The following is a 121,518-nucleotide window of genomic DNA, read 5'->3' as shown; positions in this document are numbered from 1 at the left end:
AAACACAAAGACACGTGAACACACAGGTGCGTCTTCAACATCCTGCCCTGGATACAGGAACGCGGAGCACGCAGCCGTATATGTTGCTTATGACTTTGTGAGGGATGAATCGGTGCAGCTGCGATGAAATGCTTCTATATTGCTCATACAGAGAGAGACTATGATTCACGTCTGTCAGGCAGTACTCTCGCCATCTGCCACAGCAAAGCTGCACTACTCTAAAACTAAAGCTCAAACACACACACAAAGCTAGCAACAGCGAGGTTAGGAGTGTGTGTGTGTGTGTGTGTGTGTGTGTGTGATGGATACAGGCTTGGCATTTCCCCGCGCTGCATCCTGTGGGTATCCTTCTTCCTTGAGCCGGGAGCAGAAGGCTGTGTGAAGGCTTACCCTGCTTTATGTTTGTACAAGATAAATGACCGGTGTTGTAATCAATGACCACTTGAAGCACAATGCTAGCGGCTATCCAATTACTGCTAAGTCATACAGCAGTAGCCATTGTAAATGTCCTCTCTTCCCCAACAACACATCTATCACGGGCAGCAGCTGAAGGTCTCCGCGAGCTCCAAGGCTCCGAGAGCTTTTAGTCTAGAATGACATATATCATGTGGAAAATAAAAAGTGTTGATGCAGTAGCAGGGACGACGTTGGGAAGTTGATTGTGTTCCTGTTGATGCTGTATCGTAGTAATGCAGGTCAGACGCCGGCTTCAGCCAATACAAGTTCTTAAAGGCCAACACTGACGACTATAGTGAAGCCGGTTCTCCAGCAGCTCCATGATGATTTGTTCTTGTCGGGGTTAAAGAAGCCTTTAATTAAACCTTGATTCTAAAACTCTCCCCAGACAGCCAGTGTAAGGAAATTACTTTCGGCTGGATTGATTGTGTTTAAGGCCGGATGATGCGCATCTCGAGACGACACACACACAAAGCTCCGGCACCTCAAACGTGAAAACATTTGTCTTTCAAAGCCGAGCATATGGCTGATGAGTGTTATCTCGTCTTTAACGTTTAGTGTTTCATTTAGCTTGTGGTTCCATGTTGACTGATGTAAGGAAACGGGGAAACTAAATCTGTCCAAGACACTAACGATCATTATCGATTAATCTGCAGATTATTTATGTAATGAGTTCATCCTTCTCAACTTGTAATGTATGTGTTCACTTGAATATGATATAAAACAGAAGGAAGCGGAACTCTCCACATCCGAGAGGCTGAAAACAGCATTTTCGGACATTTATGCATGAAATATGTGTAACGATCGTTGCAGCTCCCAAGCATCCATCTCCTCACTCTTCCCTTGGAGGTTTGGCAGACAACTACGTCACTCATCAAGCATCAAGCATCTGAAAAACATCTTACAGTCATTTCTAGCGAAACATGTTGAATGAACCACGTAGGAAAGAGTCCTAATCAAATGCTATTATCTGTTCTGTGTACTGGCCGCACGAGAAGTGCAGACACCTGCTCGACGCACTACTTCTGCAGTGACGTTACTGCAGCTACTTCTGCCTTCACTCGCCACCTCTTGAGGGGAAGTGACTGGACAAATCCAATGTAGTTATCTCACCAGCCTTCAGAAGGCACGGGGAATGAGGCGTTAACCAGTGAATACAGAGGTGTGTGTGTGTGTGTGTGTGTGTGTGTGTGTGTGTGTGTGTGTGTGTGTGTGTGTGTGTGTGTGTGTGTGTGTGTGTGTGTGTGTGTGAGCAGAAACACACTGCTTCAGTTCTACGAGAGTTGTACTGCAGGATGAATAAGTGAATCCCAGTATACTTACTGTAAACTAATGGACAGGTATTCACAGCGACTCACCTTGACCAGAGGTCTGACCGTCCGTAGGTGCAGGCTTCGGTTGCTATAGCGATGGCCGTGGGCTCTGTCTTTGTGTGCGTCGATGGCCGCGGGCACGTTGGGAGGAGTCAGCAGCAGCTTCATCAGCTGGTGAGGAAGAGGGAGAAACGGTTAGGCTGCACAGAAGCATCAGTTAGTACTGGTGTGTTTCTGTTCTTGTTCTTGTGTCCTCATGAGGACCGCGTGTTTCAATAACAAACAAACAAACACACAAAGTCGGAACTGCTCCAAACTCCAGCCCCACGTTTCAATTTTTAATCTATAATCTGTCAGCTGTTAACTCCCTGCAGATGGATGTTTGTACGGGGGAATAATGTGCAGAAGAGGCCACAAGGTTATGACACTGTACATTCATCACGTCACTAAAGCTGACGGCGACATGGCACATTCACGTTTCCCATTAACGAGCTGGATTCAGCCACTTCTCTCTAATAACACAGAATATGATTCTGCTCCTCCATCGTTCCATCCCAACAATCTGGTCTTTCTATCAATCCCTCTGGTCACTCTTCCATCCTTCCTTCTTCTCACTCCACCCCCTCCTCTGTCTCATCCTCTCCTCCTTTACTTTAATCCTTAATCCTTTTCCCGTCTTCAGCTCCTTCTCTCCATCTTCTTCCATAAATCTTTGCTAACGTGGCCTCCTCCTTCCCATTCCTCATCTTCCTCCTGCCTCCATCTCTGACCTTTGACAACCATCGTAGTGTAAACCTGCGCACCTTTCCCTTCCCTCCACCCAGCGCTCTTGATGTTGTCTTTCAGTTCTGTCAATATTCTCCTTCCTTCAGAAGAAACAGGGAGCTCCAGTTCAGATACAGAGAGGAAACAGAACAAACCCCCCCCCCCCGATGAATCCTTCCAAGGGTATTACCTTTTCAAATGGATATTAACATAACCGCTCCTCATTCCCCACCATCCTTTCATAGCTCTATTCATCCATTCATTGCAGTGCCTAGCTTCATGACAGGGCTATCAGCTGATATAAATCAGCTTAGGGAGAAAATCCCCCACTAAGCTGTGCAGGCAGCGTTTGCTCCAGAAGACGACGATGTAGAAAATATACAGATGTGATAGGAATGAGGATTGGAGCGGTTCCCAGGTGATTTACAGCACAGGGCAAAGCACACAGAGGGTTCACTTAAAGCAATACACCGTCTGTCACACGGTGACCCGCGTGTCAACCGATTCATCGCTGCTGCGAATAAATACAATTATTGAACGGAATATGATTTGGCTGATGCGATGAACGAGAAGGAAAAGGTTCATTCTTCATCAATGGATCCCTGATTTAGTGTTTGGATAAGTAAGAACTGACTTGTATGTATGAAGAAGTTACAGTCCTTTAGCACATCCAGAGCTTTAACGTGTGAACTCCTTCACTGTACACAAACAAGTCCATGTGTACTAAGGTGCAGTGTGTTGCTCTCAATACATTCAGCAGTTCAAACCACTTCACTGTCACGTTGGGGATATTTCATCCACACATCACACTTTGAACTAACGTTAGACTCGGGGAGCGCAGACGTGACCCTGTTGCATCACATGCTCCTCGGATGGTCTTGTATCTGGAGTTTGGGATTCGCTTTTCTACAGAGAAATATCTACATATAGCTCAGAGCACATTATCTGTTCCTGGGATGTTCGGACTTGAGGGAGGCGTGAATGCAGCACGAATGCGCTCTGTCGCAATGTTGACGAAAGCAAAACATAATTCATGTATCTGCTCCAACATTGAACGGGTTCTTCCTTCAGCCATGCTGCACCCTTCTACCAAGTGTCATCAACATAGGACCAGTTAGTGTTTCCCTAATCCTGCAAGAACATAACCTCCTTGTGGGAGGAAATACAAAAGTGATTTCCACAAACAGAACATGCATAAGAAGGGTAATCTATTGAAACACAGAGAGATCCAGCTACAGACCGTCTCCCAAGCACACCTGCTGACTCCCCTCTCGCTCCGCTCCACACGGGGGACTACAGATATCTGGGACGGGCTCTTAATACCACTCTACATCTTTTATGTGATCGTAATGTGAAGCATTATGAAGTCGTAAATGAAACTGATAACACCTGAAACAAAGCCTGATTGTTTATAACGGCTGTGTTTGAAGCGTCCAGGCCTCGTAGTGTATTAACAACACTATCATTGTATATCACTGGAATACTTTAATGAGTACAACATTACCAACACATTTGGCAGTAACCGCCGAATACTATCTGGGTCAAATGACTGACACGATGATCGGCTGCATCACTAATGCAGCCGCCGCGGCCCTCAGTGGGCGGGCCAACTTGGCTCGGAGTGTGTGATGATGCTTCTCTCAGAGTCCCATTGAGAGAAGTGAAGAGGAGACTGAAGGTTTGTGTCTGTGTGAAACATTGAAAGTCCCTCGGGCAACGTCCGGGCCCCTCAAACACTCTCCTCCGCTCTACTCTGCTCTGGACGCCTTCCAGAGCTCCACAGGCATCAATGCAGGCCTTGTTCTGTAGTAACACACACACGCACGCGCATGCACACACACACACACGCATATAGAAAAAGCGGAGCTGCAATTGCAGGGAATGTGTTTTCTTCTCTCATTTACATTTTCAAGTATCTGATTTCCTTTAAAGTCTTTAGTGATGATGTCACGATCAGATCTGTTATTGTGTCTACAGACACTACAGGTGAAACATGTTGCCGAACAGACATCATAAACTTCCCAAGTTCATTATTTACATTAAGAATCTTTTTCTGTATTACTAGTGTAGTTTAAATGAGTTATTATTACTTTAATATAATAAATATAATATCTGTTTTTATGCTCAGATTAGTAAAATCAAAGTTATATATATATATATATATATATATATATATATATATATAAATAAATATATATATATATATATATATATATATATATATTAACTTTTATATATATCTGCAGGTCAATATGAGAGTATAAACATATTAATCAAATTATATACAAAGCAATAAAAAATAATGTAATTGGATTTATGACTTGTTCACATGTTAAATTAAATGCTTTGATGAGTTACTTGCATTATTAATGTGAATCCAATCAAGCTAATAACATTGCAAACAGATTGATGTGTGTACTATACACACGCACACACACACACACACACACACACACACTCACACACTAACAGTGAGTCTGCAGTATTACTTCTCACCAGTAGAGGGCAGAGACACACACATGAGTGACAGCAGTCATGTGACAGTAAACCACTCAACTGAAGAATATAGGGTACACACACACACACACACACACACACACACACCTGGCAGCTTCAGTAGAGTAAACTGCATAATGTTATTACAGCAGGCTTTTCTGTGTGAGTGCATGTGAATGTTGCGTTACTATTTCAGCCACTGACAGCATGCACAGTGGAAACAGAGCTATGATGCAGAACGATATGATTTATAATATATATATAAATAATATACGGTAAAGTGAAATATTCTGCTTCCTGTTGGAGGTCCTGGATCTACTGGAGCCTCACTGAGTTTTGAAATTGCATTTCAGACTCATTCAGTGAATCTTTAAAACAAGTCTGGAAGATCGTTAAGATCAGAATTAGTTTCCAGTGTTCTAGCAGATATTGTTCTTGGAGTAAAGCAGACAGAAAACATTAACGAGCGAGGCACAGAAAGAAAAACACGAGTCATGGAAAAGCTGTGATGTAAATATAGGTGCTTGTAGTCGTGTAAACAGCAATCTAAACTGAAAGATTTAGCTTTACTCCAGTTAAGTGGCGGCTACAGGTGCATGTGAGATGGAGTTCCATGAGTTTACAATAATTGAACAATCAACGTGCCACATAGAGAACTGCATTCATGACGAGTTGTACAGGTGAGGTCGAACTGCAGCTGTCCCAAAACAAATTAACATTTTGAAAAGGACATTTTAATTGACTCCCTGCACGGCTGTTTTCGGTTGGGTTCTGTTCCCGGTGTTCCCGACATGTGAAAGATATCAGACAGCTCAAAACTTTAGATGTAGAAAACTCTGAATCCCACAGGCCTGACAAACTTGCTGCCTGGAGGCGTACCAAGATGATGCCCGAGGGAAATGGTTTCAGAGGTTGCAGTGGAAACAATAGATGGAGAAGCAGTAGCCTAGCAGCAGCAGTAAGAGTAACAGTAGTAATAGTAGCAGGAGTAAGAGTAGCAGTAGCAATAGTAGCAGCAGTAATAGTAGCAGCAGCAGCAGTAATGGTAGCAGCAGTAATAGTAGCAGTAGTAATAGTAGCAGCAGTAGTAATAGTAGCAGTAGTACTAGTAGTAGCAGTAGTAGTAGTAGTAGTAGTAGCAGTAGTAATAGTAATAGTAGTAGCAGTAATAGTAGTAGTAGTAGTAGTAGTAGTAGTAGTAGCAGTAATAGTAGTAGTAGTAGTAGCAGTAGTAGTAGTAGTAGTAATAGTAGCAGCAGTAGTAGTAGCATAGCAGCAGTAGTAGTAGCAGCAGTATAGTAGCAGTAGTAGTAGCAGCAGCAGTAATAGTAGCAGCAGTAGTAGTAGTAGCAGCAGCAGTAATAGTAGCAGTAATAGTAGCAGTAGTAGTAGCAGCAGCAGCAGTAATAGTAGCAGCAGTAGTAGTAGCAGCAGCAGCAGTAATAGTAGCAGTAGTAGCAGCAGCAGTAATAGTAGCAGTAGTATGTCATCGTGTGACAGAAAAAGACATCTGTGTGTAAGAGAGGAAACTTTTGAAAGTGTGTTATCTTGCCAGCTGTCAGAGGAATGAAGCAAGAAGCATTTGACTGAGCGCTGTGTGTCTGGGGACAGAAGAGACCTTTTCAGCTCCACGTTACAGTACGTCAGGAAACACGAGCTGGAATGACACGCGGTGACATGCGGTGCTGGATAAACCACGAGGGGTTGTGCAGCAGGACGAACTATAGGTATTTATACGTGCGGAGCACACAAAGTTAATCACCGAGATGAGCACACGCTATTAGTTTATGAACTTTTGTGATGTTAATGTCATTTTTAGAAACACATTTTGGCTAAAAACAGAAACTTCTCTTCCAGGAAAGAAACCGCATTAAGCTGGAAACTGAATTTGTGCCTCTTAAGTAATTAACTTAAAGTAAATGACACCATTACTTCCCAACCTGCTGTCTCAGTGTCACTCTGCTTCCTGCTTTTTGAAAGTCTTCTCCACCTGAGTTCCTCCAATGGTGAAAATAACTGACATTTACCACAGCACGCCAAGCAGGTTTCAGTACGTTGGTTTGTTTGTCAGCAGGACAGCAGGAAATCTACTGACCCAATTGATGTGAAACTTGGTGGAAGGGTGTAGCACGAGCCAAGCAAGAAGCCATTAAATGTTGTAGCGGAGTTGATTCACAGGGGCAGATGCACGCTTATGAAGACGGCCTAGGCGGAGGTCTGCGCTCTCCGAGTGCTCTTCTAGTTCTCCTAGTCATCGTGCACAGAGGATGTTTGCACACAAAGCCATTGTGGTCTGTCCAAGACACCACGCTGACAGATGATGTAAGCATGATGGAGGGGCTTCCTACAATGACTCTCACTGCATTTAATCAGGTGAACTCAGTAACTGTCAAACAGAACCAGCCACTTCTCATGTGACCTTCAGTGTCTTCTCTCACGAGATGGAAGTGGGAACAGAAAACTGGCAGGCGTAACTGATTAACCAGCACACACTCACTCGGATGTCTGACACAAGTTGACTGATAACCAAGGAGTAAGTCAAGGTGAGAGCGGGGCGGGGCCGTAACGTGTGGGGCCACGATGTTGTGCAACACAACAGCGAAGACGATGGCATCTGGTGGCTCGACCATTCAGGATCGCTCATGTGTTGTTTGGGACTAAACAATACCTCCATGGCCTTTAACGGCAACAAAGCCAGTTCTGTCCCGCTGCGTCTTGTTTGCTGTTACTATGCCAGCATAGTGTAAGCCACACGCTCGTAGCTATCACCGTGAGGCTCAACTGCCAAACTGCCCTTATTCCTGTACTGAACCGTCCAAGGTCATTAAAGTCATTTTCATTTCCCCCGATTTGGAAGGAATGGTCCTTCCTCTGATGCCATTAGTCTGTAATGATACCCAAGTGGAAGTGCAGTATTAAATTAACAGAAGGGTAAAATATGAGACATGATACCTACTCCTTAAAGAGTCTAAACCTTGAGACTTTAACTCTATATTCAAAATCAGATTTTCTATAGTTAAGTTTAAGTAGACATAACAAGAGTAAACCATACCAGCAACAACTGCAGCTGATGAATGTCATCACTTCTGATTGGACAGATCAAAACGTTGACCAGATGCTTTGATGAAAAGCACCAAATTTCATGGCAAACCACAAAGCAAAGGTCACGTGATCACCAACGTCATTAGCATTCATGCTCCATGTACCACATGTTAGAGCAAGTCATATTAAAGTTTGTCTGGACAAACGTGGAGTACCGACTAACAGACATCGCCTTCCCCAGAGACTCTGACGACTCGGCTAAAAAGTCTTAATCCTTAAATGTGGGATTATGAAACATGCTGATCCTCTGTTTGACTTGCAGTCACTTATACACATTAATACAACTTCAGTAAAGGCAGTTCTTCTTCCCTCCCACTTCTACTGCACTATTCATCAGAGGGTCTTGTGCAGGATTTAAGAGTTGAACTGTTGAGTTTACATCCTTGAACCTCAACCATTGCTACACTTTCAACCTTCACAAACCTCTTCTGACTGCACTGACTCGTTTTATAGAACGACTCGTTGTGTAATTACAAATGGGAAGGCAGTGCTGAATGTTTACGCTTTATGTATTCAGCCAACCGGCATGACGCATGGCTGCCAAACAATAGTATCTTTGTGGACTGCTACTAAATCAGAGCACACAAGAAAGCCCTGTAAGCAGGCCCTTTGCTGTGAAATTTAAGTCAAATTAAGGAAGTGGGTTGAATTCATCTTGACAAGTGCAATAAGGCTGCATTACAGTAGTAATCATAAGTCGTTTATTGCAGTGAAATAGCTTCCTGCTCCAATTACGCTCCAGAGCCGCGTGCAGCCCTGCATTCTTCTGACAGCACAGTGAACCGAGGGGAAAGTAGGGCACCGCATTCACTGCGAAGGGGGTTCTGCAAATGGTTGTTCCCGTATGATGAGATGGAGGTTTAGTGTTTTTGTTGTTTTTTGGGGAGGATGGGGGTTGGGGGGGGGGGGGGGTGAGTCAGGTGCAGGCAGGGGCTGATAACAGAGGGGGGGACATAGTGAGAAGAGAAAAACAATTTCTTTCTTAGAAGTGTGGTTCAGGGAGCCCTGTGTGAAGAGAGAGGGGGAGGGGGGGGGGACAAGCAAACACATGCACTAGAACACATGCTGGACGTCCACATACATGTTTGGATTACTAAACATGTGAGGACGCCTGAATGTTTTCTAAAACCTAACCCTCCTCCACGTTGTAAAGGAGGGTTTCTATTAACTATAGTAGTGTTGCATTCAGGGCACAACGTGAGCAACACTTTTATTTAAATGTTAATATGCATGTTGCAGGTAGATTTGAAACACTCACCTATTATGTGGCTGGTGAAGTTTGAACAATCACTAGTTGATTGTGTTTACTGAAGCTGATATTTAGGAACATGCCTCCATTATGACATTTGTCTGATTGGAACTCTCTTAGTAAAAATAGGCAGCATGTCCTCACTCTGAAAGATCTTACACTTTCTTTCTATTCTTGGAAGGACACGTGGTCCTTAGAAACACAGAAATACAACACACCCCTCACACACACACACACACACACACACACACAGGACGGGACTGGATGAAAGGTTACAGCGTGCCTCTGCGCCCCTCTTGTTTTCCTGGAGTTAAAGGCAGACTTTGAACCTTGCGGGCCAACAAGGGGAACATCAAGGTTAGCAAATGCAACACAGATTAAGATACTGGGGAGAAAGAGAGAGGGAGAGCATGGGAACGGAGAGGCACAGCGTGGCGGGGGTGAGAGAGAGGAGTGGATGGTGTTTGAAGCGCGTATGAAAGGCTCCACTTCAACAGGCGACAGCTTTGGAGCGGCGAGGGACTTTGTGATTCAAAGTAACATGAGGATATTTGAGGTGAAGATATCAAGTTCTAAAACGGGGTAAATGTTCAGATATTGGTTGCAAACGGGAGGTCAGGGACCCTCAGGGGAGATGGGTTCTGATTCTGATCAGAGGTTTCTCCACTTAATGTTATCTCAATTACAAAGGTGTACAGGAAGTGTTCTTACTAGAGATGGGTCCTCTGTATCGGCCCCCAGGGACTGGCTGAAGTCCTCGGCACTCAGAGAGAGACTGTCCTCTTCTTCCTCTTCCTGGTCAGGCTCCTCCCCGAGAACGGGGAAGACGGAGAGCCCGCCCACTTCGGCATCCACCATGCCATCCAAACTGTCAGTCAGAGCGGCGAAGCAGAGCCGCGTTCTCCTCTTCTATCTGGAGGGAGTGAAGCACAGTGAGAGCGTGGGTGAGAATACAGTGTGGCTGTAATGTAACGTTCAGCACATTGAAACGAGGTCTGTGTTAGTAGCTGCTGTACACGTGGAGATGCTGAAAGTCCTGAAACCCCTGACGGTTATTGTATTTATTCACTTCCTCATCCTGCATCTCAACTTTAATTAGTGATTGCCTACATTACCCAGAATGCAACAACACGTCAGGGAGGCAGCGTTCGGTCGGTGGTTCATTGCTCATGTGCCTCACAAACGAGCGAGGACAGTGTGGTGCAATGTGTCCTGCTCACCTGTAGTGGAGTCTGATAGAAAAGGAAAAAGGTGTAATCTAAAAACATCAATAGTAAATGTCAGGTGTTGGTGTCGAGAGCGAGGGTTTGTTTTCTGAGGTTGCCATTTGGTATCGATGTCGCGTGAGAGAAACCTCAATAATGATGTGTTGCTTTCAGACACAAGCGTTTACTGTATGTGGTTTAAAGGAATCATTCCTTCTTTTATTATAAATGAGATATTATTTCCTAAATGTGTGAAAGTATTTCCTGTAAAGAGACTTAAGAAGTATACACCGACCTTCTTGTAGGAACCCTGTAGAACAAACTGTTTGTGTGTCTCCACCCTCAGAGTGACCTCCGTCAGGAGCGGAAGCCCCGAGCGGTGCGTCCGGCGGGCCGCCTTTGCACAGAGCTCCACCGCCACCTCACCACCGCCAAGCGCTCGGAGGACACCCCGGCCCCAGACACAGAGGAGGACGAAGAGGACGAGGACAGTGAGTCGGAGGAGGAGGATGAGGAGGAGGAGGAAGGGGAGCAAGAAGAGGAGGAGTCTTCCAGCAGCGAGGTGGAGGGCGCCGCAGCAGTGGCGGCTATCCCCACTGTCCCCACTGAGCCAGCGAAGCCTCAGTTCAGCTCTGAGAAAGAGCTGCGCTCAGTGGTGGAGCTGATCACGTACATGCACACCTACTGCCTGCCCACACGCAAGCAGCAGGGCTGGGAGCGTAAGGACCGTGACGTCCTGAGACCTCGGGCCAGACCCGAGGCCTCCCGCCTGGCTGCCACAAACTCTCACAGCAGAGTTGTCTTGGTGGCTGCTCCTGGGACTAGTGGGGGCTTAGCTGGGACAGGCATCAGTGCCCCCAGGAGGGTCCCCTTTGCAAAGCGAAGGGAGATGAAGGCCAACTCCCTTCTCCGTGAGCTCCTGCAGCAGAGCAGCTCTTTCGATGTGAGCAAGCCTTACAGACTGCACAGCCCGCCCTACTCCCACAGCCCCAACAGAGTATCTGCTCCTTCTGCCCTGGCTAAATCAGCCTCAACCTCCTCCCCCAGCTCCACCACCTCTAAGCTAGAGCTTCGTAAAGACTCTTCCTCCCATGAGAGGAGGAGCTACTCCTATGAGGCGCCTCAAAGCCCAGAGGAGACAGCAGAGGACGGCGGCTCCTTCTCGGTTCGGCGCTCCCGGCGCCTGGCCTCCTTCCCCAGCCGCTTCGCCAAGAGACTGCGGCCTGGACGAGATAGGGAAGGAACAGAGAAGGACAGGGAGGAGAGGGGGGAGGGACGAGCAGGGGTCAAACTCCTGCCAACCCAAGCAGGAGGGGGGACAACAACGGGGACGATGCCAGAGCAGCTAACGTTGGGTGACGGCAGCGCCGGTACAATGGAGCCGACCAAACCCTGCTGCAACAACGGTGAGATGGGCTGAAAGACTCTACGTTCACACGGCAGGCTTCGTTATCAACTGTTCATAGCTGCTAATATCTGCATCGTAATATAAGTCACATATACTGTAGCTGTCACTATTCGTCATGCTGATCGCACTGATTGTTCAAATATGAGTCTCATAAGGAGTTAGACACTCGGGTGCAGTGTGAATGTCGACCGGGTTACACACACACACACACACACTTTCATACTTGTTTTTAAGGTAAAATCTCCCGAGCGTGCATGTGAAGTTATGCGTGGTTGTAAACTGGCTGTTTCTTCTGATTGCAGAAAAGCGAGCCTGCCTCTGTCTGCCTCTCAACCCCAAGTCCACAGGGTGAGTTTCACCTGCTGGGTCTCATCATACAGGCTTCAGCTTGGTCATCTCATCCTTCATGCAGCATCTAGCCTGGCAGACGCAGAATACTTCATGTTAAGTCCTTTTCCTCCGCATCATACATATTTTACTAGTTTATAACTAAAAAAAACATACAAACAGTGTAAGGTCTTTACACTCATTATATAAATATATATATATAATATAATATATATAAAATTATATATATAAATATTTAAATAAATATATCTATATAAATATATATATTAAATAAATATATATATATAATAATATAAATAAATATATTAAATAAATATAATTATATATCTATCTAAAAATATATATATATATTTAATATATATATTTATATATATATTATAAAATAAATATTAATCAATCTATCCAATAAATACTATATATAACTATATATCACTCACTCTATATTAAACATATATAAATCCATATCTCTCTCTCATAAAATATTATAAATAAATATATATATATAAATATATATAAATAACAATATATATAAATAAATATATATATAGATATATATATATATATATATTATTATATAAATATAATATAGATATATCTATATATATATATATATATATAATATATATATATATATATATATTATTAAATATATATAGTATATATTTATATATATATCTATAATATATATCTATATATATATATATATATATCATGCCCACTTCACTCTTGTATTTTGGTTGTTTTACTAGAACATGTTACCATGCTGAATATATAGTTGTATTGTTTTTAAATGTAGAATATGCAGCATCACTGTGAGTCTCAGTATTTGTATGCACTTAAAGCACAACAGCAGAACGTGCTTTGGATCTATTTCCAAGTAGCGTTTCCCCACTTAGAGTCTGATGCAAAGTCCAAATGATTCACATGAAGCAACTGTTCCACATTGCAGAGGAAATGCTCTCAACATCATGGGAATCGTTTATTGATGAGTACGGAGAGGAGACGGGTCCCATTAAGGCGTAGAGGATTGTTTCGGCTGATGCCTGTAAACATTGTAAACCACTGCGTTCATTTCCGTCGCTGTCATTTTAACATTCAGCACTAATTGATTTGATCCTATTTGAGTATTTGTTTCTTTGTCTCAATTATATAATCTAGTGCTTCACAATGTGGCAGTAGTCCATACTTCATACATTTCCACTTCCAAGTATGGAGATGTTTGGCCGAGGGGTTCATTGTTGGCAGGGAGGAAAAATCTCTGAAACTATAGTGAGACTGCCGACTGACATCGAGCACATCACTAATGAACATATTACATTACTAAGTGTCACACTAGCCGGCCGGATTGTGAATCTCAATCCGCGTGTCGCAGATGTCACCTGGAGGTTGTAAGGGAGTACGCAATTGTCTTCATGCTTGGATTAAGCCTGGATTATTAATCTTTTGTAAAGCACAGTTTGCAGTCATGTGTACTCTCATAAAACGGTTATATTCTGAAATATAACGAGGTAAACCAGGCCTAAATTCAGCGGTTTTATTCCAACATCCCTAATGAATCTCTGCCTGGATTACTCAGATTTTAATCTGCGCCAGACAGAGTGCCCTCATTGCTCTTACTTTTCCAAATTAACCTCCCCACCCATCCGGCCCCAGACGCTGGAACTTCTCCAGCTCCATCCCGTCACAAAGCTGCATGTTTCCCCTCTACAAACCGCTGGCGTCCGTCCATCTTCTAAATGAATCTGTCTTCCGAAGCGCTCACCAAAAAAAGAAAGAGTTGTGTTTTTATTTTTTTACTCTCTCTCTCTGAAACCAATCCACTCGGCACCGCTGCTGCCTTTCATGGCAACTGGAGAAACAGAAACAGACAGCCAGGAATAGAAAGCAGAAGAAGAATAGGGGAGAGGACAGCGGAGTACATATGGTTGTTGTGATAAGAAATGAAGAGTGCTGAGAAATGCCAGTAGCATTTATGGAGAGAAACATAATTCAAATTCAGCAGGCATCTGAAACTGTGAGAGAGCTTTTACTGGGAGCTTTTTTAAGCCGTTATTGGATTCCCTTTGACTTGGATGCAAAATACAACAGACTCAAACATGATACAGCAATCCTTAATTTGTCTGTCTCTCTCTCTCTCTCCACCAGAGAGTCCCAGTACGGCACCAAGCCTTTTGAGCAGACGCTCGGTGTGGATCTGTGTGGAACGGCAGGTAATCTCATGTTTGCTCATTTGTTTGGTTATACGTCGATGTCAACAGGTTACAGCTCTAAAGGTATCGTCATAAGCGACGGGGATAGTGGGAACAAATCGTATTTTCTTTGGGATTAGAAGTAACAGGAAGCCGAGATATACATTTAGGAGTTGGATGGGAAGATCCATAAATATGGAGCTGCAGCCAACAGCCTGTTAGCTTAGTTTACAGGGGGAAGCTGCTAAATAGAGATTTGTTGGGAGCCTACAATAGATGAATATCAGTTTGTATCCTGCTCATGTGGGACTTCCCTTCCTCCCTAGGTCTCACCCCTCCCACCACCCCGCCTCACAAACCAGTGGAGGATGAGCTCTTCAAACCAGCAGAGGGAGGAAAGGGAGGTGAAGGAACAGGCGGTGGCAGCGGTGTTGGTGGTGGCGTTGCCACGAAGGGCTCATCCTGGCCGAGCCGTGCCCACCACCAGCGTAAGCTTCCAGAGCAGAAAGAGCTGTATGCCCAACTGCGGCGCATGGGCCAGGCTGGTGACAGGGACACCTACCGCACCTTTGGCGACCACGACTACTGTGCGCTGAGCCTCGGGGAGAGCCGCAAGCGTAGCGCTGCCATGCTCGGTGCCATTTTAGAGGCGCAAGGAGGGAGCAATGGAGTTAGCACCATAGCACCCAAAGCAGCAGACGATCAGGTAACGGATGGAAATGAAGAGGAGAACAGGGAAAAGCTGATGGTGTCACAAATCGCAGAACTGCTTGAGCAGCAGACAACGACAGTGGTGATATCATCATCGCCGCCGTCACACTGCCTGTTGGCATCTGCCACACCACCCGTCTCAGAGGAAGAGGCTGAGCGCTCGTCTGCCTCTCGCTCACCCTCACCCATCCTCCACCTGTGTCCCGACTCCCCCTCCAGCAAGACAGACTCCAGGTGAGACAGAGACGATGAGGGAATAGGGAAATGAAAAGGGGTGAAGATATGGGTCATGGAGACAAGACAGATGGGGGCAATCAAGAACGTGGCAGAGGGAAGGGGACAAAGTAGAACACAGTATTAGAGAAAAGAGAAAGTGAAAAACACTTCTGCTGTAGTGAAGGACATTTTAGACGTTTGTACACATCTATCCAAGTCTGACTCTTTATGTTGTGCCACATACGGCAAACCAACTGCTTCACAACTTAGAGTCTAAATCTGTGGTTAGAAGCACAATGTCTTTGGAAAATAGCAAAGTAAGTAAAGCCAATGACAAAAAACATGTTGTTGACTGCTGGAACTCTAAGTCTACATGCAGAAGTCTTTGGTTGGTCAAGTCAAAGCGTCAACCGTCGTTAACTTCGACTTGTGTTGCGTCTTGTGGCTGTTTGCATTGTGACCAACCATTCACCTTGCTACCTGGTTCAACACTTTGATCTGAGATGAGTTTTTCTTGCACAACTCTCTGCATGTACACAGGGTGGTGCATATACACAGGGTGGTGCATATACACAGGGTGGTGCATATACACAGGGTGGTGCATATACACAGGGTGGTGCATGTACACAGGATTCAGATTGTAGAAATACCGTATGAAAGGAATGTTCTGTAGACATTTCAATCCAAGACTAACTTAGAATAAGGTCAGTTATCATTTCTACCCTTGACTTCACTGCCTCACACTGAATAATGTCAGTGGTCATGTTATTTCCGTACATGGAAGACAATGGCGGTGAGAGAGGGAGGGGATGTAAGAGGAGAAGACGATGAAGAACAGAGCGGTGCCGTACTGCAGTCAGTGGGAGAAAGTCTCCCTTTTTTGCCGCAGTTCACCTGTTTCCTCATGTCTGACATTTCAGCTCCACCTTGTTTCCGTCCTTGTCTCACCAAGTATCCTCTCTCTCCTTCCCCTTTCTCGTCCTCTCTTAGTGAGAACTCTGTGAACTGTCCCGACGACAAGCAGAGGAACAAAGCCAAGTCTGACGAGGTACAGAGAACATTCACACATATCGCTATAATGTTTGATTAACTTTTAAATCTAAATGCAAACTCTTCTCAGTAGCCCTGAGCTCAGCGGGTAAACACACCTCTAAAGGTGGAACACATATAACTGATGGCAGTTAATGAATGTGCAGATGCATACTGCAGCTGCAGCATCAGAATAAGAGAAGCACAGGGGCGTGTGAAGCGATGCTGCCCTACACTCAGTTCCCACGTTTATCTGTATTCTATGTCGTCCTTTGTCCTGACTGTTGCCATGGTTTCCCTGTTGCCAGGACAACTGCCAGGTGTTTTACATCCACAACCTGCCAACCAGCGTGACCCAGAACATGCTGAGGAAACGCTTCCAGGTGTTCGGCAAACCTGAAGACTGCAAAGTCATCATCTGCAACGAGTAAGTGTCCCGATGTGGATTCCCCTGATCTGAGGAGATACGAGAAGATAAACCTCTTCGTGCTACGGGTCGCACACCGTTTCAAATGCAGCCTTTATAATCAGATGGAAGTCTTGTACTCCCATAATGTTGCAATATCATTCATTCATACTAGATTGAGGCATTAGTGCTTTACTAGATGTAAGTAGCAAGTCATCAGAAATGCCAGCCTCCATTCCCCTGAAGTAATCTGGCAACCTGCGCCAAACAGCAGAAGATAATGAGAGAATAAGAAGGCAGTATTTGTTCAGGGAATAATCTACTTTAGTTATAATTTGTGGGTTGGTGAATTTCTTGGCCTGTAGTGTTGCTGCTCGCAGGTTTCTAGGGAACCGCTCATTCAAACAACCGCTCACTCGACGCTGCACTTCCTTGGGTCCCGAGCAAAACACACTCCATGATCGGGTCGTTTTTAGAGTCTAAGCATCGTTTGGATGTCTAAGCTCACGCTAACATGTTAATGGAGTAATAGAGCAAGTCGAGGTGCTGATGTCGCCCGGGGCAGACAGGCACGCTGCGTCCGGAGTACGTGAAACATCACCAAGATGAGAGGCGCATACGTATCTCAGTTACACCTTCTCCAGGTGTGGCCCTTTAAAACCACAGCACAGCCGACCCTCTGGCACGTTCACTAACAACAGCTACACAAAGGAGAAGACAAATCAAACATAATGTGCCTGAGTTGGCCAGTTACTGTTGTATCACACACTCCTTCATTTCTCAAACAACCAACACGCTCTTGCCAGGACTTGCATCTGGAATCTTCCCCCCAGTGGATGGATGTGTTACTATTACACCACAAGAGTCCTTTTTACTGTTTTGTCAGAACAAGACTACAGCAATAAAAAACATATTCATATTCATGCAGAGTATCTATTCTAACTGTTGCCTGAAAGACTTTGTTCTAATGCCGAGTCATCGCTTTATGTAACTATTTTCATTTCCGTGTCTTAAAAGTTGGGACCTTTCACTGAAACAGATCAACCCAGAACCCTCTGTCCCTTACCTTGGACAAGCATGCTTTTATAATTGATACTCTGCAGAAATACTTGATGTTGTAAATACAAATGTAGCATCAGTCCAGGATCAGATCAGTAACAAAGGAGATTTCTCCTGCAGTTGTTCTGTATTGAACTACTTCAATCCATTTATTCTTTCAATGTGTGCATTGAATGCCCGTTGAATGAAAGGAAGCATAAGATTCATTCAGCATTCTCCATCTTCACTGATGCCACTACCTTTTCATCCTCTCAAAGGCAGACTGTCATTATCTTAATGCATGTGTCTGTCTCTCTACCTGTCTGGTTGCAGGGAGCGCTGCGGGGTGATAAAGATCCGCCAGACGGGGGTTCAAAAGCACTGGAGAGAACGTGAGACTGTTTTCCAGAATGGACCTGCGGGTCTAAGGCGGCTGACAAGGAAACGCTACATAGATCTCGGTAACGATCTCACACACTGACAAGCAGCTTGGTGTTATAGCTTGGTGCCTGCTTTTGCAATAGCTGAACACAATTACTTATTGGTAGCTAGTTTTGTTTGTCACAAAACAAATTTGGTTAACAATTGGACAATGGCGCAAATTCGTGTCAAAATGAACCAAAGCTGAACGCTGTGCAAAAGTTTGCTCGACTCTGTCCATCTGACATTTTAACATCAAGTTGCCACGATACTCAAGAAAGATTGAGAGGAAGTATTCTCCACAAGGACACAACTTAGATTTTGACTGAGATTTCTTGCATTTGACAATGACTTTGCTTTTGTGTCGTGTAGATGAGGCAGGCCCAGGCCCCGTCAAGAGCAAGTACGATGCACTGGACTTTGACACTCTGCTGAAGGAGGCCCAGAAGTCCCTGCACCGCTGACAGCGTGGCACCCCTTACTGGCCAGCCTTAGCAAACTGCAGCAACACCCCTCGGACTACACGGCTCTGCCCTCAGACAGGCCACTTAGTACCTCCATGCAAGGCAACCTCGCAAAATGTTTACATTTTTACCATTGGAATAAAGTAACGTTAAGGACCTCGCTGTTTTTTTTTTTAAGTTTCTTTCACCGGAGGATATTGCTTAAAAACGAGGAAGACAATGGAGGAAATGGGACTTTTAACAGCAATGGTACAACAAATAAACGATGATGATACATTTCTCTGCTGAACAACAATAACAAAGCCGTCTGTGTTGGTGACATCATCGCCCGCCTTGGAAGAGCGGGCGTGAGAGACCTCTGTAGCAAATCCTTGCTATTCCTGCGTTGCGTTGGTCGTCGTGGTGTGTGTGTTTCTGCGTGTGCGTGTTCTTTGTTCTGTTTGTTTTGTAAAAAAAAAGAAAAACACCCCCCACTTTCCGGTTACGGGTGGTGAACCAGCAAGCTGTGTTCGCCATGAAGTTGTGCGGTTGTTAACCAGAACAAAAAAATAACCCTGCTTTGTTTTAGCGAAAAATTGTGGATGTTATAAATTCTAAAATCTATTGTGTGTGTGTGTGTGTGTGTTATGGACAAAGAATATATAAAAAAACATTTAACGTAATCGTTTGATGACTGATAAAGTTTACAAATCTAAAATGAAGAAAAGAAATCATGTTTTTTTCTTTTTTGTAATTGTAGTGCTTCCTGGATTTGATCTATGCACTGTACGGAGGGAAGTGTCTCCGCTGTCCTCCACTTCCCCCCCCCCTTTGGACTCGTATGTCTCTGCCATTCTACCTACTTTGGTTTCTGTTACTGGCTGCTGCAGGTTCTGTTTGGTAGGCGTTGTGTACATTAAGACCCCGACTACATCCTGGGAAAGCTTTTACCTCAGAATTGTTTCCAACACACGCAAACTTCAGCATTTATTGGAAAGATGCTTATCCTGAAAATATATCGACTTTATTTAGTCTGCGTTGAAGCAAAGCCCGGGGGCCTACAGTTAGGGTTGTAACAGGAGTTATAGTGCGTCAGAAGTGTTTCAACATGCTTCATCGGTTGATTTCAGGTAACATTCTTTCCACATGTACAGGGGTCTTGATGTATCGTTGGTAGGGTCCCACTGAACATGTGTTTAGGCTGCAGCCTAATGACACACGGCCAATGCAACACTTACGGTTTACATTTGGACTTCAGCAAGCAGGACGAAAATGGGGAAATAAAGATGGTAGCCATAGACGCTTTTGTACCATACTTCGTTCATTCATTCGGTGTGAATTCATCTCGTCCGCACTTTGTCCAGATCATCCCAGTGACCCCCGGTCCACGTTACGTAAAGTCCTTCAGTCATTACAGGGCGAAGGACTATAAATGGAATCTAAATTCTATTTTGATTGTTCAGGAATATTTTCTTTTTCCTGGTGACATTAGTGCTTCACATTTCAAAGGGGACCAATGTGCTCCCCAGAACCCACCCATGGAACATTGCCATTGCCAGAAGTAGACAAATCTGTTGGAATGTATTCAAGAATCTGAATGTAATCGTCGAGTTTTCCCCGTTTCTGCTTGCCCAAAGATTGTGGAGTTTGTTTGGTGATTACGGTTAGACCTGCTGAGGCGTCCGGTTGACTGCATTCGCCAAATTATAACTTAAAGCACAGTCCAGGTAGCAACCACTTTACATTCCTGACGCAGCCAGTAGCAGTGAAACGGGGAGGGGGGGGGGAGCTTCCATACCTGCCAATGCGGTGGCACAAAACCTACACAGCCAGGGAACAAGCGAGGGATGGGCTTGAAAGAACAGAACAGTAGACAGAACATCCGGGAGGTACTGTATCAGCTGAGCATCTCTACCTCACATCCATCCATCCCTCCTCCCTCGTTCTTCTGGATGCTCTCCCCCATTCTCTTTTATAAGTCTGTTTAGTTTTTTTGTCAGAAGTGTTCTCTGTTCCCCCAACTGATGGGCGGTTATGGGTAGTTTGGGGGTTTGTGTTTGACTTTTTATACTCTGACTCCTCCCACCACTGAGTCCCTTGTGAGGGGAAAGATCTCTCTTTAACCTTTTCCTGCGCTTGCCTCATAACGGTTTTTAGCGTGTCCGTTTCTTGGAGTCTCGACCGTGTGTCCGTGTGTAACTGAGTGTTTTGTCTTTGTCTCGTGTTTGAGTCGGACACTGCTGGCGCTTGCAGGTCGGTGAGGAGGGGTCGAGCGGTGGGGATTGGTGGTTGGTTGGTCCTTGAGTGCGCTTGGAGGGGAAGATTCTCCTCATTTTCTTCAGGGACACGCCATTCCTCCCAATTCCCCTGTTCCTCCTCTCCTGGCTAAGGAATTTCAATAAATCGCAGCCCGACTCTCTAACTTTAACTATCGCTTTCCGTCTCTTGTGGGTTCAAGGCCTTGTTTCCAGGTCTTCCCTGGTGAACTCCCGCTTTTTAACAGATAATCCCTTCTTCCCCATCCTCTTCCTTTCTCTAGCTAATCAACTCCTTGGTAACACACACAAAAAATTGAATGTTTACATCACTCGATTCTCCTTTGACTTTATTAGGAACGCACACTTAGTACAAAGGCGCCTTATTCAGTGTTTAAAAAAGAAAGAAAAAGTTAACAGCAAGTGAAGTGGCCCCGAGGCCTAGCGTTACCTTCTCAAGGCTCACTGATGTCCAAAACTAACAAAAACAATTTAGTGCTATACATACTGATTGAGAAATGTGTCAACATTTAAAAAAGGAAAAAAAAAAGGAAAACTAATCGCAAACAACTGAATGAGTATTTGTGCTTAGTATGTATACTACTAAAAGTGAGAGAATGTGCTGGTTTACATATAAAAAAGAAAATATATGAATATAAAATGTGTATATAGCACTATGCCTCATTGTAAACATAAATTGTATTGTGTGTTATTTTTTTTAAAGTGGTCATAGTTGATTGCTAATCAGACGTGAGATGGTTCATGTCTGAATGAAGGGAAACGATGCAGTCGACATCACTTCACACAAAGTCCAACACTGTTGTAAAAGAAAGACAAAAAAGATATCCCTTTAGACTATCACACTCGAAGGTTATATTTCTTTGCCGTTTATGAAATATTTTTTAACGTTTTTTTAATGTTTTCTTAAAAAGCAATTTGAAATGCAATACATAATAATCTTATCTTTAAGACAGCCTTTCTGAAAACTGAGGTAATAATATGTCGTGTACGGTTGGTTGTTGAACTACAACACGGGCACTCTGCAGATTCAATAGACTACTGTACTGTATGTAGACTACTGTTAAACACAAACATCATAAAGATAAGGGAAGATTGGGGGTAGATGCGTCGTAAACACGTAACACGTATACAGAACAAATCTTACAAATATACTCTTGCACAAATAACGTCCCAAGTAGTGAAATATCTTCACGCGTGTTTCTTCTTGTTGAAAGGAAGCCATTGTAACTGTGTTATTGCCACCTTTTGATGGTGCACAGGTTTGTTCAAGTCTTCGTTGAACACTTACTCGTATTACAGTAAAAGCCAATAACTATACATGTATGACTGGTAAGGGAATGTGGGAGGGAGGAAAAGGAGAACAAAGCAAGTCGCTTGACCCGGTTCAAGTTTCACACTAGTTGAGGTAGACACTGTAGAAATCCCAGTTTCATCCCAAAAGGAAGCGTCTGGACCAAAACAACTCGCAGACGCTCGAGTTGACAGAATGGTATTATGGTCCAGCTCGCTGCGAGGCTTCACAGTTGTGTGTTTGCAAGGTGTGCAAAGCAGGAGGGCTGCTGAGTAAAGCGTGAAGGCAGCCTGAGTCCACAGACGCTTTAATGCCGCGTGGACACAAAACGCAGCTTTAGCTTGAAGTAGGTTGCAGGGTGGAAGTCACAGGGAGGGGGATTCACGGGCTCTCCCTGGTGACCAACATGTTACCATCAAAGGCTTTTGGTTAGCAAATCCTAACTGTTAGCTAACCTTTACACACAACAAGCTAGCTCTTGCTCGGCCTGTTGCTCTATCATCTTGGTGGAGGGCGAGCGTAGTTTCTGTTTCTGCGAGGGACTCGCGTGTGATGGGATTCTACAGTGTCGCCGTGCCTGCGAGGGGGCCTCGGTTTTTCTAGAAGGGAATGACGTTGAAACACCCCCATCTTTCATCATGGCAAGCCTTAAAATCAATCGGGGGGGAAACAAAGCTACCACTAGCTTTTATTATTGCTGTTTCAACTCCCTTCCAATCCAATGTGGTTTATCATTAAATAATTACTGACGTAATTAAAACTTGTTTTCAATAGCCATATTATAAAAAGGTATATACATATATATGAATATATATTTGTGTGTTTGTGTAGATATCTAGATGATTATATACTTTCTTATAGAAAACTTTGATGTTGACCATTCTCCTCGGTGTTTTGAGAACACGTTGACACGTTTCAACATCATACCGCTGTCCGCTCGGTCTAGGTCCTAGGTCCATCGACAGCAGATCCAAAAACAAATGACAAAAAAATGACAAAAAAACAAAACGTCCTTCCAAAGGGAATCACCCTCGTCAGAATGCAATACCTTTCTGTTCGTTCTGCGTTTCAGGAAAAATGGAAAATGGCAAGAAAACCATAAAACCTGATCGGCAAGTTGACCAAAAAATCTAACTTTACACAACGACAGAGCGTGGCTCGTGACGGCGCGTGAGAAATGTGACGTTTTTGATAGCCATGTCGGATTCAGTTTTATAGATGTCATGTTTCCAATGCCATGGGCCACTAAAAACACTTGTTTTTGTTTTTATGTCACTTACTGTTTTATTTTCGGGAAAAACAATGTATCTGTCAGCTAGCTTACGCCATCAAATCAGCCCCTACAGGACAGGAGCGCTCGCAATACCGGCCTCAGACTCCACCTTCATGTTTGATCTGCAATGGCTGTGTCACATTTCAACAGCTGTCCGATACACAGACACTGATGGGTCACCTGTCAAACAGGGACGTCAAACAGGCACTTAGTAGGGACTGCAAAGTGTCGACATCTGCTACACGTGTGTTTATGGTGGAAGAAATGACATAAAGGGCATACATTGTGTTTGTACCATTGATTTTATTGTCTATTTACATCTAATGACTATCAAATTCACATAAATGATTTGTTTTCTTTTTTAACTTAGTTTTTGGTAAAACAAAAAAGGTAAATACTGCTAGCGAGATTTTATATTTTTACATATGTTGGTTTTATTTTGCGTTTCTTTTTTTATTTATACGCCACTTAGTTTGGATGTCTTTAAATGGTGGTGTTTTTTTCCGTTTTGTGTGATTTCATGTCTTGAGAATGTGGAGACAAAGGCATTTCAGTATTTTTGAATTGTTAAAATCTAGTTTCATAGAAGCGGAAGTATCTGATGTTATAAATTATATTTTAATTCATGTAAATAGTTTAAAACAGAAGACTATGGCTTCCTTTTAAACTGAATACATTTCTCTTCAGAGATTGTTTACATTATGAAACTGTAGAGATGTGCTCCTCATATACTGTATAAAGTACATATATTCATTGATTTGCCTCCAAAAAATAAAATCCTAATGAACAGCACTCTTTCAGCGCAGGCGTGATCTTTGAACTCAACATGTTTCAAATGTAAAATGTTATTTAATGTTGATTATTCAGGGCGGTTCAGAACATCACAAGAAGGTTCATTTTAAACATTTTCACCTTAATGGATGAAGACGAGTCACCATCCGGTCAGTTTAAAGCAGGGGGGGTCAAACTTAGTTCAGGGGCCACATGCAGCACAATGTGATCTCAAGTGGGCCGGACCAGTGACATCACAGCATGATAACCTGTGAATAACAACAACTCCACATGTTCCCTTCGTCTTAGTGCAAACAAGTTCATTCTGAAGATGTTCAAACTTTTATCTTTTTACTAAACTTTATGAACAAGAAGAAGAAAAGGTGCAATTTACACATGTGTGTTACAACGTACAGATCAGTGTATCTGTAAAGGCTTTTACTTTATGATCAAAACAACACGTTTTTACACTTTGTAAAGTCGTCCCACGGGCCGGATTGGACCCTCTGGCGGGCCGGTTTTGGCCCCCGGGCGGCATGTTTGACACCCCTGCTTTAAAGGATAAGACTGATCATTCTACATTTGTCTTATTGTAAACAGATACCATGAAAAGACCAAAGAAGTTGTTTTGGACCAGAAGTACAAGCGTCACGTCCTCAGTGTGCTTGATTCATAAACTAAAGGTTACAGTGCAGAATCTACGCTTTTACAATCCTTCCTATGTTCCTTTCCAACACAGCATATTAAAGAACTACAATACGGAGGACATGATGGAGAACAGGAGCTTGTTTCATTGTGTCCACACACTATAAGCTCTGTCGTCTGCATGGGGCAGTAACAATCTCACACACGGCGTTTCCTTTATTAATATTATTATTATTATGAAGTTGTGATTGTAAAGCGTGTTTCTGATGTTTGTTGTTGCGACTCACTGGGACGAGTGAAAAACAAACTTCATGTATTGTGCTGGTGTGATCACACACACACACACACACACACACACACACACACACACACACACACACACACACACACACACACTTTCTAGTCTTCCCCTGGTTAAACAGCATCCTATTAACAGACCTCTGGCAATTTTCCGCTTGGCTAGACTGTGATTCACATGTCAGTGACTGCACTGATGATGTCGTGCACGGGACACCACTATACCAGCACTGTTGTACTGATGGTCTCTGGTCTGCCGTCACTCCCACATCAGCACAAACACACTGGAACATTTACTGTATGCTTCACAAAGCTTACGAGGGAAGAGGAGAATATAAATAGGCAGAATATCAACCTGATCTGGGGTCTGATACAGAGACGATCTCTCAGCCCGTAGAAAAACCAGAGCAAGAAATTGAGAAACTAAAACCGACCAAATGACATTAGGATCCATACGGCCGGCCCTCTGCCAGCCGAGCAAAACGTAATCACATCGGGCATGCTTAGAATAACTGATTCAAACTTTGAGACATTCAGTTCTTGAGTCTGTTTAGTTTTTCTAGTGAAAAGGATGCTTTCAATGTGACAGGGCTTTCACACCAGCAGCAAGCTGAGAACACTGTGCTCTCTCCTGGACACTCTTATGAGCACGCTGCTGATTTTCCACCAGGTTGTGCAGACAAATTAGAACCGAATGTCTTTCTGACCCCACATGTGATGACCTCTACGATGCACCTTCATCTAAGAACAACGGTATACTGGAGTTCTGTAACGCTGCTCTCCGATCCCACAGTGGGAGTAATGGAGAAGCATGGAAAAGGTTTGAACATGAATGCTGTGACTGAGCCGCTTTGTGTTGCTTCTCTTCACACTGTTCAAACTAATCCCTTCTTTATACGTTTGGTCTGAAACCAGCATAAGGTGGCACCGAACAGTCGCAGCAAGACTCAAACTAACTTCAGCAGATGATAGATGTGTTTACCTGCACAGCCAGAAGTCACAGGACAGCAGGATATTCACTCTTCTCCACCAACAGCTCAGAAACATATCCGTGTCTTGATTAGCTGCGTGTTCCCTGCGGTCACCAGCGAGCGAGTTGTAACTTCGACTGGCTGCTGTTTGGTGCCAACACAATGCGTGTAGAAGAAAAGCTTCACACGTCCGTGTTAATCCTCAGCTGGTTTGACAGTATATTACATCTCAACATTACACAGAGCTGCTTGCTTCATGACACCCTCTGCGTGCTCTTTGTCTTCGTGTTTCTGAGTTCATGACCGCAGCGCAGAGCTGGATCATAGACTGGGGAATAAAGATTCACAGCTTTCTTCTTCCCACCATGACTGTCTGGCTACAACGCATCGCACATCCTTCATCGTACCGTGGCCTCATACAGGACATTTTGGCTGACATATTGTACTCCCGCAGAGATACGACCGTGAGATCGCCGAAGCGTAGAGCCTCCATGCCTCCACAGAGATGGTTGATGAACGTCAGCCTCAGTGGAGCTCGCTGCTCACTACAAACACACTTGACCTTGGAGAACACAAGCACAGCTCGTAGCAATGCACCCAACAATCTACATGTGCAGTATCTCTAAAGACACCGTCTCTACTAATGAGGGTGGACTAAACATCAGAAGCACCTGCACCACCAGCTCCAGCCTTCACTAAGAACCACTCCCTTAGATCAACAGTTCCAACGTTACAACCTTCATGCGTGAAGCATCGGTCGCTGTATCAGCGTGCAGAAGTGTTCGCGAGCATCAGATGGCTGTTATATATTCATGTGCTTTATTTTAAAACATTTGTTAGTTGTTTGGTAACTTTGGTGATTAATCGTACAGCCCAAAGCCAGAGGAGAAGCAGACGATTAGAAATCCTCCTGTCAGCCATTTTCTTTCCTGCTGTCCTCTGTGTGGTTGTTTCTGTGGGGCAGTCGTGACTGCAGCAAGCGGAGCAGCTCTGCAGTGTAGTGCAGAGTTATTAGACACACAGTGTCATCCCCATGAGCCTCAGCTTAACTCTGACAGGGACGCCAGGACACTACTGTCAACCATAACCCCCCCCCCCATGGATTCTATTTCTTTCTCAAGGTGTTGAGATTGAGTCTGAATCCCAGCGTGGCTAAATGTGTGTAAACCTCAACACTTTCCTCAAACTCTCAGAGAACACAGCAGCGGTGGCAGCGATGACCACTTTGATTACGTTTTGGAGCGGATCCGACTCAGGGGCGGACGCACGCATCGCCGCTCACGTCCGTTAACGCTGCGAGGCTTTCGGCCCGGGCAGAGGGCTGCGCTCGCTGAGTCTTTTCTAATGTTTTGTCTCATCAACCGGGATTACGCTGACGTGATGAGGAACACTTACAGTTCAAAACGAGGTGAAATATGCAGAAATGAATTTCCACGTTGGCCGTTATTGGTTCCGCACACGTTGCCTGACCTTCAGTCTTCAGCAGACTGAACTCCTGTTGGAGTGTTTATCTCGCAGATTAACTCAAAACCAATTAAATGTGCTTTAAATTGCATTGCGATAAATTCATTTTAGAGACGAGGTTTTCCCGTCAGTCACGGCGACTGTCGTCTCTCAGGATATTAGCTGAGCTCAGACGGCGACCGTGACACACTGCAGAGCGCCGTCTCAGGTCAAAGGTCACCTCGTGCAACACACTGATAACCGTTACACTCAGTGGATGCTGACCCCGTGTCACACACATGGTGGCTTACAACTAAATACCTCTGCTGTCCTTCATTTTGAACTAAAGATGGAATAAATGACACATTTCATGTAATGTTCTGACTGCACTGCTATAATAATAATAATATACATCTTAGTTCCACACAATGACATTAAACTCTAACCTGGTTAAATATCATAACATTTGTAACTCAGGAATATTTGTTCCCCTAACTATAAATGACCCCCGACCCCCGACACGGAGAGCAACTGCTTCACAGTACGGGATGTTGATGTTATATCAGCGAACAGATGCAGGAATATTCAATGTGTTGCCGTTTGTGATGCGCTCGGTTTGCTGCTCCGCATGTTGCTGGAGTTGTTAAGCCTCTTAACGGTTCTCATGAGGCCTGTTGATCCAAGCGGCCGCACACACCACACCTGCTGCTGCGACTGCAAACATTTGGCATTGTTTCATGCATGTATTAAAGAAAGGGGTCCAGCATTGTGTCCTCCTGAGCTCACCTCTCCGCTCGCACACGTCCGTCTCACTTTAATACCTTTTGTCTTTGAAAACTGGAACAATCCAGATATTGGAGTTTTTCTGAGCGTTCTTATGCGATTAGTTCATTCATCCAATTGTTGAGCTTATTAGTCATTTGCTGATTAGAAATGCTCCACTTTTGTTAAATACAGCTGGAAAAACCTTTAGATGTTCTTGCTTCTCTTTGTTTCAGATCAATATTAATTAATATTTTGGGCAATCTTTGGACTCTAGTCATTTACAAAGGACATTTGTTATGTTTGGCATTTTAAGCATGAATGATGGAATAGCAGTCATTAAAAATGTCTTCCAACTTCTCGTGGAGAGTTTCTAAAGATATTAAAGATATCTGTATGTTATTAATGAGCAAGTACATAAAGAATATATGTTATATACTGTTAATATGTGGGATTAGACAATGTAAAATAACCTTAACTTCACAGAATGTCAGGTTATTCTTGTGTGATCAGAGCATCGGTTAAAACACAATACACACAAGTGTACGCATCGTTAAACGCTGATGAGATTGCATTGCTTGGGCACGAAAGCCTGAGCAAACTAGTCAAGTGACTTCCTCTGCTTAGAAACTGCAGCCGAGCCATGCATAGTTGTCCTATAAATAGTCCTGCATCGCTCTCTCGGCTGTGGCTTGCAGGCTGGCAGCTCTGCAGTCACGACTGCCCCCGATCGCTGCTCGAATGAGGCTGAAGCTGCCTTCCTGTAGGCTCTCTGGGTGTACTGCAGCTGCTGCTCTCCCTCTCCCTCCTCTCTGCAGTCACGGGTTGTTGCTGCGTCAGAGCCAAGCTTTACAAGCTCCGCTGATCATCACAACCATATACGGCAATCCTTTGAGCTCCCAGCATGCCCTTACGTCATGGGTACTGTCGTCATACACCAATGACGACACACTTATGTATCCATGCTATTAATATATTACTACAGTGTGTGAGGCGGGGAGGGAAGGGCGATGATGAATTTAGCTCAAGTCCCCCCCCATTGTGGCTCCAGTGGCGATCACTTTTCATTAAACCTGCTCTGGCATCATGTTGTGTTTTATAACAGTATTCTGCAGGGCTCTAGGTGGGAGGATTAAGTAATGTGTACACACACACAAACACATACAGATGTATAGTGCAGCTGGCAGATGTTTGTACACCGTCAGCTGTTGTGTAAGTCCTCTTTAATGCATGCATCCTGCAGCAAAGCTGCAGAAATGCTGCAGACATTCTCTTCACACAAACTCCTGGATACTGTCATACAGCAGCCGGTTACTTCAACACACATCAACATGTTCAACAGAGAAAAACACATTTATGCAGCAAAAAGTGTTTTTTTACTTTCCCAAAACTTTCAATTTTATTTTTCCATATTTGGATTTCATGCTTTTACCTGAACACTGTTGTGCTTAGGTTGTGTTTTCAGTGGTAGCAGGATTATGTTTCTGTAGAATATGTCCAGAGACCCTTACTTTGTCCACAGACGTCTTCTAAACGTAACATGACATGTAGGTCACACCAACCTTGAGCCAGCACGACGCAGGTCTTAGAGTTTCCCTCCAGACACGTTTTAAAGTAAATAAAAAGTTACAAATAAAAGCTGAAAAGGGGCAGGACGCTGAACGAGCAGTGCGCATCAAGACGGTGCTCCGACTGGAGATGTGTACACGTTTGTCTCCGATGAGGAGTCTGTTGGCTAGCAGACGTATCACCATGCTAGGTGTAGTTAGCATCCTTTATGCGTTTATGTTGTTTGCTAGCTTATTAGCTTGTAACAGAGGAAGTGTGTGTGAATCATGCAGTAATGTCTGGTGGGATATTTGGTTTTCTTTTAATGGGACATGCACCCTCCTTATTCCCTTTAGTGTCTGCACGCTGCTGTTGTAACACCGAACATGTCACCGCTGTGGGACGAATAAAGGGTTTCTCATTCTGTCTGAACTGTGACTGTGCTGACACGTCCGCTCTGCGCTGGAGATCTCTTTGCTGGCGATGTGTCGCTATTTTTGTTGCCATGTGTGTATTAAATATTCAACTTGGTGACCTAATCTAGTTTGCCTGGGGTTCTTTTGAATCTCAGATTTTAGGGAAGTGCATGTGAGACATGTTAGGGAATATAAACATAAGATAAACACATGTTGTGAGTGGAGGGGGTCTGTAACTATGAAATATAGTCATTGAAATGCCGTCGCAACAATAGCGACCTAGAAATCTGAATTTAACCTTGATCTGTTTTGTAAAATCAGTGATTCCTGAGTTATCTTTTCAAGCACAGTTCTAGGGAAACAACACCGTTCATAGTCTGTCAACCTTCTTGTAGAATCAATAAACACTTCTTGTGGTTTGCGACGAAAATCTTGTTTATTTTCCCTAGAAAGGGTTACCAGCGGGGAAAACTATTTTTATACAATACATTGGAACAACACTTGCACAGCTCCTGCACGCTGCTGTCAATCAAACGCTTGCTGGATCGGGACTGAACCCAAAGTGCAGAGAAAGTGCTGACAGATACACCGTTTGATGGTCACAAACATGCGTGTTTAATGCAGAACAACAACACTTTACAGGACAAAGACTTGTACTGGGGACTCAAGGACACGACGCAGACATGATGAAGTGGGCATCACACACAGTGAGCGCTGGTATATTTAGATACTAACTATTACTATGTGGACGCACGCTCACCTACGTTATTAGTGATCCGTTTCCTTCTGCATCATAAAGTAAAGTAAGTAAGGACATTATGCAACATACATATAAATACCCCCAGAGGCTCAGTGTGTAGACTGTCTTGTATCTTTTATGATATTATTTTCATTTCATTTACAGCTCGTGCTCATGCGTCTTGAAGTTAGAAAGTGTCCGTCTCATCTCCAGACTGCAGAGGACCAGATGTGTGCTTCTGTTATCTCAGAGCACGTACACATGACTTTAATCTCCAGCGTTTAGAAATGTTGATAAAACACAGATTAAAGTCCTGTGAAGGTTCCATCTGTGGATAACCGCCCGGCCATCCTCACATACGTTCAATTGATTCTTGCATGTGTTCGCTCCGTTAGCTCCTCAACAGACTGAGTGTAACATTTCTGCAGCTGCGGGGGTCAGTCAACGCAGCACAGCATTACAATCAGCGCAAAGAGACTTGCAGGGAGATGCTTGTATGAACAGTGACACAACAGGAAACTATCTTGTTGGTGTATTAGAAAAGCTTCTACATTCAACACTTAAATGTTCATAAAGCTGCAACACTTTGGTCCATATTTACTTCTTGATGTGTTCTCGGGTTCAGACAGCACACGCAGCCAGTAATACAGAACAGGACGGACAGGAAGAAGCAGTGCACAAGTTAAGGGGACAGTTGTAACGGGAGAGATGTGTTCTCAGTAAACTGGATCTTTCAGGGGAGATCTCAAAAATGTATTTGAAGAAATAATTGTGGTGGGGGGGGGACTCAACGCTGGACCACAACCATGAAGCAACCTGGTGCTGTTGAAGCATCTCTAGCTGACATTACAAGTCTTTGATTGTGACTGGGCTGCAGCTGCTGCAGGAGGGAGGGAGGAAGGAAGGAAGGAAGGAAGGAAGGAAGGAAGGAAGGAAGGAAGGAATGAAGGAATGAAGGAAGGAAGGAAGGAAGGAAGGAAAGAAGCAAGGAAGGAAGGAAGGAAGGAAGGAAAGAAGCAAGAAAGGAAAGAAGCAAGGAAGGAAGGAAGGAAGGAAGGAAGGAAAGAAGCAAGGAAGGAAAGAAGGAAGGAAGGAAGGAAGGAAGGAAGGAAAGAAGGAAGGAAGGAAGGAAGGAAGGAAGGAAGGAAGGAAGGAAGGAAGGAATGAAGGAAGGAAGGAAGGAAGGAAAGAAGCAAGAAGCAAGGAAGGAAGGAAGGAAAGAAGCAAGAAAGGAAAGAAGCAAGGAAGGAAGGAAGGAAGGAAGGAAAGAAGCAAGGAAGGAAAGAAGGAAGGAAGGAAGGACGGAAGGAAGGAAAGAAGGAAGGAAGGAAAGAAGCAAGGAAGGAAGGAAGGAAGGAAGGAAGGAAGGAAGGAAGGAAAGGAAAGACGGAAGGAAACAAGGAAGGAAGGAAGGAAAGAAAAACAGAGTTATTTTGCTCTCATTTAAAGTGAGTTCATGATAAATGCATTCCAGAGTAATATTTTTTTTTACAATGCACCTGTATGTATGTGTCTTTACTGTTACTATGGTTACCAGGCAGCAGTCTTAGCATTCATTTCTCACTCAAATTCACTACCTCGAAACTGTTCAATGTGTGTGTGTGCGTGTGCGTGTGCGTGTGTGTGTGACAGCCTCCTACCTTGTTTGGCCAGCGCAGCTTTCTGAGAATCCTCCTCCTTGGATTTCTTGGACTCCTCGATTGCAGCCATTTTGGCCTCGTGCACCTCCTTCATGGCGTTCCACTCCTTCCTGTTGTTCAACAGGCGGTCCAGCATGGGGGTGATCTCCTTATGGAAACGACTGAACTCCTGCAGGAGAGGAGGACGAGTCAACACAAATCTAATCACACACAAGTCAACGAGTCAACACAAATCTAATCACACACAAGTCAACACCAAGTTAAAAGGTTAATTCCTACATAAGACCGAGAACCCTGAAGGTGGACTTGAGAACTGAACAGGTGTCACACCTGCAGGTGTCCACAGCAGCGAGTGAATGTTTCAGTGCCGTGTGATGTCTGACCTTGTACACAAAAGCGCAAACGAAGTCGATGAAGCCACACTGCATCTTCGGCAGCTCAGCAGATTTCGTTCTGTCCATCATCGGCTGAAGAGGAGCGAGAGAAGTGTTGAAGACAGTGTACAGACGTGGTCATCAACACTACTGCTAAGCATCTCTTTATCTAAACCATCAGACAATAGTGCTGCTATAACATATACATGAAGTTTGCAGCAATGATGGACACATCTACTCACTCTTCTAAAGCTGACCTCTGACCTCTGACCTTTGCTACAGTACAATCACAAACTAACGTAGAAACTGTTAAACCAGGTTTGTACAAAGGAGGTTTAAATGTTAGAAGCATCCAATCGGGACCTGAAACCCAATTAGTCTCCTAAAAGTATCACAGAGTGAGCGCTCCTGTGCAAGCAAAGGGAGGAAAGTGTTGACTCTGCATGCTCGTGGACGTGAGCTCTAGTTTAACGATACAAGCTTAAAGTTTGAGTGAACTTGTGAAGTTACATTAGAAGCACATTAGAGTGTGAGAGGCTCATGAATCCTGTCAGAAAGTTCACGCTGGCTGTAACTGATGCAGCACCTACACTGGAGAACATCGTCTGCAAAGTCTTCTCTGTTTCTCGTCCGACCACAGAGTCACAGAATCCACTGCTGAGGAAATACAAACCCATCAAAATGAAATGTTTTCCCTGCCGACACAGATGCTCTTAAGTTCAGAGCACTGTGAGGTTAGAGAGTGTGGGATGGTGCTTCTCGTGCTTAACGTGTCTCAAGGACACGAGGGAATGAAACAGAGCAAGGAGAAAGAGACGCGGAGGCAGAATGGAGGAGAGCGAGCCAGAGGAGGGTACGGTCGGCTGGGTTACGGCCACAGTCCCTGCTCTTTCTGTATCAGTGCTCCACATAATGGGCTGTACATCGCTCAACACCACCGCCGCAGGGAACTAAATCTGTCCTTTATTTTTGGTCTTCCAACAGTGTTTCTGTGTCTCTCTAATCCTGTCCTCCTCCCTCTCCACTGCTCAATAGAAGCCCTGACAGAGAGCCTTGTCCTGTCTTCATTCCCATGATTCCTGTCCACCCACCAAATCCTCTTTTCCTCCTCTCAAACTTTTACTTGCTGCCACAAACCGATTTCAAACTGCACAACTGAAAAGTGCACAAAGAATCATCATGAACTAGTTCAAACTATAGGACGTATAGCACGTTTACTTTTTGATCTAACCACTAACCACTAACCACTAACCACTAGCCACTAACCACTAGCCACTAACCACTAGCCACTAACCACTAGCCTTGGCAGGATAATAAGATGATTCCACTGCATACTGTCATGTCTTCACAGTAATCATTATGACGTTGTGCTCAAGTGATTCTCAAAGGGAAGCCTCTTATTTAAAGTCAGAGGTGAACTATACATAGAAGTGCAGCAGCGTTGGAGCTGGAGGGGTTTGTTGTGTTTCTGCTGCGGAGGATCTACTGCATCTCTTACAACCTTCTTTTAAGCATCCCTCTCTGTCCGTGTCTTACAATGGGAATCTGCTCCAGGACCGTCCTCTCCAGGTCTCCCTGCTCCCAGAACTCTGCAGCGACAGACAGCGCCACCTACAGGGGGAATCGAGAGGGTTTCACAAGTCAGTCTCAGTGTTGTTGCCACTAAATGTGACAGTAAATACAAACACATGTACAACCCTTGTGTTGACTTGGATCATCGAGTACATCGCCCTCTGTGGTTTTCAGCCCTCGTTAAACTCAACGATGCTCGAGCTGAAAACAAAGACGCCTTTTTGCCGTTTTTGAGAAGTTGACAGTTTGGGGATGAAGGTTTGCAAACACGAGTTGGGTCTGTTGTACGTCATCTTTAAGTTCCTTGTTTTGCGTAACGAACAATCCAAAACTCAAAGAACGACATGAAATCAAACAGAGCGAAGTAACAAGTCCTGGAAGCAGAGAAGGTTTGACATGTGCACGTGTATGATTCGTCTATTATTGATAAATAGATTGAAATCATTTCAACGTTACGTATTCTGCAGTCGTAACCACGAGCTGCAGCTGGAACATCATTTGCATGCGGCTGATGTGAGTAATCTGCACATGTTGTTAAAACCAGCCCATAAAGACTTCACAATGTCCCATAAAGGAGAATGTTAATCACAGCTCACGAGCAGCTTCACTCTTTGTGTCTTCATGAGATGAAAGCCTGTTTTGTCTGCACTCACAAACAGATCAGATGAATAATGTGTGAATTCTTCAGGAGAGAAACCTCTTTTTAGAAAGTCATCAAGACACTTTTGGGGGACGATTGGCGTGAGGTTAGTGCAGCCAGATATTCTGCGTGCGTGGGAAGTGAAAAGTCAAATATCAGCAGAGAATTATCAAGACGGGAGCAGCTCAAGCTTTTGTCATGCATCATCACTGAACATCTGAGTGATTATATCTTCATGTATGTGCTCGTGAGTCTCTGCACAACCACCAGCACTCTTTGCAGGGTTTCATGTGACAGCTAAAATATGTCTCCGCTGTATTGAGGGAGGAATTCACCTTTAAACAAGTGAAGAGTTAGTCATGGAAGTACAGCTGATGCTGTAGATAGATATCCTGACAGTGTGTGTGGGAGGGGGCGCTGACTCACCCGGTGCACACAAAGTCAATTCCAATGTGAAAAAAAGTATCTGCTAAAAAACATAATACGTGGAACATCCTGAGCGCCAGCGGTTGTGCAATACAGGAGACACTTAAGGAAAAGGCTTCAAATGAATTCAAAAGGTCAGATAAAGGAGATAAATGTATAACATAGCAAGGGACTTGGTGTAACTCCACCCCAACCCCCCCTGCACCAGGCTGTTTGACGTTTCTCTGAAAAGCTCCTCAGAAAGTCCCATTTCCCCGAGTCGAGAAGTCATTTTGCGTCCTGTGGAAACAACATGGACGCTACAAAGAACATGTGTTGTGTATATGAATTCATGTTTTTGTATTAGATATTGCGATAATGTTGTTATAGTTCTCTTGTGTATCAGAATGTGCCGCAGCACGGTTGCATAAAGAGCATATGTAATAAATGACCCTCCAGCGGCGCCTAGAGATGCTTCCTGTTCTTGTGGATACGCCTGTGTGTGAAGGCTGCGTGGCCATGTGTACACTACATACTTCACGGAAATAAAATGCTGAGGCTGCCGGGCGGCGACGAGGGGAATGAAAAGCAGCAAGTTGCGTTTGATACATGAGGTCATCAGGAATCACTGCCGACTGCTGCTGAGAGGAACGGCAGCGCTGACAGAATGTCATTCTACTTTATCACCCCCCCTCACACAGCCTCTACTTCAGCCCGTGTACGAGTGCCTCCTCACTGCGAACGCCTGGATGTTCGCAAGTCATTTTACAGCTGCTACTGGGAAGCATGAAAAGGACCTTGAGTAGAGATCACACAGGTGTGTACCTTGCTCTGAATCTCCCACGGTTTGGCGATGGCGGACAGGTCACAGGCAGTCATCATCATGGCCCTAGAAACACAACGCATGTCTGAGATCTGTACGTCTGTGTATCTCCGTTGAACCTGCATTTGTTTGTGTGATTGCGCTTACATCACAATCTCTTTGCGCGTCGTCTCCAGCATCATGTACTTGGTCCAGTCGTTCCAGTTCTCGTAAGTCTTGGACTGGTCCACAATTTTCTGGAACATCGTCCTTTTCCTGCACAGAAAGTATAAAACATACGTCTTATGTCTTCACAAGGCATTCGTGATGTAGTCGACAACACAACTCTCTTTGGATTGAGCGTGCTGAAGCTGTGAACGGTTACCGGGCAGACTTCAGGAGGTTATGCACCTGTATCAATGTGTGTCTCCTGCACATCAGAACACAACATCTCATTCATCCATCAGTGTCTGGTGTCATCGCAGAGATGTTAATAAACCTGAGGTTGCAGCTTCATTTCAAAGGTTTACTAATGAAGTCAGTTGTCATGTGTAGACGGGTCCTTTTAACTAACTGAATTTATGTGAGTTCATTTAATAAAACCCATTTTTGACTTGAAGAATGGTCACACTCCTACAGTATATGGTACATATGGACGTTTTGTTGACACTATAAATATGAAATGAGTGTTAAATGTGCCGCTCAGTTAAATGTCACGATTCTTTCTAATCTTGCAGGCAGTGGAATAACGCATACACAGAGTTACACTTCGTTTGATTGTATTGATTTGACTGTGCACGCTGCTGTACTGACTTGAAGTAGAGAGCCAGGTCAGTGGCGATGATGGCGATGTCCATGAGGTGGATGACGGTGTCGTGCTGACGGCGGTTCAGATTCTGGTAAATGTTCAACGTCTGAAACACAAGAAAGGAAAATAAAATGTTCTGCCTATAAAACTAAAGGGGGGTGTGACTGCTGCTTCTCCAAACAGAAAGACGAAGACTCGTGGGAAACACAACAACCACTGAGGCCAGCTGAGAGAGGGAGGCGGCTTCAGATCTTTATATGTGGGACAGTTGTATTGAATTGCTTTACATTGGACAGGTGTTCATGTATCCACCCATGTGTGCATGTATGTGTGTGTGCGTGCATGTGTGTGTGTGTGTGTGTGTGTGTACTGCAGTATACTTCATCTCTCAGCAGAGTCTTGCCAAACTCCAGATGGTGTCTTTCCAAGATGGAGGTGCCATGAAGCTTCGCCAAAGGATTACCAGACCTACACACACACACACACACACAGACACACACACACACACACACACACACACACACACACACACACACACACACACACACACAGAGGGAGAGAGAGAGACAGTTGGGAGGTTACACTGTGATAAATCATGCATGTTACTCGCAGGGTGGGCCTGGCCTGCTGTGTCCGTGGCTAATGGCGGCTCTCGGCGGCTCTCATTAGCTCATCCATCAGCAGGTGGAGCAGAGCAGCTGGAGGAGGATCTGGTCAATATCAGCTCATTGATGTTCTCAGTGTGTGACGTTACCTTCACATAAAGAGCTGAGGTCAGCTCGCCTGAACACAGGAGGAGCGGCCGGTTCCAGAATAACTAAACAGTCCAATTTATGAAATGAGTGAAAGAAACGGGGTCAAAGCAGCAAGCGATCAATAAAAACATGACGTTAAAGCATCATGTCTTCTCGCTAGCTGCTTGTTTTGTTTTTACCTCAGTTTATAAATAATTCATAGATGGGCTACATCTTTCTACAGCGCACGCTCTCATAAGAAATGTTAGCTTGAAACGAAACAAAGCGGCAGCTACACTATGCATCCAAAGACTTCTCTCACAGACGGAAGAGAAGCGTGTACTGCGTCGTGTGGGCTCTCTGTTCAGAGCACTTGTTACTCAGCTGGTCTCTTTTATTATCTCATTTATCAAACCCTGAAGCCAATTATTGTGACTCAGTGTTCAGACTCATTCTAATATTTGCACTTTGATGAATCCCAAGAGCCTTTAATGCTTAACAGCAGTTACAGATTGAAACACAAACACAGCAGCTAAATATAGAAGTGAGCAGGTGTAGCGTCGAGGCGAGCTCAGTAGTTACCTTTACTACTAAAATCATTAGTGAGTTAAAGAGTCTCGACCTGTCTGGAGATGACTTCGGTTATCATTTGATGCCATATCAACAAATGTGATAATATATTCATTACATTAGCAGACCCCCCCCCCCTCTGTTGCTCTTACTTCATCTGGTAGAGGTTGTTGGTTCCTCTGTGGTCAATATCGTGGCAGAAGCCGGCCGTCACCATGGCCATACACTCCAGGTCTGTGAAGTAACGCTTCAGATCGCCTGTCTGAGAACACAAACCAGAGAGCCAGAGGAGACTGATGAATGTGTACATGCATGTTTAAAAATGCAATCTGCACACACAAACACACACATATATATAAACACACACACACACCATAACGACACTCAGTGGCTTCTTATTGATGAGCAGTTCAGGCAACACTCACTCACCTTTCATTTACAGACGGACACACTTTATTATCTCATTCCAGATGAAGGATTGGAAGAGGAGAAAGAATGTTTATCACTTTGAATCAGAGAGGAGGAGCAGGAAAGATGAGAGACGAGGAGATCAAGACGGAGAGCAGGAGGTGAGGGATTGATGAGGGCTTAGGGAGAAGACTGGGTTTATGTGTTTCTTACCATCAGCAAGGTGAACATGGTCTGTCCGACGTTGAATCCGTGTCTCCAGTTGTGGTAGGTGATCTTCCTGTAGCCTTTACTGAGCGAGTATATGAACCTCACGAGGGCCTGCGGAACACAGTTTACTTTTAATAACAAACAAAGTTGTTCAGCAATGCAAGCCAATCATTTTCACTTCTCCAACGCCATCCTCAGATTACTGCAGATGTGCACAGCAGTGCTCCTCATCTCCCCAGCAGTGCTTCTCTCCTGGGGGCCAGCTGCTGCTCCGTAAACCACATTAAATCAAAAGAAAATCTTAATTCCAGCGCACACCAGGATGCACACTATTTTATTAACGGATCACATTTAGAAACCCGAAGGAGCGAACAGAGTTTGGATTTCTTTTGGTTTGCTGCGTCTTCCAGCTGAATGATATCGTGGTGATATAATCTTGGAGTATCACTCTACACATTTCTGTTCAAGCTTTGGTCATATGAAGAGTTTCAACCCTGAAATGAGACGGATATCATCTCAGGAAGGTTTTACAACAGTTGACTGATCCACATGAACCCTTCCTGCGAGACAATCAAAGTGCCCTGATGCTCAGGAAGGCCCTCCCTTTCAAGAGCAGACTTGCAACACGCACAGAATGGTTGAGTTAGCCCAGGATGCTAACTCAATGCTCTATAAGGTTGGCTTAGAGGGCACTGCACTTAGGGATGAGGGAGCGGTTAGCCCGGGACTAAGGGAGCTTTCACAGCAGCATAATCCTGCCGCATTCTCAAGTAGCTAACAAACAAATCAACCACTCACCTCTCTGGGAATGTGAAACTTGTCCACCACTTTCAGTTCATAGTACATCTTGATGGCACATTTGACCAGGTCCAGTTCAGTGTGATGAAAGTCGTAGAAGTGGAACTCGAAGATCTCAGCTTTCTTAGAGTCTGGCAGGACCTCTGACTGTGGACACGTGTAGAATAAGTGTTCTTCAAAAGCACAGAACTGTTCTATAGCAACAATGAGGAACTTTACAGTATTAAGAAAAGGTCAGAATGTTAGTTTGTAACATTGTGATCATGTTGCATCATGGGAAATGGACGACATTTTGCAAAGTTTTGTAGAATTTCCTCAAACACGAGCCGAATGTTTCTTGTTGTTTACCAGAATCTCTTGGAGCTCCTCCTCCTCGCACTGATCCGGTTCCTTCCCCCATCGCTCCCTGGTGTTCTGGGGAAACACACAACATCAGCGCTCACCTTGGATGAAATGGTTAAGCATCAATCACCCGACTCCTGATCTGAGGTCAAACCAGGTCATCTCTCGCTGCTTCTGTTCTCTGTCCCTCCGTTTCCACAGACAAATCACCTCGTAGCAGATGTGACAGCTTATTTCAGTTTATAAATGACGCTCATCTCCTGTTTGTGTCATCCACATCAATCGACTGCTTTTGTTCCGTCCAGCACAAACATCCGTGGATGAAGCAACATTTTAAATACAAACGGCTACAAACCGCGGTCAATATCTGCTTTTGTAGTTTTTTATAAATGAAAAACTTTATTTTGCATTTTCATGACTTTAATTAGATGTTAGACAAACAAAGAGGTAAAGAAATCACGAGTCTTTACCGACGACGTGGGGTTCTAGTGATACATTCAATCCAACGCTCGTCTTCACTTCAGCTGTGAACACGTGGATAGAATTATCTCTTTCTCACATCACCTACCAGAACGTGCTGGATTTCATCCTTGCGACACTTGACGTGGTACATCACCATGTCCTGGAAGATGTCCTTCCTGTTCTCCAGCTTGTTCAATTTGTCGTAGGTGTCAGTGTTCAGCACCGACCAGCCCAGGAACTGGGTCAGAGACTGGACACAGAGGTGTGTGTGTGTGTGTGTGTGTGTGTGTGTGAGAGAGAGAGAGAAAGACAGAGAGTTTACAGACGTTCTTTTATATTCTGTTGGGTAGTACAATAATGATCATATGGTTTGTATACATGTCCATTTGTACAGCAGCAGTTTGTTGCCACACAAAACATCCTCAAGTGCATTTTGATCAATTAATGAACAATAAATCATATTTACAAAAATGTCAAAATGGAAATTGTTCCTAAAACTACTTTGATTTTCAGGAACCGTTGAGGATCAAACTGTCATGTTGAGTATTTTAACTGAATTCTGAGCAGATAAAGAAACTTCAGTAAAAAGCCTCCAGGCCCATGATAAATAATGCAGACGCTGTGAATGGCTCTAGTGTATTTATAAACCAATGACTCAGTGCTGCCACACACACACACACACACACACACACACACACACACCTCCATCAGTGTTTCGTCCATTTCATCAAAGGGTTTCCCATCCTTCCTGTTATAGAACGTGGCCACACCCACGATCTCCTCTTTCTTGTTGACGATCGGCAGAGACAGAACGTTTTTAATGGTCCAGCCGGAGCTGTCCAGAGGCTCTTTCTGCACACAACACACACACACACACACACACACACACACACACACACACACAGAGACACAGACACAGACACAGACACACACACACACACACATTATTGAAATGACTATAAATAAGAATATACTTAGGTTTATTACAGTAATATAGTGCCTTTCTTCCCTCGTACCAGCGTTTCATTTTAGCAACGATTGTAATAAAGGAAGCAGGAACTCCACAGAAATGCAGCGTGACCTTCTACATTCAGAGGAAATATGAGAGAGAATCAATAATTCACCTGCTCACGGACCCTACAACCTGAACGTACTGCAGGAGCAGTGGTGGAAGTTTTAAAATGGACTGTTGTTAAGAGAGAAAAGAGTATCATCTGTGCAGAGCTACAAACAACTAGATGTTGTCCTCTCTGGAAAACTGTGCAGCTTAACAAAAGCAAATGAAAACATGTGGATAAAGAAACACTTCACAGGTTGTGTGTTTCTCTGTCAAGGGTATCGGAGTTCTTTACAGCACTTATTTGGAGTTTCAGCTACATCCTCCCGTTACAATAAAGTTCATCCACGCAGCACCGTTGCATACACATGCAGAGGAAAGGGAAAACAGAGCTGAGCAGACGCACTGCAAATATCATCCAGACAAAGAATGGAGGCTGATTTAGAGAGACCCTAACCCTAACCCTAACCCTAACCAGTTCAGAGGTCACACATGAACAAACACAAACGCGGTTCAACAGACCAACTGAGCATGTTTCAGAATGTTTGTGATCCCAGCTGGAACATCTAACATGTTTAGTCTCTGTGTTGTACGTATTGTATCGTGTCCTGTTGAGGATAACTTGTTGACTTGTTGGTATACTTGTGACTCATACAGTATACTATGATCAGTATGTTGTGTAAATCTATCATTAGCATGTAGTTTGGATCTGGGACACGCCAACCGGCTGGTCTCTACATTCAGAGGAGCAGATCGACCAGGATGCAACACCAACAAGCGTCTGAGATCAAGCTGTGAAGGAGAAGACTGTGAGCAGTGCAGGATGGCTGTATGAGCAGGGACGATCAGAAACAGAGGATACTAAGGATCAGGCCGGACAGCAGAGGAACATATCATGCATTCACTAAGGACTATATGCAGAACCCTTCCTTGTGATTGTTCCCAGGCGGGTCCTTGTGTTCCACGAGGGACCGTTATAGAGCTCCATTACTTTTTAACACATTATTCCAACATATTAAGTCTCAGTTCGGATTTATTCTCATGACTCAAGAGTGAAGGCTCACATGTAATACAATTACTGTAATCTGTGATATGCTAATGTCATATATTACTTTACATACAAATCAGATTACAGATAATGAGCAGAACAGCAGCTACTGGTGCTAATGGTCATGAAGATGTGCGTCGCTGGACGCCACTCATCTCTTCCTTTCTGGGTAAATACATGCAAAACAAATGATAACTAATTAACGTCACGCTGGTTGTGGATTATCATATCTGTACTGTGCGTTTTAGAGGGGAAGGACAACACAGGCAGGAGAAACAAAGTTACCTGGAATTTGAAGAAATCGTCCTCACGTGCATTCATGATGTTACAAATCTGTGGGGGGGGGGGAAAGAAACAGATTCAACACAGTACAGGGTGATGAAGTTACTACACGTTTAAAAGCAGAATACTATGCAGAAATATTATGCAGAGTTGAAAAATGACAAGCGGCGAAGACAACAGACGGAGGGATGGATAGACGAGCGGCGGCCAGCTCAGCGCTTTGGGAAACGCACGGCGTGATTAATTATTACACATACACATCACAGCAGCGCCTGCACACTGACGGTGGAATAAGGCCTGATGGCGTTCGGCTCGTTGGATCACCGATGGAGACATTTTGAAATAAAGATATTTTAAAGGACACTACATGGACTCCTGAAGAGACGAGAAGTATAATGAAGGAAGAGAATTACGTTCTCAAACACACACAATATATTCAATCACATTCACATTTTAAAGACGTTTATACTTATACTGTGTAGCGAGATAAAGACGAGCATCACAAAGCCATGACTGTGACTGAATCTAATCAACATAATCTCATGATCCTTAATCCCACTGTACAATCTCCATTAATATACCATAAATCTGACAAAGTACACCAGCGTAATATTAATAAAGTTTAATCATTAGATTTAAATAATCAGTAAATCAGGGCTCCAGGGTGACGGGGGCGTTGGCGAAAGGTCACATGTTCAATGCAGTCATGAAGGGTCATCCACCTTCAAAAGTGTCCTTCAATAACTCATCGCATGAGTGTAACTGTGACAGTGAGATGCCTCCACTTTGACTTCGCTGAATTTAGTCGATGTCAAACTGCTGCACTGATGACGTCAGTGAACTCTGACCTCCTCCCTGTGGAGTCTGTCAGGTATCCATCACCTTGGTCACAATAGATAACTTGTTTTGCTTTAACTGCACGATGTAATGACATCATCGGCGTGTAAGCCTCGCTTTAAAATGCAATTCCGAACTCCCTTTCACAATAAAAGCCCGAGACACAACACAATTTGAGAGTTTATGCTCATTTCACAATATAATGTGAAATCTGTGTCAGATGTCAGATCCAACTTGAAGTAAAGAAGCAGGACAGGAGCTCTACAGAATCTACAGACACTGACCAGTCCAGTCTCTGCGACGTAGGTTGGTAAACCGCTGACCAGAGCCCAGTGATCGGCTGCGGGAGTCCTGAGGATGAACACATCATGACATCAGAAACTTCCAGTGTTATAAGAATCATCTTTAACACAATCATCCTGTAAATCACTTTCCTATTCAGTGTTATTATAAACGTGTGTGTCTGCACAACTCTCGAGATTATTCTCTTATTAACGTTTGGACAGTAGATAACACTGTTTACACGAGGAGCCATGTTGGAGGATAGAAAACAAAGAAAATGAATTAATATGCAAAGTTCTTCATTCTTTACTAAAAATAAATAATGTTTGGTTTTATGAGGGAGGAAGAAACGACATTAATATCCTGTTATCTCTCCGATAACCACAATGCAATTACCTTAAATGTGCCGCATTGTGTGTATCTCTGAGGTACAACACACGGGTCGAATGCCTTCCTCATATTCTTTTGCATTTTTCTTAAAACGTTGTTTTCTGTACATCCATGTTTACTTGCTTGCAGTCTTCTTCTTCCCTGCCTTTGTTGGTAGATTGCTTTGCTCGGCACATTAAGCCCCCTCACAATTTACAGGAATATGTAACTGCTTGTGTGTGTGTGTGTGTGTGTGTGTGTCCATGTGCACAAGAACAAACTAAATGGGGACCCACTGCTCCACTGTGGTCAAAAGCTCCACAGGGTCCCTTTAAACTACACGTGTTGAGACTTACGCTATGACTTTGATGTCCTCTTTGCCATGGAGGATGTAGTCGATCAGTTTGTAGAAGATTATTTCCTTCAGGGGAACATAACACAACATAACAATTGGAGATATTGTGTAAAGATCTTATAAATATAGACTCAAGGTCAAAGTTTGCTCAGTAAATACTGAACACCTCCTGATAAAAGCCATGAGGTTGAAAGCTCTGCAGTAAGTGTAACGGATGGTACTCAGGTTGTAGCAGCGTTAGTGATACTCCCTGTAGTAGCAGCGTTAGTGATACTCCCTGTAGTAGCAGTAGAAAGTAAGACATCTTGTGTTTGGGAACTTGACCCTGATAAAAACATGATGCAAATTTAGCAACAATAAATGACTCTAAGTCTAAGTTGTGCGTATTACATGTGAACGTGTCGGAGAGAACAAACACACTGATGATTTCTTAGAGCTCTGACACTTATCAGCCATAAGTTATGTTCTCGTGGAGAAGTGACGGTCAAGCGGATGTTTTGACCCGCTGGTGGCGCCACAGAAGGAGCAACAACATCAGGAGTTGTTGGTTAATATTTCCTCACCCTGCCATCAGGAGTTTTTGGTCCATCATATGGTGGAACTTCTCCCATAAGAACTGGCCACAGGTCGAAGAACTCCTACACACACACACACACACACAGACACACACACACACACACACACACACACACACACACACACAGAAGATTTAGAGAAACATCGCTCATTCGGCTGCTTGTGTTTCATTACTTAGATGCACTTACTGTAAATCAGCACATCTAACGTCTGCATGGAAATGCTAATTCCAGCAGCCTCTTTAGGAGTGTGTGATATTTGTTTCCATATCATGAGCTACTAGTTGTGTTTATCTTTAAGTGCTTTATTCATGAAATCCAGACAGCAGATCACCAGACAGCCATCTGTGTTTGTTCTCAGAGAGCAGGTGTGAGGAATCAACTGGCAGCTGCTTGTAATTAGGGGACAGCCTCAGCCAATAAGTAGTATTCATGACAACACGTCAGTTACCTCCAATACATGAGGATAGCACGTATGACATTGATCAGAAGATGGAAGTGTTATTTCCTATAATTGACACGAGCGATTAAAGCAGAAGATTTAGCAAAGAACCCCCAGAGGAGCTGAACATATCTCTTCCCAGAAGAGCAGGAGAGTCAGCTGGGATGAGAGTGGTGCATTGCTTCCTGTTATATACAGTAGTTCCCTTTTCTTCCCAGCTCCTCCTGGACACTGGGTGTGTATCCATGGTAACCCACCTTGTTCTTGGTCATGTCCAGCAGACCGACAGAGTAACGGTCACAGTTGAGGAAAGCTCTGACAGTGTACAAGGCCTTGTGGAACTGCCTCTCTATATCCGTCAGCTCTTCAAACACCTTGCTGGCCGACCACAGCAGCACCTGGACAAAGGAGAAGAAGTTTCAAAGTTCATGCACGCCGCAGACGCCGAGGTTTAACTTGGAAATCCTAATGTAAGATGAAATGGTGCATGCTCTGCAGCCTCACCTGTCCCCTCCTGGTCTCACAGTTGTGCAGGTAGCTCAGGTGGAAAACTCTCAGGAGCAGGTTGGCAAAGTTCAGATACTTGTTTAGGATCTGAAAGAAAACAGCACACACTTTACATAATCCTGAGTACCTCCTCTTCAGTGTGTGTGTGTGTGTGTGTGTGTGTGTGACCGTTACAATATTCAGTATGATGTAATATGTGAGGCACTTTTACCTTTATGCCATCAGCAGGTGACACATGTTTAAATGTCAGGTGTATCATGTTTGAGGCTCGGTTTGACAGGTGATATTAACATCGTCTCGGCTTTCTTGAGAAAAAGTCTAATTTGTGTGGTATTTGGACGATGTGCCACAGAGGGCTTCCAGCTGATGCAACACACCTTCAGGCAGCTTCAGTGTTGCTTGGCGGGGGCTGAGAATAGCAAAGTGGTTCATGTTATAGAAGTCCACGCTTTGATTTAGGAATCACGTCGTCTTCTGGCTGACTTTGTGATGAAACGTCACGTCATGATTTTATTGTTAGTTTATTTAAGTGACTCTTTGATCACGGTGACCTCGACCTTTTCACACACTGGAAATCTTTCCCTCCAAATGTTCTTTTAAGCGTTCAGAAAGTTAAAGTATTACAATTGCTAGTTATGATTTGGGAGGCTTTGGATTGGTGTAGCAGTATATCAGCTGCTGCTGCTGCTGCAGGCCGGAGCAGCAGGAAGGCTAATGGTTTTATGCAAATTAGATTCAGCGAGATATAAAACATGGACTTTATGTTGTTTGGAATTAAATTCAGTGGAGAGTTAAGCCAGAGGGTCTATAATACATGTTTGGTGAAAGAAAGCCCCCATGTGGTCATTAAAGCACTTTTACTCTACTTTACTTTACTTAACAGGAATCCATCAACACATAATATACCACACTGATAATTCAGTGGTCAGGAGTCCCAATGCAGATTACACATGTGTATAACTCAAACATGTGGAAGGATCATCACATCTGGAATAAAACATGGATTATATAAAGTTATAAGACGTGTTAGAAGTTAACAGGGTCCTGGGATGCGAGTTGCTTTGTGTTGGATCCCTGTCCGGTCGGGCAGCTCGTCACTAACAGAGGACGCTTTGGAGAAGTGACATAAAGCATTACAAAAGTAAGTGAAATACATGAGAGCTGAGGGGAACACAGGGTTCCTGGTTTAATAAGCGTTTAAAGCTAAAATAAAGAGTGAATCTGCAGGACAGACGGTATCAGATGTTACCTCTTCATCCTTCACAGTGAACTGCGGTCCCTCCAGCTTGTTGAGGGCCATCATGACGGCCACCATGTCTTTACCGTTCATGATGGGGATGGCGAGGACGCTCTTGGTCTTATACTCGGTCAGCTCGTCCACAAATTCACTGTAATTAGCACTCTAGAAAGGAACAGGAGAGAGAGAGTATTAGATTATATTTAATTGCCTGTTCTTCGCCCCTGCATCCTTCAAAAGCTCCAGACTCAGCTTTGATGAACACGTCACTTCCATCCAAAAAAAACTGCTAGCAAAGACTTTCCATTAGCCACAAACTCAAGGCCCTCTGTGCTGCACTCCACCTACTGCTCCTCCTGTACAGCAGGGGTCATCAATTGTGTTCCTTCAGGGGTGAAACTGAGGAAGAGCGGCTCATTAACCGCCAAGAAGGAACAAAAACCTACAGAGAGCGACCCTCTGGGGACCAGAGTTGAAAAATAAACTTGTCACTCCTCTCTGGTGTGCAAACTACAGAGTGTTGAAAGCGTTTTAAACTGTGAAGCGTATCTTTGGCATCGCTTACTTCAGTTAATTGTCATTTATTGGCTGATTTATACACCAATATATCTGCATTGTGCTAATATCAGCCAATATATCAACCTCTATCAAAACACTACTGCTCTGCTGCTTTATCTGCCCCCCCACCAGCCCAACTCAGATATCTCAGATCAGATATTTGCATCATTCATCCTTCAGCCTCAGAAACCTTAATGCTGCTGCTGTCACATGAAAAGCAACTCAAACCCTCTCCGATACATATCCTGCTTCTGCAATATAAAAAGGGCCTTTGATGATGTAACACTGTGTGTGTGTGTGTGCGTGTGTGTGTGTGTGTGTGTGTGTGTGTGCTTCAGTTTGAGCTCCAGACTGAGGGAAGTCCTCCTTCCCACTAAATGACCAAATGATGCTTTTATTTCATACGTATTAATGTTTGAAGTTGTCTTCTTCGGGTCGGCCTGACGTGTTGCAGTTCTTCATGAAATGAAGGAGAACATCGCTGTAAGAGAATCAGCTCACAGCAGCACACAGTGGCTGATTCACAGCTTACAAATAAACCTGTTCCAGAGATCTGCGCAGTTCGACAGCTTGTTATTGGCGACCTTTGACCCCCTAAAGCCCAGAAAAGTCTTCATCGTGCTTGTTATCCTCAGCAGAAGCTTTGCCTTGAACTTTGCCAAGCAGCTCTGCACTTTAGTGGCATAATCTAAGCACACATTGTATTTGTACAAATTATATTTGTGTTTACCTTATTCATGTATAACTTTATTGATTACATCTTACAGCTGGGCTTTGCTGGGCAAAGGTGTACATATATTACAGTCTGGTTAGGACTGTGATTTATATCTATACAGCCATTAAATAAATATAGTAAATGAGCAGGAAGATGAGAAACCTTCATTAAATGTATAAGCTTTCATTTCTAAATCAATAACACATGCTAACAGCTAGCTATCATAAAGGTGCTAACAAGTTATACACTGTATACTTTGCTTTAGGCTCCTATCTGCTCGTTTACAGAAATATGAAAAATCTAAAAACATATTTAGTAATATAATCAAAAGGTACATGAAGCATAAAGCTGGGGAATGATCTGCACATGTGCTGTACCCCACTGGAGCACTCCAGTGCCAGAGTAGATTGAAGGTGAGCTATTGTGCTGAGTCTGGGAAAATGGCTCAGAGCCTGTGTGACCTCTGGGAGTAATCTGGGATCGCTCTAATTCAGGACAGATTAACCGGCTTCATCTGCAGCCTCCCCCACTGACACTCTGCACCTTCCTCACACTCCTCCTTTAACCACACATCAAATAACCGCCAGAGATATTAGAGTGTAAATTGTGTGATTATTTAATTCACTTTGAAGGAGGCAGGGATAGAAGAAGCGGTAAAAAGAATAAGGCCAGCTGTTGCTCACTACATAATCCCAGTGACACATAATCCCCAACTCCCATCTACAAGAATCCTGACTGGTGGACTGGCCTGCACTGGATTGGACTGGGATGGAAATAGAGCGCAGAGAGAGACGGGGATTCTCAGTCTCTGCACTCCTCTGAAAAGCCATCCTCAGTGCATTAGCATCATAAAGCCGACCAATTATATGGAAACATTAACTGTTCCTTGGCTGCGACTGGGGAGACTGAGGCTTTGATATCGTTCCAGTTGCCACATTTCCCATCCTGCTTTCATGCGTTTGTGTGAAGCTGCGTGACGGACAGAGGTTTTGAACAGCACCATGATGTTTGTTCTGAGGCGGCTAACGATGAACAGCAGCACGACAGGCAGGCCTGGCGGCAGAACCGATAAAAACCAAACGGGAACAATCAACCCGGGTCTGTTTTGTTTGTTACATCAGCAGCTGAGTTTCCTAATCTCCCATGAGAAGAAGTGATTGAACTGATACAGAGGAGTGCTTGTAATCCATCAGTTATGCGGAGTGGGCTGCTTCCTTATTAAGTGTAAATGTCACAATAACAATTGGTGCAGGACATTGCGGGAAGGAGGGGGTGTAAGTGAAGTGAGTGGATCTGCAGCAGCACGGAGAACTTGAAGAATACGTGGGAATACGCTCGCCAGCCATTTTCAAATGTCAAAGGTATTGGTTCTAATGAGATTGAGCTGGCTTTGCTGGTATGGATTTAGTGGAAGAGACACGGTGGTTTCAAGTCGCCATCTGGTGGTCAAACAGAGGCAGAGCAGCATCGGACCTCCCGGGCAAAACTGGGATTTGAACTTTTACTCAGATGTTATATTAAAAAGAAAATGTTTTATAGATAATTACTAAACATTTGTTTTTTAAATAACAAATTAAAAACGTTGTGGCCATGAATCTAATCAGGTTTAGATTGTGTGGAAGTCAACGAGGCACCAGAGGGTAAAATGGTGTCATGCTCAGTGGGCCGACCTGATTAAAATGTAAACAACCATAACTTGGCACACAGGTGGGAGTTCGCCTTAAAGTACAGACACTTTGTTTGGTTGGTTTCTTTATTTTTCTTTATTTTATTTTAATGTTAATGTTTTTTCTGTATGCAGTAAAAGTGAAGGGAAATGAAAAGGTAGAAATACGTTTCTACAGTTTATGTTAATTCAAATGTATGTGTGGACGAGTGACGTGTTTCTGAAGCGCACGTCATCAGTAAACACACGATAGTGAATTATGTATTTACCTGGGACACGTCAGCGATGTTGACCATCTTCTTGGTGGACGCCACGTGGCCCACGATGCCCATATCCAGCGGGTAAACAATCTCGCTGTCAGGCTGCACCAGGCAGTCATCAAACAGTGAATCTTTATTCACATTAAATAACCTGCAAGTAAAGATAAACAAAAGAAGCCGGTTTGTCACTGAAACTCTGCGTTAACATAAAGATACTCCGCTAACACTCCCTCGTGTGATCAAGCTGCCAAATGTGAGCGTCTGGAACTGTATGAATGTGAAGCTGCTGAAAAACAGCATCTGTTCCGGTTCCCTGAAGATCTGTCTGCCAGTGTGGAGAACATTTCTTACACTTTCAGAGTGACAGAAATGTTTGTTCACCAGGCAACGATCAGCTGGAGGAAACGCAGGAAGCAGTTTGACTTGAAAACTGTATGATGGAGTTATCGTGTGGCGTTCTGCTACGTAACTGGATCAATGCACTGCATTAAAGCTCATGATACGCTTTCTACGAGACAGAACTGTGAGTGCTCACTCTTCATACACCAACATGAACGTGTGCAGTCCATGAAGTCACACACGGAACATCATCTTCATGATTTAAACTTCATCTCTTCATCGAGTTGGTGTTAAAGCTACTTTTAAAAGAAAGCCGCAGTAACCTGGTTGCCAGCTCGGCCACTCCGTTCCTCTGTCGGTACATGAAGAGGCTCATGCGGTCGGCCCTCATCATGAAGCTGAGGTGTCTCATGAGGTTGAAGACAGACTTCTCCATCTGCAGGTTGTCCTGGATGTCCCGGATCAGGTCGAAGAGGACCTCACTCTCCTCCACCGTCGTCAGGTCGTGGAACTTGCTGATGTCCATCTGTGGCTTCCGGTTGTTGTCCAGCAGGTCTGAGATTACTTTAGGCCGGAAGTTGATGTCGTAGTACTGCTTCGCAAACTGCGGGTTGGCATCCAGGAACTGCTCTGCTGCCGCCGCGTCCACCATGGCTGCTGCTGACTGGGGTCAATGTGAAACAGATGGTCGTGATGCTCGATGGTTAGCAATTCAAATCCAAAGTGGGAAACGTCTGAGTGGGGAAAGCAAATCCAAAATGACTCAGGAGCTACAACACAAGGCTTTAAGCAAAACACTGATCACTTAAAGCTACAGTCACTTCCACAGCGAGGGATAAAACAATGCCAATCCAATATTCACTGAAACAATATATATATATATATATATATATATATATATATATATATATATAACTATATATACTATCTGAGTCTTTGACCAACGTTCCACTTTCTGCTGCAGCTGGAAACAGGGTTGATGAGATCGCTGAGACTTAACCACACAGTGAAACCAAAACAAGGAGCTAAAACAGATGCTAAAAAGCTCCGGAGAGCTGCACGTTGGTTGGTCACTACGTTAGTATGTGCAGTGTTGGTCCCTTAATGAATACCATCAATGAATGTGAAACAATGTCTCTGCTGTTTATTTCACTTTCACTCAAAATATAGATAATAATAAATGAATAATAATAAAGATTGAAGTAGAATGAGTGTAGGAAAGAAATATTTCCTACACATATGGTTAAAATCTAAGTGAAGTATATTTACAGTCATTAAATGATCTCACATTGTGAACCATGAGGTCGTGTTTCACTCGGACACGCTTGATAACCTGCTGGTATTGCAGATTGTGTTAGTGATCATCTCTCTTCTTGTTACTGTATATTGTTCTTTCCTTGTCCAACGTACTTCACACATATAATAATAATGTACAACAGATGTAATAAACATAAGTAGTCCTACCTGTTACAGTCTTGTATTGTCTCCAGCAAAGTGTATAATCCTTCTGTCCTGCTCACCAAATCTGCAGGTGTCTGAGAAGAGAAAGGGGATTACCAGGATGGTTTTAATGGTCATGTGTTGACATAAACCTGCATCCAATTACACCCCTGGGATTACGATACCTTCCCATGTTTAATGACACAACCTGGGATTTCTTTCTGTCTCACTACAAGACACCGTTAGCACTTCTGGGTTCTTGTGCAGCGTCACGACGAGGAGTGGTGTGTATTCATATAGCATGTTCCTTCGTCACAAACCAACATCTTGTTTGCACGTTTTGTTTTTTGGCAGAAACTTTCACCCAAAAGCTTTTAGGAGTATCAGATAAACATTTCTTAAATGGATGTGTAGTTCAACGAGCAGATCCAAACACAGTCCTACAGTCTGCAAACGGGAGAAGAAGAAAGGGATGGAAATCATGTTTTGTAACATTTGGTGACATTTGTGAAGTGAAAGCTCACGTCACAGCTGTGGCTGGTTTTCCAGAGACGCTTGGTTCGGTAAACTAGTCGGATCAGAGTGAAAGTTTTCTTTCAACAGCCAAAGGATCGGAGTTTGCCTATTGATGTGTTTAGCCAATAAGATAACAATATGTCTAAGTGACACTTCACCCTGAAGTCTGTCCTTGTTAAATAAACTGATCCCTGGGAGCTGCAAAGCGTTAAAAGATGGTTGTTTCCTCTCCTTGAATACATGTCAGCTACAAACGATCCCCGTGATAACAAGGAGTCTCATCACATCCTTTGCTATCCATCCCGATGCAAGCGTAGGCAGCTCATCATGAAAGTAACACCGAGGCTGCGTACAGAAGATGATACAACATGTTTACCATACAATAAGACTCTGGACCATGTGAGGGAGAAGTTGATTACGGGTTATTGTTATTGTTATTAAACCTTTATTTAAGCAGATGCATCAACAGAAGACGTTGTGTGCATAACACACAAGACACAACAAGACGAGTGTGTGACAGAAACATCTGCCAACCTTCGTTTGAAACTGTCCAGAGGGAATCTCGCTGGAGTCCATCCTGCAGCTCATTCCAAGAACAAGGGCCAAAATAAAATACATTCCTTTTTCCAGTCTAAGTCTGCACATGTTGAACTGTTAAGCCCGGCACATTATTGGATCGAAGACAGACTTAGTGCATATGTACATGGGTAAGTGGCCACATTTTATCAAATCGTAAAAAGAATCCTATTTGTATGTTAATGATTTTCTAACTTTATCAGTATTAGAAGTTCAGGGTCGAAGGTGAAGAACATATATAATGTCACCACACTTTAACATTTATAGTGTGTGTTACTGTGCACATTTGCAATGTAAAATAAAGCGGGTTAGGGTTCGTAAAATGTTGTCATTAATTAGTAGAACCTTTAGCCAAACTGTGAGTGTAACCAGGACCCCCGGCCTCCGTGTTTGACACACCCTGAGTTACCTATTGCACAGTGTCCAGTAGTGTTGGTTATGTCACAGTATTACACATGTGTGTGACTCCTACAGCTCATGTTGCATCATGTATCTCCCACTGTGGTGATGAACTGCACAACTCAGGCACCCTGACACCCTCGCTAAGGAACCTGAGAGTGAGAATAACAAACAGCAAGACCAGAAGTCATATCATTGGTGATCCCTAAATAAACCCTTCAGCATTGTACAGCTGGTTTCACTTGTATGGTGTCCATCAATGTGGGCATGTTCAGAGAGTTGCAAAGCAAGAAGAGCGCTCACTATTCCTGGATACCGCAGCACCAACCGTAACAGGAGCTACATGAGTAATCGGCTTATTAGTCTTGAGTAGACAGGGGTGGGAGGACAGCTTCACATTGACACCTCACTACTGTATATTTCAGATATTTCTACATTGTCTGGTTTTCCACAGTTGTTCTATTTTATAAAAGTTCAGGGTTTTAGGTTTTGATTCAGTCATTCAATCGTGGAAATGGAGTGACTGCATGTGTGCACCAGGAAGCGCTCCAGTTCTGAGGTCTTTACACTACTGTTGGTTTATAAAACAGTGAATGGTGTAGGTCCAGAATACATTTCTGATCTTCTGCTACATTATGAAGCAGTGTTCAGTTTTTATGCACCATATATATAACAAACTCCCAGAGAACTGCAGGTCTGCCGCAACTCAGTTCTTTTCAAATCAAGGCTGAACATGTTTCTGTTTGCCCCTGCCTTTTATTAAATCAAATCATGATTCATTTCTTACACTGCACTGGAAGTTTTATTCTTGTATTAAACACTTATTCTGTATTAGCTTGTTTTCATGTTCTGTTGTTAGCTCTTCAATGACTGTTTTTCATTGTATTTGAATGTCCTCTTGTGGTGTTTCTTTTGCACTACGTGCCTTTAAAGATACACTTAATTCTGAAGTAAACCTCCTTGTTATCTTACTATAATACAAACAAAGTAAAACAATCTGCCATTAGTTCTGTAATATGATTTAACTTATTGTAGTTGTATTGTATGGAGTGATTTTGCCCCCACGTGATGCATCTTCCTACATAGATCATCTTGGTCTCAGCAGGTCATGAAACGTCACGGAACACGCGTTCCATGTGACGTCATCACGCACGGAGCTCCGGTGTAAAATGAATTTAAGGCGGAATGACACTCGGCTGAACCTGAACACAACCTTACTAACTTCTGAGCACAGGTCAGTTACTCTACACATCAACATGATATATGTGTGTGTGTGTGTGTGTGTGTGTGTGTGTGTGTGTGTGTGTGTGTGTCTGTGGAAGAGCACACTGTTGTGTTAGTTTCTTTAAGTAAAGTTTCAGCTGGTGTCCACGTTGATAACTTGTTTACAATGGTCCCATTCATAGCTCTGCTCAGGCACCTCCTGGATAGTTACACAGATAGTTGGAGATAGTGGGACACACGTTATCGCAATTAACTTTAACTGTGAATGTTTCGATAGAGAATGTCATATATAACTAGCTGTAGTTTAATACACTTGGACTTGTTGATATGTTTCCCGGATACACACGTACAGCTGGGCTTTAAGGATGTCGCTAACGTTACTTCACAGTAACCTTATTAACACATAATCTCCTTAGCATCACTACACACACTTCTCTCAGGAAACACACAAGTTAAGACCACTGTAATCCTGTTACCTTGTCATTCTGAGAACGCTTTACATCTGCAGCCAAAGTCATTTCCAACGCCACGTACCTCCGTGTTAATGTATTCACACACACACACACACACACACACACACACACACACACACACACACACACACACACACACACACACACACACACACACACACACACACACTCACACACACACACACACACGTAAAAGCTTAAAATGTGATCAAGTGATAGTTTTGTGTTACACTTTCGTTATAACCCATTCTTTCTCCAGTTTCATCTGTTTTCACATAGAAATATTGTCATTTTAATATTGTTTAAACAGCAGTAAACTAGGCCTAATAAAACTAATCCAATTAAACCCAGAACCTTGAAAAAAAAACTGAAAATGCAAAGTGTACATTCATTATGAATAAAGATGGAGTCACTAAGTAGCTGAAGTTTGCATTATGACCCAAATGTGTCAAGGTTGTATAGCAATATAACATATAGTACATGGGTCCTGCTCACTTTGTCCTTGGTTTGGTAGTTATCAGTACTGGTGATTATCAGTAAGGGTCATTTTTCAGTCTGCGGTTCACTAAATGCGTAAGCTAAATTGTATGAATAAGGGGAAGTGTCATATCTGTATTGTGATGTAACATCCAGGAGGAAGAAATATTTCTCGGCCTCAGCAAAATGTCAGAAATATGCAGTCAGGCCTCCCCCCACGGACCTGACATGTGATCGCACTCCTGCTCACCGTCCACCTCCTTCCACACTGCTTGTCTCATATAAGGTTGTTATTATAGTGAGGTGCAGATATGTATAGTTATAAGTCCTTATATAAAATGTTATTGGCTAAACTGAACTCTTTGTCTTTAAATCCCCACAGATAAGGGCTCCACCATGACTCATGGCGATGAATGCTGCACAACAGCAGAAGATGGAGCCGAGAGCGCCCAGCAGCAGCCTCTCATTCTGGAAAGGGTGGAAAAACAAACAGCCAAAAGCTGGCAAACCGTTGTGTCACATCGTCTAAAGAAACACTGCTCGTGCACCCCAAAGAAAGCTAAATCCAAAATACTGGGCTTCGTCCCGATCCTGAAGTGGCTGCCGCGCTACCAGCTCAGGGAATGGTTGCTGGGCGATGTCATGTCAGGGCTGATTGTCGGGGTCCTATTGGTCCCGCAGTCCATAGCATACTCCTTATTGGCCTAGTCAGGACCCCATATATGGTCTCTATACTTCTTTCTTCGCCTCCATCATCTATACCTCTCTTAGGCACTTCTAGACACATCTCAGTGGGGATCTTTGGGGTGCTGTGCCTGCTTGTGGGTCAGGTGGTGGATAGAGAGTTAGCTTTGGCAGGATACCTCACAGAAAGCGACAGCATCAGTAGTAACGATACTGCCATCCTGCTGGCTGGCCAGGGGAATGGCAGTTTGGGGGTGGTCTGTGACAGAAGCTGCTATGCAATCACAGTTGGAGCTACAGTTACATTCACTGCTGGAGTTTACCAGGTGAGTGTGGGGGGGATCTTATGCACTGGACAAACGATCACATACTTATAAAAACAATTGCTTTTGTATTCTTCTCCATGGCTGCATCAATAAACTGCATTGAACATTTTTGAAGACAAGAATATCTTCCTCATGCTTCTCTCTTTCTCTCAGGTGCTAATGGGTGTTCTGCAGGTAGGCTTCGTCTCAGTCTACCTCTCCGACTCCCTACTTAGTGGCTTCGCTACAGGAGCCTCCCTCACCATCCTCACATCCCAGTTCAAATACGTTCTGGGCCTGAAGATCCCCAGGCCCCAGGGCTGGTTCACTCTGTTTAAGACCTGGTACAGTCTGCTCACCAACCTGGAAAACACCAACATGTGTGACCTGGTGACCAGTTTGGTGTGTTTGTTGATACTGTTGCCTACCAAGGAGCTCAACGATCGCTTCAAAGCCAAGCTAAAGGTAAACAGAGCGTAGATTAGTTTTCAGATGTTAGTCCTTGTTGACCAAGATTACATTCAAAGGTTCCTGTTCCATTCGTTCTGGGCTCATAACTATGTACAGTATCGTGATCAATACAGAATATGGCTTGAGATAGTTAAGTTCCAGTACATCTTGAAGCTGCTTGTTTATTAGAGAGAGTATAAGATTAGTTGTCTGGGGTTAGGTTAATGTTTCATTGTGTGTTGTCTTTGTTCCCCCCCTTACCCAGGCTCCAATTCCCTTCGAACTCTTTGTGGTTGTAATTGCGACGCTGGCTTCTCACTTCGGCCACTTCAACACCGACTATGGGTCTGGCGTGGCTGGTAACATCCCCACAGGCTTCCTCCCTCCACAGCTGCCGTTGTGGACTCTGATCCCCAATGTGGCTGTTGATGCCTTCTCCATTGCCATCGTGGGATTCGCCATCACCGTCTCACTGTCAGAGATGTTTGCCAAGAAGCACGGCTACACAGTGGACGCCAACCAGGAGATGTACGCCATCGGCTTCTGCAACATCCTGCCATCGTTCTTCCGCTGCTTCACCACCAGTGCTGCGCTAACTAAGACCCTCGTCAAGGAGTCGACAGGGTGCCAGACTCAGATATCCGGGCTGGTCAGCGCCCTCGTCCTTCTGCTGGTGCTGCTGGTTATTGCACCACTCTTCTACTCCCTTCAAAAGTAAGCATACCACACCATTAACTGTGATGATGACAACCTGCATGCTCTTATCAATAGAATGATGAACCTAAATGTTTTGACATTACTAACATTTACACACGTTATAACACATAAAACATTTACAATGACAGGAATACAATCACATGGCATGATAAGAGAAATCAGCGGTGCATAAAGCAGATAAACCATATGTGCAGGAGATGCACATTTAGTAAGTCAAGAGCAAACCCTGCATGTCTAAGACGTCCAAGCTGTAACCCTTTCCTAAATATAATACATACTTCTGCAGAAGCTGCTTGAGCAGTAATTTCTCTCTTCAACAGTCGGGCTTCTCTCAGCTCCTCACACCAGGGACAGTGTTTATCTCTAATCTATAAAATGCACGTTGAGGAGAATCATCATTATAGAGCAAACATCACCGGCCACATGTAGAGCCATGCACGTGTTGGTGCTGAGCGAACACATGACGTTACTTTTCACTTCACAATGTTCCAGTTTGTTTTAGGATTCAAGACTTTCTTTCTAGTTTATGGGTTTACTTAATCGTTTGTTTTTATCTCGTTTACCATGAGAAGAGGTTTCAAGGTTAGACTTAGACAAATACAGATAACCTATAGTTCAGAGTTAATGATGAACTTGCTCACTCTGCAGAAGCTGTGCTGGTTCAAGTGTCTTTAGGGAACAGTTTAGTACAGATCATAGAGAGGTAATTGGGACTTTTCACCCAAAGACTTTGAGACTTGTTTGAGTCTTGATCAGCGTCTATTGTGATTATAGCTGTTGACTGCTGTTCATGTGCTTCTACGCTGGTGTTGTCTATGTACACGCCCGCACACGAACACGCTCGCTGCTTCACTAATCACATGTAATGTCTTCATCGTTGAGGCCAGCCTATGTTTTATCATTGTTCCTTATCTCTTTTTATTATACCCCTTTTATCTTGAGCCGATTCGTTCTGCTACTGTGGTATCTCAAGAGTTCTTTCTTTACGAGGTCTGAGATAACAAACAGTTTAAATGGCAAAAGATAACATGGACTACGTTTACACGCACACTAATATTACTGGTCACGTAAACGTATATTCTGAGAGAACTTGTAACCTCCTTCACTCGCACTGATGAGGTGCTTTCTAACCTTTGACCTTTCCTGCTCGTCTTCTTGCTTCCTTCTCCTGCCCAGATGCGTATTAGCCGTCATCATCCTGGTTAACCTTCGCGGAGCCTTACGAAAGTTCGTCGACATTCCCAGCATGTGGCGCGTCAACCGTATCGATACCGCCATCTGGCTGATCACCATGGCAACCTCGGCGCTGGTCAACACGGAGCTAGGTCTGCTCGTGGGGGTGTTGGTGTCAGCCCTCTGCGTCCTGGGCCGAACTCAGCAAGCCCAGGTCCTGGAGCTTGGCCGGGCTACAACCAGGGAGCATTATGAGGACCTGTCGTCTTACCGCGGCCTTCGGACACAACCCGGGGTGGCTGTTTTTAGATACGATGCTCCAATCTATTACGCCAACCAGAGCTTGTTCAAAAGATCTCTCTACAAGTGTGTAGGGCTTGATCCAGTGAAGGAGAAAACCCGGGTAATGAAGTTCAAGAAGAACAAACAGCAGGAAGAAGTAGCAGGAGTCCCAAACATGAACTCAGCGGAGGGTGCAGGTAAACAGGAAGAGGTTGAAGCTGGTGCGACTGTAACCTTGATGCTCAACAACAAATCCTCACGTGGCTTACGCAGCTTGGTGATCGACTGCAGCGCCATCTCGTTTCTAGATACAGCTGGAGTGAACGCTCTGAAAGAGGTCCGCAAAGATTATGCAGAACTTGGGATCAAGGTGGTCCTGGCCCAGTGTAACACCTCAGTGCTGGACGCACTGGAAAAAGGGGGATACTACCCCGAGAAAAAAGGATGTGACCAAATCATATTCTTCACCATCGCAGACGCCGTCAGCTACGTCCAGAGCCTCTCCGCTCCTCACGGAGATCATGATAGCAAATGCTAAAAAGATCTATCTACCAAATGTATCTGTTTACACGTATGCAGCTGTGCAAATCGCACAACACAAAAGAAAAGTAATTGTTGCCTCTGTGCCTTGTACTGCTTACAGTGATTGCTGAAGTGCCCACATCGATCCGACAGAACTGCTGCAGACAATCCTTTATTTAATAGTTTCAGCATATTAAATGCTCAACAGTTTGAAGTCTTCCTCAGAGAAATGGAGCCAAAGATATTTCTACACCCAGATGAGCAGTCACCCAGCAATACTACATACACAGGATTATTTAGAGTCACAGCCTAACTCCATTTAAAACCGTACCTAATGTAGAGGTACAATAGCAGTTTATTTTCTAAATCTACTGTATAACAGTGTATCAAGGCTTTAATTGCACTATTAATGTCCCTACAATTGAGTCACAAGCAGACTGAGTTATTTAACAGCGAGGACCATAGTTAGCTAAATATATTATATTGTCCACACGTTGCACTCCTGGTGGAAAAGAGAACTTAGTGGATTCCTTGGTGCAGATCTTGTGTTGTTGGTTGGGATATGTGCAAAAGAGTGAGAAGAAATGTTTTAAGGGAACTCTGTATCAGAGTTTCAGTTTAGTTTGACACAAGAAATCATTTGAAGGTCTTCATTCTTAAATACAATGTATGTAGCTTTTGTGATGACAACTCACAGATCAGAGAATGTACTGTAACTAACTGTAATACCAGAGAATGAGGTGAAGTTTCTTTGTCCTGTGGGAGACTTGCTCATGTTTACAAAGCCATATAGCAGTAAATGAACATGTGCAGACAGGCAGAACTTCTGTTTACTTTCCATTGTGCAGCCTTCATGTTTCCAAAGTGCAGAGCCTGCATCGTACACATGTATACACTGTGAATGTGTTCCTATCGGGCCCTTTGAGATACGACTGCCAGTTACCTTGAACTGTTGCAACTGGACACCAAACCGCACTAATCTCTCATGACTCTCAATCTTCTTGTTACCATAACTTTTTCTTTTCCTTTAACAGTTCCGTCAGTTATTTCAGAAGATCATTGGTCGTGTTTTTGAAGTGGAGGAACTCATTTTGGAACAAATCTCAGCTCTGGATTTATTATAACCTGGCAGGCCTATACTGAATGTGTCACTTTGATAAAGTACTTTATGTTTATCTACAATACATGTCTGCTGAGGGTGACAATAATACCCACTGTTGCAACAGATTGGTAAATACACGATTGTCAGCTCGTTGATGAATGGGAGCAAAGTTTGAGTTCAAGAACAACTAGTGCAGTGAATGCCACGTGAGATTAATACACACTGCCTCAAGTGTGTCTGTTGAATAATGGAAGAGATCGGCTCATCAAACCACAAGCCAGTTTATTTATGAAATAAATGATAAGTCATTATCGTTTAAAGGATGGAGGTCCAATCATTTCTATTTGTGTAACACAGGAATGCTCAGGCTACATGAAGGGTGCACACAATGCTTTGTGTTCAGTAACTGAATATAAACTAGACTTTTGTTTGTCTTTATCGGGCTCCTTTAATCCCCAAACATTACAGGAGAAAAGATGTCCGTGTCTGAAAGGGCCTCGGTCTTTGCTGCAGGGTGTATGAGGTTCGGAGGAGCAGAGTTATAAGCACAGGCTGAATACTGTTACAGGTGGTCCGAGTGGAGGCAGTCCAGGTCTATAACAGTCCTCACTAAAGCCTTTCTGGACACTGAGGTTTCTCTTTAAATTCTAAGTGCTTAACATTCATGTCTTATGTAAAACACTTGTTGAAAAGTGCTTCAGAAATCAACCTGCCTTTCCGTTCTGTTCACACACAAACTCAAAGGGAGAACGACCAGCTGGGGATAAACTCAGATCTGTGTTCGTAGCTTTAGTTGTTTCTGCCACCAGACTTGGTGCATTAAACACATTATTTTAAGTATATACTTATATATACAGTTCAAATTCACAACCATTTTCTTTCATAAAGTTGTGACATGTAACATGTATGACATTTCAATAAAACAATCATATTTCTTTCTGTTGTTTTTATATTTATGCTACGTACAAACTTTTATCTGCTGAAACTAAATTGAATGCTTCAGCGTTCAAAGACATGTCTTACATCTAGAATATGCTGAACATATGATGACTGATTATTAATCATTCATCAACTGAGAGCCGTCTGTGTATTTGCAGAACACTTCTGACAATCAAACGGTTGCTGCAGGAATGTTGTTCTGTGGAATGTTAGAACTTGCACTTTGTATACTTCTGTTTTGACAACCATTAAACCCCACCCTCTTAACTAACAGACGTTACAAGCTGAGGCGTTGTGGAGCTCAGGGGAACTGCCACATCCAACAATGAAAGTCAGATATCAAGTTTGTGCTTTTGTATAGGATGTACTCGACACAGCACTCAGTCTAATCTCCAGGCGTCCTCTCAATGGCTCTTGCTGTTGCCCAATCCCAATTAATCTGTCCATTTAAGGAACAGGAGGCAAACTCTGCATTCCTCCTCATCAGTAAAGCGTGACTGTACCATAATAAATGTAGAAGAATAGCTGCAGAATTGCTACTTATAGAGCCTACGAAATGATACTTCGTCAGTGTTGTTGGGCTGGTGTATGATAGAGGTTGCATTTCTATTGTGAAATGTGCCATATATATATTTTATTATTCATGTATTCGTAATAAATCACGATCATAACAGCATAAAAATGACTTCCGCTAACAACAATCGGTCGCTGCGCCGGGAACATCCACTTCGGCAATGTTCGGGCGATGACGTCACAAGTAGAACACAGCCGCCGCCAGTGTTCGTCTGCGTTACAGCCGCCGTCAGTGTTCGTCTGCGTTACAGCCGCCGCCAGTGTTCGTCTGCGTTACAGCCGCCGCCAGTGTTCGTCTGCGTTACAGCCGCCGCCAGTGTTCGTCTGCGTTACAGCCGCCGCCAGTGTTCGTCTGCGTTACGTTACAGCCGCCGCCAGTGTTCGTCTGCGTTACAGCCGCCGCCAGTGTTCGTCTGCGTTACAGCCGCCGCCAGTGTTCGTCTGCGTTACAGCCGCCGCCAGTGTTCGTCTGCGTTACAGCCGCCGTCAGTGTTCGTCTGTGTTGAAGCATCCAGCAAAGACTGCTGTCAATTATTACGAGACAGAACGGACAACAATCGATCATCAAGGATACTTGTGAAGCGATGTGTTGTGTGGGGATGTGGGGCCGTCTCCAGCTTTCTGTGGCCAAAAGATAAAATGTTGCGTTTATGGACAAGACAAGTGCGTCGATGAAACCGATGATTTGTGGGCAGCACTTTGAGAGATCGTGTTTCGAACAAACTGCTCGCCAAGGAAATGAGATTGAAAAAGAATTTAAAACTGAACGCAGAAGCTGTGCCTACAATACTGCCGAGACCCCAGCCAGCACAAGCCAGCACGCCGACTCAAACACGTCCGCCGGTGCAGAGTCCTCTACCAGAGAGACGACCAAATGCATTCTCCAGAAGGGAGGGAGCGAAGGTAAGCCGTGCTACTTGTTTACTGTATTTATTGTTTCACGCATAAAGCCATCATCGCTCTAGACCTACTGTATGTAACGAGGTTACACCAGGCCCTAGCTGATATCTGTGTTATTGTTTGTAGTATTAATAACTTAAGCTAATTACACTTCATTATCTTAATTAAGTGTAGATTCAATGTTTATAACAGGCTTCCTGATTTTATTCTGTATTTTGAGTCAAAGCGTGAGTCTATTTAACGTTTAACTATCACCCTATTATTACAGAGGTGTTGAAACATTGGTGAATGAAGCCACTGACAGAACTGAGGATACCTGTATGATCAGCGACCATCTATTGGACATCCACACTGGGGAGGGAGCTGTGTGTACACCAGTAAGTATACAGACTGTACGTCATCTGTACATTACAGTTGTAGTACCAGTAGACCTGCACATGATGTGTTAAACATACAATCACCACATGCATGTTCATAATTCATATATTTAATTGATTTGATATCATTGCTCTCTCAATCAATTCAACCACATCTGTTATTATGAATGTTATTAGATATTTTCTTTACATGTATAAACATGCAATACAATTTCAAGCTGGTTTGAAAGATTTATTAGTAAAGTTGTGTTTTGTACATTTCAGAATGAAATTGCTGTGCAGACGGATCCCCCTCCACGGACACACCACAAGTCCATGCAGGCGCGACCACGTGTCAGGTCAGCTGGACTGCAAGTTCCAATCCAAGTTGGTTGTTCCAAAGGTCAGTGTCATAGTAGTTGTCAGATGGAAACGTAAGCACAGATCCTTTGAATGGCACATGATGGCATTCTGTGGTTCTTACCAAGTATTCCCCGGCAGACTCTCACCGGCGGTATGCCACATAGTGATGCATTCTGTAACATACCAGATAATACATGTCAATGGTAATCACTTCAACCTTATTTATCTGTGTATTCTGTGACTGTGCCAGAGTGACCATTCGACTCCCCATAAATACATCACAGTTTCTGAGCTCTACACATTACACAAGTAACTTCCTCATTACGTGGCTCATCACCTGCTCGTTGTCTGTCCCTCTTCACATACCTGTGGTAGGCTGTCTGCAACACCCAAACATCCAGACACTTTGATTTGAATCCTGGGTGATCTGTTCTGCAGGTTGTGTTTGCACCATGTCCCTCATATTCATTAGAGTTCCTCCATGACATCCTTTTCTTGGCAGCAGCTCTTCAATTGCTTTCCATAATTGTAGAGTTTTCACATGTACACCTAAATGTACAAAAGAAGGGTGGTAAGGACATGTACACAATATGCAAGATCCAGAGGAAAGGCCAATATTAACGTCATCTTAACGTCATACTATGTATATGCCTGTGTTTGACGACTCGTAAGCAGCTCATAAGCCTGTTATGGTCGTACGGAGGTCGGATCTATCTAGTAGCAACTTGTTACCCGTTTCACGTGAGTCTCGTAAAGTTACGACATCGTAACTTCCATGAACATCTGGTAAGTGTTCCGGCTCCTATAGGCAGCCGTGAGACGGTCAGTATACAGACTATACTTTATAAAGCAGCGCTGTCCTCCGGTGTGAAAGTGGGGCATAAATCTGGGTCTCTGAAGTCCAAAATAATACTCTGTCTTGGCTCTGGTGTAAAGTCATCATTTAACTTACTCGTCAGAAATACAATATCCAGAGGGATTTTATCAAATGGTTGTTGTTTTTAAATATACCTGATAGCTCCATTCCCTGGTGATAATAGACACGTGGTTTTACCTCACTGCCATATATTTAACACGAATGGGAGTTCTTCAGGTGAACTTGAGTTTTCAACAAACTAAATTAAGCATTATCCAGTTAAGTCCACCCACCACCCTAATACTTTTGCTCAGACAAAATAAGGACACAATCTTGGCCTGCGGTGTCTTGTGCTCTGACAACTGGAGTGCTGCTGACAACAGTGAGAACAAACCCAACAGGGCAGAAACACCAGTTTATCTTCACTCCCAAGTTTCAAGGTGAGCAAGATTCATGAGAACATCCCGGCCTTTCTTCTGAGGCGAGTAAGGATACGTTGTGTCTGTTTCCATCTGAGCGTTTCACAGTTAACAATGCTAACAACTGTTAAACCGTAGTGGGGTCATCAAAGGGCAGATACTGATGGCAATGCTTTAGACTGGATGTCAGCATTTTGTGCCAATATTCTTTCTACATGTTCCATCTATATCCCTATATATATATATATATATATATATATATATATATATATATATATATATGACAGAGGACCTTGTCTGGCAAGAGAAAATACAAAATATTGACAAACACTTGAAGGTGAATGAGGAACCTTAGATGCCCCATCTGTGACGCTTTAGTCTTTTGTAAACTTGTGTAAGAGATAAGAGTTTAGTGATTAGAAGTTTTGGGCGGCCTTTATCTTCTGCTCCCACCTTGTTCCTCCCTCCTCATCCTCCACTTTCACTGATTCATTGATTTTTATTTTATCCTACGATCCAACAGAGCAAATCTGCAGTGACTGAGCCAGAGGGGAAAGTATCTACACATTATATTAGAAAACAATTCAGCCTTGTGAGTTCTTGTGGGAACAGACTGGGAGTATCTGCTCTGAAGAGATAATAAAAACACAGCACGTTGAGAGCTGGCTTGAACTAGTGCTGCTAACACAAACAGTATAAGGGTCAAGCTGTTCGCTAATACAGAGAAGCAATACCTGGATCCTACGTGAACCAGATCATCTGGAGGTCAGACGCCAGTGTTTCTTCACACTTGAACTGTTACTGTATAAACATGAACCGTCAGCATCTTGTTTTAAATAAACGTTGATTACTACATCTCCTCAGTACATTTCCATTACAGCAGTGACTGTATCCTGCCACCAGGGAGCAGCATCGACCAGGAAGATGGGGAGTGATGAAGATATGATTATTATTTAGATAAATACTTATTTTTTGACTAAAATCTCCATATTAAAAAGTCCAGAGAAACACTGGAGGGGAAAAGAGATTCTTGTATTGCTTTTACTTATGCGGATTGCCAGGAAACCTTTAAACTGTTATTAGTTATTTAGTTTACTTTATTGTAAACACATTTGTTCAGCCTTTCCATAAATATCTGTTGCACTTGGATTGCAAAAGACATTTTAAAATATGTTGTAGCTCAAAAATAAAGTGGATTTAACAGGAACAAAAGACTTTGAAAGGCAGCTGCAGAGGACAGAAGGCCGTATCAGTCAGTTCCACTTTGTTTCAAAGCTCAGGTCAGGATCAGTTCAAGTCGAGGCCTTTCCAAAGGAGTCCATACTGAAGACGGAGCAAGTCAAGTCTTAAGACCAGACATCAAGAGATGCAGCTTTCTCTGGCAGGTTTAGAGGAGACATGTCACATGATTTGTGATTCTTGGGATAAAATCATTATAGCACCTAATAAATTAAATAAACTTCTGGAGTCACCAGCTGACTGCTGAGTGACCTCTGAGTGACCTCTGTATGCGTGCAGCCTGCGAGCTTAATCAGGTAAAAAACTGACAGACCGGTGAACAGACCCGGCGTTCTGCAGAGAGGTGAGGAAGTAGAGGTGATTATTTTCTCTTTCACGGCTTGTTGCCTCTCCCAAATTATAATTACAGGGGGGTGGCACCTGTGTTGATTGGTATACGATGGAAAACTCCTGCACAGTACAAAGGGAGCAGTCGCTATATTTTTTATTATCGCAAAATCACCATCTTACTTTTTCTTAGAGATTAGAACTAGTTTCTTGCTCTGGAGGTGATGCAGGAATTATTCCAATGTGATCCAAAGTTCATCTACACCAACTTAAATGTGAGGCTAAATAATATCTATTGGTTACCAAAAGCACTTTTCCTTTATGTTTATGTATCTATCCGAATTCAATAGCACTGAACTTTAATGTAACAGCCAACAGCTTTAGTTGATGGACTGCAGCTGAACCTTTGATACACAGCAAACAAGTGATTCATCATGTTCAATGTCAATACCTCTCATCTAATGTGCTACCACGCATATTATATTCTATAGAAATATATTCTATTGTACTGTTTATGTATTGTGTGCTTTGATCGCACTGACCTACAGAATGAACATAATGTACCATCATGTCCTCAAACCCAAAGAATTCATGCTGCATACTTGGTGTTTTGTCATTTTAATAGGGATAGGATTAGAATATGTATAAACATATTAGAGAGATGAGGCAGGACACACAAGAGAAATCCCTGGCCACCTCAGTGCCCTGAACTGGGAGGTGTATTAGGACGGGTTGATTTGTCCTTACTTTATGCTGTTACGTCGTTTTATGTGCATTATGTATCAGGGAGATTCTTCTGTCTTCTCCAAATCCTATTTCCAAGGTCACGCACCAGGTTAATATGATTGAATAAGGCCATTGGAAGGTCAAGTGTTTCCAACAACACGTTCCATTTTCAGTTAATGGAGGCATGAGTCAATTAGATGCTTCAGTGGGAGCAAAGTGGATTACGAAATACTTTTGGTTATGGTTCAGCAGCTCATTTCTATGTTTTCAACTTGTTGTTTTTCTACGTGGACAAAAGGCCGCTTCATCCTATAAATGCCACGACTTCACACTGCTTCCATTTCTTTGTTTGGTTTCCACAGAGAGAGACCTGCAGAGAGGGAGGGAGGACTCAGCTTAAGGATAAAGCACTTGTCATCCGGGGGATATTATTTCAAGTTGTCAAAATCCCAATTCTGTAAAGGGACACGTCTGTATTTCAATAAGGTTTCGACAGAGGAAGCCAACAGGCATTTTGTTAGCTGTCAAAAACAGTTTTATCACCACTCTCTCGCATCAGCTCGACTCCGGCGTCCTCATATCCAATGTTCTTCTCATATACAGCCGACAGATCTATATTTCCACTAAAGATGGAGCAGTCTTCAGTGGCATAATAATGAATTCAAATGTAGGTTACATCATTATTTTTCAGATAATTTCCTCTCACATAGCTGACAGCATGACAGGACAGGTAGTGCAAAACAACTGATATTGGAGCTTAGAGGTTTTCACATCATCTCTTTTAAAAAGCCTGATTTATAGCTCAGCACGATACAAAGTCTCAGGAAACATTTAAACTTATGACTAACAGCTACACAAGCAGCGAGAAACATAACATTTGTCATTGTTTATCGGTTTCTATTTAATGTTTTCAGTTTAGTAGTTGGCCAATGGTGCGTTATCTAGCTCCTCTCATAGTCCCATGTCCTGAACTGGGAAGTCGTTCTTCCAACTTCAATTAGTTCATGAGCTTTAAGTACGAATGAGACAACATCATGGAAGCTACGAAGAAGATGCGTTGTATTTAATTGCTCAGACCATTTGAACAACACGTTGTTGATCCGACTTTAGGGGGCGGTCGCGTGAGCTTTCCCAACCGGGACCTAATTTTTCTGATTATTTCGACAAAACATGAATGTAGCACAAATGCCTTATCTCGCAATGTTATCAAAAGTGAAATAATTCATATCCGCTCCAAAATGTAACGGGTTCTTCCTTGGCACATGCTTCACCCGGCTGACAGGGAAACAGACAACAGCTATATGCAAATAGCTGTTACTGTCTGGTTTGACCAGACGGGAGCAGCAGATGGGTAGGTTTGGTTATACATACACACAAGCTATGCACTCAAGTGCTTTTCACAGACCTTGCTCTAATTTAGTTAATATTCTGGCAAACATTGTGTCATCCTAACTGGGTCAAACTCCAGTAAGTTGGCTTGTTAACGGATCAGTTTATCCAAATCCCAAAATAACACTCACTTACAATAAAAACATGGATTTGAACTGTTGACAGTTGCATTGTTCCGGTTACTAGATAATCCAGTCAGCACTGTGAACTGCTTTCATTGTAGCATCTTCACATGCACGGTGGAGGGACGCTGGCAGGTTGCTGCCGCCTCCACCGTGTTCTGTTTGTTTGTTCTTTGTTGTAACTTGTGTTGTCTGCTGCTGAAGCATCTCTACATGCTGCTCGTTTGTTTTGTAAAAACATCAGAGTGAATTACGGCAGTCGTCGTCATTTCGATGCCGACACCTGGTAGCCTGGAGCTAACCTCGCCGGTAAGGGGCTCACCTGTGAGGGACTGACAGGTGTCCTCTGTGCTCTCTGCGGCTGGATACTCCGATCTGGCGTGCCTTGCTACACACGCCTGACCGAGGCTGTCTTGCTGACTATCCTGCCTGTTCTCTGTGGCTCAAGGTTGTTCCTGTGGTGTATCGCTAACACGGAGGCTGCCCCGTCACTGTGTCCACCGTCTAACCGGCTGACCTGCTGCTGGGCCCGGGTCTCCCCGCCTGGGTGTAGCCTGCAGTCTGTGGCTACAGCTAACACACTCGACCCCTCTGCCCGGCTGGTTTCGTAGCCTCCTCGACACACACCTGGACTATGAAACTGCTGGATCATACTGTTCCTGAGCCTCTACACCACCACGGGGATCATCAAACCTTTCATATGGACTGCTCTTTGTTTTGTGTCGACACTATATGTCTGCTCTCCCTCTCACTGGTTTTGCTGTTTTTATCTTCTGTATTTTGTACGGTGTCCTTGGGTGTCTTGAAAGGCGCCTCCAAATAAAATGTATTATTATTATTAGCCTGTGCGTCAAGGCAATGACCATGAATCCTTATATCCTTGGTTAATATTGTATATACAGTATATCTCAAAAGTGAGTACACCCTTTAGATTTTTGCAAATATTCTGTTATATCCTTTCAGGGGATAACATTATCCTACTGAAACTTTGATATAACTTAAAGTAGTCAGTGTGCTGCTTGAATAACAGTATAGATTTATTGTCCTTTGAAAATTACTCATTACACAGCTGTTAATGTCTAAACAGCTGGCAACAAAAGTGAGTACACCCCATAGTGAACATGTCCTAATTGTGCCCAATGATGTTGTTTTCCCGCCCTGGTGTCATGTGACTCGTTAGTGTTACAAGGATTCAGGTGTAAATAATAAGCAGGGCTGTTAAATTTGGTGTTTTGGGCACAATTCTCTCTGAATGCTGGACAACATGGCACCTCATGGCAAGGAACTCTCTGAGCGGCTGAAAAAAAGGATTATTGCGCTTCACAAAGATGGCCTTGGCTATAAGAAGATTGCCAACACCATGAAAATGAGTTGCAGCACAGTGGCTAAGATCATACAGCGGTTTTCCAGGACAGGTTCCACTCGGAACAGGCCTCGCCAGGGTCGACCAAAGAAGTTGAGTCCACGTGCTCAGCGTCATATCCAGAGGTTGGTTTCCAAAAATAGACGTGCGAGTGCTTCCAGCATTGCTGCAGAGGTTGCAGAAGTGGGATGTCAGCCTGTCAGTGCCCAGACCATACGCCGCACACTGCATCAAATCGGTTTGTATGGCCGTCGCCCCAGACAGAAGCCCCTTCTGAAACCGATGCATAAGAAAGCCCGCAAACAGTTTGCTGAAGACAATGAATCCAAGAACATGAGTTACTGGAACCATGTCCTGTGGTCTGATGAGACCAAAATAAACCTGTTTGGGTCAGATGGTGTCCGGCGTGTGTGGCGGCACCCTGGTGAGGAGTACCAAGACAAATGTGTTTTGCCTACAGTCAAGCATGGTGGTGGCAGCATCATGGTCTGGGGCTGCATGAGTGCTGCCGGCACTGGGGAGCTGCATTTCATTGAGGGACACATGAATTCCAATATATACTGTGACTTCCTGCAGCAGAGCATGATCCCCTCTCTTCGGAAACTGGGCCGTAGGGCAGTTTTCCAACATGGTAATGACCCTAAACACACCTCCAAGATGACAACGGCCTTGCTGAAGAAGCTGAAGGTTAAGGTGATGGACTGGCCAAGTATGTCTCCAGACCTAAACCCAATTGAGCACATGTGGGGCATCCTCAAGAGGAAGGTGGAGGAGTGCAAGGTGTCCAACATCCGTGCGCTCCGTGATGTCGTCGTGGAGGAGTGGAAGAAGATTCCAGAAGCAACCTGTGCAGCTCTGGTGAATTCCATGCCCAGGAGGGTTAAAGCAGTGCTAGATAACAATGGTGGTCACACAAAATATTGACACTTTGGGCACAATTTAGACATGTTCACTATGGGGTGTACTCACTTTTGTTGCCAGCTGTTTAGACATTAACAGCTGTGTACTGAGTAATTTTCAAAGGACAATAAATCTATACTGTTATTCAAGCAGCACACTGACTACTTTAAGTTATATCAAAGTTTCAGTAGGATAATGTTATCCCCTGAAAGGATATAACAGAATATTTGCAAAAATCTAAAGGGTGTACTCACTTTTGAGATATACTGTATGTAGTAGTGTCGAGGCTCTTTCCCATGGAAATAGAATGAATAATATGATATACCACTCTCAAATCTTTGCTCACATTTACACACTACTTTGGACGACCCGCTCTACTTGCTGAGCCACAGTCCTCCAGCATTTACAGCCTAATGTACGTTCCCTTACATACATTAATGACCCTACATCCACACAATAGTAGTGTTGTCCCAACCTGCTGATGAACATCCCTCTGATCTCTACATGTGCAAACAGAACTTTCAGTGTCATTTATGCACAATATTAATTCTGAGCCATGGTTGGACTCGCTAAAGTGGCCTGCAGGGAGCTGGAAGGGACACTCTGTACCACAGTGGGCAGATGGTGTGGAGGAGACCGAGGGCAGCAACACACACTGACTAACTCACACTCACATGCACAAGTGAACGCAAGCAGATTCTCACATGCATGACGACCCCTCTGAGCCCCCACCGCGACACCAAACACAATGCTTCATCTACTGACTGAAAATTAACGGATCAGTGGATGAGCTGGGGATCACACACACACACGCAACACACACACACACACACACAGTCGACCACCAGAGGCTCTGACCACATATCAGCCAAAGAATGACAGTCAGATGGGCAGTGCGAGTTGGCTTGGCTCTCTGTTGATGCCTGTGGAACGACAGTAAGAGGTCCGAACCTCATTCACTGCATACACATGATCTGCAGAACAGGCTGTGCTGGTTTATTAAAGTGACACTTAACTCATGTCGGTATCCATGGAGATGTGAGTAAATATATGAGACACCACATCAAACACCACGGGGTCTGTCACTGCTGTATCGTCTCCATCATCTCCATTACTTCCTCCATCAGTCTTTCTCAAAGAGTGGTCCGCGGACCAGTGGTGGTCCGTGAGCGACCGCTAGTGGTCCGTGAGTATATTGGTAAAATATCCCATTTGAAATGTATATATTATAAGTTTAAATTGTGTCTCAAACTGTTTAAAAATGACTAGTATAGACTAGAGTGTAGACTAGATGTAGCGTAGCTATGGAGGTTTGTTTTACGATCTTACGACATAAATGATCTGCGCGGTCAACTGACAGGATGGACCGATGGCTGTAGACCGGGTCAGTTAAAAGAAAATTAAATGAACAGTGAAGGTGCATCGTCCTGATGCAGGTGATTCAGCAGCTACAAGTGGTTCTGTGTTTGTTACTGAGTCCCAGGAGAGCGGTTTGTCGTGCCAACCACCACCCGGCTGAAAGCTGTGAAAGTCCAGCGCTAAAGTGAAGAGAAAATATCACAGCGACATCACATTTGGATTTTTTTGGACTGGAGATGAAGAGCATCCCGATCCACACTGGGTTTGTGCTACGAGTCGTTTTGAGAGTAAACACAAGGATTACTTTGGGAAACCTTCAGGATGTTTTGAGAGAAAACGTGATGAATCTAAGAAACACATGACGAAGGCGCCCTCACGATGTTGCTGTGGGTACGTTCTCTGTACGGACATAAACTCAGTAATAAATGTAGTCTGCGTTTCATCTGATGTGTAACATCGATCAGCATTCACCGTTTAAATCACATATGAACAAAATGCTTGTTGTATTTGTGTTGTTGATTTAATGTGTGAACGAGCGACATAGAGAAGGTCACATGAAGCTCATCATTAGGCTTTCAGTTGTAATATACTGTTGGAGTGGTGAGCAGGACTATTGCTTTTGGATATTTGGGGAGTCAGGTGGTCCGTGAGTGTTTCTTTATTGGTTAAGTGGTCCTTGGTCTGAAGAAGTTTGAGAAACACTGCTGTAGATGCTACATGTAGCAGTTTGAAATAGTTATAGTCAAATTGTACAGCAATTTCTATTTTCTATATTAGATAGAGATATATATATATATATATATATATATATATATATATATATATTTCTATCTTCTATATTATATATATATATATATATATATAATATATATATATATATTTCTATCTTCTATATTATATATATATATATATATATATATAATATATATATTTCTATCTTCTATATTATATATATATATATATATATATATTTCTATCTTCTATATTATATATATATATATATATATATATATATATATATATATATATATATATATATATATATATATATATATATATATTTCTATCTTCTATATTATATATATATATATATATATATATATATATATATATATATATATATATATATTTCTATCTTCTATATTATATATATATATATATATATATATATTTCTATCTTCTATATTATATATATATATATATATATATATATATATATATATATATATATATATATATATATTAGATACTATATTATTCTATATTTATGAAGACACAAAGGCAATCTTTGCCTATCTGGTCAACAGTTGTGTCACAGTGACAGTTACACCTCTCAATTCTATTCCAAAATGTTCCACCTGGGTGATGTGTGCATATCCATTTATTTAACTGAATATCGCAAAATAAGTCAAATTGAGCACTGCATGAAAAGATTTTGAAAAACAACCCATCAAAATATATATTTATATATACAGTATATATCAAAATGCTATATGTAGCCAAGGAGCTGGTCGATTCATCCTCATCATATTGAAAACACAAGAACATAGAACTGGTAATAATGCCAAATAAGAGCCGAGGCCATCCATCACGTCACGAGGCTCACTGGCATCTAGCACTGATGCCTGTTTAATGAACAAAGACTCCTCAAATGTCCAGTCTGTCTCCTTCAATAGAAGAGACGGGTGATGTGAAGCACAGGTGACGTCTGTTCTTTAGTTCATTCTTCCATTTCCAAGAGAAAAAGCTTTTTGTTATCGGGTTCTTATGATTGATTCCAATGTTGTCCATGTGTTGAGCTGGCTCCACCTTGATGCAGTTACGGATGCTAAACATTACATTAAACATTACAAACAAACTTTAATTACAGCTGTGACTTAATGTGTTTCCTTTTGTACTACATGTTTTTTTAACTTGTTAGGACGAGTGAGAAACAAATAAGTTGTTTTTCAGTGAAACTTTCCTGCCTGTTTGATAGATATGTATTTCATGGTTATTAATAGAAGCTTTGGAAGTTGCCCCTGCTGGGTTCTTGCCATCTGCCTGCCTACTTCGATAGATTACGTCATTGCTATTTTAGTAGACACGTTTGAAAAGGCAGAGTTTTCCCCCGAATTTAAGCTCATCTCTGAGGTACCAGAGTGTCGATCTGTTAAAGAGTAAACCGCCTCATGTAAAGACAGAGCAAGAGAGAGGAAGAAATAGAGATGGACCCACAGGAACAAAGAAAGAAAGATTAAGTTGCTCATCTGCTCAGAGAGCTGACAAAGTGGCATGAATGCTTTTTTCTTCGAGTTTGATGAACATGTTTTTCCCACAGGCACTTACTCTATAATCCACTGCTCTCAGCTCATTAGCTGCCAACATAACTTCGATGAAATTGAAATGAAACAAGTAAAAAGGTCTGCACACATCTAGCAGAAAAACAGAATATGCACTGACATTTAGGGATGGGCACTTCTTTAAGTGCTGAATGTCAAACACCAAACCACAAACAAGCCTTAATACTGCCAGCTGAAGATCATTATATAAAAAAAGTATTAAAGGGTAAGTTCATGCCGTACTACATTAGTATTAATTGTGCTAAATTGTGTTGCCATTTTGGCCAACACTTTCGAATAAACGATTTAGAAAAAAGAATTCAATTCATTAGGTAGAATTTACGTACGTATGTCATTACATAAGCAATCATCCCAATATACATATAACATTTTACACAATACACACCAAGCCGTGCACTTTATATTGATATCAGGTGATGTTATATGTTCTGCTATTATAAAGCACTTTTCCAATCTTTACGACCACTCAAAGCGCTTTACAACACATGTCCTTCACCCATTCACACACATTCATACAGAGTCAGAGGCTACCATACACTTCAGTAGTGTAACCATTCTCACACACACACTCACACACACACACACACACACACACACACACACTCACACACCCACTCACACAATTTGGGGTTCAGTATCTTGCCTGAGGACACTTCAACATGCTGAAAGCAGGGGCCGGGGATTGATCCCCCGACCTTCCGACCGGTGGAGGACCACTCTACCTGCTGAGACACAGCCGCCCTCTTTACTGTATTCTCACATAGGACATCATATTGATTCTTAACATCTACCTCCAATAAGAAACCATACAATAACTCAATACTGTTCTGTTCTTACACTGCCATGTTTTTGAAACCAATATTCCAAATGTGTTTTACTTAATGACATAAATCTGATGTAAACTCACTCTGAAGTATAAAAGGCTTCACCAGGGTTGTTCTGAAGCTGAATGCTAAATGTCTTCAATGACTTTATGGCAAAGGATTTGAACCCAGTGTCGTACGAATGACGTGTATGGATCCAATTTGCAAAGCAATTTGTGTTTACTGGCAAAATGTCGAGCCAATGCAGGAAGTATCCTGATGTTCGCTGCAAATAATTCAAGGGTAAACAAAAGGGTGTGGAAAGCTTCTGGTACTGAAGCTACGTGCTGTTTCTTTTGTCAAATTTAAACGTGACCACTCTTTCCACAAAATGATCCATTAAGTCTCATTAAAATCACTTTATGTCTCCTGGTAATGTTAATCCTTTGCAAACAGGGCTTTACAGTATGTACGGTTATATTCAGGGTGAATTGTACTGTACATCACCTTTCTTGTGCATTGTTAAGATTATTCTATTTGTACTATAATAGCAGCTCTTGAACAGAATAGATAACCATTATATGAAGAAGAGGTTAATGAGCAAGGAGCGGTTTTATTCCCTCTCCTTCACTTTAGATGAAGACAGAAAGTAAATCACAGCTGTAGAAACATGTACATGGGTGAAATAAAAACTACAAACAAGACAAAGATAAAGCGTTGAGAATGGACGAAGGAGAGGTGACCTGTTGGTGACCTGTTGGTGACCTGTTGGTGACCTGTTGGTGACCTGTTGGTGACCTGTTGGTGACCTGTTGGTCATTTAGCGAGCAGCTTTAGATTTGCTAAAAGACAAAACTGTTGTTCTTATTGAAATGCATAAAACTCAATCCACAAATATACCAGTACATAATGGTGCGGCTCTTATCTTGACTAAGTGTAAATAGTACAGACATTGGAATCCAAAAAGGTACAATGACAAACTTACGCACATTTCTTTAAAATGCTTAATAGTTACAGAGAGCATTGTTATAGGAATAAGAAGAGTCGTGCGGAAGGAAAGTGAAGCCATCAAGTTCTTCCATATTTTACCAGAAGCTGAGTGAAGTGACTCTCAATCTCGCTTTTTATTGGGTTTTCTGCTTTCTCAGCTCGGCAGGGAAGCATATTTACAAGACGTCCCACATCATATCAAAAAAATAAAAAAAATGTTTTACGAGGGGAGCAGCACGATTCCAAACATCTAAGCACTTTACATTTAGTCTGGTAAAGTTATGAAAGCTCATCCAGGACACATTTCAGCTAAGGAGAACGCCTGGAGGGTGACTTAAGTGTTCTGCAATTTCTTTACTCCACATCTGCAGTACAAATCAATGACTGGCTGCCACATCTGAAGGCAAAATCTCTTTCTTCCATCAAAAACACATTTAACACAAAACCTAACAAGCTGATTCTGCAAGAATGGAAAAAGTAAAAATAAGATTGGAAGAAAAGGATGGTCTCTCTTTTCTCTGTTATCACCGACAGCAGGAGATTTCATGGTGAGCAGCACCCTTCGGCCCAAGAGCATCACTTTCAATAATCTCTTAAGCACAGCACACAATTAGTTCTTTCCCCCTGGGGCGTTAAAATAGCCATCCATCTGGTGAAAATGGAGCATTCATACTGTAAATCGACTTTCCTCACTCAATAACCTCAAATTGTATAATCCAGTCTGAGGAATTCAGACGTCTTGAAACACCTTTAATGTAGCAAATCATTCTTTGCCACTTGTCACAGAGTGAGATCTCAAACGTTTTGAAAGGATGACTTTGGGAGTATTTGCTCTCTAGTATGTGTGAAAGCTGAATCCTTCATGTTACATGTTAAAAGGTTATGCGATGCCACACATTTGAGTTAAGGGTTTTGTGCTCCTTACACATCTTTGCACACCAACATCCCCGGAGCGTTTGTGTTTTAACTCTGCAACACATAGCACCGTATATTACACAGTACATCATCATCAACTCCTACACACACACACACACTTCCATGTGAGCCATGGAGCAAACTTTATATGCAATCACATCCCTTATTGATGTGACTCTTGAAACAGCACTAAAGATGGCAACAAGATCCCCTATAGGCCAAATCCATTAGGGGCTAAACCACTACTGGAACACATCGGCAAGTTTTGAATTTGGCGAGATATAATATATATATATATATATATATAAAAGGGCAGTAAAAGTTGCAGTAAAAGGAGGAAAGCAAGGCTCATTTGGCTCAGAGGAAATCACTACTGAATGAGAACTTCAGGGCATTAAAGAGATTGTAGTGACGATCTACTCCACCAGCCACACAGTTGACTAATATTGTACAAGTAATATTAATTTAATATATTCGATATCATTCAGTATTCCCAGTGAACTCCTCTAATATTATGTTTTCAAATGAATATAAAATATTGCTGTTTAATAAAAGGATGGCCTCAGCTCTTCAGAGTTACTCATTTGTATTTCAGGCTCAATCAAAAAGCTCAAATGTGGCGTTGCTTGTCATTAAACATGCATGTCATTAAACATGTCAATACAAGGTCAGTTTTAGCCAAAGTAGATGGAGCAATAACAAATGAACAAGCTGCTTAAAGAGAAGTGCTGCTTGGTGAATCAAATGCCAAATGTGTAACAAATTCATCAGATCTCAGAAAAGGTTTAACGTCAGGTTGTACGAGTTATATTCCTAAAAAGCAAACGCTGGTTGACATCAGGAGGGTTTATATTCTATGAAAACATCACATTTCAGGGTAAGATGAGAGTTTTTCATTCATAAATCAGGATCACATCCTTTGTATATGAGTAAAGTTTTCATTTTCAACAACTTTGTGTCTTTTTTTAACCCACACCAAAATGTTAATTGTAGTCTTAATATATTCATGTTCCATCCCCAGGTGGCAGAGTTACATGAACTTCAAATAGTTTGCGTCAACAACACATTATTTACATTTCAGATTTTGTGCTTATTTCAGTAGTTCTGTGAGACTGTGCTAGAATTGAACATTAATGTTGCCGTCGACGCAGCAGCATTTGGAAAAGATTAGACGATTTATCTAATGCTGCTTCTCAGCACTGCAGTGAGATTAGGCAATTTATATTCAGATCCCTTATGTAGCATTTCAGTTGTGTTGAGAAGGAAGCGAGCTAAAAGATAATATATGTAAGCAACTTAAAATATGTCTATATAATGCAGTGGGGGGGTTTCTAAGATAGCATTCACAAAGTATGTATAAATCATGTCAAACTATATTATGGTTTCATATTCTAAACTCCAGATAAAGTTAGATGCATCATGCCTAGAGTCAGATTTTGTTTTCCAAATGATACATTTTCTTCATAAGCTAAGCCTCCACAAACAGCAGCCTAAAAACACACGCACACAAGAGGTCGTCTCAGAAGTCACACTAAGTATCGGACACTTTTTTGGCGTGAAGTCACTTAATGATATCGAACGCCCTTACAAACACACACTACTGGACATACACTAGCAATCAGTCACATTGACAAGTCGAGCCCATTTCACTGCACGAAGGGAGGCAGCAATTTCTTCTCTTGTCAACAGGAATGACACGGCGGCAGACTGCCAGGAGAAATACAATGACGGCTGCACTCTGCAATTACCTGGAACATCAACAAGAACCCATTTACCGAGACATCCTGCTGGGACGTCCCATTATTCCTCCTGTCAAGACATACACCACTGGGACTCCCCATTATTCCCTCTGCCATCAGGAAAAAAGCCACACGCACCCCCTGCAGTCCAGCATGAGAGCAGTAGATCACATACACCCGTCACAGTACATGTGATATCTTGTGAAACACACATACACACCAACAGCCTGGTGTGAAGAAATGTTGGGAAGTGACGGTCATGTCTTCAACAGCAGAAAGCCTCATCTGTGCAGTGAAGGCGAGGTAAAACAAAGTATTTTCACTACTGAAATGTTATATTGGGTAGGAGGGGGTCAACTTTGCAAGTCCAGAAAGTCAGAAAAAACTGCAAAGTGGTACTGGTCAGGGACCGGGTTCAAGTCATGGCAGGAGCTCACCTTATCTGACGCAATGACCATCTGGAAAGCAGGTGTGTCACAGTTCTACAAATCCACAATTCAATTGGACTTTCGGAGTGTAGATTTGTAAGGAGGCAGGCTCTGATAAGCTGTGTTGTGTTGTTGTGAGGGGTTTTTTTTCCGGACGTTTGCAAGTAGGTGGAGATAAAAAAAGAAAAAGCGTTGGTGAAAAACAAAGATAATTGCTCCTAGCAACGGCTACATGACGCACAGTGTCAGGCTGATATAACGAAGGGAAAGGAAATGACAATTCAGTCTGAATATCAGGCAAATCTGATCCCATCATAACGTCAAACTAATCTAAATTAAAACTCAGACCCAAATGTCTCTGGATAACCCTTCCTGCTGCTAACAGGATCTGTGAGAATGTCTTCACTCTCCAAGTCTCAAAGTCAAAACCCACTCGCATCCTATTCAAAGGCTGGACTGACATGAAACGAGGTCTGGTTCTGATCTCATCTAATGGTCTTCCAACCATGTAGCCCTTCGTGTCACGTACATCAGTGCCTATATATTTATTTATACGCTTCTGCCTTTGGCTTTTTCACATCAGTGATGGGCAGCAACATCATGAACCGACATCCTGTACGGGAGTGTGTGTTTGATCAATGCCCTGCACATCACACCTGAGTCCACTTCTCAACGTGGGAAGAGAAGAGACAGATGAGATGAAGAGATGACTTCAACGCTCACCAGTCACTCTTTTTACTCCTGTTCCTTTCATTTGTTCAGGTAAGAAAAATGCTATTCACACACAGTGAATAGCTGCAATCATGTTTTTAAATGGCAGGTAAAATGAGCAGAGACACCACACAAATCCATTAAGTTATCAATCTCTCACGAAGGAGTGGAGAGTCTACAAGAGCTAAAACGTTCTAAGGGAAAAATCCTGACTGCTGTTTTGGCAGATTATTTACTGTTGCCAATGCACAGTTGACTTTCTGTATTTCTATTTAAACAGGATCTGGCTGTTTGTTCGGGTTACATCTTTTTTCACAGTAAGGAATATTTAGATAATAAATAAATGCTGAAGGATCACAATTGGTATGATCCTAAAGATCGGTTTGATATTGTTCATACACTGACATCTGATGGCCAGAAGTTCCTAATACTGCACTGACAATGTTTCACATGTTAACTCATATCACACACACCACACAAAAAGATGGTTAGATATGCTCAACTTAAGACGCAGAGACAGGAATCTGTTTAGACTCTACGTCACTGCCAAAACCTCCAACCTGGCAGGACGTCAGGTAACTCTAACTCCACACAATAAACACGATGCTTAAAGACTCCATGTTAATTGTGTTTACAAGCCCCGGGTTGTTTGTAATTAACCATTTTGAAACATAACAAACCAAAAACATGCAACAAAGTAAACTTTTCCACTGTGGTCTGGGAAGGACTGCACGAGTCTCAAAGTAACCTGACAAGAACCATGTTAAATGTTAAATGTCTAATAGGGATTGTTAAATGCTTCTCTTCTCCTTGTTCATCATTAGATTTAATTTAGCAGACACGGCTGCCATCTTAGTGTGACATCCACCCCTCACCACTTCCTGTCTTTCATTCCATCGATACATTCATCTTCCCTCTTTCTGATTGGCCTCCTCTTTGCTGCCTTCCGTTTCTGGCATTTCACATCTTTCTAATGTCTTCCTCCCCTCGATGTCATCCCTCTCCTCACTTCTCAGACTAGTTCTGTCTCTCCTGTACACACAGCACAGCATGCCCACATGTAAGTGCTTTCATCAAATGTAGCATCGCCCTACACAAAAGCCAAAGACGACTGAGTATTTGTGAATTTATAAACGTGAAGCTGAAATGTAGTTTCAGCTTCTTCTGCAGAGGGTCTGTAGTGTATATGAGACGGGAACTTAAATTCATAAAGGTAAAAAATAAGATCTTAAAGACACAAAACAGCTAAAAGCATTCAAAGTCCAGAGAGCACTAAATATTAGTGCTGCACAGTATATCTTTTTGTTTTTATCATCACATCGATGTCAACTTGCACGACACACCCTGGAAGACTGCAATATTTCAAAGATTTATTGAGTTATTTGAAAAGGTATTAATAAAAAACTGCACTTTAAAATGTAACTATCATTCTCTCTTTTATTGGAGCCTTTTTGTTTAAAGTTGAATTTGTTGAATAAAAGAATGTTGGAAATAAAAAATGTTTGTTTGTAAGTAAAGTAATATTGTTATCCCGATATTCAACAACTTTATCACATTTATTTCCATGCAGCCCTACTAAATATTTAACTACATTTCAGTCTACTCTGCTTAACTCAAACTCCCGGTTGACGTGAAAAACTGTACATTATAAAAACTGTCTAAACTTTCCAGTCTTTTAAATGAGCACATGTTCCACATGTTGTTTTCAACCAGCTAGTCACAACTGAGCTTTAATTCCCTGTCATTATGTTATAGTAACTCTATGTTCTTTGTATAATATTTCTCCTTCTACTGTAGTCCAGACTATTACTTACTTCAGCTCTACATCATCATTATTCTGCAGGTGATACAGGAAGTTAACCTTATGCTAGTGGTATGCCTATTGTGAGTCAATCTGGATCAATTGCTAAAACATGAATACTGCTGGTTCAAATGAAATGCTTCAAATAGACTTAAAATAGGCCTGCACACATAAATGCATGCAGACGCAAAGACAGGGGAACACTCATGTTTTACAAATGACTAAAATTAAAATTAAAAAAGGTTACTTGTCTAAGTACAGAAGAGATTTATAAAACATAAAACCTTTTTTCTGTTTCTTTTTGTCAGATGGGGAAAGACAGGTGATTTATTACACCTGCTGAGGCTGTGTTTTATGATATACGGGGGGGGGGGGGGGGGACTTTCCAACATAAAACATACACACACAAATTCATCATTCATGCGCACAAAAAGACACAGGACTGAAAATCCAGTTTCTGTTGAGATTGAAATGTCTGGAATATCATTTTACCAGAATTATGATTAAGGGCGCCGCCCACACAAATTCCTTCAAGCAGTTGATGTAACAGTAAAACTAAAAATACTTCAAAAAGGTCATAAAACGCATTATTTTTTCAACAATCCACTGTGAATTAGTGCTGATGGTTGAGTCAGCCAGGTATTGAAGTTGATCTTAAAACAACAACTTGAGCATTACACACACTGCTAATGCTAACTAATGCCCTTTTATTTCTTCTGGGATGAGATGAAGGATCATCATCATCACAGCCTTGAGGTACAGCAGGATCAGGTTCAGTGTTGAGTTCTGAGTAGAAAACCAGGTGACTTTGGTGGATTTGAAATAGTGTAATAGTTTTTACTCCTAAAACCTGGAAGTATTTGAACCAGAGCGTCCCTCGCCTCCTGATCTGTGGATGGAGTGTGGAGCTATTTTATTGAACAATGAATGCAGTATGTATATATCAAGTTGTTGTTAGTTACACAGCTAATTATCCTTAGCAAAAACCTAATGCAGAGTTTCCTTTGGCAGTCTGCCATTCGACTGGAGCCACCGTACAAGTTTGGTGTTAACAACTGTTTGATATTTTTCATTTTTCCTGGTGATGCTGAACAACTAAAAGACATGCTGTCTCTTTAAGTACTGAAGGGGGTTGAATGATTTAGAGTTGATGTTTTTTCTTTTTATACGCCCTTATGTCAGAACAGTCAACTTTAAGTTCCACTTCATGGTTTTATTGATTGTATAAATGCTTATCTGGTGCCTACACTGCTGCTTAGAGGGGCAGTGGTTTATTTACATTACATTTACCGGGGATTAAACTGTCCTCTTTCTATTTTCTAGAGTTGAGACATAAAACAGTGAAAACATACCAAAAGTTTCTGAAGTCTCTGCAAGGCAGCTCGTGGCTGAAACCTCCCGCTGGGACTATTCGAGTTTGAACTCTCTTTGAACTCACAGTCGTCAGACAGATTCCATTTATTTTAATCAACTCCTGCAGAAGGAAAATACTTGTATTTTAGTGAAATGGGAGAAATGCCATCAACAAAAAATGACTATGCCTTGTTGAGGTTTCTAATATTCAACCTAGCCTTGAATTTATCAAATGGGACACTTTTGTAAATGCACCCCTTGCCTAATCATGTTAGTCTCATGAGAGGTGTGGACTACATTACTTGTGTCAGACTTGACTAACTTTAGTTGAATTTTTCCATCACTTGGACTGTAGCCTAATGACTTGGGAATTACTAAGAATTAAAGGAAAGGATATTTGGTCGTTGCAGCAGCACAAGGACATAAATAGTACAAATAAATAGTTAAATAAATGCACTGTTTTTCTTGTGTAGCCTACAGGGACTACAGCTACATGCTGCTGTGCAACCCTGTGTTGTACAATGACAATATATGAACTAAACTTCAAGAAACTATTAGTAAGAGGTATAGGAATCTAAATGAAGAATAGAAACAGGAATACAATGCAAGAGCATATGAAGACAAAAAAATGTGCAAGGTAGAGACAATGACAATGGTGGTTAAGGTGACAGAAGTGTGATAGCAGCAGAGTCAGCAAGTCTACATTAACAGTGCACACCAGACTGATGATATGAGTAAGTATTGGTACTTGGTGTCTGTCAGTATTAATAAAGAGATGTAGCCTAATTTAAATAAATGAATGTACAATATGATGGAAAACATCAGAAGGTTTTAACAAAATATAGTATGATATGGTAAGTTATGATAGTAAGCTGAAAGACATACTTGACAGTAGATACCTCTGATTATCATATTCAGATGTAAATATTTTAGCTGTGATCAATAATAACAGATGGCAACATGCAAAACATAAAGCTCAGGAAGTACAAATGATTGTGATGGACCTTTAGAAGATATTTTTGCAGGAAAAGTAGAGGTATAATTAATTACATTAATAATGACATTTGATTTAGTTGAGCAAAGTACTTGGTATTTTGCATGCTGGCTCACTGGCATGGTTTACTGGCACACTTATTGTCCTTTTTTAAATACATTATTTATTTATTTATGTAACTTTATTATTATTATTAACTAAATTTGTTTCACTTTTCCACAAGTCTGTTGTAAAAGGTCTACGATGTCACACATGTATTTAAAATGGTTAACATTAACTTTGTAGAAGGGCACAAAATTAATTGTTTAGGGCTTGAAAAGCAAAGTTTAAGTTGTGGACCTGACACAATACAAATAGTTTAGAGTAACTTTACCTGTTAGCTAGCAGCCCAACAGCTAGCTGTGCCGTTACATTAGCTGCGTGAACTAGCTCTGAGCTAACGTTTTTCAGTTAACGTTAGCTTAACTAATAACGGTCACTCCGTACTTTGGTGGTAGTTTTTTTTAAGCTAACGTTAGCTTAACTAAAAGCTTCTCCGCCGTGTTTTGCTGTTTTATTTTGTTTTTAAGCTAACATTGTATGTCTACCTTCAAAATATAACTGATTTAAACCGTCAGTTAAACTTTCTTACCATCCTTCAGCACTAACGTCTACGTAACGTAACGTAACTAACGTACCGTAACGTCCACGTAACGGTCTGACGATGGCGCGTCTTCAGTAACGTCTTTCCGTTGCGTGAGTGACAGGTGACAGGTCCGTTCCACGTTGGTGATTGGTTAACCATACTGCGGAAGTATTCTGGGTCACACTATTGGTCAGTGCTCGTCCAATCAGACTCCTTGTAGGCAGGACCTTTGTCATTCTCCACACGTCTGCTATCCTTCAATATAATAATGTATTATATACAATAATATTTGGGAGCTCTTGCTGGTAAAAAAATAAAACCTTTAGAATTACTTACAAATAAAGAGCATCACCTACAAATCATATCCATTCAGAGTCCTATAAAAAAGAAAGTCCTATAAATCCTGTGAACACAGAATATTATTTGCATACAGGATAATTACTTGTGCTCACAAGGACATGGGCTTTTAGTGCTTCAGGGGCTCCTAGCCCACACACTGGACAAGAGTCAGCTAGGATGTTACACCTACACACTTATTGACTTATTTACTTACTTACATTTTATACACATAGAGAAACCACATGTATATGTAGGAGGGAGCACAGTGAACCAAATTATGAGCAAGCTGCCTATTAGAGGGAACAGCTGTATATATTCAATATAGCTGTATAACTAAATAATAAAACATAAGAAACAACACACAAAAAAAGGATACAGCCAAATAGAAAGACAAATGGGTATTTTAAACGGTGATTTAAACTGTAATATAAGAATATACTGAAAGATCTTATAAGTCAAAGCATCACCAAAATGTCAAAAACATTCTCTCAAATCATTTTGAGAGGTGTGTGCCTGTTTTTGCTGGCACCGTTTTTGGACATGCACCAGGAGGCGTAAAGTGCAGGCATCAGCTGGCTTCCACAAACACAAGAGTATCAGAGATATCGGATTTATCAGGAACTTCAAACATCTGAGTTCTTATGAAAAGAGCCACAGCCAGATTCAAAACACAAACAGACCCAGTTGTGGAGTTCTGTTTTTGAGAAAAATGAAAAATGATGTGGTTGGACATGAATCTATTCCCAGTGGGAAATGAAAGGTGAGGATAGAGAGAGCTGGAGAGACAACCCCACGCTGAAGTCATCTGAAAGGAAACTGACTGAGAGTCACAATGAAATTGATTTTTAGAAGAAGTATAGAAGAAAACAAACAGTTTGTTTCTCAAACATGTCTTCAGGTGAGGAATTCATTGCATTGACACTTGCATTGGTTTCTATACTGCAGTTACAGTTTTGACTCAACTGGAGGAATTATTTGGGGATCAATATGTTGTGTTTCCAGACCTGTGTCATTATAAAAAATGGACATGAAGCATTGCAGAGACCTTTACACGGCCCACACTATTCCTCTGCTTTGGGACCATGCAGGAAATGTCACCATCATCCAGAGTGCATGACTTTATTCCTCCATGTCGTTAATATTTTTAGTCACACCACAAGACGCTTTGTGCCATTGTTTTCCTCGTCTGCCAATCGCAGCCACCAGACCTTAAATGTCAGACATGCAGTCCAGGGAACAATAGTGTCATTGTCTCTTGTTCCTCCTAAACGTTTTATATTCATTTCTACCCACCTCCTCAAACCAGAACAATTACAGAGGGGGCTGAAAATGGCCATTGTGATTGAAAATCCATTTAACAATATGGGCTGGAAATGAAAATACTTCATGTGGATGAAGCAATAATGGCCCACTGTCCGTTTGTGTGATGGATTAGCAAAGAATGAAGATTGCCTCTGATTTTAGCTCACATGTGAAGCGGCGGGGGCCATTTCCACGAGATGTTTTATTAAGAGGGATGAAAACGTCTCAAAGGATATTCAGATCGTCTTAAAAGCAAATTAGACTTTGTCAGTTAGATATCCAGTTAGTCACATAACACGTTCAGATTTTATTCAAATGGTTTGCAGAAATCAGGAAAATGCTTCCAAATGTGTACAAACTAAACACCATAATGAGCAAGTGATGAGCTCATTGTCACCATGAGCACTTTGAAGTCAAACATGGAGGACCAGTGGTGTATTGTTCTTGCAATACAATACACAGGCTTTCTGTGTCACAATAAAACAGGGGTGCAGCAGTGATTAAGTGAGGCTTAATGTTGTGCTTTTGAGAAGCTAAAGACAGACACAGAGGCGGATGTGGACAATAAAGCATCCTTTACTCCGTCAGGTGGAGATCCAAACACGACAGAGTGTTTCTGAAGGTGCGATAAACAGACGAACAATGAAAATACTCCACTTTGAATAAACCCTGAAAAGTTGAACATTTTCAAAAAAAGATTTTATTGATTAATCTTTTTAGTTACAAGACTTCTCACTCAAGATGTGTTGTCCATCTTCATCCACTGACAGCATTCTGACTCTGTCTACATGAAGGACAAGCAGACTCAGTACCAACTCAACACCCACGACCCAGATTAAAAGGAAAACCAAAATCTACTAATCCAGACTATGACTGCCCCACTCAACCGAACATCATGAATTCACTTTGTTTTCTGTGGCTCAGTCCCCGTGCAGCCACAATCTAATCAGACACATCTTGTGCGGTGTAATGAATCCCCCACAGATTGGACTTCTGCTCAATTATTTGTCTGCCAGTGCATGAGTCCAATAAAATAGATTGGTAATTAAATACCAGGTATTCACATGGGTAATAGATTTCAACGTTGGCAAACCTGTTGTGAATAATCCCAGACAGAGACGATAATCAATTTCGAAAAGTAATTTGTTAATGTACCGGCAGACTAATCCGTCTTTCTGTCGGCCTCAATCTGCGTCTCGTCTTCACTGTGAGGATGAAGATACTCTTACTCACAATATACTCAAACTTTACCACCGTGGGAATTAGTACTTCTCCATTACTGCATGCTCTTTCTTTAAATGTTTTTATTTATGTTTATTTAATACAATAAAAAAAGAAACTACAGACAGGAGAGTATGATGACATGGCAAATCAAATGCACAAAAGAAAATTGGAAAATGTGTAGAAAACACACATTGAGTGAAAGTCTGCATTGCCAAGAACCCTCTCAGAGGTGCAGTTCTCTAAAATTAAAAACCTGCCTCCCCATACTTGTGTTCGGTGTCTTGCAGTGGGCGCTGCCTATTAAAGACAGCATGTGGTGCTGATGGGAATCAGTGTTGCCATGGATGCTTGTGGCACAATCCACCCACAAATCATAAAGATTCTCTTGAGTGAAAACAAAGCTGCAGTAACGACTCCTGCTCCTAAACTCCTGGACCAAGTGTAAAGAAACCTACACAGCAAACACATCCCGAGGTCCACGTTAATCACGATGAGACCTCACGATGAGACCTCTCAGTAGGACCTTTCAGGGCCTGTAAGGTCAACGTGAATTATTGATTTCAACCAGATGGATTAATTTAAACAACTGCTGCAAACTGGCTTCTGCAAATCTGAAACACACATGAGGAAGAACAGAGGTCAAGCTTCTAAAGATTCTGTCGTTGGCAGATCATTTTGTGCCGAGCATTTGAAATATAACAACTGATTGAAACCCCTCACGTAGGACCTTTCCATCAGTGTGAACGATACATGCGGTGGCGTTACTGCTGCAGATGCTTTATTAGCTCGGTGTCTGTTTGTCGCTGCAACAGAGAAGAGAGAGAGCTGTCCTCGATCCGTAACCACATTAAACCCTCGTCAGGAAGGAGTTTCTCTTCCTAATTGAATTGGCTTGATGTGTGGGCTGGCTGCTTTGCTAACTTCACTATCTCTGTCTGCCCGTCTTTAAGTTTATTTCTTTTCTGTTTATCTTGTTTTTCCCGGTTACGTCACGGTCGCTTCGCTTTCTCATTTAAAAGGTTCTTTATTGCTGTTGAATACAGAAATACTTCCAACCAAAAGGACAAACAGTACATAGGTTGAGTAAGCTTGTCCTACTGTAAGAAGGCGAACACAGCAACTTGATAGAAGTATGACATCAATAATTACTTCGTATAACAATCATTTTCCAGTGGACCTGAAAAGTAAAAAAAATTTTTATTTTGCTGAAAAATCTACTTGAAAATACTTCAAACAGACAGATAGTGCACGCAGACAGAACACCATTGAAAAAGCAAAGTACTGTAGACATGGGGGGGTCACAGAACCGGTCACTGAACGAGGGGAACCTGCTCAGGAGACTTTCCAGGTCACCTGCAGCAAACTCACCTGATCAGATGGATTTCAGTAACTTGTTCATGAGACTTAGAGACTTCATCCTCACACCATTTCAAACAAAAAGTTTGGCTTCTAATTGTTCTGTACCGTGTAGATCAGCAGCTGCACACTGAAATCTATCCAGTTTGTGGGTTACCACTGATACCACACATTGGAAGTTAAAGTGTGTAGAAGAATCCATAATGATGTATGTGCATGTGTAGCTATAAAAATGGAAATTACACATTTGTCAGCACATATCCAGGAACCACAGCACAATGCATCTTAATGCTGAAGTAAAGAAGTGCTGCCCTGGATGATGTGTGTTTCTCTGAGGATATTTATGCTGCAGGTGTGTCCGTCTGTCACCGTGCGGATCCAACAGCACACAACACGCAGGTTGCAAACAGAAAGCGAGCTTAAATAAATTAAGCTGATCTTATAAAGTAAATCAGGAAACAGAAAATCTAAAAGCCAGGATCGTGACCCCGTCTGTATCGACGTCCTGCAGACATGACAGTCTGGAGAGATGAACAGAGTCTGACTGAGCTGAATCCAAAGCATGCTGCCAAAGCAAAGTGAAGCTGAAGAACGACATGAATGATGAGGAATATGTATATGTGTAATATAAATGAAGTGTCCTTTATTATTTCTGATAGTCTGCGTGATGTACATCTGTTTACATGAACATACGCAGGTCTGCGTAGATGTGCGGGTCTCTGCACTCGACTCTTTGCGACTCATTTTGAACACAGAACCGAATCATTTCATTTCTCTCTTCCCTGCAGTTTGATTTTAAATGAGTGTTTTGAGTATTTACCAGTTGCAACATGAAAGAGATGCTTACACTTAATGCATCAACATATTAATAATATAAGACATTTTATTCTGGAACTTCCAATGCGTGTAAAAGGTTTCCTTTTGATACTTTAGGTAGAAATGTGAATGCATGACTTTTAGCATTTCTGCACTGAAGTGATACTTTTGAAATACGAGTACTTCTTCCACAGTACTGTGTGTACTCAATGCTTGCATGTGTGTGTGTGTGTGTGTGTGTGTGTGTGTGTGTGTGTGTGTGTGTGTGTGACATCAGTGAAAAGGAGGTCTCACAGAGGCATCGTTAGTTCTTGGTGGGTTTTTTCTTTTAAACGTGCAAATCTCATCAGCGTGTGTTTTCCTCAAGATTAATGGCCGCTCACTGAATGGAGACATTTGAGACATAGTGATGAATTTAATGTTTTCATAACAAAATAGATTTATTTTCTTCACCTTAGATGCCTTTATTCCTTTATTCAAACCAAAACACTGTCAGGGACCTTTCTTAGATCCCATCGATCAGCGGGGATGAAGGATTACTATCATTTATTACTAATAATAATCACGACCTGGTTTCACATGTGAAGCAACACAAAGACACTTTTAGATATTTTACCCAAATATCTAAAGCCAGAATATCTCCACTGGAAACAGATTCTCTCCTGCAGTGTGGGAAGGGTCTACTGGGTCACAGCAAGGGTCACGGACGATGTGTGTAAATGCAAATGAGGACTTTATATATCTAAAGAAAATGTACATACCATAGAAGTGCTCTGGTGTTGCTTCACATGGCTGGAGAACTAATTCCATGCAGGAGATAATGTTGCCTTTCTTACTTTCTAACTGCCTCCAGAAGTAAAGTGAAAACTATTTCAAACTGCAGGAACTGCTTTTTGCTTTTAGTTGATCGAACAGCTGTGGAGAGAAAGAGGGAGAGAGGGGGAGACATGCAGCACGGATACTTTCACTCCCTTGGATCTGTCATGAAAGTGTTTTGGCTCGACGTCTAGTTCGGAGAAAGGCGTGCCAATTCAGTGCCACTAACATCTGCGTCCTCGGCCGAGCACAACGTCCCTCCCAAAAGGATGAAGCCTTCCAACACGAATGACCTCCTGACCTTTACTCCATCCTTAACCCTCGTCCCCCGCAGACCCCACACGTATACTTTGTCATATCTCACAGGTGCTTTCTTTGTCGATCAATTTGTCCCTATTGGCTTTAAACCCTTGCTTTCCGTTTCTCTTTTGATGAGTGCTTTTTAAAAATGCCAATATGTATAATATGTATTGGGGTTATGGGGGACCCAGATAAAATATGTCCTCATTTAAAGAATCACTATCACACCTCTGTCGCTCGTTGCTCATGTGCTCTTCTTCCTTTAATTACAGAAGTAATAATAAAAACGTTGACATTTGGCTGTGATGGTTGTTTGTTGGGGTCCCCAGTCGTATGTTAAAGATGGTGAGGTAGGACGAGGGTTCACATTACATTTCTAGCTGTGGTACTTCTACGGCTTTGAGAAGACAGAAAACATACCTGTTGTTTGATGTCTATAAATGTGTAAGGAACAGTTCTGTTGAGTGGACACATTCAGCTGTCCGTCTGAAGACCAGACCTCCTTCTATAGTAACCACTGCAGCTGTCTAGACCAGCCGTGCAGCAGCTCACTCTTCAGCTCTGATTTATGAGCCATAATTGTGACTCCAAGCCTATTTTTGCACATGCACTAAGCTTATTTTCTTCTCAATATAAAACCAAATTATTCACCCTATTCTGCTTTTACCCAAAGTGGGATGTCTAGAACACGTCTCCTTCAAATCACTGCACACGTCAGGACTGAGGCTCTGTGACCTTGTGGAATAAATCAGAGCTGTGTGGCATCCAGCAGGTCGAAGGATGCTGATCACAGCATCCCCGGTTCAAGTCTGGCCAGAGACCTTCATCTCACTACTGTCTCCTGTCTACTGAAGGCAAAACATCCAGATGAACGGATGAAAGACTCACACGTTGCTTCACCCGCTGCAGTCCAGTGTGCGCACGTTGGCACGTCTGTCTTTGGCCCACAAGGTTTTGTGAGAACACTCAGTGAATTAAAGAAGACCTGAGTGAACCTGATACCTCTGCAGCAGTTCATAAGTGACCAATAACCATTAATATGTTACTGATTGATTGATTTAAAAATCGATATCAATCAGTCAATCAAAACCAGTACAATGAAACTAATGAAAGAGAAGCGCTAAGCATTCGCTCCACAGAGAACAGCGTCAGAAATGATAAATAATGACGTCGACAAAGGGGGAGATTGTTGCGATGGTGTGCATCGCTCCTTCCATTCATCGCCACAGATCTCTCCTAAGTAGAAACCCTTTATGTTCCTTATCTTCAGGAGTTTCTCACTTCATCTCCCTGAGTGACTCAAGTCTTCAATGTTTCACTTACAAAAGAGGAAGCGGAGAGAACTTGGATTAGCTCGGCGAGGAAACAGGAATCCTTTGAGCGAAGCGAACGCTTTAATGACGCTTTAATCAGCGTCGGAGTCACAAAGAGAGTCGACACCAGGATTATCAACATCTCTTTAATCTTTAATTAGCCTTTATCGATACTGTCACATAGCAACAGAAAACAAGTCATACACATTTCAGCTCCTGAAAGAGAAGCTCTTTATGTTCTTAATACATGAAAATACCCATTTTGTTCTGTCAAAATAAATACTGAAGAGTTTTATAAAAGTTGTTTTTTGTCTCCTTTGGACAGTTTGTGGGAGTTTTTTTCCTTTATATACACATTCATGCTGTAAGCTGCAAAACAATAATGAATAAATTAAAAAGGAGATGGATACAGAGCAGGAATGACGTGGAATACAACTCAGGAGGTTGCACACATGGCGATGCTCCACATTTACATCGGTCTTCACTGAGAAAGGTCCAAGCTGTGGTATCACACTGGAAACGTGTCACAAAGTACTCCGACAGTGGCCGCGTCTGACAAATTCTGCAACTGGCATTGAAGAAGGCAGGTAAGATATTAAAAACATTTTGCAAATAAAAAAGGCAAAGAGGCTGTGCTGAGAACTTCAGTGGCAGACATCACCGCTGCGCTTACAGGAAGTTTATAATCCAGCACTTGAGAAAGTCAGAACTATACGTGCAAAAATGAATGGAAGCAGAAAGTTGGTGTTTATTCTGGAGAAGCTCCACCGTGCTGGAGGAATATTGAACCATCAACTGCAGGAATAGTTTCCAATAAACAAAGACATGTTATTGTGGACATAAGCGCTGTTCCATGAGATGTTTCGGAGGCAAAAGGCTTTAAAGGCTACAGACTCTGCTCACGGTGAAGAGGGAAACAACAGATTCTTAATGGAACTTAAGACCTGAACAAACCGGCACAAATGAAGCCGGATCAGAAGCAGAAGAAGTGGGACTTTCAGACTGTTGGTCTGTGTTAGTGGCAGTGCTGAATGAATCCAACTCTTCCAGTGGACCACAGCTCACCTCCAGGTTTTATTATAGCTGTGTGTTATATGTGTGTGGAGCACTGAAACATCCGGCTCACATACCAGCAGTGAGCCGAGGAGTTTCACTACATCTGACTCCAACTGTGGACCAATGGTCTGTTTCTTTGAATTAGTGAAGAGAAAAGTATATGTTTCTACTTGAAAGAGTTTCAGTTTGCAGCAGCAGGGTTTCTCTCCTCGCCCTTTTAATCTCTTATCGTCGATGGTTCCCAACTCGAGCGCGATCGGACTGATCTTCTTCACACGCTCATTAAATTTCACAAAGGTAGGCGAAATTGACTTTCCTAATTTTAGAATGTGGAGGAGCTTCCCACACAGCGCGCACACACACACACACACACACACACACACACACACACACACACACACACACACACACACAAGAATGAAAACACACACACTGCCTGACATTAAGCTTGGATGTCATGGAAACTGCAGCCGTGGAATTGGGCGGCTGTTGAACAGCAAAGTAGAGAAAAGAAAAGTTTGACACTCAAGCCACAAAGACCGTCTCCTCTTCTACTGACGGAACAACACACAGATGTTTGTTTGAAAATAAAATTGTGGGTTTAAAGATGCTGAAAACATGTGATTGCTTATAAAAAAAAAGGCTGAATCTGCAACTTCCTAGGATTGAAAAGGTCTCCGTGTTTAATATGTTGTGTTTACAGACGTTTGTGGCTTCACTCTGCAGAGTGAGGACACAAAGGCTTCTTCTTAAGGTCCATCACAAGGACACACAAACACCCATGACAATAGGAACCGGTTTGATGTATCATTTGAAAAGTAAAAACAGACCCTGGGATGATGTCGTGAGCTTCGAGTCATTTTCTGAGGAAATCTCCATTTACATGAAAAATGACCATTCTTTATTTGTTACGTCATAATCGACACGTTTCACAGTTACCTCATGAAAATATACACCATATATATATATATATATATCCCATATATATGTATATATATATACATATATATATATACACCATTATTGAGCTTCTATAAGATAAATATCAACATTTCGTTATATTCTAAGAAAAAATAAATGCTATTACATATTTTGTTTTTTGCAAGTGATGGGGATACATCATATTAATATTAAAATAACTCCTCTCCATCTTTGCTTTTGCATCTTGTGTGTACATGTGTTGTAAAGTCAAATTAAATGCATTATTATTATTATTATTATTATTATTATTATTAGATATCTCGAGAACATTAGAAATATACTGGAAAATAAATAATATTCAAATGCACCTAAAACACTTCCCCATGTTGGTTTTAATAAGTTCATTAAACATGTCCAGGTCGAACTGTTTGTTGAAATGTATAAAGTTGTTCATCAGTTAATAACATTTCAAAATGTTCTGTCTTTTGTTTCATGCAGAGAATTCAACACAACTGAAGCAGACGCAAACATTCAGCAGGGACACGAAGCATCTTCAAGTTCCTCTTGAAATGTTGACGTTATGGAAGACTGTGTGATTTGTTTTGCTGTAGACTGAGATACAAACTCTTCTGGTTGTCTGCGTGGACTTTTACTCACATTTTATAAATGCTTTGAAACAAGATGTTGTGGAGCACTGAGGGGAAGAACATCATCTATAGGAAATAACTTGAAACCGCAAGGGATTGTGGGTAGAAGGGGAAAGATTTGGACATCTGATAACCGTCGTCCATGCTTGGACAGTGTTGTTGGACTGTCTGCGATCAGAAGTAGAAGAACTTTAAGTGTCCTGGATTGAAACACTTAAATGAGCTTTAAGTGCTTCAAACACACACAGTATGCTTTAAAGGCAAAGAACGATAAGAACTAACCCTAACCCTAACCCTAACCCTAACCTAGCAAACTCATTTTAGGTTAACTTTTCAAATGAAATGCGAGTCAATATAATTCACAATTGAAGACATCGATATTGTTTTCATATATACATATATATAAATGATTTTTATGAATGAATACTTCCATTTTGAAATGTATTACATATTGTGCTCAGGCTGTTTATTACTAATCCATCTCCGGACACGTCCGTCAGCAGAGAGCTGGATGCTGCGCGGACGCTTTGACACATTTCTGATGAAACTTCTCACATTCAGTTCAAGCCTGCACAAAGTGAATGAGTCTGATGCATATTCATGTGTTGCACGATAAACAGCTGCCTGCAGGTGAACATGATCTCTGCGTTAACGCTGGTGCATCAACGTCATCGGCAACGTTTATGTTGAATGTTGTACATGATCCCTTTAATAACAATAATTAAAATAAATATATATATTGGAAATATAGATTTTGGATGAATCAGTTTGCGTGAGTGGTTAATGTCGACCCTCTGGCCACACATGTGGAGATTTCACCGTCTGCAATGTTGGAACGTGAAGAATTGAGGTTAACTGTAATGAAGTGCACATCTGATCCTCCTCTCACACATCCCGCCTGATCTCTGCTGTGTGAGGCTCATATTTATGTATCTGGAGTGACATGAGAGCTGGTGTCATTTTGTCAGATTGGATATTTCCTCTGAACTGTCACTTGCTAAACTGGGTCAATGGTCTCGTCTCTGGAGGATTTGTAATGACCTTCGCCGGCCCGGTGTTTCCGGTCGAGAGCTGTGTGGCTTTCTTTGTGCCAGTGAATCAGCTCAACGGTGTTTTCATCTGAACAAGTGATTTGAGAGGGCTGTGTTTGTTCCAATGCAACTCTTCTTAAGGTTCACCGCTGTGCTGCTTTGGCTCTAGAACAGAGGTGTCAAACATACGGCCCGCGGGCCAACACAGGCCCATCAGAGGGTCCAGTCCGGCCCGCGGGATGACTTTGCAAAGTGTAAAAATGTGTTGTTTTGATCATAAAGTAAAATACTGTTCCAGATACCTGTGACTAAATGTGTTGTTTTGATCATAAAGTAAAATACTGTTCCAGATACCTGTGACTAAATGTTTTCTGCCTCTGTAGACACACTGTGATCTGTAAGTTATAACACACATGTGTAAATGATAAACTGATAATATTGTTGAAATTGCACCTTTTATTCTTAAGAACTTTCAGGTTGTTCATAATGTTTTGTAAAAAGATAAAGTTTGAACATCTTCAGAATGTACTTGTTTGCACTCAAACGAAGGGAACATGTGGAGTTGTGGTTATTTACAGGTTATCATGCTGTGATGGTACTGGTCCGGCCCACTTGAGATCACATTGTGCTGCATGTGGCCCCTGAACTGACATGAGTTTGACCCCCCTGATCTAGAAGAAACAACATTCACTGTTTATCTTTATATCATAGCATTCCTCTAAAATGTTAACTTCTCACAAATTTACATTTATAACCACATTAGTTCCAAATTGGAATAAAACTTTTGATAGTGATGTTTGAAGCTGCACTGATTGCTTTCGACCACTAGGGGCAGAAGAGCTGCACAAACAGACGAGAGCGCCGACATTCACTCTCCTGTTGGATCTGCTTTGGTCTCCAGCAGCTCCGATCCTTCTGAACAGATGCTCTGTCTGCTGTTTGCTGCTGCGCAGCAGTGTTGGGGAATAATAATAACTCAACTAGTAGTTTAACTACATTTAGCAGGAGCTTGCTGGTCGTTCAACTACATTCATATTTGCATTTTCTTTGTGGCATCTTTTGTGTGGTTAACTAATAAAAGGTTCCTGTAAGTGATTTGAATCTGCTCTGACTGGCTCATTGTTTGTATTGTGACCAGGTTTATAAAGGTGCAACTGTTTTAGTTGTTAAGATTGGAGGAGGACGTTACAAACGAGTAAGACAACAGACCAAGTCGGTCGTACGGTCTTAAAGAGTGAAATATGTTTTTGGAAACAAAATCAATTGAGTGGCACTTTTGCCGGCATGTGACTATTTTGTATCTTGTTATATTTTTATATCACATGTACATTGACATTGAACTACTTTCTCTAAGTATCTTAACCAGACTACATTCCTCCCTCTGGAGTTCAACCTCTTCCAGTGTGAAGTCATCTTTCCCAGCAGCTTCCCCAACAGCTGGGCAGGTTCACTGCGGGTCCATTAGAGCGTGCTCATTGAAAACTGCTTCTCGAGAGCTCTGAGGCCACTAAACCAAATACTGTGCAGTAATACCACAATAATCTGTAGAGCTCATTATTAGTTTGTGTCTCACTGCGATCCATTAATATAATTATATATATATATAAATAATATAAGTCATTTAATCCTTTGTTAAAATATAAATCGTGATAGGGTGTGTCAGTTGTATGTATGTATTCAAGACTGAGATAAAACAAAAAGAATAAAAAAAGGACATGATTGCATTGCATTGTGGGTACAGGTGAACAGTTGGCTTTAGTGTTCTTTGTTTCCATGAAACACACAAATGGAAATATTTCTGATACATTCTTTACACTCCGAGGTGAGCGGAGGCGGAGGCGGAGGGAATAAATGACGTCTCGAGATGAAGCGCGGGCAATACAGCGCGGGATGATGGGAAAAGGTTTCATACATACGAACATCACACATGAGGACATACACACTCAGAAGCTCGCTCGTATGAAGAAATGCATCACCATGGAAACACACATACAGACGCGCACACACACACACACACACACACACACACACACACACACACACACACACACACACACACACACACACACAACCATGCACATAATGCGCCATTTCAATGCCTGTTGAATCATTCATGAGCAGCTTTTATGTGTTGTGATCCTCAAACTTCTTATTGCGAGAAGGAAAACAATGTTTGAGACGGAGCCTCATGGAGTCATGAGCACGCAGTGTGAGCTAGCAGCCTCTGTTATAATGCACTTCGACAGTCAGGGTCAGGGTTTTAACGAAGCCTTGCAAACACATCTTCCTTTCAGCTTAATGAGGATTTAGCAAATAAGAGACACACAGGTTCTTCAGCTGCTGTCAAGGCTAAAACACTCGATGTTCAGCAGAAGGAATACTGTTCTAAACTTCTTTTCATGAATAACACTCATTTCAAACACTAATTTCTCCAACAAGGAACAACCTTCTAAAATCTATCTCTGGTTTTGTACTGGAAAACAACAGGGAGCATCATATCATAATCAGAAATAGGTCCCCTGTATGTAATATCAAATAGCTTTGGCAACATATTTCACTTCCACGACTCCCAGTCAGTCATTAATCACATCTCGTGCTGTGAAATTTCTCCTACACATTCCACCGAAGCTGCCGGTTCTCCGCACGACAAGCTGGACTTCACAGATAGCCACCAGGGGGCCTGCTGATGGGATCACAGTCACATACTGGCTCTGATCCAGTGAGTCTTCTGTGGGCCTGCAGACGGGAGAACCAGCCTAACAGAAACAGCCTCAGAGAGACATGAGAACTGGTTTTGTTCCACCAGGTGCCTGCCACCTTTGAAGAACACAGGATGAGTGTTGGCTGAACTTTAAAACCAGATGCACCCATGACAATGGCACATTCCTCCCCTGGATCCCTAAAGTCCTATCGGGGCTCCTTTTTTGTTTGTAGCATCTGATTCTGTGAAGGCTGCGCTGTGTTTCCATCGTCTCTGTGGTGACGGTGTCAGAGCCGAGGTCATTGGAGATGTGACTGAGGAGTCGTTGTTGGTCACAAGCAGGACTCGTGGGACTCTGTGTTGGCGTGCAGAGACTTCTTCTTCTGCTCGGTGTGGTTCCCATTGTTAAGGACAGAATACCTGAGAGAAAACAGAGGACGAAACTTTAATGAAAATGATTGTTAGTCGCAGCCTTTGTGATAAATTGAACATCAGTGGTTATCAGCGTCATAGATATGGGTTAGAAGGGACCTGCTACACATGTTTAGAACTATCAACTATTCACAGTATAAATACAGAAAGTCTGCTTAGGGTGGATGGGTCAAACTAACAAAGGACTCACCGTCAACTGTCAAGTCAATGTTGAGTTTTTTAAAGTGACGTGGCCTGTGTTAGCAAAGGTCCATAACGTACGTCATTTACGTAAAAAACGTATTTTAAACCAAAACATGATCTTGTTTCTAAACCTATGACGTTGGATCTGCACCTTCTGGTCTACTGGTTGGTGGATTTGGCCGCTTAGGAAGCACAAACAACTAATAACCATTTAACGGCCTGATAACAATCAAACGTCGTCCTGATGGCCACAGGTCACTGAGCAGCTTTCTCACAATGCTATGGTTGCATCTATCGTATCAACACTGCAGACAAGCCTTGATACACAGTACAGTAAGAACCAGTTACAGTACATACAGCTCTCTTGCTGGCCTTTCCTTAGGCCACATACGTCCTAGATCCTGGTCTCTGGGAGCAAGAACCTGCTGTTGCTTCAGTCTGAAAAGGTCTTGAGAGATGCAGCAACGGTGAAACAGCAGTTCAGCTTCATCTACAAATAAAACCAATGATCTTCCAAACCACATGAGCTAGAGCAGACGTTTACCACTGTTACACAGACTGAACTTCAGCAGCAGAAGCTTATTTTCCAACATTAGGATCAGTATCAGACCTGTTGCTCTCCTCCAGTCTATTCGCTGCCAAACAGTTCAGACTTGATAGTCTTTTGTAAATGCATAATAAACTCAGTTAAAGCCTCATAACAGTCTCCTGATGGAAAGTGAGTCATTTCTCAACAAAGTCCGATCCCTGCTTACTGGAAAAGTGATCACGCAGCCTGGGTTACAGGAGGGCGATCGGGAGAAGTTGTCAAAGCAGACCGCAGGTTGACTTTGTTACGAGACATTAATGGTACAGCTGAGATTGTAGCAGCTGCTTCACTGATTCACTCACCATGGCTGGATCTACGCTCACTTCATGTGTTCTCAATCCAAATACAAGCTGAGGAGAAATACACGTTCTATCTAGCTGACTTGTTTTTCACAGGACGCTGATAAGTGGAAACTCAAGGTTAACATGAAGGAAAAACAACCAACTGTAATTTTATCTGCCATGAAATGAACGAGTCACATGAAACAAAACACAAAGACAATAAGCACATTGTGATGCTTTATATCACACTAACTTGTTCAAGCAAGCAATTATCTGTCAAAAGAAGCATTTAGCAGAAAGCACAGATGATGAATGTGACACAGAGACTACAGAGACTGATGCTATATGTCCAACATGGAACTGTAATTGGTTCTGGCTATCAGTGTTGCACAAACTCATTTAGATGTGACATTAATGCACAACAGCCAACACAGCTCTGTGCATCTATTAAAGTCAACATAAACTCATTTGGCAGCCATAATGGTCGTCATTTGTATTCACTCTACACGTTTACTTCAGGTCCTGCTGTATATTATTCCAAGAAGAAGGGGCAGTATATGTAAACGCTTTATACTGTTCTAACCTTAGAGACCAACATCTGTGCAATACTGTGAGAGTTCAGGACATATGTATTTGTTTTTTACACATGTATGTACTGAGATAAGAAGGAACCAGCCCAGCAAGAGATTTATATATAAAAGTTAATTAATGTGAAAGTCTGCAGACATACAGAGATTAGCTGTAGCATACAGTAGTGTACAGCCAGTAATGAAACGTAAAGCTGATAATCTGCTTGCAGCACTGGTCAGGTGCATTCATATCAAGCAGAAAATCTAATGTTTCCTTGCCTGGAGGGAGAAAAATGATGTGTATATGTAATATGTTGTAACCATTTAATTTTCCTCAATTGCCTACTTTTTGTAGGTATAGCTACAAAGGGTATGAGAACAGCCAGGGAGATTTTCACTTTTTAACATTTGAAAATGTCATCAATTTGGAATTGTTTGCATTTAACTTCAATGTAAGTAGCTTAAAATGGAACTGAACAACTTCAAAGGCAGACTGCAGGAATCAAAGGGTTCGTACTCCTAAAGGGGAAGAATGAGAAAAATGAACGTCTGTGGTACACATGCAAGTATTCATGTATGCATGTGTGTACGGGGATATATGCATTGAATGATCCTGTGTGTGTGTGTGTGTGTATGTGCACCACAGAGGCCTCACCGCGGGCTAAAACCATTACGAGCTGTTTACACAAACACCCTGACCAAAGAAACTTCCTGCTGCCAAACTGCCCGTGAAATTTACCTTCCAGACAGCCTCGAACATTTAGAGCTTTTCAAAAGGAAACAGGCTGCAGATCTTCACCAGAGCAGAACCAAAATTGCTGCCACATTGCGGCGTTAAAACCCTCGGCTGGTCTCACTGTGGTTCAGCGAGTGAGGCGATATCGCTGCTTACGCTGTTTGGTGGAAACAGGAGACCTGGGGGGAATTATTGATGACTTTTCTTTATAGATCTTTCACTTAGTAAAGCCCAGTTAGTTTTCAGTCATGTAAGTCTCTATCGAGTACAAACTAATTAAACTGTAATTTGACTCAAATGTACAAATCAACTATGTCCTGCAGGCAGGGAGTTAGGGACCTTTTAGCGTTCTGTTGGTGTTTTGCGGCGTTTATCTTTACGGTTGGAAAGTTAGACTTTCATGCTTCACATCACTGAAATGAGTTTGAATGATGCTGCCATCTGTGAAGCCGTGTGACAGCCCAACACATGGAGTACCAAGGATGAGGGTGAGGAAAGGGAATCCTGCACGCTGTCGTTGACTTGCACTGAAATGTATTAGTGACACAATGAATCGGTCCTTAGACCTTCATCGGGCTGCAAGAAGTTGAGGGTTTGCATCAGCCTTATAAACTGAAGGCCTTAAAACTCTTCTTAAATCAATTCTGCTTTGTCTTGAGCAACAAAAAAAAGAAAAGCTGACATTTTGGACGGCGACAATATTTGTTTAAGATTGTTTATTTATGAGACATCACGTCTTCATATATTTATCGCTGGATTCGGAGAAGGTGGACGTGGTTTGAAGCAACAAATGATTTATTTCCCACTTATTTCATCAGCCATCAAGCTCCTCTCCAGTGGAACCAGCTTCCAGTTTGTGTTCGGGAGGCAGACACACTCTCCACATTTAAGAGTAGGATAAAGACTTTCCTTTTTGATAAAGCTTATAGTTAGGGCTGGCTCAGGTTTGCCCTGGATCAGCCCCTAGTTATGCTGCTATAGGCTTAGACTGCCGGGGGACACCTCCCTGCTCTCTTCCTTCTCTCCCTCTCTCCTCCCCTCCCTCTCTTCCCCTCCCTCTCTATCTGTATGCATTTATGTAAATGTATGTTACTAACTCACCATCCGGGGCATCATCCCCGGAGTTTCTGTGTCTCATGTGGCAGGTTGCCTCTGATAAAGTTTACGTCAGGATCATGAATCGTGGCTGCGCCTGCTGCCCTGGTCCTGCTGGACACCGGGAAGCCTTTTTGACATTTTCCTGGATTCATCCAAACTTTCTCTTTTTCAACACAACATCATTTCTGTCAAATGTTGTATTTGTACTATGTTGTTTATCCTGTACACACGACATCTATTGCACGTCTGTCCGTCCTGGGACAAGTTTTTCCTTGTGCGATGCGAGGGTCTAAGCACAGAGGGTCTAAAGACAGAGGGTCTAAAGACAGAGGGTCTAAGGACAGAGGGTCTGAGGACAGAGGGTCTGAGGACAGAGGGTGTAAGGACAGAGGGTCTAAGCACAGAGGGTGTAAGGACAGAGGGTCTGAGGACAGAGGGTCTGAGGACAGAGGGTGTAAGGACAGAGGGTCTAAGGACAGAGGATCTGAGGACAGAGGGTCTAAAGACAGAGGGTCTAAGGACAGAGGGTCTGAGGACAGAGGGTCTGAGGACAGAGGGTCTAAGGACAGAGGGTCTAAGGACAGAGGGTCTGAGGACAGAGGGTCTGAGGACAGAGGGTGTAAGGACAGAGGGTCTAAGCACAGAGGGTGTAAGGACAGAGGGTCTGAGGACAGAGGGTCTGAGGACAGAGGGTGTAAGGACAGAGGGTCTAAGGACAGAGGATCTGAGGACAGAGGGTCTAAAGACAGAGGGTCTAAGGACAGAGGGTCTGAGGACAGAGGGTGTAAGGACAGAGGGTCTAAGGACAGAGGGTCTAAGGACAGAGGGTCTAAGGACAGAGGGTGTCGTATCCTGTACAGTTTGTAAAGAACACTGAGACAAATGTATAATTTGTGATATTGGGCTGTATAAATACATTTGATTTGATTTGATTATTGTTATCATGAAATAACTATTTAAATCCTTTACATCATCTCCCATGAGTGAATGAGATGATATGAATGGGCTGCAGGAATGTGTAACCAAGCTGCATCTGTTTTACAACCAGATGGAAGTTTAAAGATCTAACTAATGTAATAATTCATGACTGAGAAGGAACATTATGAAAGTCCAACATCTCTCATCCAGGCTATATCTTTATAAAAAGCCATTAATATAGATGATATGCAGGGAAAAGTAAACCAGATGAAAGCTTAAAGCTGTAATTTCCATAATAATTTATGAGTGAGAAGAAAGGATGAAATGTTACAGAAGAAGCCTCGTTAAAAAGCACAAAGTCTTTACATGAAAGCATGCAGAAGAATCACTGAGGAAACTTATAGAAACACGTATAACAACATGCAGAACACTGCAAACTGCGTGTGGAGCATTTCTTTCATTTTTATATTTGGATCAAATATAAATTTGGAGCGGGACATGTGGCCACATCCATTCTGTGTTTATCTGCGGTGTTGTTTGTCCACAGCTGAGCCAACAGGACGACTGGCAGAGCGGGAGAGACAGGATGGAGATTTGTTTAATGAGGCCGGCGGAGAGCGAGGCAGAAGGCCGGATTACAAGCAGACTAAACATTTCTACATGTTCTGGGCAGCAATGTGGCGAACGTTCATCTTGACGTCTGATGTCGTGGGAAAGGAACGAGAAGATCTCTTAATGGAGGCGGTGAAAATAACTTTTAAATATGTAGTTGGCACAGTACTGACATGTGTTTCACACTTCTGGGCTCGATTCGACAAGAAACTTAAATACATGAATACATATTAATACGTAAGGAAAGCTGACATCGAACGTCACCTTATAAGAGACATATTCACACCAGATGGTCGACAATCTAAATTGACAAAAGATAAAAATACAAAGGTTGAGCTGGTTTCTGTGGAATTAATGAGTCATCGATAGAAAATGTTCAATCACTTCCTTGTGAGATTAAAAGCCACAAACCAAACTCCCTTCCTGGAAATCTGCACAGGTTGACTGGGAGGTGCACGACACTCGATGTCAGAAACGGTCTCATGTTTAAAAAGGATGGAAACAGACTTTACACTTACGCTGCATTCACCCGACACTTAACCTCTGACACGGTGAAGAACTTGTCCTCGCTTTGTGTGGTGAGCGTATGAAGGAGATGTGCATTGTATAAAAACAAGATAAGATCGTGCTCTTAGAGAGATTTACAAAAGTTAACTTACAGAGGATGAATACAACGAGGAGATAAAGTTTCACCTCACAAAAGAGAACATTTGCAGCATGTTTAGACAAAGCCAGCTCTTCAAACTTTGAATACAATATAAGAATAAATAGATTTAAATTTTTCAAAAAGCCAAAGAGATAGATAGATATTTTATAAGTTATGTTAAACGGGTGTTATCAGTGGGTATTGCTACCATCCTAATACGTCAGCTCGGTGAACACTGCAGTGAAACACGTTATAACACATTATGAAACTGAATAAAATGTAATGTTTTGAACACGAACAAAGGCTTCAACACTGATTAGTTAGGGTTAGGAACAGCTGGTGGTTAGTGAACCAAACATCCCAGCTCCACCCCTCCTGCACTTTCTTCCTCTTCATACTGCGTATAGAAGTTGGTGTCGTCTTCTTGTTTTCCTTCTTTTGGTGATTGATGGTGTGAATAGATGATTACACCTACCAGTGGCTGATAACACCCATTAAATCAGCTGATAACATTCAAACCGGAGGACATTTCCTCTCCAAATACAACTTCATCTACTTCAGGTGTTACTGAAAGCCGGGCTTGGGCTTCAGTATACGATTCAATTGTTTGGATTAATTAGTTTTCAATCTTTTGTGAAAGAAAATGACCAAAAAACAGATCTTTTGGGGGCCAGGTTTAGTGATTTACAAGCCAAAAGTCTCCGTCACCAAACAACCATGACAGGAGAAATGTGTAATTGCCGAAGTGTGAATGCATGTTTTTTTTTTCTCACACAGTTTCTCAACAAGTGATCCAATCTTCCACTTCATCAGCAAACTTCCCCCCACTCGCTCTCTCTTGATGACCACTCTCGGTCTCTCACCCTCTCTTCAATCCCTCTAATCACATACTCGCCCCCCCCCCCCCACTACACTTCTTCTGATGATCCCACTCACAGTCTTTCTGTCTGGAGTGCAATGATTGATCGTTACAATCAGGAAGCCTTTTCCTCTCCTGTCTTTCTGCTCCTGGTCTGTTTCTGTCCAGGTCAACAAGAACAACAAGTGGCCACTCGAGGAGGAGAAGGAGGAAGGAGAGGAAGGAGGAGAAGGAGAGGAAGGAGAGGAAGGAGGAGAAGGAGAGGAAGGAGGAGAAGGAGGGGAAGGAGGAGAAGGAGGAGAAGGAGGAGAAGGAGAGGAAGGAGGAGAAGGCGGAGAAGGAGGAGAAGGCGGAGGATAGAAGTGATAGGAGTGGAGGAGGAGCAGAGGAAGAAGGATATAAATATGAGATGAACACAATAGAGTGGAATTTGAATAGAAAAGCGATTACACAGCATAGAGCAAACAGGATTGAAAGGAAGAAGATAATATTATACAAAAATTATTCAAAGTTTACACCCACGAGGAAAGTTTGCTTGTAGCTCAGCAACAAAAAAAGAGAAATATGCATGTTGGCAGCAGCAGCATGACTTTCAGAGACTTTCCAAAAAAAGAAATGATTTGCACTTCTCTGACCTTGGAGGAAGAATTGCTTCTAACCTGAAGATCCAGAAATGTGCACAGGTAAGCGAAAGCATCATGAGTCCTCAGAGTAAAACTAATTACAGTTGGTGTGTGTGTCATCACCTCAATTGCAGGGGGACTAAGAAAGGTTTTCTGTTACGGGGTATTTGGGAAGAGAGGGCACAGAGAGGACAAGGAGAAGCCAAGATCATCTAATACAAGGAGATTTAATCTGCTATGTTTGGGCCCGTGAGGAAAGTTCAAAGTCGTGACATTTGCACACATTCTTTCCAGACAAAAGAAAGAAATAGAAATAAAACTTGGGCGTACGATCCACAAACAAACATGTTGATCAGAACTCCAGAGTCCAAACATTCAAAGCTTAAAGTGTACAGCCGCTCAGCGCTAACGCCCCCCTGCTGACTCCAGGTCTACGGAAGGAATCACACAGTTGGCCTTTCATGGGCTTTAGTCTTGCCGGCTACTTTTCTCCCTCTCCTGCTCGACGAGGCCGCTTTGACGACACGTCACGAAGCATCAGGGAGAGCTCAGAGACGTTCAGCCGAGGCCAAAGTAACTCAATCTGCAGCGGGAAACACAGCGAGAGGCGAAGGAAAGCTGAAGGAACGATCTTGTTGTTTCCACGGTGACAGAGCACATTTCATGTACGGTCAGAGCAGTGGAGGTTAATGAGAAACGTGAAGCCGGCAAACACAAGTTTGGAAACTTTTCTCCAAACTTTGCACAAAGCTAGCATCAAAACCCAAAGCAGCTGACACGAAAGGTAACGTTGTTTTGAAATGTGTGACTTTAAAGCAGCATGAATCAATATTTCTTATACGGATGATATTGAATAGAACTTGCAATATCAAACCAACTCTGAGAACTGCACAGGAACGACTGTTAGTGTAGAAGCAGCGAGTACGTGCTGTTTGTTGAGTCTGCAGAGTGCGACGGCCTACACTTTGAAGGCTGCGTCCTCGGTGCACTTCAGGGAAGCGCACGAGAAAGATAACGTCGCTCATTTACAGAGATGAACATACGTTATTGTTTAAACATTTTAATTGGATGCAGAAGATGTTCCAGTGCAACAAACTGAGACCACACGTGAACAAACCGGAGATGAACTCCCTGGATGGTAGTTTAAAAGTGCCTCAGCAACAATGAGGTCTCGGTGTGCAGTCACTAACACACGAGACAGTCAGGTGAGTGTTCGCAGCAGTCTGCACTCTTCTGACTCTGGATCACAGCTAATCTGCTAACCAGCATGTAAACGTCTTCTCCACCATCTTCCCTTTATATGAAGCGGCGGCCAGTTCCCCCGCTGACTCGGTGGGATTAGGTGGCAGAGCGGAGCTGCAATTTCAGGCTTAGTTTCAGAGAGAGGGGCAGGGGGAGGGAGGGTGTCTGTCATAACCCTGCCGAGGCCTCTCCGGTTCATACCAGGGCAGTATGAAGATGGATGCTCAGCCTGTTGTCTTGTGTCTTTTCCTTCCTTCTCTTCCTCCTTGATAAGAGGGTGTCAACCTGTGTGCCCACGGGGCAGGCTCAATTAGACTCCCGTCCTCCACAAATCAAAGTGCAGCACAGGTGCTGGACCTGCGCTATCTCTGTGAGAAAACAGCTTAAATAGACCTGTTGCTGATAGTAGGGATGCTACACCGTCAACATGATTGACACGAAGGATTCAGTATGTTACAAATATTATATTGTGACTAAATGTCCGCTTCAAGGATTACTTACTTACAGCCGGTTGAACATCAGCAAAGTAATCCTCTCAGCTACACAGTCACATCCAACATGTTCTCTATTAACACTGCTGATGTATGAGCTTTGCATATTACCATAATGATATCAGACATGCTGAAACAACACATAATATATATCCTCTGTGGTAATACAATATACCTTCTCCCCTCACTTTCCTGCAACATGTTCCTCTGACGCTGGCTCAGGTTACAGCATGAAGCAGCTTTTACTGGAAGCTATGGTGGCCGTTTCTTGTCCTCTCAGACGGCTGTTCACGGATCTGACCTGCAGAGTCGAGCAGCACTGAGGCGTGAGGGGGAAGGACGCAGGCAGGCCAACAAGGGAAGCCAACAAGGAACACATGTGTGGACACACACACTCATATCACAACATGAGCATCTGAGCTGTTTCCTTCAACAAGGATTGTTCCTCAAGAAGATCCTGCACTCAAAACACATGTCGAGTGGCTTCAAGGTACAAAGGGTCAGGGTGTGTGTGTGTGTGTGTGTGTGTGTGTGTGTGTGTGCGTGTGTGTGTGCGTGTGAATGAGATCAGTGTACTGCTGGCTCTCAGTGGATCAGAGTTTTGATTATTTCTGGATGACTGACGCCTACAACAAACCATTCCTCAACAAATTGCTTACATGACTGGAATGAGGAGATATCCTGTGTGTGTGTGTGTGTGTGTGTGTGTGTGTGTGTGTGTGTGTGTGTGTGTGTGTGTGCTTGTCCGAGCAGCTTCTAGAGGTTGGTGGTTTACTGCCTTGCTCACGTACGATTATCGTTCACTTCTCAAACCCAGAATTTGGATATTTGAAATAAATGATTATTGATGTTACGATTGTTGTAAACAAAGGAAAGTAAGAAAGCATGTCTACTTCTATAAACACTGCGGAACTAACATACATGTATTGTGCTTTTTCTTTTGTTACATAAATAAAACTTCATAAATAACCATCTCAAATGTCAAAACTCAGAGTATAAATAAACTGATGTTTATGAAATAATTAAAACTTCTTTGACTCCTGTATGTACTTAATATATTAAAATAACTTAATGTGGCATAAAATATTAAGGTCAGAGTTAATGACTGAATATTATTAGCAAAATACCAAAAGTTATGACTTTTATGTTATGATAATTTTGTCCCTAAAGAAAAGTACACATGACATTTTTCCTCAAAATAGAAAATGTACCTTTTTATTTCCACATGGCTGCATCTCATATTCATTATCTCTTGTGGCTAACGGGCGGTTTGGTTGTCTGGCTTCATGAGATGCAGTTCATTTGCAGTGGTGGGAAGTGAGACATAATATACATCCAGTTTGTCCAACTTCATACTCCTCCCAGATTCATTACACTTTGATATATATAGTATTTTAACACCTCTACGTGCTTCTTACGCTGCTGATAACACATTTGTGTACTTATTAAATACATCATGTGACTGTGGACACTGTCAGCCATGTATTTATCACTAATACCTCAAACGGTGACATGAGTTCATTTGAATGCATCTTAAATGACACTAACCTACTGTATCACATCAGCAACACACGTCTGTGCAGCGCTACGTCTCACAGCATCTGTGGTCTCACACAAACATGACAAGCATTTGTGATTCGCTAAAACATCACAAAATACTTGATGTATAATTCCTCTAAGTCACAGCACGAGGAACCCGAACGCACTAGAGGCCATGCAGCGCAGAAGAGCCACGACTAATATCATATCATAATAAAGAGGCACGAGATATTTCATGGAAGCGCGTGTCAGTATTTCACTGTGAAGAGTCAACGCATCAGTGGAATCTTGAAACATGCCGGATGTTTCATGAAAGCGTCAGGATGAAGAAGCTACACTTTGTCGTCTGACTGTAAACACTTGTTTCCACGTGCGTTCACATCTTCTGGGTTTTAAAACCCATGTTTGATGTTTGTTCTGCGTGACATTAAGAGACCTGTGGCCTGTGAGGAGCACGAAGGAGTGGGCATGCACACACATGCACACACATGCACACACATGAACACACATGCACACACATGAACACACATGCACACACATGAACACACACACACACATGCACACACATGCACGCACATGCACACACATGCACACAAGAACAGTCAGAAACAAACATTTCAACACATAAAACACACTCGCAGCACATCAGGGTGACACCAGCATATAGAACTTGTGCACGCACGCACACACGCACGCACGCACGCACGCACGCACGCACGGCAGCTGGTGTTTACATCCCCACTACGCCAGAACGTGGTTTTACTGCACGTTCACACACTCAGCAGAAACAGCAGCATTCATTTGTGATGTGATTATGATAAATATTGATTGATGCTTTAGGTATGTACTATGTAAGTATGTAAGTATGTAAGTATGTAAGTATGTAAGTATGTAAGTATGTAAGGACTGTAATTAGAAACTGGAGTTGAATAAAAGGTTTGACCACCGCTCCTGCATATGAATGAATATGTTTCATTATAGTTTAATCAGCGACTGCTCCAGTGATCCACTTAAATCAGCAACAAACACTAATTAATATCTAACTGCCGAGAGAAACTCAAAGCAGCCTCACGGCAGTATAAAGGCTTCCTTCACACATACAATCATAGTCACTCAATTAGGTACATTCAATTCAACACCTAAATATGTCATTTAAGATCTATAATCCGTTTATATTATAAAGCCCTTAACAAGTGAAGAGAAGTATCTTTTGGAAAACTAAATATATCAGAAAAAAGAAAAAGCTTATAGTTAAAGCTTCTGTCAAATGTTAACAGCAAAGAGCCAAATGTGTGATTCAGGATGTATTGATCATGTATATGCTGAGACGTGAGTGTGTGTGTGTGTGTGTGTGTGTGTGTGTGTGTGTGTGTGTGTGTGTGTGTCTGTGTGTGTGTGTCTGTGTGTGTGTGTGTGTGTGTGTCTGTGTGTGTGTGTGTCTGTGTGTGTGTGTGTGTCTGTGTGTGTGTGTGTCTGTGTGAGTGTGTGTCTGTGTGTGTATTTGTGTATGTGTGTGTATGTGTGAGTGTGTGTCTGTCTGTGTGTCTGTGTGTGTCTGTCTCTGTGTGTGTATGTGTGTGTCTGTGTGTGTGTGTGTGTGTGTCTGTGTGACTGTGTGTCTGTGTGTGTATTTGTGTGTGTGTGTGTGTGTGTGTGTGTGTGTGTGTGTGTGTGTGTGTGTGTGTGTTGTAATGTACATGTGAAATAAGCCTTTACAGTGACTGGGAGCAGGAGCATCTGCTGTCTCTCCAACACACTGTCCTGTCCAGCTGTTTGAATGATAGCAGCAGTAATCTGATCCCTGACATGTGGACCTGTTGGTGTCCTGAGGACAGTGATGTCTGTTGGTGTCCTGAGGACAGTGATGTCTGCTGGTGTCCTGAGGACAGTGGTGTCCTGAGGACAGTGATGTCTGTTGGTGTCCTGAGGACAGTGATGTCTGCTGGTGTCCTGAGGACAGTGGTGTCTGTTGGTGTCCTGAGGACAGTGATGTCTGCTGGTGTCCTGAGGACAGTGATGTCTGCTGGTGTCCTGAGGACAGTGGTGTCCTGAGGACAGTGATGTCTGTTGGTGTCCTGAGGACAGTGATGTCTGCTGGTGTCCTGAGGACAGTGATGTCTGCTGGTGTCCTGAGGACAGTGATGTCTGTTGGTGTCCTGAGGACAGTGATGTCTGCTGGTGTCCTGAGGACAGTGGTGTCCTGAGGACAGTGATGTCTGTTGGTGTCCTGAGGACAGTGATGTCTGCTGGTGTCCTGAGGACAGTGGTGTCCTGAGGACAGTGATGTCTGTTGGTGTCCTGAGGACAGTGATGTCTGCTGGTGTCCTGAGGACAGTGGTGTCCTGAGGACAGTGATGTCTGTTGGTGTCCTGAGGACAGTGATGTCTGCTGGTGTCCTGAGGACAGTGATGTCTGTTGGTGTCCTGAGGACAGTAATGTCTGTTGGTGTCCTGAGGACAGTGATGTCTGCTGGTGTCCTGAGGACAGTGATGTCTGTTGGTGTCCTGAGGACAGTGATGTCTGCTGGTGTCCTGAGGACAGTGGTGTCCTGAGGACAGTGATGTCTGTTGGTGTCCTGAGGACAGTGATGTCTGCTGGTGTCCTGAGGACAGTGATGTCTGCTGGTGTCCTGAGGACAGTGGTGTCCTGAGGACAGTGATGTCTGTTGGTGTCCTGAGGACAGTGATGTCTGCTGGTGTCCTGAGGACAGTGATGTCTGTTGGTGTCCTGAGGACAGTGATGTATGTTGGTGTCCTGAGGACAGTGATGTCTGTTGGTGTCCTGAGGACAGTGATGTCTGCTGGTGTCCTGAGGACAGTGATGTCTGTTGGTGTCCTGAGGACAGTGATGTCTGCTGGTGTCCTGAGGACAGTGGTGTCCTGAGGACAGTGATGTCTGTTGGTGTCCTGAGGACAGTGATGTCTGCTGGTGTCCTGAGGACAGTGGTGTCCTGAGGACAGTGATGTCTGTTGGTGTCCTGAGGACAGTGATGTCTGCTGGTGTCCTGAGGACAGTGATGTCTGCTGGTGTCCTGAGGACAGTGATGTCTGCTGGTGTCCTGAGGACAGTGATGTCTGCTGGTGTCCTGAGGACAGTGATGTCTGTTGGTGTCCTGAGGACAGTGATGTCTGCTGGTGTCCTGAGGACAGTGGTGTCCTGAGGACAGTGATGTCTGCTGGTGTCCTGAGGACAGTGATGTCTGCTGGTGTCCTGAGGACAGTGGTGTCTGTTGGTGTCCTGAGGACAGTGATGTCTGCTGGTGTCCTGAGGACAGTGATGTCTGCTGGTGTCCTGAGGACAGTGGTGTCCTGAGGACAGTGATGTCTGTTGGTGTCCTGAGGACAGTGATGTCTGCTGGTGTCCTGAGGACAGTGATGTCTGCTGGTGTCCTGAGGACAGTGATGTCTGTTGGTGTCCTGAGGACAGTGATGTCTGTTGGTGTCCTGAGGACAGTGATGTCTGCTGGTGTCCTGAGGACAGTGATGTCTGTTGGTGTCCTGAGGACAGTGATGTCTGCTGGTGTCCTGAGGACAGTGGTGTCCTGAGGACAGTGATGTCTGCTGGTGTTCCTGAGGACAGTGGTGTCCTGAGGACAGTGATGTCTGTTGGTGTCCTGAGGACAGTGATGTCTGCTGGTGTCCTGAGGACAGTGGTGTCCTGAGGACAGTGATGTCTGTTGGTGTCCTGAGGACAGTGATGTCTGCTGGTGTCCTGAGGACAGTGATGTCTGTTGGTGTCCTGAGGACAGTAATGTCTGTTGGTGTCCTGAGGACAGTGATGTCTGCTGGTGTCCTGAGGACAGTGATGTCTGTTGGTGTCCTGAGGACAGTGATGTCTGCTGGTGTCCTGAGGACAGTGATGTCTGCTGGTGTCCTGAGGACAGTGATGTCTGTTGGTGTCCTGAGGACAGTGATGTCTGCTGGTGTCCTGAGGACAGTGATGTCTGCTGGTGTCCTGAGGACAGTGATGTCTGTTGGTGTCCTGAGGACAGTGATGTCTGTTGGTGTCCTGAGGACAGTGATGTCTGCTGGTGTCCTGAGGACAGTGGTGTCCTGAGGACAGTGATGTCTGTTGGGTGTCCTGAGGACAGTGATGTCTGCTGGTGTCCTGAGGACAGTGATGTCTGTTGGTGTCCTGAGGACAGTGATGTCTGTTGGTGTCCTGAGGACAGTGATGTCTGCTGGTGTCCTGAGGACAGTGATGTCTGCTGGTGTCCTGAGGACAGTGATGTCTGTTGGTGTCCTGAGGACAGTGATGTCTGCTGGTGTCCTGAGGACAGTGATGTCTGCTGGTGTCCTGAGGACAGTGGTGTCCTGAGGACAGTGATGTCTGTTGGTGTCCTGAGGACAGTGATGTCTGCTGGTGTCCTGAGGACAGTGATGTCTGTTGGTGTCCTGAGGACAGTGATGTATGTTGGTGTCCTGAGGACAGTGATGTCTGTTGGTGTCCTGAGGACAGTGATGTCTGCTGGTGTCCTGAGGACAGTGATGTCTGTTGGTGTCCTGAGGACAGTGATGTCTGCTGGTGTCCTGAGGACAGTGGTGTCCTGAGGACAGTGATGTCTGTTGGTGTCCTGAGGACAGTGATGTCTGCTGGTGTCCTGAGGACAGTGGTGTCCTGAGGACAGTGATGGCTGTTGGTGTCCTGAGGACAGTGATGTCTGCTGGTGTCCTGAGGACAGTGATGTCTGCTGGTGTCCTGAGGACAGTGATGTCTGCTGGTGTCCTGAGGACAGTGATGTCTGCTGGTGTCCTGAAGACAGTGGTGTCCTGAGGACAGTGATGTCTGTTGGTGTCCTGAGGACAGTGATGTCTGCTGGTGTCCTGAGGACAGTGATGTCTGCTGGTGTCCTGAGGACAGCGATGTCTGCCGGTGTCCTGAGGACAGCGATGTCTGTTGGTGTCCTGAGGACAGTGATGTCTGTTGGTGTCCTGAGGACAGTGATGTCTGTTGGTGTCCTGAGGACAGTGATGTATGTTGGTGTCCTGAGGACAGTGATGTCTGTTGGTGTCCTGAGGACAGTGATGTCTGCTGGTGTCCTGAGGACAGTGATGTCCTGAGGACAGTGATGTCTGTCGGTGTCCTGAGGACAGTGATGTCTGCTGGTGTCCTGAGGACAGTGATGTCTGCTGGTGTCCTGAGGACAGTGATGTCTGTTGGTGTCCTGAGGACAGTGATGTCTGCTGGTGTCCTGAGGACAGTGGTGTCCTGAGGACAGTGATGTCTGTTGGTGTCCTGAGGACAGTGATGTCTGCTGGTGTCCTGAGGACAGTGGTGTCCTGAGGACAGTGATGTCTGTTGGTGTCCTGAGGACAGTGATGTCTGCTGGTGTCCTGAGGACAGTGATGTCTGTTGGTGTCCTGAGGACAGTAATGTCTGTTGGTGTCCTGAGGACAGTGATGTCTGCTGGTGTCCTGAGGACAGTGATGTCTGTTGGTGTCCTGAGGACAGTGATGTCTGCTGGTGTCCTGAGGACAGTGATGTCTGCTGGTGTCCTGAGGACAGTGATGTCTGTTGGTGTCCTGAGGACAGTGATGTCTGCTGGTGTCCTGAGGACAATGATGTCTGCTGGTGTCCTGAGGACAGTGATGTCTGTTGGTGTCCTGAGGACAGTGATGTCTGTTGGTGTCCTGAGGACAGTGATGTCTGCTGGTGTCCTGAGGACAGTGGTGTCCTGAGGACAGTGATGTCTGTTGGTGTCCTGAGGACAGTGATGTCTGCTGGTGTCCTGAGGACAGTGATGTCTGTTGGTGTCCTGAGGACAGTGATGTCTGTTGGTGTCCTGAGGACAGTGATGTCTGCTGGTGTCCTGAGGACAGTGATGTCTGCTGGTGTCCTGAGGACAGTGATGTCTGTTGGTGTCCTGAGGACAGTGATGTCTGCTGGTGTCCTGAGGACAGTGATGTCTGCTGGTGTCCTGAGGACAGTGGTGTCCTGAGGACAGTGATGTCTGTTGGTGTCCTGAGGACAGTGATGTCTGCTGGTGTCCTGAGGACAGTGATGTCTGTTGGTGTCCTGAGGACAGTGATGTATGTTGGTGTCCTGAGGACAGTGATGTCTGTTGGTGTCCTGAGGACAGTGATGTCTGCTGGTGTCCTGAGGACAGTGATGTCTGTTGGTGTCCTGAGGACAGTGATGTCTGCTGGTGTCCTGAGGACAGTGGTGTCCTGAGGACAGTGATGTCTGTTGGTGTCCTGAGGACAGTGATGTCTGCTGGTGTCCTGAGGACAGTGGTGTCCTGAGGACAGTGATGTCTGTTGGTGTCCTGAGGACAGTGATGTCTGCTGGTGTCCTGAGGACAGTGATGTCTGCTGGTGTCCTGAGGACAGTGATGTCTGCTGGTGTCCTGAGGACAGTGATGTCTGCTGGTGTCCTGAAGACAGTGGTGTCCTGAGGACAGTGATGTCTGTTGGTGTCCTGAGGACAGTGATGTCTGCTGGTGTCCTGAGGACAGTGATGTCTGCTGGTGTCCTGAGGACAGCGATGTCTGCCGGTGTCCTGAGGACAGCGATGTCTGTTGGTGTCCTGAGGACAGTGATGTCTGTTGGTGTCCTGAGGACAGTGATGTCTGTTGGTGTCCTGAGGACAGTGATGTATGTTGGTGTCCTGAGGACAGTGATGTCTGTTGGTGTCCTGAGGACAGTGATGTCTGCTGGTGTCCTGAGGACAGTGATGTCCTGAGGACAGTGATGTCTGTCGGTGTCCTGAGGACAGTGATGTCTGCTGGTGTCCTGAGGACAGTGATGTCTGCTGGTGTCCTGAGGACAGTGATGTCTGTTGGTGTCCTGAGGACAGTGATGTCTGCTGGTGTCCTGAGGACAGTGGTGTCCTGAGGACAGTGATGTCTGTTGGTGTCCTGAGGACAGTGATGTCTGCTGGTGTCCTGAGGACAGTGGTGTCCTGAGGACAGTGATGTCTGTTGGTGTCCTGAGGACAGTGATGTCTGCTGGTGTCCTGAGGACAGTGATGTCTGTTGGTGTCCTGAGGACAGTAATGTCTGTTGGTGTCCTGAGGACAGTGATGTCTGCTGGTGTCCTGAGGACAGTGATGTCTGTTGGTGTCCTGAGGACAGTGATGTCTGCTGGTGTCCTGAGGACAGTGATGTCTGCTGGTGTCCTGAGGACAGTGATGTCTGTTGGTGTCCTGAGGACAGTGATGTCTGCTGGTGTCCTGAGGACAATGATGTCTGCTGGTGTCCTGAGGACAGTGATGTCTGTTGGTGTCCTGAGGACAGTGATGTCTGTTGGTGTCCTGAGGACAGTGATGTCTGCTGGTGTCCTGAGGACAGTGGTGTCCTGAGGACAGTGATGTCTGTTGGTGTCCTGAGGACAGTGATGTCTGCTGGTGTCCTGAGGACAGTGATGTCTGTTGGTGTCCTGAGGACAGTGATGTCTGTTGGTGTCCTGAGGACAGTGATGTCTGCTGGTGTCCTGAGGACAGTGATGTCTGCTGGTGTCCTGAGGACAGTGATGTCTGTTGGTGTCCTGAGGACAGTGATGTCTGCTGGTGTCCTGAGGACAGTGATGTCTGCTGGTGTCCTGAGGACAGTGGTGTCCTGAGGACAGTGATGTCTGTTGGTGTCCTGAGGACAGTGATGTCTGCTGGTGTCCTGAGGACAGTGATGTCTGTTGGTGTCCTGAGGACAGTGATGTATGTTGGTGTCCTGAGGACAGTGATGTCTGTTGGTGTCCTGAGGACAGTGATGTCTGCTGGTGTCCTGAGGACAGTGATGTCTGTTGGTGTCCTGAGGACAGTGATGTCTGCTGGTGTCCTGAGGACAGTGGTGTCCTGAGGACAGTGATGTCTGTTGGTGTCCTGAGGACAGTGATGTCTGCTGGTGTCCTGAGGACAGTGGTGTCCTGAGGACAGTGATGTCTGTTGGTGTCCTGAGGACAGTGATGTCTGCTGGTGTCCTGAGGACAGTGATGTCTGCTGGTGTCCTGAGGACAGTGATGTCTGCTGGTGTCCTGAGGACAGTGATGTCTGCTGGTGTCCTGAAGACAGTGGTGTCCTGAGGACAGTGATGTCTGTTGGTGTCCTGAGGACAGTGATGTCTGCTGGTGTCCTGAGGACAGTGATGTCTGCTGGTGTCCTGAGGACAGCGATGTCTGCCGGTGTCCTGAGGACAGCGATGTCTGTTGGTGTCCTGAGGACAGTGATGTCTGTTGGTGTCCTGAGGACAGTGATGTCTGTTGGTGTCCTGAGGACAGTGATGTATGTTGGTGTCCTGAGGACAGTGATGTCTGTTGGTGTCCTGAGGACAGTGATGTCTGCTGGTGTCCTGAGGACAGTGATGTCCTGAGGACAGTGATGTCTGTCGGTGTCCTGAGGACAGTGATGTCTGCTGGTGTCCTGAGGACAGTGATGTCTGCTGGTGTCCTGAGGACAGTGATGTCTGTTGGTGTCCTGAGGACAGTGGTGTCCTGAGGACAGTGATGTCTGTCAGTGTCCTGAGGACAGTGATGTCTGCTGGTGTCCTGAGGACAGTGATGTCCTGAGGACAGTGATGTCTGTCGGTGTCCTGAGGACAGTGATGTCTGCTGGTGTCCTGAGGACAGTGATGTCCTGAGGACAGTGATGTCTGTCGGTGTCCTGAGGACAGTGATGTCTGCTGGTGTCCTGAGGACAGTGATGTCTGCTGGTGTCCTGAGGACAGTGATGTCTGCTGGTGTCCTGAGGACAGTGGTGTCCTGAGGACAGTGATGTCTGTCGGTGTCCTGAGGACAGTGATGTCTGCTGGTGTCCTGAGGACAGTGATGTCTGCTGGTGTCCTGAGGACAGTGATGTCTGTTGGTGTGTCTGTCCATGTGTCTGTAGAGAGACACGCTCGCAGCTCCCAGCCGGCCATCACTACATTAATATGAATGTGACCTATAGGATGGTTGATCTATAATGTCATGTGTATTTATCACCAGAGTTCTTCCTGTGATAGTTCTCAACTCAAGGTCGACTTATTGGCATTTTCTGCTGCTTTTAATTGAGTCAGTCGTAATCAGCAGATGGAAGTAGCTCAGTTGTCATGGTGATTATCACCAAACAAACACAAACAAGTGGGAGAATCTCAGGGCTCCAGGTTCATTTACTATATTATTTATTATCTCCAACACAACCAAATGCAAGTTGTAGTCTCTTTATGCGACACATGTCTGAGTCTGAGGCGCTCTGCAGTGTGTGGTCGTGTTGAGAACTGAGGAAGACTCTCGGACAGGGATGAAGCTCTTGTTTCTTTTTAAACATTGTTATTAATTTAATGCCATTTTGTCAATCTGTGTACCTGATCCTCTTCACTGTTTTTAAACTGGGCTATACATATACACAGACCTGACTGAAGATAATGAAGTTCTCAAAGTTACACAGGTGAGCCTTTTGAGAACAAGATGAAGGTAAATGCTGTGGACGCCCTGATGTCGTACTTCCTGCAGCACCATAACAGCACCATAATCCTAAACCTCACTTTACATGCCAGGTCATTTAGCAGCTCTGGATAAGATCGACTTACAGTGAACTAACTCCCTGGAGTCTGAGGTATGAGGTCTGAGGGACGAGGTCTGAGGTACGAGGTCTGAGGTACGAGGTCTGAGGGACGAGGTCTGAGGGACGAGGTCTGAGGGACGAGGTCTTAGGTCTGAGGTACGAGGTCTGAGGAACGAGGTCTGAGGGACGAGGTCTTAGGTCTGAGGTACTAGGTCTGAGGGACGAGGTCTGAGGGACGAGGTCTGAGGGACGAGGTCTGAGGTACGAGGTCTGAGGTACGAGGTCTGATGGACGAGGTCTGAGGTACGAGGTCTGATGGACGAGGTCTGAGGGACGAGGTCTGAGGGACGAGGTCTGAGGTACGAGGGACGAGGTCTGAGGGACGAGGTCCTGAGGGACGAGGTCTGAGGTACGAGGTCTGAGGGACGAGGTCTGAGGTACGAGGTCTGAGGTCTGAGGGACGAGGTCTGAGGGACGAGGTCTGAGTGACGAGGTCTGAGGTACGAGGTCTGAGGGACGAGGTCTGAGGTCTGAGGGACGAGGTCTGAGGTAGGGACGAGGTCTGAGGGACGAGGTCTGAGTGACGAGGTCTGAGGTACGAGGTCTGAGGGACGAGGTCTGAGGGACGAGGTCTGAGGTCTGAGGGACGAGGTCTGAGGGACGAGGTCTGAGGGACGAGGTCGGGCTGGATGGTTCATATAGCAGGTGCAGTTGGAGCGCACTGATTCTGTCACTAGCACTTGGACGATAATCTTTACTGGCAGGTTTTAGACAGAAACCCTCACAATCCACATTTCTCTCTTTTCTTCTCTCTGCACATTTCACCCACTCAGCTCTCTGCAGGAGACGCTGTGGCAACGAGGAGGGAGGGAGCTCCTGCCAAGCAGAGCTTTATACCTGGGGGGGAAAATTAGACTTCTGCAGCGTGGAGTCCCGTGAGACGAGGGGTAATATCTACATATGATGCTCAGACAGAAGAAAATAAACAGACCTCCATCAACGGACGAGAGGT

General features: G+C 43.3%; 3 protein-coding genes and 1 long non-coding RNA gene across 4 annotated transcripts; 2 read left to right on the top strand and 2 right to left on the bottom strand.

Moving 5' to 3' along the window:
- Positions 1-10,405: 10,405 nt before the first annotated feature.
- ppargc1b (peroxisome proliferator-activated receptor gamma, coactivator 1 beta) lies at positions 10,406-24,426 on the top strand. The gene is made up of 9 exons (XM_029442159.1): positions 10,406-10,432; positions 10,933-11,992; positions 12,297-12,342; positions 14,488-14,552; positions 14,858-15,476; positions 16,449-16,506; positions 16,796-16,914; positions 18,265-18,392; positions 18,724-24,426. The coding sequence occupies exons 1-9, from the start codon at positions 10,406-10,408 to the stop codon at positions 18,813-18,815; spliced, it is 2,214 nt and encodes a 737-aa protein (XP_029298019.1). The 3' UTR covers positions 18,816-24,426.
- Positions 24,427-30,954: 6,528 nt separating this feature from the next.
- On the bottom strand, positions 30,955-52,304 carry pde6a (phosphodiesterase 6A, cGMP-specific, rod, alpha). The gene is made up of 23 exons (XM_029441640.1): positions 51,844-52,304; positions 51,191-51,332; positions 47,995-48,147; positions 46,743-46,832; positions 46,496-46,636; positions 45,785-45,859; positions 45,223-45,287; positions 44,500-44,566; positions 43,382-43,429; positions 41,694-41,843; positions 41,098-41,241; positions 40,536-40,601; positions 40,188-40,334; positions 39,393-39,500; positions 38,924-39,033; positions 37,848-37,935; positions 37,473-37,573; positions 36,828-36,935; positions 36,683-36,746; positions 34,777-34,851; positions 33,250-33,333; positions 32,867-33,035; positions 30,955-32,106 (listed from the first exon to the last, which is right to left on the bottom strand). The coding sequence occupies exons 1-23, from the start codon at positions 52,170-52,172 to the stop codon at positions 32,063-32,065; spliced, it is 2,568 nt and encodes an 855-aa protein (XP_029297500.1). The 5' UTR covers positions 52,173-52,304; the 3' UTR covers positions 30,955-32,062.
- Positions 52,305-56,615: 4,311 nt separating this feature from the next.
- slc26a2 (solute carrier family 26 member 2) lies at positions 56,616-62,799 on the top strand. Its single transcript, XM_029442329.1, is given in 7 exon segments — positions 56,616-56,911; positions 57,008-57,330; positions 57,332-57,388; positions 57,390-57,635; positions 57,789-58,079; positions 58,330-58,778; positions 59,958-62,799. Coding segments are annotated over 6 exon segments (2,169 nt in total). The 5' UTR covers positions 56,616-56,911; positions 57,008-57,021; the 3' UTR covers positions 60,775-62,799.
- A 36,373-nt stretch (positions 62,800-99,172) lies between these two features.
- On the bottom strand, positions 99,173-101,357 carry LOC115014721 (uncharacterized). The gene is made up of 2 exons (XR_003832932.1): positions 101,187-101,357; positions 99,173-100,634 (listed from the first exon to the last, which is right to left on the bottom strand). It is a non-coding gene; the product is annotated as an uncharacterized LOC115014721 (long non-coding RNA).
- Between the last annotated feature and the right edge of the window lie 20,161 nt (positions 101,358-121,518).

The sequence above is a fragment of the Cottoperca gobio genome, chromosome 10 (assembly GCF_900634415.1).
Source record: "Cottoperca gobio chromosome 10, fCotGob3.1, whole genome shotgun sequence".
Taxonomy (NCBI): domain Eukaryota; kingdom Metazoa; phylum Chordata; class Actinopteri; order Perciformes; family Bovichtidae; genus Cottoperca; species Cottoperca gobio.
Note: the sequence above shows the minus strand (reverse complement) of the source record. Positions and strands in the feature narration are given on the sequence as shown.

Bases quoted from the DNA above. Each gene is read 5' to 3' on its own strand.
- ppargc1b (XM_029442159.1), top strand. From the start codon at position 10,406: ATGCTGAAAGTCCTGAAACCCCTGACG. The intron at 12,343-14,487 runs GTGAGTTTCACC...TCTCTCCACCAG, and splicing joins CTCAACCCCAAGTCCACAGG to AGAGTCCCAGTACGGCACCA. The intron at 14,553-14,857 runs GTAATCTCATGT...CTTCCTCCCTAG, and splicing joins GGATCTGTGTGGAACGGCAG to GTCTCACCCCTCCCACCACC.
- pde6a (XM_029441640.1), bottom strand. From the start codon at position 52,172: ATGGTGGACGCGGCGGCAGCAGAGCAGTTCCTGGATGCCAACCCGCAG. The intron at 51,333-51,843 runs GTTACTGCGGCT...CTTTACTTGCAG, and splicing joins GTGGCCGAGCTGGCAACCAG to GTTATTTAATGTGAATAAAG. The intron at 37,574-37,847 runs GTATACTGCAGT...CTTGTGTTTCAG, and splicing joins AGACTCTGCTGAGAGATGAA to ACGTTGAACATTTACCAGAA.